This window comes from Heptranchias perlo, chromosome 39 (assembly GCF_035084215.1).
Source record: "Heptranchias perlo isolate sHepPer1 chromosome 39, sHepPer1.hap1, whole genome shotgun sequence".
In the NCBI taxonomy this organism is placed as follows: Eukaryota; Metazoa; Chordata; class Chondrichthyes; order Hexanchiformes; family Hexanchidae; genus Heptranchias; species Heptranchias perlo.
Window position 1 is genome coordinate 15,182,641 of NC_090363.1, and position 144,179 is coordinate 15,326,819.

The following is a 144,179-nucleotide window of genomic DNA, read 5'->3' on the forward strand; positions in this document are numbered from 1 at the left end:
CTGGCCTCCATTTGGTCCAAGCCCGGCTGCCGTACCTGCAGCCGTGCTGCCCCTGTGCAAATACACTTCAAAATATGTAAATACATCATAAATATACAGGTAATATATATATATTATAAACACAAGTTGTTGTTGGTGGTGGTCTGATGATAAAGACCGCCACTCTGGCATCATTCTGGCATGACTGGGTGCAACCTGGGAACCCAGGCTGCACCCTGGCATCATTCTGGGTTGACTGCGGGATCACTGGGGACACTCGGTTGGCTACCTGCCGCCATCTGACCAAGATGGCGGCTGGCGCAGCCGCCATTTTTCCAAAATGTAGGCCTGGCTGACCTCCATTTCGTCCAAGGTGGTGGCCAAGTTGGCCTCCATTTCGTCCAAGGTGGTGGCCAATTTGGCCTCCAATTTGTCCAATGAGGAAGCCAAGCTGGCCTCCATTTTGTCCAAGGTGGTGGCGAGGCGGGCCTCATTTTGTACGGCATGGGAGCCGCGTGAGCGGCGACTTTTTTGAAAATGTTGGTCGCGCTCGCCCCCATTTTGTCCGGGACGGACTCCCCGCTGGCCTCCATTTGGTCCAAGCCCGGCTGCCGTACCTGCAGCCGTGCTGCCCCTGTGCAAATACACTTCAAAATATGTAAATACATCATAAATATACAGGTAATATGTATATATTATAAACACAAGTTGTTGTTGGTGGTGGTCTGATGATAAAGACCGCCACTCTGGCATCATTCTGGCATGACTGGGTGCAACCTGGGAACCCAGGCTGCACCCTGGCATCATTCTGGGTTGACTGCGGGATCACTGGGGACACTCGGTTGGCTACCTGCCGCCATCTGACCAAGATGGCGGCTGGCGCAGCCGCCATTTTTCCAAAATGTAGGCCTGGCTGACCTCCATTTCGTCCAAGGTGGTGGCCAAGTTGGCCTCCATTTTGTCCAATGAGGTAGCCAAGCTGGCCTCCATTTTATCCAAGGTGGTGGCGAGGCGGGCCTCATTTTGTACGGCAAGGGAGCCGCGAGAGCGGCGACTTTTTTGAAAATGTTGGTCGCGCTCGCCCCCATTTTGTCCGGGACGGACTCCCCGCTGGCCTCCATTTGGTCCAAGCCCGGCTGCCGTACCTGCAGCCGTGCTGCCCCTGTGCAAATACACTTCAAAATATGTAAATACATCATAAATATACAGGTAATATGTATATATTATAAACACAAGTTGTTGTTGGTGGTGGTCTGATGATAAAGACCGCCACTCTGGCATCATTCTGGCATGACTGGGTGCAACCTGGGAACCCAGGCTGCACCCTGGCATCATTCTGGGTTGACTGCGGGATCACTGGGGACACTCGGTTGGCTACCTGCCGCCATCTGACCAAGATGGCGGCTGGCGCAGCCGCCATTTTTCCAAAATGTAGGCCTGGCTGACCTCCATTTCGTCCAAGGTGGTGGCCAAGTTGGCCTCCATTTTGTCCAATGAGGTAGCCAAGCTGGCCTCCATTTTGTCCAAGGTGGTGGCGAGGCGGGCCTCATTTTGTACGGCATGGGAGCCGCGTGAGCGGCGACTTTTTTGAAAATGTTGGTCGCGCTCGCCCCCATTTTGTCCGGGACGGACTCCCCGCTGGCCTCCATTTGGTCCAAGCCCGGCTGCCGTACCTGCAGCCGTGCTGCCCCTGTGCAAATACACTTCAAAATATGTAAATACATCATAAATATACAGGTAATATATATATATTATAAACACAAGTTGTTGTTGGTGGTGGTCTGATGATAAAGACCGCCACTCTGGCATCATTCTGGCATGACTGGGTGCAACCTGGGAACCCAGGCTGCACCCTGGCATCATTCTGGGTTGACTGCGGGATCACTGGGGACACTCGGTTGGCTACCTGCCGCCATCTGACCAAGATGGCGGCTGGCGCAGCCGCCATTTTTCCAAAATGTAGGCCTGGCTGACCTCCATTTCGTCCAAGGTGGTGGCCAAGTTGGCCTCCATTTTGTCCAATGAGGTAGCCAAGCTGGCCTCCATTTTATCCAAGGTGGTGGCGAGGCGGGCCTCATTTTGTACGGCAAGGGAGCCGCGAGAGCGGCGACTTTTTTGAAAATGTTGGTCGCGCTCGCCCCCATTTTGTCCGGGACGGACTCCCCGCTGGCCTCCATTTGGTCCAAGCCCGGCTGCCGTACCTGCAGCCGTGCTGCCCCTGTGCAAATACACTTCAAAATATGTAAATACATCATAAATATACAGGTAATATATATATATTATAAACACAAGTTGTTGTTGGTGGTGGTGGTGGTCTGATGATAAAGACCGCCACTCTGGCATCATTCTGGCATGACTGGGTGCAACCTGGGAACCCAGGCTGCACCCTGGCATCATTCTGGGTTGACTGCGGGATCACTGGGGACACTCGGTTGGCTACCTGCCGCCATCTGACCAAGATGGCGGCTGGCGCAGCCGCCATTTTTCCAAAATGTAGGCCTGGCTGACCTCCATTTCGTCCAAGGTGGTGGCCAAGTTGGCCTCCATTTCGTCCAAGGTGGTGGCCAATTTGGCCTCCAATTTGTCCAATGAGGAAGCCAAGCTGGCCTCCATTTTGTCCAAGGTGGTGGCGAGGCGGGCCTTTTTGTACGGCATGGGAGCCGCGTGAGCGGCGACTTTTTTGAAAATGTTGGTCGCGCTCGCCCCCATTTTGTCCGGGACGGACTCCCCGCTGGCCTCCATTTGGTCCAAGCCCGGCTGCCGTACCTGCAGCCGTGCTGCCCCTGTGCAAATACACTTCAAAATATGTAAATACATCATAAATATACAGGTAATATGTATATATTATAAACACAAGTTGTTGTTGGTGGTGGTCTGATGATAAAGACCGCCACTCTGGCATCATTCTGGCATGACTGGGTGCAACCTGGGAACCCAGGCTGCACCCTGGCATCATTCTGGGTTGACTGCGGGATCACTGGGGACACTCGGTTGGCTACCTGCCGCCATCTGACCAAGATGGCGGCTGGCGCAGCCGCCATTTTTCCAAAATGTAGGCCTGGCTGACCTCCATTTCGTCCAAGGTGGTGGCCAAGTTGGCCTCCATTTTGTCCAATGAGGTAGCCAAGCTGGCCTCCATTTTATCCAAGGTGGTGGCGAGGCGGGCCTCATTTTGTACGGCAAGGGAGCCGCGAGAGCGGCGACTTTTTTGAAAATGTTGGTCGCGCTCGCCCCCATTTTGTCCGGGACGGACTCCCCGCTGGCCTCCATTTGGTCCAAGCCCGGCTGCCGTACCTGCAGCCGTGCTGCCCCTGTGCAAATACACTTCAAAATATGTAAATACATCATAAATATACAGGTAATATATATATATTATAAACACAAGTTGTTGTTGGTGGTGGTGGTGGTCTGATGATAAAGACCGCCACTCTGGCATCATTCTGGCATGACTGGGTGCAACCTGGGAACCCAGGCTGCACCCTGGCATCATTCTGGGTTGACTGCGGGATCACTGGGGACACTCGGTTGGCTACCTGCCGCCATCTGACCAAGATGGCGGCTGGCGCAGCCGCCATTTTTCCAAAATGTAGGCCTGGCTGACCTCCATTTCGTCCAAGGTGGTGGCCAAGTTGGCCTCCATTTTGTCCAATGAGGTAGCCAAGCTGGCCTCCATTTTGTCCAAGGTGGTGGCGAGGCGGGCCTCATTTTGTACGGCATGGGAGCCGCGTGAGCGGCGACTTTTTTGAAAATGTTGGTCGCGCTCGCCCCCATTTTGTCCGGGACGGACTCCCCGCTGGCCTCCATTTGGTCCAAGCCCGGCTGCCGTACCTGCAGCCGTGCTGCCCCTGTGCAAATACACTTCAAAATATGTAAATACATCATAAATATACAGGTAATATATATATATTATAAACACAAGTTGTTGTTGGTGGTGGTCTGATGATAAAGACCGCCACTCTGGCATCATTCTGGCATGACTGGGTGCAACCTGGGAACCCAGGCTGCACCCTGGCATCATTCTGGGTTGACTGCGGGATCACTGGGGACACTCGGTTGGCTACCTGCCGCCATCTGACCAAGATGGCGGCTGGCGCAGCCGCCATTTTTCCAAAATGTAGGCCTGGCTGACCTCCATTTCGTCCAAGGTGGTGGCCAAGTTGGCCTCCATTTTGTCCAATGAGGTAGCCAAGCTGGCCTCCATTTTATCCAAGGTGGTGGCGAGGCGGGCCTCATTTTGTACGGCAAGGGAGCCGCGAGAGCGGCGACTTTTTTGAAAATGTTGGTCGCGCTCGCCCCCATTTTGTCCGGGACGGACTCCCCGCTGGCCTCCATTTGGTCCAAGCCCGGCTGCCGTACCTGCAGCCGTGCTGCCCCTGTGCAAATACACTTCAAAATATGTAAATACATCATAAATATACAGGTAATATATATATATTATAAACACAAGTTGTTGTTGGTGGTGGTGGTGGTCTGATGATAAAGACCGCCACTCTGGCATCATTCTGGCATGACTGGGTGCAACCTGGGAACCCAGGCTGCACCCTGGCATCATTCTGGGTTGACTGCGGGATCACTGGGGACACTCGGTTGGCTACCTGCCGCCATCTGACCAAGATGGCGGCTGGCGCAGCCGCCATTTTTCCAAAATGTAGGCCTGGCTGACCTCCATTTCGTCCAAGGTGGTGGCCAAGTTGGCCTCCATTTCGTCCAAGGTGGTGGCCAATTTGGCCTCCAATTTGTCCAATGAGGAAGCCAAGCTGGCCTCCATTTTGTCCAAGGTGGTGGCGAGGCGGGCCTTTTTGTACGGCATGGGAGCCGCGTGAGCGGCGACTTTTTTGAAAATGTTGGTCGCGCTCGCCCCCATTTTGTCCGGGACGGACTCCCCGCTGGCCTCCATTTGGTCCAAGCCCGGCTGCCGTACCTGCAGCCGTGCTGCCCCTGTGCAAATACACTTCAAAATATGTAAATACATCATAAATATACAGGTAATATGTATATATTATAAACACAAGTTGTTGTTGGTGGTGGTCTGATGATAAAGACCGCCACTCTGGCATCATTCTGGCATGACTGGGTGCAACCTGGGAACCCAGGCTGCACCCTGGCATCATTCTGGGTTGACTGCGGGATCACTGGGGACACTCGGTTGGCTACCTGCCGCCATCTGACCAAGATGGCGGCTGGCGCAGCCGCCATTTTTCCAAAATGTAGGCCTGGCTGACCTCCATTTCGTCCAAGGTGGTGGCCAAGTTGGCCTCCATTTTGTCCAATGAGGTAGCCAAGCTGGCCTCCATTTTATCCAAGGTGGTGGCGAGGCGGGCCTCATTTTGTACGGCAAGGGAGCCGCGAGAGCGGCGACTTTTTTGAAAATGTTGGTCGCGCTCGCCCCCATTTTGTCCGGGACGGACTCCCCGCTGGCCTCCATTTGGTCCAAGCCCGGCTGCCGTACCTGCAGCCGTGCTGCCCCTGTGCAAATACACTTCAAAATATGTAAATACATCATAAATATACAGGTAATATGTATATATTATAAACACAAGTTGTTGTTGGTGGTGGTCTGATGATAAAGACCGCCACTCTGGCATCATTCTGGCATGACTGGGTGCAACCTGGGAACCCAGGCTGCACCCTGGCATCATTCTGGGTTGACTGCGGGATCACTGGGGACACTCGGTTGGCTACCTGCCGCCATCTGACCAAGATGGCGGCTGGCGCAGCCGCCATTTTTCCAAAATGTAGGCCTGGCTGACCTCCATTTCGTCCAAGGTGGTGGCCAAGTTGGCCTCCATTTTGTCCAATGAGGTAGCCAAGCTGGCCTCCATTTTGTCCAAGGTGGTGGCGAGGCGGGCCTCATTTTGTACGGCATGGGAGCCGCGTGAGCGGCGACTTTTTTGAAAATGTTGGTCGCGCTCGCCCCCATTTTGTCCGGGACGGACTCCCCGCTGGCCTCCATTTGGTCCAAGCCCGGCTGCCGTACCTGCAGCCGTGCTGCCCCTGTGCAAATACACTTCAAAATATGTAAATACATCATAAATATACAGGTAATATATATATATTATAAACACAAGTTGTTGTTGGTGGTGGTCTGATGATAAAGACCGCCACTCTGGCATCATTCTGGCATGACTGGGTGCAACCTGGGAACCCAGGCTGCACCCTGGCATCATTCTGGGTTGACTGCGGGATCACTGGGGACACTCGGTTGGCTACCTGCCGCCATCTGACCAAGATGGCGGCTGGCGCAGCCGCCATTTTTCCAAAATGTAGGCCTGGCTGACCTCCATTTCGTCCAAGGTGGTGGCCAAGTTGGCCTCCATTTTGTCCAATGAGGTAGCCAAGCTGGCCTCCATTTTATCCAAGGTGGTGGCGAGGCGGGCCTCATTTTGTACGGCAAGGGAGCCGCGAGAGCGGCGACTTTTTTGAAAATGTTGGTCGCGCTCGCCCCCATTTTGTCCGGGACGGACTCCCCGCTGGCCTCCATTTGGTCCAAGCCCGGCTGCCGTACCTGCAGCCGTGCTGCCCCTGTGCAAATACACTTCAAAATATGTAAATACATCATAAATATACAGGTAATATATATATATTATAAACACAAGTTGTTGTTGGTGGTGGTGGTGGTCTGATGATAAAGACCGCCACTCTGGCATCATTCTGGCATGACTGGGTGCAACCTGGGAACCCAGGCTGCACCCTGGCATCATTCTGGGTTGACTGCGGGATCACTGGGGACACTCGGTTGGCTACCTGCCGCCATCTGACCAAGATGGCGGCTGGCGCAGCCGCCATTTTTCCAAAATGTAGGCCTGGCTGACCTCCATTTCGTCCAAGGTGGTGGCCAAGTTGGCCTCCATTTCGTCCAAGGTGGTGGCCAATTTGGCCTCCAATTTGTCCAATGAGGAAGCCAAGCTGGCCTCCATTTTGTCCAAGGTGGTGGCGAGGCGGGCCTTTTTGTACGGCATGGGAGCCGCGTGAGCGGCGACTTTTTTGAAAATGTTGGTCGCGCTCGCCCCCATTTTGTCCGGGACGGACTCCCCGCTGGCCTCCATTTGGTCCAAGCCCGGCTGCCGTACCTGCAGCCGTGCTGCCCCTGTGCAAATACACTTCAAAATATGTAAATACATCATAAATATACAGGTAATATGTATATATTATAAACACAAGTTGTTGTTGGTGGTGGTCTGATGATAAAGACCGCCACTCTGGCATCATTCTGGCATGACTGGGTGCAACCTGGGAACCCAGGCTGCACCCTGGCATCATTCTGGGTTGACTGCGGGATCACTGGGGACACTCGGTTGGCTACCTGCCGCCATCTGACCAAGATGGCGGCTGGCGCAGCCGCCATTTTTCCAAAATGTAGGCCTGGCTGACCTCCATTTCGTCCAAGGTGGTGGCCAAGTTGGCCTCCATTTTGTCCAATGAGGTAGCCAAGCTGGCCTCCATTTTATCCAAGGTGGTGGCGAGGCGGGCCTCATTTTGTACGGCAAGGGAGCCGCGAGAGCGGCGACTTTTTTGAAAATGTTGGTCGCGCTCGCCCCCATTTTGTCCGGGACGGACTCCCCGCTGGCCTCCATTTGGTCCAAGCCCGGCTGCCGTACCTGCAGCCGTGCTGCCCCTGTGCAAATACACTTCAAAATATGTAAATACATCATAAATATACAGGTAATATGTATATATTATAAACACAAGTTGTTGTTGGTGGTGGTCTGATGATAAAGACCGCCACTCTGGCATCATTCTGGCATGACTGGGTGCAACCTGGGAACCCAGGCTGCACCCTGGCATCATTCTGGGTTGACTGCGGGATCACTGGGGACACTCGGTTGGCTACCTGCCGCCATCTGACCAAGATGGCGGCTGGCGCAGCCGCCATTTTTCCAAAATGTAGGCCTGGCTGACCTCCATTTCGTCCAAGGTGGTGGCCAAGTTGGCCTCCATTTTGTCCAATGAGGTAGCCAAGCTGGCCTCCATTTTATCCAAGGTGGTGGCGAGGCGGGCCTCATTTTGTACGGCAAGGGAGCCGCGAGAGCGGCGACTTTTTTGAAAATGTTGGTCGCGCTCGCCCCCATTTTGTCCGGGACGGACTCCCCGCTGGCCTCCATTTGGTCCAAGCCCGGCTGCCGTACCTGCAGCCGTGCTGCCCCTGTGCAAATACACTTCAAAATATGTAAATACATCATAAATATACAGGTAATATATATATATTATAAACACAAGTTGTTGTTGGTGGTGGTGGTGGTCTGATGATAAAGACCGCCACTCTGGCATCATTCTGGCATGACTGGGTGCAACCTGGGAACCCAGGCTGCACCCTGGCATCATTCTGGGTTGACTGCGGGATCACTGGGGACACTCGGTTGGCTACCTGCCGCCATCTGACCAAGATGGCGGCTGGCGCAGCCGCCATTTTTCCAAAATGTAGGCCTGGCTGACCTCCATTTCGTCCAAGGTGGTGGCCAAGTTGGCCTCCATTTCGTCCAAGGTGGTGGCCAATTTGGCCTCCAATTTGTCCAATGAGGTAGCCAAGCTGGCCTCCATTTTGTCCAAGGTGGTGGCGAGGCGGGCCTCATTTTGTACGGCATGGGAGCCGCGTGAGCGGCGACTTTTTTGAAAATGTTGGTCGCGCTCGCCCCCATTTTGTCCGGGACGGACTCCCCGCTGGCCTCCATTTGGTCCAAGCCCGGCTGCCGTACCTGCAGCCATGCTGCCCCTGTGCAAATACACTTCAAAATATGTAAATACATCATAAATATACAGGTAATATATATATATTATAAACACAAGTTGTTGTTGGTGGTGGTCTGATGATAAAGACCGCCACTCTGGCATCATTCTGGCATGACTGGGTGCAACCTGGGAACCCAGGCTGCACCCTGGCATCATTCTGGGTTGACTGCGGGATCACTGGGGACACTCGGTTGGCTACCTGCCGCCATCTGACCAAGATGGCGGCTGGCGCAGCCGCCATTTTTCCAAAATGTAGGCCTGGCTGACCTCCATTTCGTCCAAGGTGGTGGCCAAGTTGGCCTCCATTTCGTCCAAGGTGGTGGCCAATTTGGCCTCCAATTTGTCCAATGAGGTAGCCAAGCTGGCCTCCATTTTGTCCAAGGTGGTGGCGAGGCGGGCCTCATTTTGTACGGCATGGGAGCCGCGTGAGCGGCGACTTTTTTGAAAATGTTGGTCGCGCTCGCCCCCATTTTGTCCGGGACGGACTCCCCGCTGGCCTCCATTTGGTCCAAGCCCGGCTGCCGTACCTGCAGCCGTGCTGCCCCTGTGCAAATACACTTCAAAATATGTAAATACATCATAAATATACAGGTAATATATATATATTATAAACACAAGTTGTTGTTGGTGGTGGTCTGATGATAAAGACCGCCACTCTGGCATCATTCTGGCATGACTGGGTGCAACCTGGGAACCCAGGCTGCACCCTGGCATCATTCTGGGTTGACTGCGGGATCACTGGGGACACTCGGTTGGCTACCTGCCGCCATCTGACCAAGATGGCGGCTGGCGCAGCCGCCATTTTTCCAAAATGTAGGCCTGGCTGACCTCCATTTCGTCCAAGGTGGTGGCCAAGTTGGCCTCCATTTTGTCCAATGAGGTAGCCAAGCTGGCCTCCATTTTGTCCAAGGTGGTGGCGAGGCGGGCCTCATTTTGTACGGCATGTGAGCCGCGTGAGCGGCGACTTTTTTGAAAATGTTGGTCGCGCTCGCCCCCATTTTGTCCGGGACGGACTCCCCGCTGGCCTCCATTTGGTCCAAGCCCGGCTGCCGTACCTGCAGCCGTGCTGCCCCTGTGCAAATACACTTCAAAATATGTAAATACATCATAAATATACAGGTAATATATATATATTATAAACACAAGTTGTTGTTGGTGGTGGTCTGATGATAAAGACCGCCACTCTGGCATCATTCTGGCATGACTGGGTGCAACCTGGGAACCCAGGCTGCACCCTGGCATCATTCTGGGTTGACTGCGGGATCACTGGGGACACTCGGTTGGCTACCTGCCGCCATCTGACCAAGATGGCGGCTGGCGCAGCCGCCATTTTTCCAAAATGTAGGCCTGGCTGACCTCCATTTCGTCCAAGGTGGTGGCCAAGTTGGCCTCCATTTTGTCCAATGAGGTAGCCAAGCTGGCCTCCATTTTGTCCAAGGTGGTGGCGAGGCGGGCCTCATTTTGTACGGCATGGGAGCCGCGTGAGCGGCGACTTTTTTGAAAATGTTGGTCGCGCTCGCCCCCATTTTGTCCGGGACGGACTCCCCGCTGGCCTCCATTTGGTCCAAGCCCGGCTGCCGTACCTGCAGCCGTGCTGCCCCTGTGCAAATACACTTCAAAATATGTAAATACATCATAAATATACAGGTAATATATATATATTATAAACACAAGTTGTTGTTGGTGGTGGTCTGATGATAAAGACCGCCACTCTGGCATCATTCTGGCATGACTGGGTGCAACCTGGGAACCCAGGCTGCACCCTGGCATCATTCTGGGTTGACTGCGGGATCACTGGGGACACTCGGTTGGCTACCTGCCGCCATCTGACCAAGATGGCGGCTGGCGCAGCCGCCATTTTTCCAAAATGTAGGCCTGGCTGACCTCCATTTCGTCCAAGGTGGTGGCCAAGTTGGCCTCCATTTTGTCCAATGAGGTAGCCAAGCTGGCCTCCATTTTGTCCAAGGTGGTGGCGAGGCGGGCCTCATTTTGTACGGCATGGGAGCCGCGTGAGCGGCGACTTTTTTGAAAATGTTGGTCGCGCTCGCCCCCATTTTGTCCGGGACGGACTCCCCGCTGGCCTCCATTTGGTCCAAGCCCGGCTGCCGTACCTGCAGCCGTGCTGCCCCTGTGCAAATACACTTCAAAATATGTAAATACATCATAAATATACAGGTAATATATATATATTATAAACACAAGTTGTTGTTGGTGGTGGTCTGATGATAAAGACCGCCACTCTGGCATCATTCTGGCATGACTGGGTGCAACCTGGGAACCCAGGCTGCACCCTGGCATCATTCTGGGTTGACTGCGGGATCACTGGGGACACTCGGTTGGCTACCTGCCGCCATCTGACCAAGATGGCGGCTGGCGCAGCCGCCATTTTTCCAAAATGTAGGCCTGGCTGACCTCCATTTCGTCCAAGGTGGTGGCCAAGTTGGCCTCCATTTTGTCCAATGAGGTAGCCAAGCTGGCCTCCATTTTGTCCAAGGTGGTGGCGAGGCGGGCCTCATTTTGTACGGCATGGGAGCCGCGTGAGCGGCGACTTTTTTGAAAATGTTGGTCGCGCTCGCCCCCATTTTGTCCGGGACGGACTCCCCGCTGGCCTCCATTTGGTCCAAGCCCGGCTGCCGTACCTGCAGCCGTGCTGCCCCTGTGCAAATACACTTCAAAATATGTAAATACATCATAAATATACAGGTAATATATATATATTATAAACACAAGTTGTTGTTGGTGGTGGTCTGATGATAAAGACCGCCACTCTGGCATCATTCTGGCATGACTGGGTGCAACCTGGGAACCCAGGCTGCACCCTGGCATCATTCTGGGTTGACTGCGGGATCACTGGGGACACTCGGTTGGCTACCTGCCGCCATCTGACCAAGATGGCGGCTGGCGCAGCCGCCATTTTTCCAAAATGTAGGCCTGGCTGACCTCCATTTCGTCCAAGGTGGTGGCCAAGTTGGCCTCCATTTTGTCCAATGAGGTAGCCAAGCTGGCCTACATTTTATCCAAGGTGGTGGCGAGGCGGGCCTCATTTTGTACGGCAAGGGAGCCGCGAGAGCGGCGACTTTTTTGAAAATGTTGGTCGCGCTCGCCCCCATTTTGTCCGGGACGGACTCCCCGCTGGCCTCCATTTGGTCCAAGCCCGGCTGCCGTACCTGCAGCCGTGCTGCCCCTGTGCAAATACACTTCAAAATATGTAAATACATCATAAATATACAGGTAATATATATATATTATAAACACAAGTTGTTGTTGGTGGTGGTCTGATGATAAAGACCGCCACTCTGGCATCATTCTGGCATGACTGGGTGCAACCTGGGAACCCAGGCTGCACCCTGGCATCATTCTGGGTTGACTGCGGGATCACTGGGGACACTCGGTTGGCTACCTGCCGCCATCTGACCAAGATGGCGGCTGGCGCAGCCGCCATTTTTCCAAAATGTAGGCCTGGCTGACCTCCATTTCGTCCAAGGTGGTGGCCAAGTTGGCCTCCATTTTGTCCAATGAGGTAGCCAAGCTGGCCTCCATTTTGTCCAAGGTGGTGGCGAGGCGGGCCTCATTTTGTACGGCATGGGAGCCGCGTGAGCGGCGACTTTTTTGAAAATGTTGGTCGCGCTCGCCCCCATTTTGTCCGGGACGGACTCCCCGCTGGCCTCCATTTGGTCCAAGCCCGGCTGCCGTACCTGCAGCCGTGCTGCCCCTGTGCAAATACACTTCAAAATATGTAAATACATCATAAATATACAGGTAATATATATATATTATAAACACAAGTTGTTGTTGGTGGTGGTGGTGGTCTGATGATAAAGACCGCCACTCTGGCATCATTCTGGCATGACTGGGTGCAACCTGGGAACCCAGGCTGCACCCTGGCATCATTCTGGGTTGACTGCGGGATCACTGGGGACACTCGGTTGGCTACCTGCCGCCATCTGACCAAGATGGCGGCTGGCGCAGCCGCCATTTTTCCAAAATGTAGGCCTGGCTGACCTCCATTTCGTCCAAGGTGGTGGCCAAGTTGGCCTCCATTTCGTCCAAGGTGGTGGCCAATTTGGCCTCCAATTTGTCCAATGAGGAAGCCAAGCTGGCCTCCATTTTGTCCAAGGTGGTGGCGAGGCGGGCCTCATTTTGTACGGCATGGGAGCCGCGTGAGCGGCGACTTTTTTGAAAATGTTGGTCGCGCTCGCCCCCATTTTGTCCGGGACGGACTCCCCGCTGGCCTCCATTTGGTCCAAGCCCGGCTGCCGTACCTGCAGCCGTGCTGCCCCTGTGCAAATACACTTCAAAATATGTAAATACATCATAAATATACAGGTAATATGTATATATTATAAACACAAGTTGTTGTTGGTGGTGGTCTGATGATAAAGACCGCCACTCTGGCATCATTCTGGCATGACTGGGTGCAACCTGGGAACCCAGGCTGCACCCTGGCATCATTCTGGGTTGACTGCGGGATCACTGGGGACACTCGGTTGGCTACCTGCCGCCATCTGACCAAGATGGCGGCTGGCGCAGCCGCCATTTTTCCAAAATGTAGGCCTGGCTGACCTCCATTTCGTCCAAGGTGGTGGCCAAGTTGGCCTCCATTTTGTCCAATGAGGTAGCCAAGCTGGCCTCCATTTTATCCAAGGTGGTGGCGAGGCGGGCCTCATTTTGTACGGCAAGGGAGCCGCGAGAGCGGCGACTTTTTTGAAAATGTTGGTCGCGCTCGCCCCCATTTTGTCCGGGACGGACTCCCCGCTGGCCTCCATTTGGTCCAAGCCCGGCTGCCGTACCTGCAGCCGTGCTGCCCCTGTGCAAATACACTTCAAAATATGTAAATACATCATAAATATACAGGTAATATGTATATATTATAAACACAAGTTGTTGTTGGTGGTGGTCTGATGATAAAGACCGCCACTCTGGCATCATTCTGGCATGACTGGGTGCAACCTGGGAACCCAGGCTGCACCCTGGCATCATTCTGGGTTGACTGCGGGATCACTGGGGACACTCGGTTGGCTACCTGCCGCCATCTGACCAAGATGGCGGCTGGCGCAGCCGCCATTTTTCCAAAATGTAGGCCTGGCTGACCTCCATTTCGTCCAAGGTGGTGGCCAAGTTGGCCTCCATTTTGTCCAATGAGGTAGCCAAGCTGGCCTCCATTTTATCCAAGGTGGTGGCGAGGCGGGCCTCATTTTGTACGGCAAGGGAGCCGCGAGAGCGGCGACTTTTTTGAAAATGTTGGTCGCGCTCGCCCCCATTTTGTCCGGGACGGACTCCCCGCTGGCCTCCATTTGGTCCAAGCCCGGCTGCCGTACCTGCAGCCGTGCTGCCCCTGTGCAAATACACTTCAAAATATGTAAATACATCATAAATATACAGGTAATATATATATATTATAAACACAAGTTGTTGTTGGTGGTGGTGGTGGTCTGATGATAAAGACCGCCACTCTGGCATCATTCTGGCATGACTGGGTGCAACCTGGGAACCCAGGCTGCACCCTGGCATCATTCTGGGTTGACTGCGGGATCACTGGGGACACTCGGTTGGCTACCTGCCGCCATCTGACCAAGATGGCGGCTGGCGCAGCCGCCATTTTTCCAAAATGTAGGCCTGGCTGACCTCCATTTCGTCCAAGGTGGTGGCCAAGTTGGCCTCCATTTCGTCCAAGGTGGTGGCCAATTTGGCCTCCAATTTGTCCAATGAGGTAGCCAAGCTGGCCTCCATTTTGTCCAAGGTGGTGGCGAGGCGGGCCTCATTTTGTACGGCATGTGAGCCGCGTGAGCGGCGACTTTTTTGAAAATGTTGGTCGCGCTCGCCCCCATTTTGTCCGGGACGGACTCCCCGCTGGCCTCCATTTGGTCCAAGCCCGGCTGCCGTACCTGCAGCCATGCTGCCCCTGTGCAAATACACTTCAAAATATGTAAATACATCATAAATATACAGGTAATATATATATATTATAAACACAAGTTGTTGTTGGTGGTGGTCTGATGATAAAGACCGCCACTCTGGCATCATTCTGGCATGACTGGGTGCAACCTGGGAACCCAGGCTGCACCCTGGCATCATTCTGGGTTGACTGCGGGATCACTGGGGACACTCGGTTGGCTACCTGCCGCCATCTGACCAAGATGGCGGCTGGCGCAGCCGCCATTTTTCCAAAATGTAGGCCTGGCTGACCTCCATTTCGTCCAAGGTGGTGGCCAAGTTGGCCTCCATTTCGTCCAAGGTGGTGGCCAATTTGGCCTCCAATTTGTCCAATGAGGTAGCCAAGCTGGCCTCCATTTTGTCCAAGGTGGTGGCGAGGCGGGCCTCATTTTGTACGGCATGGGAGCCGCGTGAGCGGCGACTTTTTTGAAAATGTTGGTCGCGCTCGCCCCCATTTTGTCCGGGACGGACTCCCCGCTGGCCTCCATTTGGTCCAAGCCCGGCTGCCGTACCTGCAGCCGTGCTGCCCCTGTGCAAATACACTTCAAAATATGTAAATACATCATAAATATACAGGTAATATATATATATTATAAACACAAGTTGTTGTTGGTGGTGGTGGTGGTCTGATGATAAAGACCGCCACTCTGGCATCATTCTGGCATGACTGGGTGCAACCTGGGAACCCAGGCTGCACCCTGGCATCATTCTGGGTTGACTGCGGGATCACTGGGGACACTCGGTTGGCTACCTGCCGCCATCTGACCAAGATGGCGGCTGGCGCAGCCGCCATTTTTCCAAAATGTAGGCCTGGCTGTCCTCCATTTCGTCCAAGGTGGTGGCCAAGTTGGCCTCCATTTTGTCCAATGAGGTAGCCAAGCTGGCCTCCATTTTATCCAAGGTGGTGGCGAGGCGGGCCTCATTTTGTACGGCAAGGGAGCCGCGAGAGCGGCGACTTTTTTGAAAATGTTGGTCGCGCTCGCCCCCATTTTGTCCGGGACGGACTCCCCGCTGGCCTCCATTTGGTCCAAGCCCGGCTGCCGTACCTGCAGCCGTGCTGCCCCTGTGCAAATACACTTCAAAATATGTAAATACATCATAAATATACAGGTAATATATATATATTATAAACACAAGTTGTTGTTGGTGGTGGTCTGATGATAAAGACCGCCACTCTGGCATCATTCTGGCATGACTGGGTGCAACCTGGGAACCCAGGCTGCACCCTGGCATCATTCTGGGTTGACTGCGGGATCACTGGGGACACTCGGTTGGCTACCTGCCGCCATCTGACCAAGATGGCGGCTGGCGCAGCCGCCATTTTTCCAAAATGTAGGCCTGGCTGACCTCCATTTCGTCCAAGGTGGTGGCCAAGTTGGCCTCCATTTTGTCCAATGAGGTAGCCAAGCTGGCCTCCATTTTGTCCAAGGTGGTGGCGAGGCGGGCCTCATTTTGTACGGCATGTGAGCCGCGTGAGCGGCGACTTTTTTGAAAATGTTGGTCGCGCTCGCCCCCATTTTGTCCGGGACGGACTCCCCGCTGGCCTCCATTTGGTCCAAGCCCGGCTGCCGTACCTGCAGCCGTGCTGCCCCTGTGCAAATACACTTCAAAATATGTAAATACATCATAAATATACAGGTAATATATATATATTATAAACACAAGTTGTTGTTGGTGGTGGTCTGATGATAAAGACCGCCACTCTGGCATCATTCTGGCATGACTGGGTGCAACCTGGGAACCCAGGCTGCACCCTGGCATCATTCTGGGTTGACTGCGGGATCACTGGGGACACTCGGTTGGCTACCTGCCGCCATCTGACCAAGATGGCGGCTGGCGCAGCCGCCATTTTTCCAAAATGTAGGCCTGGCTGACCTCCATTTCGTCCAAGGTGGTGGCCAAGTTGGCCTCCATTTTGTCCAATGAGGTAGCCAAGCTGGCCTCCATTTTGTCCAAGGTGGTGGCGAGGCGGGCCTCATTTTGTACGGCATGGGAGCCGCGTGAGCGGCGACTTTTTTGAAAATGTTGGTCGCGCTCGCCCCCATTTTGTCCGGGACGGACTCCCCGCTGGCCTCCATTTGGTCCAAGCCCGGCTGCCGTACCTGCAGCCGTGCTGCCCCTGTGCAAATACACTTCAAAATATGTAAATACATCATAAATATACAGGTAATATATATATATTATAAACACAAGTTGTTGTTGGTGGTGGTCTGATGATAAAGACCGCCACTCTGGCATCATTCTGGCATGACTGGGTGCAACCTGGGAACCCAGGCTGCACCCTGGCATCATTCTGGGTTGACTGCGGGATCACTGGGGACACTCGGTTGGCTACCTGCCGCCATCTGACCAAGATGGCGGCTGGCGCAGCCGCCATTTTTCCAAAATGTAGGCCTGGCTGACCTCCATTTCGTCCAAGGTGGTGGCCAAGTTGGCCTCCATTTTGTCCAATGAGGTAGCCAAGCTGGCCTCCATTTTGTCCAAGGTGGTGGCGAGGCGGGCCTCATTTTGTACGGCATGGGAGCCGCGTGAGCGGCGACTTTTTTGAAAATGTTGGTCGCGCTCGCCCCCATTTTGTCCGGGACGGACTCCCCGCTGGCCTCCATTTGGTCCAAGCCCGGCTGCCGTACCTGCAGCCGTGCTGCCCCTGTGCAAATACACTTCAAAATATGTAAATACATCATAAATATACAGGTAATATATATATATTATAAACACAAGTTGTTGTTGGTGGTGGTCTGATGATAAAGACCGCCACTCTGGCATCATTCTGGCATGACTGGGTGCAACCTGGGAACCCAGGCTGCACCCTGGCATCATTCTGGGTTGACTGCGGGATCACTGGGGACACTCGGTTGGCTACCTGCCGCCATCTGACCAAGATGGCGGCTGGCGCAGCCGCCATTTTTCCAAAATGTAGGCCTGGCTGACCTCCATTTCGTCCAAGGTGGTGGCCAAGTTGGCCTCCATTTTGTCCAATGAGGTAGCCAAGCTGGCCTCCATTTTGTCCAAGGTGGTGGCGAGGCGGGCCTCATTTTGTACGGCATGGGAGCCGCGTGAGCGGCGACTTTTTTGAAAATGTTGGTCGCGCTCGCCCCCATTTTGTCCGGGACGGACTCCCCGCTGGCCTCCATTTGGTCCAAGCCCGGCTGCCGTACCTGCAGCCGTGCTGCCCCTGTGCAAATACACTTCAAAATATGTAAATACATCATAAATATACAGGTAATATATATATATTATAAACACAAGTTGTTGTTGGTGGTGGTCTGATGATAAAGACCGCCACTCTGGCATCATTCTGGCATGACTGGGTGCAACCTGGGAACCCAGGCTGCACCCTGGCATCATTCTGGGTTGACTGCGGGATCACTGGGGACACTCGGTTGGCTACCTGCCGCCATCTGACCAAGATGGCGGCTGGCGCAGCCGCCATTTTTCCAAAATGTAGGCCTGGCTGACCTCCATTTCGTCCAAGGTGGTGGCCAAGTTGGCCTCCATTTTGTCCAATGAGGTAGCCAAGCTGGCCTCCATTTTGTCCAAGGTGGTGGCGAGGCGGGCCTCATTTTGTACGGCATGGGAGCCGCGTGAGCGGCGACTTTTTTGAAAATGTTGGTCGCGCTCGCCCCCATTTTGTCCGGGACGGACTCCCCGCTGGCCTCCATTTGGTCCAAGCCCGGCTGCCGTACCTGCAGCCGTGCTGCCCCTGTGCAAATACACTTCAAAATATGTAAATACATCATAAATATACAGGTAATATATATATATTATAAACACAAGTTGTTGTTGGTGGTGGTCTGATGATAAAGACCGCCACTCTGGCATCATTCTGGCATGACTGGGTGCAACCTGGGAACCCAGGCTGCACCCTGGCATCATTCTGGGTTGACTGCGGGATCACTGGGGACACTCGGTTGGCTACCTGCCGCCATCTGACCAAGATGGCGGCTGGCGCAGCCGCCATTTTTCCAAAATGTAGGCCTGGCTGACCTCCATTTCGTCCAAGGTGGTGGCCAAGTTGGCCTCCATTTTGTCCAATGAGGTAGCCAAGCTGGCCTACATTTTATCCAAGGTGGTGGCGAGGCGGGCCTCATTTTGTACGGCAAGGGAGCCGCGAGAGCGGCGACTTTTTTGAAAATGTTGGTCGCGCTCGCCCCCATTTTGTCCGGGACGGACTCCCCGCTGGCCTCCATTTGGTCCAAGCCCGGCTGCCGTACCTGCAGCCGTGCTGCCCCTGTGCAAATACACTTCAAAATATGTAAATACATCATAAATATACAGGTAATATATATATATTATAAACACAAGTTGTTGTTGGTGGTGGTGGTGGTCTGATGATAAAGACCGCCACTCTGGCATCATTCTGGCATGACTGGGTGCAACCTGGGAACCCAGGCTGCACCCTGGCATCATTCTGGGTTGACTGCGGGATCACTGGGGACACTCGGTTGGCTACCTGCCGCCATCTGACCAAGATGGCGGCTGGCGCAGCCGCCATTTTTCCAAAATGTAGGCCTGGCTGTCCTCCATTTCGTCCAAGGTGGTGGCCAAGTTGGCCTCCATTTTGTCCAAGGTGGTGGCGAGGCGGGCCTCATTTTGTACGGCATGGGAGCCGCGTGAGCGGCGACTTTTTTGAAAATGTTGGTCGCGCTCGCCCCCATTTTGTCCGGGACGGACTCCCCGCTGGCCTCCATTTGGTCCAAGCCCGGCTGCCGTACCTGCAGCCGTGCTGCCCCTGTGCAAATACACTTCAAAATATGTAAATACATCATAAATATACAGGTAATATATATATATTATAAACACAAGTTGTTGTTGGTGGTGGTCTGATGATAAAGACCGCCACTCTGGCATCATTCTGGCATGACTGGGTGCAACCTGGGAACCCAGGCTGCACCCTGGCATCATTCTGGGTTGACTGCGGGATCACTGGGGACACTCGGTTGGCTACCTGCCGCCATCTGACCAAGATGGCGGCTGGCGCAGCCGCCATTTTTCCAAAATGTAGGCCTGGCTGACCTCCATTTCGTCCAAGGTGGTGGCCAAGTTGGCCTCCATTTTGTCCAATGAGGTAGCCAAGCTGGCCTCCATTTTGTCCAAGGTGGTGGCGAGGCGGGCCTCATTTTGTACGGCATGGGAGCCGCGTGAGCGGCGACTTTTTTGAAAATGTTGGTCGCGCTCGCCCCCATTTTGTCCGGGACGGACTCCCCGCTGGCCTCCATTTGGTCCAAGCCCGGCTGCCGTACCTGCAGCCGTGCTGCCCCTGTGCAAATACACTTCAAAATATGTAAATACATCATAAATATACAGGTAATATATATATATTATAAACACAAGTTGTTGTTGGTGGTGGTCTGATGATAAAGACCGCCACTCTGGCATCATTCTGGCATGACTGGGTGCAACCTGGGAACCCAGGCTGCACCCTGGCATCATTCTGGGTTGACTGCGGGATCACTGGGGACACTCGGTTGGCTACCTGCCGCCATCTGACCAAGATGGCGGCTGGCGCAGCCGCCATTTTTCCAAAATGTAGGCCTGGCTGACCTCCATTTCGTCCAAGGTGGTGGCCAAGTTGGCCTCCATTTTGTCCAATGAGGTAGCCAAGCTGGCCTCCATTTTGTCCAAGGTGGTGGCGAGGCGGGCCTCATTTTGTACGGCATGGGAGCCGCGTGAGCGGTGACTTTTTTGAAAATGTTGGTCGCGCTCGCCCCCATTTTGTCCGGGACGGACTCCCCGCTGGCCTCCATTTGGTCCAAGCCCGGCTGCCGTACCTGCAGCCGTGCTGCCCCTGTGCAAATACACTTCAAAATATGTAAATACATCATAAATATACAGGTAATATATATATATTATAAACACAAGTTGTTGTTGGTGGTGGTCTGATGATAAAGACCGCCACTCTGGCATCATTCTGGCATGACTGGGTGCAACCTGGGAACCCAGGCTGCACCCTGGCATCATTCTGGGTTGACTGCGGGATCACTGGGGACACTCGGTTGGCTACCTGCCGCCATCTGACCAAGATGGCGGCTGGCGCAGCCGCCATTTTTCCAAAATGTAGGCCTGGCTGACCTCCATTTCGTCCAAGGTGGTGGCCAAGTTGGCCTCCATTTTGTCCAATGAGGTAGCCAAGCTGGCCTCCATTTTGTCCAAGGTGGTGGCGAGGCGGGCCTCATTTTGTACGGCATGTGAGCCGCGTGAGCGGCGACTTTTTTGAAAATGTTGGTCGCGCTCGCCCCCATTTTGTCCGGGACGGACTCCCCGCTGGCCTCCATTTGGTCCAAGCCCGGCTGCCGTACCTGCAGCCGTGCTGCCCCTGTGCAAATACACTTCAAAATATGTAAATACATCATAAATATACAGGTAATATATATATATTATAAACACAAGTTGTTGTTGGTGGTGGTCTGATGATAAAGACCGCCACTCTGGCATCATTCTGGCATGACTGGGTGCAACCTGGGAACCCAGGCTGCACCCTGGCATCATTCTGGGTTGACTGCGGGATCACTGGGGACACTCGGTTGGCTACCTGCCGCCATCTGACCAAGATGGCGGCTGGCGCAGCCGCCATTTTTCCAAAATGTAGGCCTGGCTGACCTCCATTTCGTCCAAGGTGGTGGCCAAGTTGGCCTCCATTTTGTCCAATGAGGTAGCCAAGCTGGCCTCCATTTTGTCCAAGGTGGTGGCGAGGCGGGCCTCATTTTGTACGGCATGGGAGCCGCGTGAGCGGCGACTTTTTTGAAAATGTTGGTCGCGCTCGCCCCCATTTTGTCCGGGACGGACTCCCCGCTGGCCTCCATTTGGTCCAAGCCCGGCTGCCGTACCTGCAGCCGTGCTGCCCCTGTGCAAATACACTTCAAAATATGTAAATACATCATAAATATACAGGTAATATATATATATTATAAACACAAGTTGTTGTTGGTGGTGGTCTGATGATAAAGACCGCCACTCTGGCATCATTCTGGCATGACTGGGTGCAACCTGGGAACCCAGGCTGCACCCTGGCATCATTCTGGGTTGACTGCGGGATCACTGGGGACACTCGGTTGGCTACCTGCCGCCATCTGACCAAGATGGCGGCTGGCGCAGCCGCCATTTTTCCAAAATGTAGGCCTGGCTGACCTCCATTTCGTCCAAGGTGGTGGCCAAGTTGGCCTCCATTTTGTCCAATGAGGTAGCCAAGCTGGCCTCCATTTTGTCCAAGGTGGTGGCGAGGCGGGCCTCATTTTGTACGGCATGGGAGCCGCGTGAGCGGTGACTTTTTTGAAAATGTTGGTCGCGCTCGCCCCCATTTTGTCCGGGACGGACTCCCCGCTGGCCTCCATTTGGTCCAAGCCCGGCTGCCGTACCTGCAGCCGTGCTGCCCCTGTGCAAATACACTTCAAAATATGTAAATACATCATAAATATACAGGTAATATATATATATTATAAACACAAGTTGTTGTTGGTGGTGGTCTGATGATAAAGACCGCCACTCTGGCATCATTCTGGCATGACTGGGTGCAACCTGGGAACCCAGGCTGCACCCTGGCATCATTCTGGGTTGACTGCGGGATCACTGGGGACACTCGGTTGGCTACCTGCCGCCATCTGACCAAGATGGCGGCTGGCGCAGCCGCCATTTTTCCAAAATGTAGGCCTGGCTGACCTCCATTTCGTCCAAGGTGGTGGCCAAGTTGGCCTCCATTTTGTCCAATGAGGTAGCCAAGCTGGCCTCCATTTTGTCCAAGGTGGTGGCGAGGCGGGCCTCATTTTGTACGGCATGTGAGCCGCGTGAGCGGCGACTTTTTTGAAAATGTTGGTCGCGCTCGCCCCCATTTTGTCCGGGACGGACTCCCCGCTGGCCTCCATTTGGTCCAAGCCCGGCTGCCGTACCTGCAGCCGTGCTGCCCCTGTGCAAATACACTTCAAAATATGTAAATACATCATAAATATACAGGTAATATATATATATTATAAACACAAGTTGTTGTTGGTGGTGGTCTGATGATAAAGACCGCCACTCTGGCATCATTCTGGCATGACTGGGTGCAACCTGGGAACCCAGGCTGCACCCTGGCATCATTCTGGGTTGACTGCGGGATCACTGGGGACACTCGGTTGGCTACCTGCCGCCATCTGACCAAGATGGCGGCTGGCGCAGCCGCCATTTTTCCAAAATGTAGGCCTGGCTGACCTCCATTTCGTCCAAGGTGGTGGCCAAGTTGGCCTCCATTTTGTCCAATGAGGTAGCCAAGCTGGCCTCCATTTTGTCCAAGGTGGTGGCGAGGCGGGCCTCATTTTGTACGGCATGGGAGCCGCGTGAGCGGCGACTTTTTTGAAAATGTTGGTCGCGCTCGCCCCCATTTTGTCCGGGACGGACTCCCCGCTGGCCTCCATTTGGTCCAAGCCCGGCTGCCGTACCTGCAGCCGTGCTGCCCCTGTGCAAATACACTTCAAAATATGTAAATACATCATAAATATACAGGTAATATATATATATTATAAACACAAGTTGTTGTTGGTGGTGGTCTGATGATAAAGACCGCCACTCTGGCATCATTCTGGCATGACTGGGTGCAACCTGGGAACCCAGGCTGCACCCTGGCATCATTCTGGGTTGACTGCGGGATCACTGGGGACACTCGGTTGGCTACCTGCCGCCATCTGACCAAGATGGCGGCTGGCGCAGCCGCCATTTTTCCAAAATGTAGGCCTGGCTGACCTCCATTTCGTCCAAGGTGGTGGCCAAGTTGGCCTCCATTTTGTCCAATGAGGTAGCCAAGCTGGCCTCCATTTTGTCCAAGGTGGTGGCGAGGCGGGCCTCATTTTGTACGGCATGGGAGCCGCGTGAGCGGCGACTTTTTTGAAAATGTTGGTCGCGCTCGCCCCCATTTTGTCCGGGACGGACTCCCCGCTGGCCTCCATTTGGTCCAAGCCCGGCTGCCGTACCTGCAGCCGTGCTGCCCCTGTGCAAATACACTTCAAAATATGTAAATACATCATAAATATACAGGTAATATATATATATTATAAACACAAGTTGTTGTTGGTGGTGGTCTGATGATAAAGACCGCCACTCTGGCATCATTCTGGCATGACTGGGTGCAACCTGGGAACCCAGGCTGCACCCTGGCATCATTCTGGGTTGACTGCGGGATCACTGGGGACACTCGGTTGGCTACCTGCCGCCATCTGACCAAGATGGCGGCTGGCGCAGCCGCCATTTTTCCAAAATGTAGGCCTGGCTGACCTCCATTTCGTCCAAGGTGGTGGCCAAGTTGGCCTCCATTTTGTCCAATGAGGTAGCCAAGCTGGCCTCCATTTTGTCCAAGGTGGTGGCGAGGCGGGCCTCATTTTGTACGGCATGTGAGCCGCGTGAGCGGCGACTTTTTTGAAAATGTTGGTCGCGCTCGCCCCCATTTTGTCCGGGACGGACTCCCCGCTGGCCTCCATTTGGTCCAAGCCCGGCTGCCGTACCTGCAGCCGTGCTGCCCCTGTGCAAATACACTTCAAAATATGTAAATACATCATAAATATACAGGTAATATATATATATTATAAACACAAGTTGTTGTTGGTGGTGGTCTGATGATAAAGACCGCCACTCTGGCATCATTCTGGCATGACTGGGTGCAACCTGGGAACCCAGGCTGCACCCTGGCATCATTCTGGGTTGACTGCGGGATCACTGGGGACACTCGGTTGGCTACCTGCCGCCATCTGACCAAGATGGCGGCTGGCGCAGCCGCCATTTTTCCAAAATGTAGGCCTGGCTGACCTCCATTTCGTCCAAGGTGGTGGCCAAGTTGGCCTCCATTTTGTCCAATGAGGTAGCCAAGCTGGCCTCCATTTTGTCCAAGGTGGTGGCGAGGCGGGCCTCATTTTGTACGGCATGGGAGCCGCGTGAGCGGCGACTTTTTTGAAAATGTTGGTCGCGCTCGCCCCCATTTTGTCCGGGACGGACTCCCCGCTGGCCTCCATTTGGTCCAAGCCCGGCTGCCGTACCTGCAGCCGTGCTGCCCCTGTGCAAATACACTTCAAAATATGTAAATACATCATAAATATACAGGTAATATATATATATTATAAACACAAGTTGTTGTTGGTGGTGGTCTGATGATAAAGACCGCCACTCTGGCATCATTCTGGCATGACTGGGTGCAACCTGGGAACCCAGGCTGCACCCTGGCATCATTCTGGGTTGACTGCGGGATCACTGGGGACACTCGGTTGGCTACCTGCCGCCATCTGACCAAGATGGCGGCTGGCGCAGCCGCCATTTTTCCAAAATGTAGGCCTGGCTGACCTCCATTTCGTCCAAGGTGGTGGCCAAGTTGGCCTCCATTTTGTCCAATGAGGTAGCCAAGCTGGCCTCCATTTTGTCCAAGGTGGTGGCGAGGCGGGCCTCATTTTGTACGGCATGGGAGCCGCGTGAGCGGCGACTTTTTTGAAAATGTTGGTCGCGCTCGCCCCCATTTTGTCCGGGACGGACTCCCCGCTGGCCTCCATTTGGTCCAAGCCCGGCTGCCGTACCTGCAGCCGTGCTGCCCCTGTGCAAATACACTTCAAAATATGTAAATACATCATAAATATACAGGTAATATATATATATTATAAACACAAGTTGTTGTTGGTGGTGGTCTGATGATAAAGACCGCCACTCTGGCATCATTCTGGCATGACTGGGTGCAACCTGGGAACCCAGGCTGCACCCTGGCATCATTCTGGGTTGACTGCGGGATCACTGGGGACACTCGGTTGGCTACCTGCCGCCATCTGACCAAGATGGCGGCTGGCGCAGCCGCCATTTTTCCAAAATGTAGGCCTGGCTGACCTCCATTTCGTCCAAGGTGGTGGCCAAGTTGGCCTCCATTTTGTCCAATGAGGTAGCCAAGCTGGCCTCCATTTTATCCAAGGTGGTGGCGAGGCGGGCCTCATTTTGTACGGCAAGGGAGCCGCGAGAGCGGCGACTTTTTTGAAAATGTTGGTCGCGCTCGCCCCCATTTTGTCCGGGACGGACTCCCCGCTGGCCTCCATTTGGTCCAAGCCCGGCTGCCGTACCTGCAGCCGTGCTGCCCCTGTGCAAATACACTTCAAAATATGTAAATACATCATAAATATACAGGTAATATATATATATTATAAACACAAGTTGTTGTTGGTGGTGGTCTGATGATAAAGACCGCCACTCTGGCATCATTCTGGCATGACTGGGTGCAACCTGGGAACCCAGGCTGCACCCTGGCATCATTCTGGGTTGACTGCGGGATCACTGGGGACACTCGGTTGGCTACCTGCCGCCATCTGACCAAGATGGCGGCTGGCGCAGCCGCCATTTTTCCAAAATGTAGGCCTGGCTGACCTCCATTTCGTCCAAGGTGGTGGCCAAGTTGGCCTCCATTTTGTCCAATGAGGTAGCCAAGCTGGCCTCCATTTTGTCCAAGGTGGTGGCGAGGCGGGCCTCATTTTGTACGGCATGGGAGCCGCGTGAGCGGCGACTTTTTTGAAAATGTTGGTCGCGCTCGCCCCCATTTTGTCCGGGACGGACTCCCCGCTGGCCTCCATTTGGTCCAAGCCCGGCTGCCGTACCTGCAGCCGTGCTGCCCCTGTGCAAATACACTTCAAAATATGTAAATACATCATAAATATACAGGTAATATATATATATTATAAACACAAGTTGTTGTTGGTGGTGGTCTGATGATAAAGACCGCCACTCTGGCATCATTCTGGCATGACTGGGTGCAACCTGGGAACCCAGGCTGCACCCTGGCATCATTCTGGGTTGACTGCGGGATCACTGGGGACACTCGGTTGGCTACCTGCCGCCATCTGACCAAGATGGCGGCTGGCGCAGCCGCCATTTTTCCAAAATGTAGGCCTGGCTGACCTCCATTTCGTCCAAGGTGGTGGCCAAGTTGGCCTCCATTTTGTCCAATGAGGTAGCCAAGCTGGCCTCCATTTTATCCAAGGTGGTGGCGAGGCGGGCCTCATTTTGTACGGCAAGGGAGCCGCGAGAGCGGCGACTTTTTTGAAAATGTTGGTCGCGCTCGCCCCCATTTTGTCCGGGACGGACTCCCCGCTGGCCTCCATTTGGTCCAAGCCCGGCTGCCGTACCTGCAGCCGTGCTGCCCCTGTGCAAATACACTTCAAAATATGTAAATACATCATAAATATACAGGTAATATATATATATTATAAACACAAGTTGTTGTTGGTGGTGGTCTGATGATAAAGACCGCCACTCTGGCATCATTCTGGCATGACTGGGTGCAACCTGGGAACCCAGGCTGCACCCTGGCATCATTCTGGGTTGACTGCGGGATCACTGGGGACACTCGGTTGGCTACCTGCCGCCATCTGACCAAGATGGCGGCTGGCGCAGCCGCCATTTTTCCAAAATGTAGGCCTGGCTGACCTCCATTTCGTCCAAGGTGGTGGCCAAGTTGGCCTCCATTTTGTCCAATGAGGTAGCCAAGCTGGCCTCCATTTTGTCCAAGGTGGTGGCGAGGCGGGCCTCATTTTGTACGGCATGGGAGCCGCGTGAGCGGCGACTTTTTTGAAAATGTTGGTCGCGCTCGCCCCCATTTTGTCCGGGACGGACTCCCCGCTGGCCTCCATTTGGTCCAAGCCCGGCTGCCGTACCTGCAGCCGTGCTGCCCCTGTGCAAATACACTTCAAAATATGTAAATACATCATAAATATACAGGTAATATATATATATTATAAACACAAGTTGTTGTTGGTGGTGGTCTGATGATAAAGACCGCCACTCTGGCATCATTCTGGCATGACTGGGTGCAACCTGGGAACCCAGGCTGCACCCTGGCATCATTCTGGGTTGACTGCGGGATCACTGGGGACACTCGGTTGGCTACCTGCCGCCATCTGACCAAGATGGCGGCTGGCGCAGCCGCCATTTTTCCAAAATGTAGGCCTGGCTGACCTCCATTTCGTCCAAGGTGGTGGCCAAGTTGGCCTCCATTTTGTCCAATGAGGTAGCCAAGCTGGCCTCCATTTTGTCCAAGGTGGTGGCGAGGCGGGCCTCATTTTGTACGGCATGGGAGCCGCGTGAGCGGCGACTTTTTTGAAAATGTTGGTCGCGCTCGCCCCCATTTTGTCCGGGACGGACTCCCCGCTGGCCTCCATTTGGTCCAAGCCCGGCTGCCGTACCTGCAGCCGTGCTGCCCCTGTGCAAATACACTTCAAAATATGTAAATACATCATAAATATACAGGTAATATATATATATTATAAACACAAGTTGTTGTTGGTGGTGGTCTGATGATAAAGACCGCCACTCTGGCATCATTCTGGCATGACTGGGTGCAACCTGGGAACCCAGGCTGCACCCTGGCATCATTCTGGGTTGACTGCGGGATCACTGGGGACACTCGGTTGGCTACCTGCCGCCATCTGACCAAGATGGCGGCTGGCGCAGCCGCCATTTTTCCAAAATGTAGGCCTGGCTGACCTCCATTTCGTCCAAGGTGGTGGCCAAGTTGGCCTCCATTTTGTCCAATGAGGTAGCCAAGCTGGCCTCCATTTTATCCAAGGTGGTGGCGAGGCGGGCCTCATTTTGTACGGCAAGGGAGCCGCGAGAGCGGCGACTTTTTTGAAAATGTTGGTCGCGCTCGCCCCCATTTTGTCCGGGACGGACTCCCCGCTGGCCTCCATTTGGTCCAAGCCCGGCTGCCGTACCTGCAGCCGTGCTGCCCCTGTGCAAATACACTTCAAAATATGTAAATACATCATAAATATACAGGTAATATATATATATTATAAACACAAGTTGTTGTTGGTGGTGGTCTGATGATAAAGACCGCCACTCTGGCATCATTCTGGCATGACTGGGTGCAACCTGGGAACCCAGGCTGCACCCTGGCATCATTCTGGGTTGACTGCGGGATCACTGGGGACACTCGGTTGACTACCTGCCGCCATCTGACCAAGATGGCGGCTGGCGCAGCCGCCATTTTTCCAAAATGTAGGCCTGGCTGACCTCCATTTCGTCCAAGGTGGTGGCCAAGTTGACCTCCATTTCGTCCAAGGTGGTGGCCAATTTGGCCTCCAATTTGTCCAATGAGGAAGCCAAGCTGGCCTCCATTTTGTCCAAGGTGGTGGCGAGGCGGGCCTCATTTTGTACGGCATGGGAGCCGCGTGAGCGGCGACTTTTTTGAAAATGTTGGTCGCGCTCGCCCCCATTTTGTCCGGGACGGACTCCCCGCTGGCCTCCATTTGGTCCAAGCCCGGCTGCCGTACCTGCAGCCGTGCTGCCCCTGTGCAAATACACTTCAAAATATGTAAATACATCATAAATATACAGGTAATATATATATATTATAAACACAAGTTGTTGTTGGTGGTGGTCTGATGATAAAGACCGCCACTCTGGCATCATTCTGGCATGACTGGGTGCAACCTGGGAACCCAGGCTGCACCCTGGCATCATTCTGGGTTGACTGCGGGATCACTGGGGACACTCGGTTGGCTACCTGCCGCCATCTGACCAAGATGGCGGCTGGCGCAGCCGCCATTTTTCCAAAATGTAGGCCTGGCTGACCTCCATTTCGTCCAAGGTGGTGGCCAAGTTGGCCTCCATTTTGTCCAATGAGGTAGCCAAGCTGGCCTCCATTTTATCCAAGGTGGTGGCGAGGCGGGCCTCATTTTGTACGGCAAGGGAGCCGCGAGAGCGGCGACTTTTTTGAAAATGTTGGTCGCGCTCGCCCCCATTTTGTCCGGGACGGACTCCCCGCTGGCCTCCATTTGGTCCAAGCCCGGCTGCCGTACCTGCAGCCGTGCTGCCCCTGTGCAAATACACTTCAAAATATGTAAATACATCATAAATATACAGGTAATATATATATATTATAAACACAAGTTGTTGTTGGTGGTGGTCTGATGATAAAGACCGCCACTCTGGCATCATTCTGGCATGACTGGGTGCAACCTGGGAACCCAGGCTGCACCCTGGCATCATTCTGGGTTGACTGCGGGATCACTGGGGACACTCGGTTGGCTACCTGCCGCCATCTGACCAAGATGGCGGCTGGCGCAGCCGCCATTTTTCCAAAATGTAGGCCTGGCTGACCTCCATTTCGTCCAAGGTGGTGGCCAAGTTGGCCTCCATTTTGTCCAATGAGGTAGCCAAGCTGGCCTCCATTTTGTCCAAGGTGGTGGCGAGGCGGGCCTCATTTTGTACGGCATGTGAGCCGCGTGAGCGGCGACTTTTTTGAAAATGTTGGTCGCGCTCGCCCCCATTTTGTCCGGGACGGACTCCCCGCTGGCCTCCATTTGGTCCAAGCCCGGCTGCCGTACCTGCAGCCGTGCTGCCCCTGTGCAAATACACTTCAAAATATGTAAATACATCATAAATATACAGGTAATATATATATATTATAAACACAAGTTGTTGTTGGTGGTGGTCTGATGATAAAGACCGCCACTCTGGCATCATTCTGGCATGACTGGGTGCAACCTGGGAACCCAGGCTGCACCCTGGCATCATTCTGGGTTGACTGCGGGATCACTGGGGACACTCGGTTGGCTACCTGCCGCCATCTGACCAAGATGGCGGCTGGCGCAGCCGCCATTTTTCCAAAATGTAGGCCTGGCTGACCTCCATTTCGTCCAAGGTGGTGGCCAAGTTGGCCTCCATTTTGTCCAATGAGGTAGCCAAGCTGGCCTCCATTTTGTCCAAGGTGGTGGCGAGGCGGGCCTCATTTTGTACGGCATGGGAGCCGCGTGAGCGGCGACTTTTTTGAAAATGTTGGTCGCGCTCGCCCCCATTTTGTCCGGGACGGACTCCCCGCTGGCCTCCATTTGGTCCAAGCCCGGCTGCCGTACCTGCAGCCGTGCTGCCCCTGTGCAAATACACTTCAAAATATGTAAATACATCATAAATATACAGGTAATATATATATATTATAAACACAAGTTGTTGTTGGTGGTGGTCTGATGATAAAGACCGCCACTCTGGCATCATTCTGGCATGACTGGGTGCAACCTGGGAACCCAGGCTGCACCCTGGCATCATTCTGGGTTGACTGCGGGATCACTGGGGACACTCGGTTGGCTACCTGCCGCCATCTGACCAAGATGGCGGCTGGCGCAGCCGCCATTTTTCCAAAATGTAGGCCTGGCTGACCTCCATTTCGTCCAAGGTGGTGGCCAAGTTGGCCTCCATTTTGTCCAATGAGGTAGCCAAGCTGGCCTCCATTTTATCCAAGGTGGTGGCGAGGCGGGCCTCATTTTGTACGGCAAGGGAGCCGCGAGAGCGGCGACTTTTTTGAAAATGTTGGTCGCGCTCGCCCCCATTTTGTCCGGGACGGACTCCCCGCTGGCCTCCATTTGGTCCAAGCCCGGCTGCCGTACCTGCAGCCGTGCTGCCCCTGTGCAAATACACTTCAAAATATGTAAATACATCATAAATATACAGGTAATATATATATATTATAAACACAAGTTGTTGTTGGTGGTGGTGGTGGTCTGATGATAAAGACCGCCACTCTGGCATCATTCTGGCATGACTGGGTGCAACCTGGGAACCCAGGCTGCACCCTGGCATCATTCTGGGTTGACTGCGGGATCACTGGGGACACTCGGTTGGCTACCTGCCGCCATCTGACCAAGATGGCGGCTGGCGCAGCCGCCATTTTTCCAAAATGTAGGCCTGGCTGACCTCCATTTCGTCCAAGGTGGTGGCCAAGTTGACCTCCATTTCGTCCAAGGTGGTGGCCAATTTGGCCTCCAATTTGTCCAATGAGGAAGCCAAGCTGGCCTCCATTTTGTCCAAGGTGGTGGCGAGGCGGGCCTCATTTTGTACGGCATGGGAGCCGCGTGAGCGGCGACTTTTTTGAAAATGTTGGTCGCGCTCGCCCCCATTTTGTCCGGGACGGACTCCCCGCTGGCCTCCATTTGGTCCAAGCCCGGCTGCCGTACCTGCAGCCGTGCTGCCCCTGTGCAAATACACTTCAAAATATGTAAATACATCATAAATATACAGGTAATATATATATATTATAAACACAAGTTGTTGTTGGTGGTGGTCTGATGATAAAGACCGCCACTCTGGCATCATTCTGGCATGACTGGGTGCAACCTGGGAACCCAGGCTGCACCCTGGCATCATTCTGGGTTGACTGCGGGATCACTGGGGACACTCGGTTGGCTACCTGCCGCCATCTGACCAAGATGGCGGCTGGCGCAGCCGCCATTTTTCCAAAATGTAGGCCTGGCTGACCTCCATTTCGTCCAAGGTGGTGGCCAAGTTGGCCTCCATTTTGTCCAATGAGGTAGCCAAGCTGGCCTCCATTTTGTCCAAGGTGGTGGCGAGGCGGGCCTCATTTTGTACGGCATGGGAGCCGCAGTGAGCGGCGACTTTTTTGAAAATGTTGGTCGCGCTCGCCCCCATTTTGTCCGGGACGGACTCCCCGCTGGCCTCCATTTGGTCCAAGCCCGGCTGCCGTACCTGCAGCCGTGCTGCCCCTGTGCAAATACACTTCAAAATATGTAAATACATCATAAATATACAGGTAATATATATATATTATAAACACAAGTTGTTGTTGGTGGTGGTCTGATGATAAAGACCGCCACTCTGGCATCATTTCTGCATGACTGGGTGCAACCTGGGAACCCAGGCTGCACCCTGGCATCATTCTGGGTTGACTGCGGGATCACTGGGGACACTCGGTTGGCTACCTGCCGCCATCTGACCAAGATGGCGGCTGGCGCAGCCGCCATTTTTCCAAAATGTAGGCCTGGCTGACCTCCATTTCGTCCAAGGTGGTGGCCAAGTTGGCCTCCATTTTGTCCAATGAGGTAGCCAAGCTGGCCTCCATTTTATCCAAGGTGGTGGCGAGGCGGGCCTCATTTTGTACGGCAAGGGAGCCGCGAGAGCGGCGACTTTTTTGAAAATGTTGGTCGCGCTCGCCCCCATTTTGTCCGGGACGGACTCCCCGCTGGCCTCCATTTGGTCCAAGCCCGGCTGCCGTACCTGCAGCCGTGCTGCCCCTGTGCAAATACACTTCAAAATATGTAAATACATCATAAATATACAGGTAATATATATATATTATAAACACAAGTTGTTGTTGGTGGTGGTGGTGGTCTGATGATAAAGACCGCCACTCTGGCATCATTCTGGCATGACTGGGTGCAACCTGGGAACCCAGGCTGCACCCTGGCATCATTCTGGGTTGACTGCGGGATCACTGGGGACACTCGGTTGGCTACCTGCCGCCATCTGACCAAGATGGCGGCTGGCGCAGCCGCCATTTTTCCAAAATGTAGGCCTGGCTGACCTCCATTTCGTCCAAGGTGGTGGCCAAGTTGACCTCCATTTCGTCCAAGGTGGTGGCCAATTTGGCCTCCAATTTGTCCAATGAGGAAGCCAAGCTGGCCTCCATTTTGTCCAAGGTGGTGGCGAGGCGGGCCTCATTTTGTACGGCATGTGAGCCGCGTGAGCGGCGACTTTTTTGAAAATGTTGGTCGCGCTCGCCCCCATTTTGTCCGGGACGGACTCCCCGCTGGCCTCCATTTGGTCCAAGCCCGGCTGCCGTACCTGCAGCCGTGCTGCCCCTGTGCAAATACACTTCAAAATATGTAAATACATCATAAATATACAGGTAATATATATATATTATAAACACAAGTTGTTGTTGGTGGTGGTCTGATGATAAGACCGCCACTCTGGCATCATTCTGGCATGACTGGGTGCAACCTGGGAACCCAGGCTGCACCCTGGGCATCATTCTGGGTTGACTGCGGGATCACTGGGGACACTCGGTTGGCTACCTGCCGCCATCTGACCAAGATGGCGGCTGGCGCAGCCGCCATTTTTCCAAAATGTAGGCCTGGCTGACCTCCATTTCGTCCAAGGTGGTGGCCAAGTTGGCCTCCATTTTGTCCAATGAGGTAGCCAAGCTGGCCTCCATTTTGTCCAAGGTGGTGGCGAGGGCGGGCCTCATTTTGTACGGCATGGGAGCCGCGTGAGCGGCGACTTTTTTGAAAATGTTGGTCGCGCTCGCCCCCATTTTGTCCGGACGGACTCCCCGCTGGCCTCCATTTGGTCCAAGCCCGGCTGCCGTACCTGCAGCCGTGCTGCCCCTGTGCAAATACACTTCAAAATATGTAAATACATCATAAATATACAGGTAATATATATATATTATAAACACAAGTTGTTGTTGGTGGTGGTCTGATGATAAAGACCGCCACTCTGGCATCATTCTGGCATGACTGGGTGCAACTGGGAACCCAGGCTGCACCCTGGCATCATTCTGGGTTGACTGCGGGATCACTGGGGACACTCGGTTGGCTACCTGCCGCCATCTGACCAAGATGGCGGCTGGCGCAGCCGCCATTTTTCCAAAATGTAGGCCTGGCTGACCTCCATTTCGTCCAAGGTGGTGGCCAAGTTGGCCTCCATTTTGTCCAATGAGGTAGCCAAGCTGGCCTCCATTTTATCCAAGGTGGTGGCGAGGCGGGCCTCATTTTGTACGGCAAGGGAGCCGCGAGAGCGGCGACTTTTTTGAAAATGTTGGTCGCGCTCGCCCCCATTTTGTCCGGGACGGACTCCCCGCTGGCCTCCATTTGGTCCAAGCCCGGCTGCCGTACCTGCAGCCGTGCTGCCCCTGTGCAAATACACTTCAAAATATGTAAATACATCATAAATATACAGGTAATATATATATATTATAAACACAAGTTGTTGTTGGTGGTGGTGGTGGTCTGATGATAAAGACCGCCACTCTGGCATCATTCTGGCATGACTGGGTGCAACCTGGGAACCCAGGCTGCACCCTGGCATCATTCTGGGTTGACTGCGGGATCACTGGGGACACTCGGTTGGCTACCTGCCGCCATCTGACCAAGATGGCGGCTGGCGCAGCCGCCATTTTTCCAAAATGTAGGCCTGGCTGACCTCCATTTCGTCCAAGGTGGTGGCCAAGTTGACCTCCATTTCGTCCAAGGTGGTGGCCAATTTGGCCTCCAATTTGTCCAATGAGGAAGCCAAGCTGGCCTCCATTTTGTCCAAGGTGGTGGCGAGGCGGGCCTCATTTTGTACGGCATGGGAGCCGCGTGAGCGGCGACTTTTTTGAAAATGTTGGTCGCGCTCGCCCCCATTTTGTCCGGGACGGACTCCCCGCTGGCCTCCATTTGGTCCAAGCCCGGCTGCCGTACCTGCAGCCGTGCTGCCCCTGTGCAAATACACTTCAAAATATGTAAATACATCATAAATATACAGGTAATATATATATATTATAAACACAAGTTGTTGTTGGTGGTGGTCTGATGATAAAGACCGCCACTCTGGCATCATTCTGGCATGACTGGGTGCAACCTGGGAACCCAGGCTGCACCCTGGCATCATTCTGGGTTGACTGCGGGATCACTGGGGACACTCGGTTGGCTACCTGCCGCCATCTGACCAAGATGGCGGCTGGCGCAGCCGCCATTTTTCCAAAATGTAGGCCTGGCTGACCTCCATTTCGTCCAAGGTGGTGGCCAAGTTGGCCTCCATTTTGTCCAATGAGGTAGCCAAGCTGGCCTCCATTTTGTCCAAGGTGGTGGCGAGGCGGGCCTCATTTTGTACGGCATGGGAGCCGCGTGAGCGGCGACTTTTTTGAAAATGTTGGTCGCGCTCGCCCCCATTTTGTCCGGGACGGACTCCCCGCTGGCCTCCATTTGGTCCAAGCCCGGCTGCCGTACCTGCAGCCGTGCTGCCCCTGTGCAAATACACTTCAAAATATGTAAATACATCATAAATATACAGGTAATATATATATATTATAAACACAAGTTGTTGTTGGTGGTGGTCTGATGATAAAGACCGCCACTCTGGCATCATTCTGGCATGACTGGGTGCAACCTGGGAACCCAGGCTGCACCCTGGCATCATTCTGGGTTGACTGCGGGATCACTGGGGACACTCGGTTGGCTACCTGCCGCCATCTGACCAAGATGGCGGCTGGCGCAGCCGCCATTTTTCCAAAATGTAGGCCTGGCTGACCTCCATTTCGTCCAAGGTGGTGGCCAAGTTGGCCTCCATTTTGTCCAATGAGGTAGCCAAGCTGGCCTCCATTTTATCCAAGGTGGTGGCGAGGCGGGCCTCATTTTGTACGGCAAGGGAGCCGCGAGAGCGGCGACTTTTTTGAAAATGTTGGTCGCGCTCGCCCCCATTTTGTCCGGGACGGACTCCCCGCTGGCCTCCATTTGGTCCAAGCCCGGCTGCCGTACCTGCAGCCGTGCTGCCCCTGTGCAAATACACTTCAAAATATGTAAATACATCATAAATATACAGGTAATATATATATATTATAAACACAAGTTGTTGTTGGTGGTGGTGGTGGTCTGATGATAAAGACCGCCACTCTGGCATCATTCTGGCATGACTGGGTGCAACCTGGGAACCCAGGCTGCACCCTGGCATCATTCTGGGTTGACTGCGGGATCACTGGGGACACTCGGTTGGCTACCTGCCGCCATCTGACCAAGATGGCGGCTGGCGCAGCCGCCATTTTTCCAAAATGTAGGCCTGGCTGACCTCCATTTCGTCCAAGGTGGTGGCCAAGTTGACCTCCATTTCGTCCAAGGTGGTGGCCAATTTGGCCTCCAATTTGTCCAATGAGGAAGCCAAGCTGGCCTCCATTTTGTCCAAGGTGGTGGCGAGGCGGGCCTCATTTTGTACGGCATGGGAGCCGCGTGAGCGGCGACTTTTTTGAAAATGTTGGTCGCGCTCGCCCCCATTTTGTCCGGGACGGACTCCCCGCTGGCCTCCATTTGGTCCAAGCCCGGCTGCCGTACCTGCAGCCGTGCTGCCCCTGTGCAAATACACTTCAAAATATGTAAATACATCATAAATATACAGGTAATATATATATATTATAAACACAAGTTGTTGTTGGTGGTGGTCTGATGATAAAGACCGCCACTCTGGCATCATTCTGGCATGACTGGGTGCAACCTGGGAACCCAGGCTGCACCCTGGCATCATTCTGGGTTGACTGCGGGATCACTGGGGACACTCGGTTGGCTACCTGCCGCCATCTGACCAAGATGGCGGCTGGCGCAGCCGCCATTTTTCCAAAATGTAGGCCTGGCTGACCTCCATTTCGTCCAAGGTGGTGGCCAAGTTGGCCTCCATTTTGTCCAATGAGGTAGCCAAGCTGGCCTCCATTTTGTCCAAGGTGGTGGCGAGGCGGGCCTCATTTTGTACGGCATGGGAGCCGCGTGAGCGGCGACTTTTTTGAAAATGTTGGTCGCGCTCGCCCCCATTTTGTCCGGGACGGACTCCCCGCTGGCCTCCATTTGGTCCAAGCCCGGCTGCCGTACCTGCAGCCGTGCTGCCCCTGTGCAAATACACTTCAAAATATGTAAATACATCATAAATATACAGGTAATATATATATATTATAAACACAAGTTGTTGTTGGTGGTGGTCTGATGATAAAGACCGCCACTCTGGCATCATTCTGGCATGACTGGGTGCAACCTGGGAACCCAGGCTGCACCCTGGCATCATTCTGGGTTGACTGCGGGATCACTGGGGACACTCGGTTGGCTACCTGCCGCCATCTGACCAAGATGGCGGCTGGCGCAGCCGCCATTTTTCCAAAATGTAGGCCTGGCTGACCTCCATTTCGTCCAAGGTGGTGGCCAAGTTGGCCTCCATTTTGTCCAATGAGGTAGCCAAGCTGGCCTCCATTTTATCCAAGGTGGTGGCGAGGCGGGCCTCATTTTGTACGGCAAGGGAGCCGCGAGAGCGGCGACTTTTTTGAAAATGTTGGTCGCGCTCGCCCCCATTTTGTCCGGGACGGACTCCCCGCTGGCCTCCATTTGGTCCAAGCCCGGCTGCCGTACCTGCAGCCGTGCTGCCCCTGTGCAAATACACTTCAAAATATGTAAATACATCATAAATATACAGGTAATATATATATATTATAAACACAAGTTGTTGTTGGTGGTGGTGGTGGTCTGATGATAAAGACCGCCACTCTGGCATCATTCTGGCATGACTGGGTGCAACCTGGGAACCCAGGCTGCACCCTGGCATCATTCTGGGTTGACTGCGGGATCACTGGGGACACTCGGTTGGCTACCTGCCGCCATCTGACCAAGATGGCGGCTGGCGCAGCCGCCATTTTTCCAAAATGTAGGCCTGGCTGACCTCCATTTCGTCCAAGGTGGTGGCCAAGTTGACCTCCATTTCGTCCAAGGTGGTGGCCAATTTGGCCTCCAATTTGTCCAATGAGGAAGCCAAGCTGGCCTCCATTTTGTCCAAGGTGGTGGCGAGGCGGCCTCATTTTGTACGGCATGGGAGCCGCGTGAGCGGCGACTTTTTTGAAAATGTTGGTCGCGCTCGCCCCCATTTTGTCCGGGACGGACTCCCCGCTGGCCTCCATTTGGTCCAAGCCCGGCTGCCGTACCTGCAGCCGTGCTGCCCCTGTGCAAATACACTTCAAAATATGTAAATACATCATAAATATACAGGTAATATATATATATTATAAACACAAGTTGTTGTTGGTGGTGGTCTGATGATAAAGACCGCCACTCTGGCATCATTCTGGCATGACTGGGTGCAACCTGGGAACCCAGGCTGCACCCTGGCATCATTCTGGGTTGACTGCGGGATCACTGGGGACACTCGGTTGGCTACCTGCCGCCATCTGACCAAGATGGCGGCTGGCGCAGCCGCCATTTTTCCAAAATGTAGGCCTGGCTGACCTCCATTTCGTCCAAGGTGGTGGCCAAGTTGGCCTCCATTTTGTCCAATGAGGTAGCCAAGCTGGCCTCCATTTTATCCAAGGTGGTGGCGAGGCGGGCCTCATTTTGTACGGCAAGGGAGCCGCGAGAGCGGCGACTTTTTTGAAAATGTTGGTCGCGCTCGCCCCCATTTTGTCCGGGACGGACTCCCCGCTGGCCTCCATTTGGTCCAAGCCCGGCTGCCGTACCTGCAGCCGTGCTGCCCCTGTGCAAATACACTTCAAAATATGTAAATACATCATAAATATACAGGTAATATATATATATTATAAACACAAGTTGTTGTTGGTGGTGGTCTGATGATAAAGACCGCCACTCTGGCATCATTCTGGCATGACTGGGTGCAACCTGGGAACCCAGGCTGCACCCTGGCATCATTCTGGGTTGACTGCGGGATCACTGGGGACACTCGGTTGGCTACCTGCCGCCATCTGACCAAGATGGCGGCTGGCGCAGCCGCCATTTTTCCAAAATGTAGGCCTGGCTGACCTCCATTTCGTCCAAGGTGGTGGCCAAGTTGGCCTCCATTTTGTCCAATGAGGTAGCCAAGCTGGCCTCCATTTTGTCCAAGGTGGTGGCGAGGCGGGCCTCATTTTGTACGGCATGTGAGCCGCGTGAGCGGCGACTTTTTTGAAAATGTTGGTCGCGCTCGCCCCATTTTGTCCGGGACGGACTCCCCGCTGGCCTCCATTTGGTCCAAGCCCGGCTGCCGTACCTGCAGCCGTGCTGCCCCTGTGCAAATACACTTCAAAATATGTAAATACATCATAAATATACAGGTAATATATATATATTATAAACACAAGTTGTTGTTGGTGGTGGTCTGATGATAAAGACCGCCACTCTGGCATCATTCTGGCATGACTGGGTGCAACCTGGGAACCCAGGCTGCACCCTGGCATCATTCTGGGTTGACTGCGGGATCACTGGGGACACTCGGTTGGCTACCTGCCGCCATCTGACCAAGATGGCGGCTGGCGCAGCCGCCATTTTTTCCAAAATGTAGGCCTGGCTGACCTCCATTTCGTCCAAGGTGGTGGCCAAGTTGGCCTCCATTTTGTCCAATGAGGTAGCCAAGCTGGCCTCCATTTTGTCCAAGGTGGTGGCGAGGCGGGCCTCATTTTGTACGGCATGGGAGCCGCGTGAGCGGCGACTTTTTTGAAAATGTTGGTCGCGCTCGCCCCCATTTTGTCCGGGACGGACTCCCCGCTGGCCTCCATTTGGTCCAAGCCCGGCTGCCGTACCTGCAGCCGTGCTGCCCCTGTGCAAATACACTTCAAAATATGTAAATACATCATAAATATACAGGTAATATATATATATTATAAACACAAGTTGTTGTTGGTGGTGGTCTGATGATAAAGACCGCCACTCTGGCATCATTCTGGCATGACTGGGTGCAACCTGGGAACCCAGGCTGCACCCTGGCATCATTCTGGGTTGACTGCGGGATCACTGGGGACACTCGGTTGGCTACCTGCCGCCATCTGACCAAGATGGCGGCTGGCGCAGCCGCCATTTTTCCAAAATGTAGGCCTGGCTGACCTCCATTTCGTCCAAGGTGGTGGCCAAGTTGGCCTCCATTTTGTCCAATGAGGTAGCCAAGCTGGCCTCCATTTTATCCAAGGTGGTGGCGAGGCGGGCCTCATTTTGTACGGCAAGGGAGCCGCGAGAGCGGCGACTTTTTTTGAAAATGTTGGTCGCGCTCGCCCCCATTTTGTCCGGGACGGACTCCCCGCTGGCCTCCATTTGGTCCAAGCCCGGCTGCCGTACCTGCAGCCGTGCTGCCCCTGTGCAAATACACTTCAAAATATGTAAATACATCATAAATATACAGGTAATATATATATATTATAAACACAAGTTGTTGTTGGTGGTGGTCTGATGATAAAGACCGCCACTCTGGCATCATTCTGGCATGACTGGGTGCAACCTGGGAACCCAGGCTGCACCCTGGCATCATTCTGGGTTGACTGCGGGATCACTGGGGACACTCGGTTGGCTACCTGCCGCCATCTGACCAAGATGGCGGCTGGCGCAGCCGCCATTTTTCCAAAATGTAGGCCTGGCTGACCTCCATTTCGTCCAAGGTGGTGGCCAAGTTGGCCTCCATTTTGTCCAATGAGGTAGCCAAGCTGGCCTCCATTTTGTCCAAGGTGGTGGCGAGGCGGGCCTCATTTTGTACGGCATGTGAGCCGCGTGAGCGGCGACTTTTTTGAAAATGTTGGTCGCGCTCGCCCCCATTTTGTCCGGGACGGACTCCCCGCTGGCCTCCATTTGGTCCAAGCCCGGCTGCCGTACCTGCAGCCGTGCTGCCCCTGTGCAAATACACTTCAAAATATGTAAATACATCATAAATATACAGGTAATATATATATATTATAAACACAAGTTGTTGTTGGTGGTGGTCTGATGATAAAGACCGCCACTCTGGCATCATTCTGGCATGACTGGGTGCAACCTGGGAACCCAGGCTGCACCCTGGCATCATTCTGGGTTGACTGCGGGATCACTGGGGACACTCGGTTGGCTACCTGCCGCCATCTGACCAAGATGGCGGCTGGCGCAGCCGCCATTTTTCCAAAATGTAGGCCTGGCTGACCTCCATTTCGTCCAAGGTGGTGGCCAAGTTGGCCTCCATTTTGTCCAATGAGGTAGCCAAGCTGGCCTCCATTTTGTCCAAGGTGGTGGCGAGGCGGGCCTCATTTTGTACGGCATGGGAGCCGCGTGAGCGGCGACTTTTTTGAAAATGTTGGTCGCGCTCGCCCCCATTTTGTCCGGGACGGACTCCCCGCTGGCCTCCATTTGGTCCAAGCCCGGCTGCCGTACCTGCAGCCGTGCTGCCCCTGTGCAAATACACTTCAAAATATGTAAATACATCATAAATATACAGGTAATATATATATATTATAAACACAAGTTGTTGTTGGTGGTGGTCTGATGATAAAGACCGCCACTCTGGCATCATTCTGGCATGACTGGGTGCAACCTGGGAACCCAGGCTGCACCCTGGCATCATTCTGGGTTGACTGCGGGATCACTGGGGACACTCGGTTGGCTACCTGCCGCCATCTGACCAAGATGGCGGCTGGCGCAGCCGCCATTTTTCCAAAATGTAGGCCTGGCTGACCTCCATTTCGTCCAAGGTGGTGGCCAAGTTGGCCTCCATTTTGTCCAATGAGGTAGCCAAGCTGGCCTCCATTTTGTCCAAGGTGGTGGCGAGGCGGGCCTCATTTTGTACGGCATGTGAGCCGCGTGAGCGGCGACTTTTTTGAAAATGTTGGTCGCGCTCGCCCCCATTTTGTCCGGGACGGACTCCCCGCTGGCCTCCATTTGGTCCAAGCCCGGCTGCCGTACCTGCAGCCGTGCTGCCCCTGTGCAAATACACTTCAAAATATGTAAATACATCATAAATATACAGGTAATATATATATATTATAAACACAAGTTGTTGTTGGTGGTGGTCTGATGATAAAGACCGCCACTCTGGCATCATTCTGGCATGACTGGGTGCAACCTGGGAACCCAGGCTGCACCCTGGCATCATTCTGGGTTGACTGCGGGATCACTGGGGACACTCGGTTGGCTACCTGCCGCCATCTGACCAAGATGGCGGCTGGCGCAGCCGCCATTTTTCCAAAATGTAGGCCTGGCTGACCTCCATTTCGTCCAAGGTGGTGGCCAAGTTGGCCTCCATTTTGTCCAATGAGGTAGCCAAGCTGGCCTCCATTTTGTCCAAGGTGGTGGCGAGGCGGGCCTCATTTTGTACGGCATGGGAGCCGCGTGAGCGGCGACTTTTTTGAAAATGTTGGTCGCGCTCGCCCCCATTTTGTCCGGGACGGACTCCCCGCTGGCCTCCATTTGGTCCAAGCCCGGCTGCCGTACCTGCAGCCGTGCTGCCCCTGTGCAAATACACTTCAAAATATGTAAATACATCATAAATATACAGGTAATATATATATATTATAAACACAAGTTGTTGTTGGTGGTGGTCTGATGATAAAGACCGCCACTCTGGCATCATTCTGGCATGACTGGGTGCAACCTGGGAACCCAGGCTGCACCCTGGCATCATTCTGGGTTGACTGCGGGATCACTGGGGACACTCGGTTGGCTACCTGCCGCCATCTGACCAAGATGGCGGCTGGCGCAGCCGCCATTTTTCCAAAATGTAGGCCTGGCTGACCTCCATTTCGTCCAAGGTGGTGGCCAAGTTGGCCTCCATTTTGTCCAATGAGGTAGCCAAGCTGGCCTCCATTTTATCCAAGGTGGTGGCGAGGCGGGCCTCATTTTGTACGGCAAGGGAGCCGCGAGAGCGGCGACTTTTTTGAAAATGTTGGTCGCGCTCGCCCCCATTTTGTCCGGGACGGACTCCCCGCTGGCCTCCATTTGGTCCAAGCCCGGCTGCCGTACCTGCAGCCGTGCTGCCCCTGTGCAAATACACTTCAAAATATGTAAATACATCATAAATATACAGGTAATATATATATATTATAAACACAAGTTGTTGTTGGTGGTGGTCTGATGATAAAGACCGCCACTCTGGCATCATTCTGGCATGACTGGGTGCAACCTGGGAACCCAGGCTGCACCCTGGCATCATTCTGGGTTGACTGCGGGATCACTGGGGACACTCGGTTGGCTACCTGCCGCCATCTGACCAAGATGGCGGCTGGCGCAGCCGCCATTTTTCCAAAATGTAGGCCTGGCTGACCTCCATTTCGTCCAAGGTGGTGGCCAAGTTGGCCTCCATTTTGTCCAATGAGGTAGCCAAGCTGGCCTCCATTTTGTCCAAGGTGGTGGCGAGGCGGGCCTCATTTTGTACGGCATGTGAGCCGCGTGAGCGGCGACTTTTTTGAAAATGTTGGTCGCGCTCGCCCCCATTTTGTCCGGGACGGACTCCCCGCTGGCCTCCATTTGGTCCAAGCCCGGCTGCCGTACCTGCAGCCGTGCTGCCCCTGTGCAAATACACTTCAAAATATGTAAATACATCATAAATATACAGGTAATATATATATATTATAAACACAAGTTGTTGTTGGTGGTGGTCTGATGATAAAGACCGCCACTCTGGCATCATTCTGGCATGACTGGGTGCAACCTGGGAACCCAGGCTGCACCCTGGCATCATTCTGGGTTGACTGCGGGATCACTGGGGACACTCGGTTGGCTACCTGCCGCCATCTGACCAAGATGGCGGCTGGCGCAGCCGCCATTTTTCCAAAATGGAGGCCTGGCTGACCTCCATTTCGTCCAAGGTGGTGGCCAAGTTGGCCTCCATTTTGTCCAATGAGGTAGCCAAGCTGGCCTCCATTTTGTCCAAGGTGGTGGCGAGGCGGGCCTCATTTTGTACGGCATGGGAGCCGCGTGAGCGGCGACTTTTTTGAAAATGTTGGTCGCGCTCGCCCCCATTTTGTCCGGGACGGACTCCCCGCTGGCCTCCATTTGGTCCAAGCCCGGCTGCCGTACCTGCAGCCGTGCTGCCCCTGTGCAAATACACTTCAAAATATGTAAATACATCATAAATATACAGGTAATATATATATATTATAAACACAAGTTGTTGTTGGTGGTGGTCTGATGATAAAGACCGCCACTCTGGCATCATTCTGGCATGACTGGGTGCAACCTGGGAACCCAGGCTGCACCCTGGCATCATTCTGGGTTGACTGCGGGATCACTGGGGACACTCGGTTGGCTACCTGCCGCCATCTGACCAAGATGGCGGCTGGCGCAGCCGCCATTTTTCCAAAATGTAGGCCTGGCTGACCTCCATTTCGTCCAAGGTGGTGGCCAAGTTGGCCTCCATTTTGTCCAATGAGGTAGCCAAGCTGGCCTCCATTTTATCCAAGGTGGTGGCGAGGCGGGCCTCATTTTGTACGGCAAGGGAGCCGCGAGAGCGGCGACTTTTTTGAAAATGTTGGTCGCGCTCGCCCCCATTTTGTCCGGGACGGACTCCCCGCTGGCCTCCATTTGGTCCAAGCCCGGCTGCCGTACCTGCAGCCGTGCTGCCCCTGTGCAAATACACTTCAAAATATGTAAATACATCATAAATATACAGGTAATATATATATATTATAAACACAAGTTGTTGTTGGTGGTGGTGGTGGTCTGATGATAAAGACCGCCACTCTGGCATCATTCTGGCATGACTGGGTGCAACCTGGGAACCCAGGCTGCACCCTGGCATCATTCTGGGTTGACTGCGGGATCACTGGGGACACTCGGTTGGCTACCTGCCGCCATCTGACCAAGATGGCGGCTGGCGCAGCCGCCATTTTTCCAAAATGTAGGCCTGGCTGACCTCCATTTCGTCCAAGGTGGTGGCCAATTTGGCCTCCAATTTGTCCAATGAGGAAGCCAAGCTGGCCTCCATTTTGTCCAAGGTGGTGGCGAGGCGGGCCTCATTTTGTACGGCATGGGAGCCGCGTGAGCGGCGACTTTTTTGAAAATGTTGGTCGCGCTCGCCCCCATTTTGTCCGGGACGGACTCCCCGCTGGCCTCCATTTGGTCCAAGCCCGGCTGCCGTACCTGCAGCCGTGCTGCCCCTGTGCAAATACACTTCAAAATATGTAAATACATCATAAATATACAGGTAATATATATATATTATAAACACAAGTTGTTGTTGGTGGTGGTCTGATGATAAAGACCGCCACTCTGGCATCATTCTGGCATGACTGGGTGCAACCTGGGAACCCAGGCTGCACCCTGGCATCATTCTGGGTTGACTGCGGGATCACTGGGGACACTCGGTTGGCTACCTGCCGCCATCTGACCAAGATGGCGGCTGGCGCAGCCGCCATTTTTCCAAAATGTAGGCCTGGCTGACCTCCATTTCGTCCAAGGTGGTGGCCAAGTTGGCCTCCATTTTGTCCAATGAGGTAGCCAAGCTGGCCTCCATTTTATCCAAGGTGGTGGCGAGGCGGGCCTCATTTTGTACGGCAAGGGAGCCGCGAGAGCGGCGACTTTTTTGAAAATGTTGGTCGCGCTCGCCCCCATTTTGTCCGGGACGGACTCCCCGCTGGCCTCCATTTGGTCCAAGCCCGGCTGCCGTACCTGCAGCCGTGCTGCCCCTGTGCAAATACACTTCAAAATATGTAAATACATCATAAATATACAGGTAATATATATATATTATAAACACAAGTTGTTGTTGGTGGTGGTGGTGGTCTGATGATAAAGACCGCCACTCTGGCATCATTCTGGCATGACTGGGTGCAACCTGGGAACCCAGGCTGCACCCTGGCATCATTCTGGGTTGACTGCGGGATCACTGGGGACACTCGGTTGGCTACCTGCCGCCATCTGACCAAGATGGCGGCTGGCGCAGCCGCCATTTTTCCAAAATGTAGGCCTGGCTGACCTCCATTTCGTCCAAGGTGGTGGCCAAGTTGGCCTCCATTTCGTCCAAGGTGGTGGCCAATTTGGCCTCCAATTTGTCCAATGAGGTAGCCAAGCTGGCCTCCATTTTGTCCAAGGTGGTGGCGAGGCGGGCCTCATTTTGTACGGCATGTGAGCCGCGTGAGCGGCGACTTTTTTGAAAATGTTGGTCGCGCTCGCCCCCATTTTGTCCGGGACGGACTCCCCGCTGGCCTCCATTTGGTCCAAGCCCGGCTGCCGTACCTGCAGCCGTGCTGCCCCTGTGCAAATACACTTCAAAATATGTAAATACATCATAAATATACAGGTAATATATATATATTATAAACACAAGTTGTTGTTGGTGGTGGTGGTGGTCTGATGATAAAGACCGCCACTCTGGCATCATTCTGGCATGACTGGGTGCAACCTGGGAACCCAGGCTGCACCCTGGCATCATTCTGGGTTGACTGCGGGATCACTGGGGACACTCGGTTGGCTACCTGCCGCCATCTGACCAAGATGGCGGCTGGCGCAGCCGCCATTTTTCCAAAATGTAGGCCTGGCTGACCTCCATTTCGTCCAAGGTGGTGGCCAAGTTGGCCTCCATTTTGTCCAATGAGGTAGCCAAGCTGGCCTCCATTTTATCCAAGGTGGTGGCGAGGCGGGCCTCATTTTGTACGGCAAGGGAGCCGCGAGAGCGGCGACTTTTTTGAAAATGTTGGTCGCGCTCGCCCCCATTTTGTCCGGGACGGACTCCCCGCTGGCCTCCATTTGGTCCAAGCCCGGCTGCCGTACCTGCAGCCGTGCTGCCCCTGTGCAAATACACTTCAAAATATGTAAATACATCATAAATATACAGGTAATATATATATATTATAAACACAAGTTGTTGTTGGTGGTGGTCTGATGATAAAGACCGCCACTCTGGCATCATTCTGGCATGACTGGGTGCAACCTGGGAACCCAGGCTGCACCCTGGCATCATTCTGGGTTGACTGCGGGATCACTGGGGACACTCGGTTGGCTACCTGCCGCCATCTGACCAAGATGGCGGCTGGCGCAGCCGCCATTTTTCCAAAATGTAGGCCTGGCTGACCTCCATTTCGTCCAAGGTGGTGGCCAAGTTGGCCTCCATTTTGTCCAATGAGGTAGCCAAGCTGGCCTCCATTTTGTCCAAGGTGGTGGCGAGGCGGGCCTCATTTTGTACGGCATGGGAGCCGCGTGAGCGGCGACTTTTTTGAAAATGTTGGTCGCGCTCGCCCCCATTTTGTCCGGGACGGACTCCCCGCTGGCCTCCATTTGGTCCAAGCCCGGCTGCCGTACCTGCAGCCGTGCTGCCCCTGTGCAAATACACTTCAAAATATGTAAATACATCATAAATATACAGGTAATATATATATATTATAAACACAAGTTGTTGTTGGTGGTGGTCTGATGATAAAGACCGCCACTCTGGCATCATTCTGGCATGACTGGGTGCAACCTGGGAACCCAGGCTGCACCCTGGCATCATTCTGGGTTGACTGCGGGATCACTGGGGACACTCGGTTGGCTACCTGCCGCCATCTGACCAAGATGGCGGCTGGCGCAGCCGCCATTTTTCCAAAATGTAGGCCTGGCTGACCTCCATTTCGTCCAAGGTGGTGGCCAAGTTGGCCTCCATTTTGTCCAATGAGGTAGCCAAGCTGGCCTCCATTTTGTCCAAGGTGGTGGCGAGGCGGGCCTCATTTTGTACGGCAAGGGAGCCGCGAGAGCGGCGACTTTTTTGAAAATGTTGGTCGCGCTCGCCCCCATTTTGTCCGGGACGGACTCCCCGCTGGCCTCCATTTGGTCCAAGCCCGGCTGCCGTACCTGCAGCCGTGCTGCCCCTGTGCAAATACACTTCAAAATATGTAAATACATCATAAATATACAGGTAATATATATATATTATAAACACAAGTTGTTGTTGGTGGTGGTCTGATGATAAAGACCGCCACTCTGGCATCATTCTGGCATGACTGGGTGCAACCTGGGAACCCAGGCTGCACCCTGGCATCATTCTGGGTTGACTGCGGGATCACTGGGGACACTCGGTTGGCTACCTGCCGCCATCTGACCAAGATGGCGGCTGGCGCAGCCGCCATTTTTCCAAAATGTAGGCCTGGCTGACCTCCATTTCGTCCAAGGTGGTGGCCAAGTTGGCCTCCATTTTGTCCAATGAGGTAGCCAAGCTGGCCTCCATTTTGTCCAAGGTGGTGGCGAGGCGGGCCTCATTTTGTACGGCATGGGAGCCGCGTGAGCGGCGACTTTTTTGAAAATGTTGGTCGCGCTCGCCCCCATTTTGTCCGGGACGGACTCCCCGCTGGCCTCCATTTGGTCCAAGCCCGGCTGCCGTACCTGCAGCCGTGCTGCCCCTGTGCAAATACACTTCAAAATATGTAAATACATCATAAATATACAGGTAATATATATATATTATAAACACAAGTTGTTGTTGGTGGTGGTCTGATGATAAAGACCGCCACTCTGGCATCATTCTGGCATGACTGGGTGCAACCTGGGAACCCAGGCTGCACCCTGGCATCATTCTGGGTTGACTGCGGGATCACTGGGGACACTCGGTTGGCTACCTGCCGCCATCTGACCAAGATGGCGGCTGGCGCAGCCGCCATTTTTCCAAAATGTAGGCCTGGCTGACCTCCATTTCGTCCAAGGTGGTGGCCAAGTTGGCCTCCATTTTGTCCAATGAGGTAGCCAAGCTGGCCTCCATTTTGTCCAAGGTGGTGGCGAGGCGGGCCTCATTTTGTACGGCATGGGAGCCGCGTGAGCGGCGACTTTTTTGAAAATGTTGGTCGCGCTCGCCCCCATTTTGTCCGGGACGGACTCCCCGCTGGCCTCCATTTGGTCCAAGCCCGGCTGCCGTACCTGCAGCCGTGCTGCCCCTGTGCAAATACACTTCAAAATATGTAAATACATCATAAATATACAGGTAATATATATATATTATAAACACAAGTTGTTGTTGGTGGTGGTCTGATGATAAAGACCGCCACTCTGGCATCATTCTGGCATGACTGGGTGCAACCTGGGAACCCAGGCTGCACCCTGGCATCATTCTGGGTTGACTGCGGGATCACTGGGGACACTCGGTTGGCTACCTGCCGCCATCTGACCAAGATGGCGGCTGGCGCAGCCGCCATTTTTCCAAAATGTAGGCCTGGCTGACCTCCATTTCGTCCAAGGTGGTGGCCAAGTTGGCCTCCATTTTGTCCAATGAGGTAGCCAAGCTGGCCTCCATTTTGTCCAAGGTGGTGGCGAGGCGGGCCTCATTTTGTACGGCATGGGAGCCGCGTGAGCGGCGACTTTTTTGAAAATGTTGGTCGCGCTCGCCCCCATTTTGTCCGGGACGGACTCCCCGCTGGCCTCCATTTGGTCCAAGCCCGGCTGCCGTACCTGCAGCCGTGCTGCCCCTGTGCAAATACACTTCAAAATATGTAAATACATCATAAATATACAGGTAATATATATATATTATAAACACAAGTTGTTGTTGGTGGTGGTCTGATGATAAAGACCGCCACTCTGGCATCATTCTGGCATGACTGGGTGCAACCTGGGAACCCAGGCTGCACCCTGGCATCATTCTGGGTTGACTGCGGGATCACTGGGGACACTCGGTTGGCTACCTGCCGCCATCTGACCAAGATGGCGGCTGGCGCAGCCGCCATTTTTCCAAAATGTAGGCCTGGCTGACCTCCATTTCGTCCAAGGTGGTGGCCAAGTTGGCCTCCATTTTGTCCAATGAGGTAGCCAAGCTGGCCTCCATTTTGTCCAAGGTGGTGGCGAGGCGGGCCTCATTTTGTACGGCAAGGGAGCCGCGAGAGCGGCGACTTTTTTGAAAATGTTGGTCGCGCTCGCCCCCATTTTGTCCGGGACGGACTCCCCGCTGGCCTCCATTTGGTCCAAGCCCGGCTGCCGTACCTGCAGCCGTGCTGCCCCTGTGCAAATACACTTCAAAATATGTAAATACATCATAAATATACAGGTAATATATATATATTATAAACACAAGTTGTTGTTGGTGGTGGTCTGATGATAAAGACCGCCACTCTGGCATCATTCTGGCATGACTGGGTGCAACCTGGGAACCCAGGCTGCACCCTGGCATCATTCTGGGTTGACTGCGGGATCACTGGGGACACTCGGTTGGCTACCTGCCGCCATCTGACCAAGATGGCGGCTGGCGCAGCCGCCATTTTTCCAAAATGTAGGCCTGGCTGACCTCCATTTCGTCCAAGGTGGTGGCCAAGTTGGCCTCCATTTTGTCCAATGAGGTAGCCAAGCTGGCCTCCATTTTGTCCAAGGTGGTGGCGAGGCGGGCCTCATTTTGTACGGCATGGGAGCCGCGTGAGCGGCGACTTTTTTGAAAATGTTGGTCGCGCTCGCCCCCATTTTGTCCGGGACGGACTCCCCGCTGGCCTCCATTTGGTCCAAGCCCGGCTGCCGTACCTGCAGCCGTGCTGCCCCTGTGCAAATACACTTCAAAATATGTAAATACATCATAAATATACAGGTAATATATATATATTATAAACACAAGTTGTTGTTGGTGGTGGTCTGATGATAAAGACCGCCACTCTGGCATCATTCTGGCATGACTGGGTGCAACCTGGGAACCCAGGCTGCACCCTGGCATCATTCTGGGTTGACTGCGGGATCACTGGGGACACTCGGTTGGCTACCTGCCGCCATCTGACCAAGATGGCGGCTGGCGCAGCCGCCATTTTTCCAAAATGTAGGCCTGGCTGACCTCCATTTCGTCCAAGGTGGTGGCCAAGTTGGCCTCCATTTTGTCCAATGAGGTAGCCAAGCTGGCCTCCATTTTGTCCAAGGTGGTGGCGAGGCGGGCCTCATTTTGTACGGCATGGGAGCCGCGTGAGCGGCGACTTTTTTGAAAATGTTGGTCGCGCTCGCCCCCATTTTGTCCGGGACGGACTCCCCGCTGGCCTCCATTTGGTCCAAGCCCGGCTGCCGTACCTGCAGCCGTGCTGCCCCTGTGCAAATACACTTCAAAATATGTAAATACATCATAAATATACAGGTAATATATATATATTATAAACACAAGTTGTTGTTGGTGGTGGTCTGATGATAAAGACCGCCACTCTGGCATCATTCTGGCATGACTGGGTGCAACCTGGGAACCCAGGCTGCACCCTGGCATCATTCTGGGTTGACTGCGGGATCACTGGGGACACTCGGTTGGCTACCTGCCGCCATCTGACCAAGATGGCGGCTGGCGCAGCCGCCATTTTTCCAAAATGTAGGCCTGGCTGACCTCCATTTCGTCCAAGGTGGTGGCCAAGTTGGCCTCCATTTTGTCCAATGAGGTAGCCAAGCTGGCCTCCATTTTGTCCAAGGTGGTGGCGAGGCGGGCCTCATTTTGTACGGCATGGGAGCCGCGTGAGCGGCGACTTTTTTGAAAATGTTGGTCGCGCTCGCCCCCATTTTGTCCGGGACGGACTCCCCGCTGGCCTCCATTTGGTCCAAGCCCGGCTGCCGTACCTGCAGCCGTGCTGCCCCTGTGCAAATACACTTCAAAATATGTAAATACATCATAAATATACAGGTAATATATATATATTATAAACACAAGTTGTTGTTGGTGGTGGTCTGATGATAAAGACCGCCACTCTGGCATCATTCTGGCATGACTGGGTGCAACCTGGGAACCCAGGCTGCACCCTGGCATCATTCTGGGTTGACTGCGGGATCACTGGGGACACTCGGTTGGCTACCTGCCGCCATCTGACCAAGATGGCGGCTGGCGCAGCCGCCATTTTTCCAAAATGTAGGCCTGGCTGACCTCCATTTCGTCCAAGGTGGTGGCCAAGTTGGCCTCCATTTTGTCCAATGAGGTAGCCAAGCTGGCCTCCATTTTGTCCAAGGTGGTGGCGAGGCGGGCCTCATTTTGTACGGCATGGGAGCCGCGTGAGCGGCGACTTTTTTGAAAATGTTGGTCGCGCTCGCCCCCATTTTGTCCGGGACGGACTCCCCGCTGGCCTCCATTTGGTCCAAGCCCGGCTGCCGTACCTGCAGCCGTGCTGCCCCTGTGCAAATACACTTCAAAATATGTAAATACATCATAAATATACAGGTAATATATATATATTATAAACACAAGTTGTTGTTGGTGGTGGTCTGATGATAAAGACCGCCACTCTGGCATCATTCTGGCATGACTGGGTGCAACCTGGGAACCCAGGCTGCACCCTGGCATCATTCTGGGTTGACTGCGGGATCACTGGGGACACTCGGTTGGCTACCTGCCGCCATCTGACCAAGATGGCGGCTGGCGCAGCCGCCATTTTTCCAAAATGTAGGCCTGGCTGACCTCCATTTCGTCCAAGGTGGTGGCCAAGTTGGCCTCCATTTTGTCCAATGAGGTAGCCAAGCTGGCCTCCATTTTGTCCAAGGTGGTGGCGAGGCGGGCCTCATTTTGTACGGCATGGGAGCCGCGTGAGCGGCGACTTTTTTGAAAATGTTGGTCGCGCTCGCCCCCATTTTGTCCGGGACGGACTCCCCGCTGGCCTCCATTTGGTCCAAGCCCGGCTGCCGTACCTGCAGCCGTGCTGCCCCTGTGCAAATACACTTCAAAATATGTAAATACATCATAAATATACAGGTAATATATATATATTATAAACACAAGTTGTTGTTGGTGGTGGTCTGATGATAAAGACCGCCACTCTGGCATCATTCTGGCATGACTGGGTGCAACCTGGGAACCCAGGCTGCACCCTGGCATCATTCTGGGTTGACTGCGGGATCACTGGGGACACTCGGTTGGCTACCTGCCGCCATCTGACCAAGATGGCGGCTGGCGCAGCCGCCATTTTTCCAAAATGTAGGCCTGGCTGACCTCCATTTCGTCCAAGGTGGTGGCCAAGTTGGCCTCCATTTTGTCCAATGAGGTAGCCAAGCTGGCCTCCATTTTGTCCAAGGTGGTGGCGAGGCGGGCCTCATTTTGTACGGCATGGGAGCCGCGTGAGCGGCGACTTTTTTGAAAATGTTGGTCGCGCTCGCCCCCATTTTGTCCGGGACGGACTCCCCGCTGGCCTCCATTTGGTCCAAGCCCGGCTGCCGTACCTGCAGCCGTGCTGCCCCTGTGCAAATACACTTCAAAATATGTAAATACATCATAAATATACAGGTAATATATATATATTATAAACACAAGTTGTTGTTGGTGGTGGTCTGATGATAAAGACCGCCACTCTGGCATCATTCTGGCATGACTGGGTGCAACCTGGGAACCCAGGCTGCACCCTGGCATCATTCTGGGTTGACTGCGGGATCACTGGGGACACTCGGTTGGCTACCTGCCGCCATCTGACCAAGATGGCGGCTGGCGCAGCCGCCATTTTTCCAAAATGTAGGCCTGGCTGACCTCCATTTCGTCCAAGGTGGTGGCCAAGTTGGCCTCCATTTTGTCCAATGAGGTAGCCAAGCTGGCCTCCATTTTGTCCAAGGTGGTGGCGAGGCGGGCCTCATTTTGTACGGCATGGGAGCCGCGTGAGCGGCGACTTTTTTGAAAATGTTGGTCGCGCTCGCCCCCATTTTGTCCGGGACGGACTCCCCGCTGGCCTCCATTTGGTCCAAGCCCGGCTGCCGTACCTGCAGCCGTGCTGCCCCTGTGCAAATACACTTCAAAATATGTAAATACATCATAAATATACAGGTAATATATATATATTATAAACACAAGTTGTTGTTGGTGGTGGTCTGATGATAAAGACCGCCACTCTGGCATCATTCTGGCATGACTGGGTGCAACCTGGGAACCCAGGCTGCACCCTGGCATCATTCTGGGTTGACTGCGGGATCACTGGGGACACTCGGTTGGCTACCTGCCGCCATCTGACCAAGATGGCGGCTGGCGCAGCCGCCATTTTTCCAAAATGTAGGCCTGGCTGACCTCCATTTCGTCCAAGGTGGTGGCCAAGTTGGCCTCCATTTTGTCCAATGAGGTAGCCAAGCTGGCCTCCATTTTGTCCAAGGTGGTGGCGAGGCGGGCCTCATTTTGTACGGCAAGGGAGCCGCGAGAGCGGCGACTTTTTTGAAAATGTTGGTCGCGCTCGCCCCCATTTTGTCCGGGACGGACTCCCCGCTGGCCTCCATTTGGTCCAAGCCCGGCTGCCGTACCTGCAGCCGTGCTGCCCCTGTGCAAATACACTTCAAAATATGTAAATACATCATAAATATACAGGTAATATATATATATTATAAACACAAGTTGTTGTTGGTGGTGGTCTGATGATAAAGACCGCCACTCTGGCATCATTCTGGCATGACTGGGTGCAACCTGGGAACCCAGGCTGCACCCTGGCATCATTCTGGGTTGACTGCGGGATCACTGGGGACACTCGGTTGGCTACCTGCCGCCATCTGACCAAGATGGCGGCTGGCGCAGCCGCCATTTTTCCAAAATGTAGGCCTGGCTGACCTCCATTTCGTCCAAGGTGGTGGCCAAGTTGGCCTCCATTTTGTCCAATGAGGTAGCCAAGCTGGCCTCCATTTTGTCCAAGGTGGTGGCGAGGCGGGCCTCATTTTGTACGGCATGGGAGCCGCGTGAGCGGCGACTTTTTTGAAAATGTTGGTCGCGCTCGCCCCCATTTTGTCCGGGACGGACTCCCCGCTGGCCTCCATTTGGTCCAAGCCCGGCTGCCGTACCTGCAGCCGTGCTGCCCCTGTGCAAATACACTTCAAAATATGTAAATACATCATAAATATACAGGTAATATATATATATTATAAACACAAGTTGTTGTTGGTGGTGGTCTGATGATAAAGACCGCCACTCTGGCATCATTCTGGCATGACTGGGTGCAACCTGGGAACCCAGGCTGCACCCTGGCATCATTCTGGGTTGACTGCGGGATCACTGGGGACACTCGGTTGGCTACCTGCCGCCATCTGACCAAGATGGCGGCTGGCGCAGCCGCCATTTTTCCAAAATGTAGGCCTGGCTGACCTCCATTTCGTCCAAGGTGGTGGCCAAGTTGGCCTCCATTTTGTCCAATGAGGTAGCCAAGCTGGCCTCCATTTTGTCCAAGGTGGTGGCGAGGCGGGCCTCATTTTGTACGGCATGGGAGCCGCGTGAGCGGCGACTTTTTTGAAAATGTTGGTCGCGCTCGCCCCCATTTTGTCCGGGACGGACTCCCCGCTGGCCTCCATTTGGTCCAAGCCCGGCTGCCGTACCTGCAGCCGTGCTGCCCCTGTGCAAATACACTTCAAAATATGTAAATACATCATAAATATACAGGTAATATATATATATTATAAACACAAGTTGTTGTTGGTGGTGGTCTGATGATAAAGACCGCCACTCTGGCATCATTCTGGCATGACTGGGTGCAACCTGGGAACCCAGGCTGCACCCTGGCATCATTCTGGGTTGACTGCGGGATCACTGGGGACACTCGGTTGGCTACCTGCCGCCATCTGACCAAGATGGCGGCTGGCGCAGCCGCCATTTTTCCAAAATGTAGGCCTGGCTGACCTCCATTTCGTCCAAGGTGGTGGCCAAGTTGGCCTCCATTTTGTCCAATGAGGTAGCCAAGCTGGCCTCCATTTTGTCCAAGGTGGTGGCGAGGCGGGCCTCATTTTGTACGGCATGGGAGCCGCGTGAGCGGCGACTTTTTTGAAAATGTTGGTCGCGCTCGCCCCCATTTTGTCCGGGACGGACTCCCCGCTGGCCTCCATTTGGTCCAAGCCCGGCTGCCGTACCTGCAGCCGTGCTGCCCCTGTGCAAATACACTTCAAAATATGTAAATACATCATAAATATACAGGTAATATATATATATTATAAACACAAGTTGTTGTTGGTGGTGGTCTGATGATAAAGACCGCCACTCTGGCATCATTCTGGCATGACTGGGTGCAACCTGGGAACCCAGGCTGCACCCTGGCATCATTCTGGGTTGACTGCGGGATCACTGGGGACACTCGGTTGGCTACCTGCCGCCATCTGACCAAGATGGCGGCTGGCGCAGCCGCCATTTTTCCAAAATGTAGGCCTGGCTGACCTCCATTTCGTCCAAGGTGGTGGCCAAGTTGGCCTCCATTTTGTCCAATGAGGTAGCCAAGCTGGCCTCCATTTTGTCCAAGGTGGTGGCGAGGCGGGCCTCATTTTGTACGGCATGGGAGCCGCGTGAGCGGCGACTTTTTTGAAAATGTTGGTCGCGCTCGCCCCCATTTTGTCCGGGACGGACTCCCCGCTGGCCTCCATTTGGTCCAAGCCCGGCTGCCGTACCTGCAGCCGTGCTGCCCCTGTGCAAATACACTTCAAAATATGTAAATACATCATAAATATACAGGTAATATATATATATTATAAACACAAGTTGTTGTTGGTGGTGGTCTGATGATAAAGACCGCCACTCTGGCATCATTCTGGCATGACTGGGTGCAACCTGGGAACCCAGGCTGCACCCTGGCATCATTCTGGGTTGACTGCGGGATCACTGGGGACACTCGGTTGGCTACCTGCCGCCATCTGACCAAGATGGCGGCTGGCGCAGCCGCCATTTTTCCAAAATGTAGGCCTGGCTGACCTCCATTTCGTCCAAGGTGGTGGCCAAGTTGGCCTCCATTTTGTCCAATGAGGTAGCCAAGCTGGCCTCCATTTTGTCCAAGGTGGTGGCGAGGCGGGCCTCATTTTGTACGGCATGGGAGCCGCGTGAGCGGCGACTTTTTTGAAAATGTTGGTCGCGCTCGCCCCCATTTTGTCCGGGACGGACTCCCCGCTGGCCTCCATTTGGTCCAAGCCCGGCTGCCGTACCTGCAGCCGTGCTGCCCCTGTGCAAATACACTTCAAAATATGTAAATACATCATAAATATACAGGTAATATATATATATTATAAACACAAGTTGTTGTTGGTGGTGGTCTGATGATAAAGACCGCCACTCTGGCATCATTCTGGCATGACTGGGTGCAACCTGGGAACCCAGGCTGCACCCTGGCATCATTCTGGGTTGACTGCGGGATCACTGGGGACACTCGGTTGGCTACCTGCCGCCATCTGACCAAGATGGCGGCTGGCGCAGCCGCCATTTTTCCAAAATGTAGGCCTGGCTGACCTCCATTTCGTCCAAGGTGGTGGCCAAGTTGGCCTCCATTTTGTCCAATGAGGTAGCCAAGCTGGCCTCCATTTTGTCCAAGGTGGTGGCGAGGCGGGCCTCATTTTGTACGGCATGGGAGCCGCGTGAGCGGCGACTTTTTTGAAAATGTTGGTCGCGCTCGCCCCCATTTTGTCCGGGACGGACTCCCCGCTGGCCTCCATTTGGTCCAAGCCCGGCTGCCGTACCTGCAGCCGTGCTGCCCCTGTGCAAATACACTTCAAAATATGTAAATACATCATAAATATACAGGTAATATATATATATTATAAACACAAGTTGTTGTTGGTGGTGGTCTGATGATAAAGACCGCCACTCTGGCATCATTCTGGCATGACTGGGTGCAACCTGGGAACCCAGGCTGCACCCTGGCATCATTCTGGGTTGACTGCGGGATCACTGGGGACACTCGGTTGGCTACCTGCCGCCATCTGACCAAGATGGCGGCTGGCGCAGCCGCCATTTTTCCAAAATGTAGGCCTGGCTGACCTCCATTTCGTCCAAGGTGGTGGCCAAGTTGGCCTCCATTTTGTCCAATGAGGTAGCCAAGCTGGCCTCCATTTTGTCCAAGGTGGTGGCGAGGCGGGCCTCATTTTGTACGGCATGGGAGCCGCGTGAGCGGCGACTTTTTTGAAAATGTTGGTCGCGCTCGCCCCCATTTTGTCCGGGACGGACTCCCCGCTGGCCTCCATTTGGTCCAAGCCCGGCTGCCGTACCTGCAGCCGTGCTGCCCCTGTGCAAATACACTTCAAAATATGTAAATACATCATAAATATACAGGTAATATATATATATTATAAACACAAGTTGTTGTTGGTGGTGGTCTGATGATAAAGACCGCCACTCTGGCATCATTCTGGCATGACTGGGTGCAACCTGGGAACCCAGGCTGCACCCTGGCATCATTCTGGGTTGACTGCGGGATCACTGGGGACACTCGGTTGGCTACCTGCCGCCATCTGACCAAGATGGCGGCTGGCGCAGCCGCCATTTTTCCAAAATGTAGGCCTGGCTGACCTCCATTTCGTCCAAGGTGGTGGCCAAGTTGGCCTCCATTTTGTCCAATGAGGTAGCCAAGCTGGCCTCCATTTTATCCAAGGTGGTGGCGAGGCGGGCCTCATTTTGTACGGCAAGGGAGCCGCGAGAGCGGCGACTTTTTTGAAAATGTTGGTCGCGCTCGCCCCCATTTTGTCCGGGACGGACTCCCCGCTGGCCTCCATTTGGTCCAAGCCCGGCTGCCGTACCTGCAGCCGTGCTGCCCCTGTGCAAATACACTTCAAAATATGTAAATACATCATAAATATACAGGTAATATATATATATTATAAACACAAGTTGTTGTTGGTGGTGGTCTGATGATAAAGACCGCCACTCTGGCATCATTCTGGCATGACTGGGTGCAACCTGGGAACCCAGGCTGCACCCTGGCATCATTCTGGGTTGACTGCGGGATCACTGGGGACACTCGGTTGGCTACCTGCCGCCATCTGACCAAGATGGCGGCTGGCGCAGCCGCCATTTTTCCAAAATGTAGGCCTGGCTGACCTCCATTTCGTCCAAGGTGGTGGCCAAGTTGGCCTCCATTTTGTCCAATGAGGTAGCCAAGCTGGCCTCCATTTTGTCCAAGGTGGTGGCGAGGCGGGCCTCATTTTGTACGGCATGGGAGCCGCGTGAGCGGCGACTTTTTTGAAAATGTTGGTCGCGCTCGCCCCCATTTTGTCCGGGACGGACTCCCCGCTGGCCTCCATTTGGTCCAAGCCCGGCTGCCGTACCTGCAGCCGTGCTGCCCCTGTGCAAATACACTTCAAAATATGTAAATACATCATAAATATACAGGTAATATATATATATTATAAACACAAGTTGTTGTTGGTGGTGGTCTGATGATAAAGACCGCCACTCTGGCATCATTCTGGCATGACTGGGTGCAACCTGGGAACCCAGGCTGCACCCTGGCATCATTCTGGGTTGACTGCGGGATCACTGGGGACACTCGGTTGGCTACCTGCCGCCATCTGACCAAGATGGCGGCTGGCGCAGCCGCCATTTTTCCAAAATGTAGGCCTGGCTGACCTCCATTTCGTCCAAGGTGGTGGCCAAGTTGGCCTCCATTTTGTCCAATGAGGTAGCCAAGCTGGCCTCCATTTTGTCCAAGGTGGTGGCGAGGCGGGCCTCATTTTGTACGGCATGGGAGCCGCGTGAGCGGCGACTTTTTTGAAAATGTTGGTCGCGCTCGCCCCCATTTTGTCCGGGACGGACTCCCCGCTGGCCTCCATTTGGTCCAAGCCCGGCTGCCGTACCTGCAGCCGTGCTGCCCCTGTGCAAATACACTTCAAAATATGTAAATACATCATAAATATACAGGTAATATATATATATTATAAACACAAGTTGTTGTTGGTGGTGGTCTGATGATAAAGACCGCCACTCTGGCATCATTCTGGCATGACTGGGTGCAACCTGGGAACCCAGGCTGCACCCTGGCATCATTCTGGGTTGACTGCGGGATCACTGGGGACACTCGGTTGGCTACCTGCCGCCATCTGACCAAGATGGCGGCTGGCGCAGCCGCCATTTTTCCAAAATGTAGGCCTGGCTGACCTCCATTTCGTCCAAGGTGGTGGCCAAGTTGGCCTCCATTTTGTCCAATGAGGTAGCCAAGCTGGCCTCCATTTTATCCAAGGTGGTGGCGAGGCGGGCCTCATTTTGTACGGCAAGGGAGCCGCGAGAGCGGCGACTTTTTTGAAAATGTTGGTCGCGCTCGCCCCCATTTTGTCCGGGACGGACTCCCCGCTGGCCTCCATTTGGTCCAAGCCCGGCTGCCGTACCTGCAGCCGTGCTGCCCCTGTGCAAATACACTTCAAAATATGTAAATACATCATAAATATACAGGTAATATATATATATTATAAACACAAGTTGTTGTTGGTGGTGGTGGTGGTCTGATGATAAAGACCGCCACTCTGGCATCATTCTGGCATGACTGGGTGCAACCTGGGAACCCAGGCTGCACCCTGGCATCATTCTGGGTTGACTGCGGGATCACTGGGGACACTCGGTTGGCTACCTGCCGCCATCTGACCAAGATGGCGGCTGGCGCAGCCGCCATTTTTCCAAAATGTAGGCCTGGCTGACCTCCATTTCGTCCAAGGTGGTGGCCAAGTTGGCCTCCATTTCGTCCAAGGTGGTGGCCAATTTGGCCTCCAATTTGTCCAATGAGGAAGCCAAGCTGGCCTCCATTTTGTCCAAGGTGGTGGCGAGGCGGGCCTCATTTTGTACGGCATGGGAGCCGCGTGAGCGGCGACTTTTTTGAAAATGTTGGTCGCGCTCGCCCCCATTTTGTCCGGGACGGACTCCCCGCTGGCCTCCATTTGGTCCAAGCCCGGCTGCCGTACCTGCAGCCGTGCTGCCCCTGTGCAAATACACTTCAAAATATGTAAATACATCATAAATATACAGGTAATATATATATATTATAAACACAAGTTGTTGTTGGTGGTGGTCTGATGATAAAGACCGCCACTCTGGCATCATTCTGGCATGACTGGGTGCAACCTGGGAACCCAGGCTGCACCCTGGCATCATTCTGGGTTGACTGCGGGATCACTGGGGACACTCGGTTGGCTACCTGCCGCCATCTGACCAAGATGGCGGCTGGCGCAGCCGCCATTTTTCCAAAATGTAGGCCTGGCTGACCTCCATTTCGTCCAAGGTGGTGGCCAAGTTGGCCTCCATTTTGTCCAATGAGGTAGCCAAGCTGGCCTCCATTTTGTCCAAGGTGGTGGCGAGGCGGGCCTCATTTTGTACGGCATGGGAGCCGCGTGAGCGGCGACTTTTTTGAAAATGTTGGTCGCGCTCGCCCCCATTTTGTCCGGGACGGACTCCCCGCTGGCCTCCATTTGGTCCAAGCCCGGCTGCCGTACCTGCAGCCGTGCTGCCCCTGTGCAAATACACTTCAAAATATGTAAATACATCATAAATATACAGGTAATATATATATATTATAAACACAAGTTGTTGTTGGTGGTGGTCTGATGATAAAGACCGCCACTCTGGCATCATTCTGGCATGACTGGGTGCAACCTGGGAACCCAGGCTGCACCCTGGCATCATTCTGGGTTGACTGCGGGATCACTGGGGACACTCGGTTGGCTACCTGCCGCCATCTGACCAAGATGGCGGCTGGCGCAGCCGCCATTTTTCCAAAATGTAGGCCTGGCTGACCTCCATTTCGTCCAAGGTGGTGGCCAAGTTGGCCTCCATTTTGTCCAATGAGGTAGCCAAGCTGGCCTCCATTTTGTCCAAGGTGGTGGCGAGGCGGGCCTCATTTTGTACGGCATGGGAGCCGCGTGAGCGGCGACTTTTTTGAAAATGTTGGTCGCGCTCGCCCCCATTTTGTCCGGGACGGACTCCCCGCTGGCCTCCATTTGGTCCAAGCCCGGCTGCCGTACCTGCAGCCGTGCTGCCCCTGTGCAAATACACTTCAAAATATGTAAATACATCATAAATATACAGGTAATATATATATATTATAAACACAAGTTGTTGTTGGTGGTGGTCTGATGATAAAGACCGCCACTCTGGCATCATTCTGGCATGACTGGGTGCAACCTGGGAACCCAGGCTGCACCCTGGCATCATTCTGGGTTGACTGCGGGATCACTGGGGACACTCGGTTGGCTACCTGCCGCCATCTGACCAAGATGGCGGCTGGCGCAGCCGCCATTTTTCCAAAATGTAGGCCTGGCTGACCTCCATTTCGTCCAAGGTGGTGGCCAAGTTGGCCTCCATTTTGTCCAATGAGGTAGCCAAGCTGGCCTCCATTTTGTCCAAGGTGGTGGCGAGGCGGGCCTCATTTTGTACGGCATGGGAGCCGCGTGAGCGGCGACTTTTTTGAAAATGTTGGTCGCGCTCGCCCCCATTTTGTCCGGGACGGACTCCCCGCTGGCCTCCATTTGGTCCAAGCCCGGCTGCCGTACCTGCAGCCGTGCTGCCCCTGTGCAAATACACTTCAAAATATGTAAATACATCATAAATATACAGGTAATATATATATATTATAAACACAAGTTGTTGTTGGTGGTGGTCTGATGATAAAGACCGCCACTCTGGCATCATTCTGGCATGACTGGGTGCAACCTGGGAACCCAGGCTGCACCCTGGCATCATTCTGGGTTGACTGCGGGATCACTGGGGACACTCGGTTGGCTACCTGCCGCCATCTGACCAAGATGGCGGCTGGCGCAGCCGCCATTTTTCCAAAATGTAGGCCTGGCTGACCTCCATTTCGTCCAAGGTGGTGGCCAAGTTGGCCTCCATTTTGTCCAATGAGGTAGCCAAGCTGGCCTCCATTTTATCCAAGGTGGTGGCGAGGCGGGCCTCATTTTGTACGGCAAGGGAGCCGCGAGAGCGGCGACTTTTTTGAAAATGTTGGTCGCGCTCGCCCCCATTTTGTCCGGGACGGACTCCCCGCTGGCCTCCATTTGGTCCAAGCCCGGCTGCCGTACCTGCAGCCGTGCTGCCCCTGTGCAAATACACTTCAAAATATGTAAATACATCATAAATATACAGGTAATATATATATATTATAAACACAAGTTGTTGTTGGTGGTGGTGGTGGTCTGATGATAAAGACCGCCACTCTGGCATCATTCTGGCATGACTGGGTGCAACCTGGGAACCCAGGCTGCACCCTGGCATCATTCTGGGTTGACTGCGGGATCACTGGGGACACTCGGTTGGCTACCTGCCGCCATCTGACCAAGATGGCGGCTGGCGCAGCCGCCATTTTTCCAAAATGTAGGCCTGGCTGACCTCCATTTCGTCCAAGGTGGTGGCCAAGTTGGCCTCCATTTCGTCCAAGGTGGTGGCCAATTTGGCCTCCAATTTGTCCAATGAGGAAGCCAAGCTGGCCTCCATTTTGTCCAAGGTGGTGGCGAGGCGGGCCTCATTTTGTACGGCATGGGAGCCGCGTGAGCGGCGACTTTTTTGAAAATGTTGGTCGCGCTCGCCCCCATTTTGTCCGGGACGGACTCCCCGCTGGCCTCCATTTGGTCCAAGCCCGGCTGCCGTACCTGCAGCCGTGCTGCCCCTGTGCAAATACACTTCAAAATATGTAAATACATCATAAATATACAGGTAATATATATATATTATAAACACAAGTTGTTGTTGGTGGTGGTCTGATGATAAAGACCGCCACTCTGGCATCATTCTGGCATGACTGGGTGCAACCTGGGAACCCAGGCTGCACCCTGGCATCATTCTGGGTTGACTGCGGGATCACTGGGGACACTCGGTTGGCTACCTGCCGCCATCTGACCAAGATGGCGGCTGGCGCAGCCGCCATTTTTCCAAAATGTAGGCCTGGCTGACCTCCATTTCGTCCAAGGTGGTGGCCAAGTTGGCCTCCATTTTGTCCAATGAGGTAGCCAAGCTGGCCTCCATTTTATCCAAGGTGGTGGCGAGGCGGGCCTCATTTTGTACGGCAAGGGAGCCGCGAGAGCGGCGACTTTTTTGAAAATGTTGGTCGCGCTCGCCCCCATTTTGTCCGGGACGGACTCCCCGCTGGCCTCCATTTGGTCCAAGCCCGGCTGCCGTACCTGCAGCCGTGCTGCCCCTGTGCAAATACACTTCAAAATATGTAAATACATCATAAATATACAGGTAATATATATATATTATAAACACAAGTTGTTGTTGGTGGTGGTCTGATGATAAAGACCGCCACTCTGGCATCATTCTGGCATGACTGGGTGCAACCTGGGAACCCAGGCTGCACCCTGGCATCATTCTGGGTTGACTGCGGGATCACTGGGGACACTCGGTTGGCTACCTGCCGCCATCTGACCAAGATGGCGGCTGGCGCAGCCGCCATTTTTCCAAAATGTAGGCCTGGCTGACCTCCATTTCGTCCAAGGTGGTGGCCAAGTTGGCCTCCATTTTGTCCAATGAGGTAGCCAAGCTGGCCTCCATTTTGTCCAAGGTGGTGGCGAGGCGGGCCTCATTTTGTACGGCATGGGAGCCGCGTGAGCGGCGACTTTTTTGAAAATGTTGGTCGCGCTCGCCCCCATTTTGTCCGGGACGGACTCCCCGCTGGCCTCCATTTGGTCCAAGCCCGGCTGCCGTACCTGCAGCCGTGCTGCCCCTGTGCAAATACACTTCAAAATATGTAAATACATCATAAATATACAGGTAATATATATATATTATAAACACAAGTTGTTGTTGGTGGTGGTCTGATGATAAAGACCGCCACTCTGGCATCATTCTGGCATGACTGGGTGCAACCTGGGAACCCAGGCTGCACCCTGGCATCATTCTGGGTTGACTGCGGGATCACTGGGGACACTCGGTTGGCTACCTGCCGCCATCTGACCAAGATGGCGGCTGGCGCAGCCGCCATTTTTCCAAAATGTAGGCCTGGCTGACCTCCATTTCGTCCAAGGTGGTGGCCAAGTTGGCCTCCATTTTGTCCAATGAGGTAGCCAAGCTGGCCTCCATTTTGTCCAAGGTGGTGGCGAGGCGGGCCTCATTTTGTACGGCATGGGAGCCGCGTGAGCGGCGACTTTTTTGAAAATGTTGGTCGCGCTCGCCCCCATTTTGTCCGGGACGGACTCCCCGCTGGCCTCCATTTGGTCCAAGCCCGGCTGCCGTACCTGCAGCCGTGCTGCCCCTGTGCAAATACACTTCAAAATATGTAAATACATCATAAATATACAGGTAATATATATATATTATAAACACAAGTTGTTGTTGGTGGTGGTCTGATGATAAAGACCGCCACTCTGGCATCATTCTGGCATGACTGGGTGCAACCTGGGAACCCAGGCTGCACCCTGGCATCATTCTGGGTTGACTGCGGGATCACTGGGGACACTCGGTTGGCTACCTGCCGCCATCTGACCAAGATGGCGGCTGGCGCAGCCGCCATTTTTCCAAAATGTAGGCCTGGCTGACCTCCATTTCGTCCAAGGTGGTGGCCAAGTTGGCCTCCATTTTGTCCAATGAGGTAGCCAAGCTGGCCTCCATTTTGTCCAAGGTGGTGGCGAGGCGGGCCTCATTTTGTACGGCATGGGAGCCGCGTGAGCGGCGACTTTTTTGAAAATGTTGGTCGCGCTCGCCCCCATTTTGTCCGGGACGGACTCCCCGCTGGCCTCCATTTGGTCCAAGCCCGGCTGCCGTACCTGCAGCCGTGCTGCCCCTGTGCAAATACACTTCAAAATATGTAAATACATCATAAATATACAGGTAATATATATATATTATAAACACAAGTTGTTGTTGGTGGTGGTCTGATGATAAAGACCGCCACTCTGGCATCATTCTGGCATGACTGGGTGCAACCTGGGAACCCAGGCTGCACCCTGGCATCATTCTGGGTTGACTGCGGGATCACTGGGGACACTCGGTTGGCTACCTGCCGCCATCTGACCAAGATGGCGGCTGGCGCAGCCGCCATTTTTCCAAAATGTAGGCCTGGCTGACCTCCATTTCGTCCAAGGTGGTGGCCAAGTTGGCCTCCATTTTGTCCAATGAGGTAGCCAAGCTGGCCTCCATTTTATCCAAGGTGGTGGCGAGGCGGGCCTCATTTTGTACGGCAAGGGAGCCGCGAGAGCGGCGACTTTTTTGAAAATGTTGGTCGCGCTCGCCCCCATTTTGTCCGGGACGGACTCCCCGCTGGCCTCCATTTGGTCCAAGCCCGGCTGCCGTACCTGCAGCCGTGCTGCCCCTGTGCAAATACACTTCAAAATATGTAAATACATCATAAATATACAGGTAATATATATATATTATAAACACAAGTTGTTGTTGGTGGTGGTGGTGGTCTGATGATAAAGACCGCCACTCTGGCATCATTCTGGCATGACTGGGTGCAACCTGGGAACCCAGGCTGCACCCTGGCATCATTCTGGGTTGACTGCGGGATCACTGGGGACACTCGGTTGGCTACCTGCCGCCATCTGACCAAGATGGCGGCTGGCGCAGCCGCCATTTTTCCAAAATGTAGGCCTGGCTGACCTCCATTTCGTCCAAGGTGGTGGCCAAGTTGGCCTCCATTTCGTCCAAGGTGGTGGCCAATTTGGCCTCCAATTTGTCCAATGAGGTAGCCAAGCTGGCCTCCATTTTGTCCAAGGTGGTGGCGAGGCGGGCCTCATTTTGTACGGCATGGGAGCCGCGTGAGCGGCGACTTTTTTGAAAATGTTGGTCGCGCTCGCCCCCATTTTGTCCGGGACGGACTCCCCGCTGGCCTCCATTTGGTCCAAGCCCGGCTGCCGTACCTGCAGCCGTGCTGCCCCTGTGCAAATACACTTCAAAATATGTAAATACATCATAAATATACAGGTAATATATATATATTATAAACACAAGTTGTTGTTGGTGGTGGTCTGATGATAAAGACCGCCACTCTGGCATCATTCTGGCATGACTGGGTGCAACCTGGGAACCCAGGCTGCACCCTGGCATCATTCTGGGTTGACTGCGGGATCACTGGGGACACTCGGTTGGCTACCTGCCGCCATCTGACCAAGATGGCGGCTGGCGCAGCCGCCATTTTTCCAAAATGTAGGCCTGGCTGACCTCCATTTCGTCCAAGGTGGTGGCCAAGTTGGCCTCCATTTTGTCCAATGAGGTAGCCAAGCTGGCCTCCATTTTATCCAAGGTGGTGGCGAGGCGGGCCTCATTTTGTACGGCAAGGGAGCCGCGAGAGCGGCGACTTTTTTGAAAATGTTGGTCGCGCTCGCCCCCATTTTGTCCGGGACGGACTCCCCGCTGGCCTCCATTTGGTCCAAGCCCGGCTGCCGTACCTGCAGCCGTGCTGCCCCTGTGCAAATACACTTCAAAATATGTAAATACATCATAAATATACAGGTAATATATATATATTATAAACACAAGTTGTTGTTGGTGGTGGTGGTGGTCTGATGATAAAGACCGCCACTCTGGCATCATTCTGGCATGACTGGGTGCAACCTGGGAACCCAGGCTGCACCCTGGCATCATTCTGGGTTGACTGCGGGATCACTGGGGACACTCGGTTGGCTACCTGCCGCCATCTGACCAAGATGGCGGCTGGCGCAGCCGCCATTTTTCCAAAATGTAGGCCTGGCTGACCTCCATTTCGTCCAAGGTGGTGGCCAAGTTGGCCTCCATTTCGTCCAAGGTGGTGGCCAATTTGGCCTCCAATTTGTCCAATGAGGTAGCCAAGCTGGCCTCCATTTTGTCCAAGGTGGTGGCGAGGCGGGCCTCATTTTGTACGGCATGGGAGCCGCGTGAGCGGCGACTTTTTTGAAAATGTTGGTCGCGCTCGCCCCCATTTTGTCCGGGACGGACTCCCCGCTGGCCTCCATTTGGTCCAAGCCCGGCTGCCGTACCTGCAGCCGTGCTGCCCCTGTGCAAATACACTTCAAAATATGTAAATACATCATAAATATACAGGTAATATATATATATTATAAACACAAGTTGTTGTTGGTGGTGGTCTGATGATAAAGACCGCCACTCTGGCATCATTCTGGCATGACTGGGTGCAACCTGGGAACCCAGGCTGCACCCTGGCATCATTCTGGGTTGACTGCGGGATCACTGGGGACACTCGGTTGGCTACCTGCCGCCATCTGACCAAGATGGCGGCTGGCGCAGCCGCCATTTTTCCAAAATGTAGGCCTGGCTGACCTCCATTTCGTCCAAGGTGGTGGCCAAGTTGGCCTCCATTTTGTCCAATGAGGTAGCCAAGCTGGCCTCCATTTTATCCAAGGTGGTGGCGAGGCGGGCCTCATTTTGTACGGCAAGGGAGCCGCGAGAGCGGCGACTTTTTTGAAAATGTTGGTCGCGCTCGCCCCCATTTTGTCCGGGACGGACTCCCCGCTGGCCTCCATTTGGTCCAAGCCCGGCTGCCGTACCTGCAGCCGTGCTGCCCCTGTGCAAATACACTTCAAAATATGTAAATACATCATAAATATACAGGTAATATATATATATTATAAACACAAGTTGTTGTTGGTGGTGGTGGTGGTCTGATGATAAAGACCGCCACTCTGGCATCATTCTGGCATGACTGGGTGCAACCTGGGAACCCAGGCTGCACCCTGGCATCATTCTGGGTTGACTGCGGGATCACTGGGGACACTCGGTTGGCTACCTGCCGCCATCTGACCAAGATGGCGGCTGGCGCAGCCGCCATTTTTCCAAAATGTAGGCCTGGCTGACCTCCATTTCGTCCAAGGTGGTGGCCAAGTTGGCCTCCATTTCGTCCAAGGTGGTGGCCAATTTGGCCTCCAATTTGTCCAATGAGGAAGCCAAGCTGGCCTCCATTTTGTCCAAGGTGGTGGCGAGGCGGGCCTCATTTTGTACGGCATGGGAGCCGCGTGAGCGGCGACTTTTTTGAAAATGTTGGTCGCGCTCGCCCCCATTTTGTCCGGGACGGACTCCCCGCTGGCCTCCATTTGGTCCAAGCCCGGCTGCCGTACCTGCAGCCGTGCTGCCCCTGTGCAAATACACTTCAAAATATGTAAATACATCATAAATATACAGGTAATATATATATATTATAAACACAAGTTGTTGTTGGTGGTGGTCTGATGATAAAGACCGCCACTCTGGCATCATTCTGGCATGACTGGGTGCAACCTGGGAACCCAGGCTGCACCCTGGCATCATTCTGGGTTGACTGCGGGATCACTGGGGACACTCGGTTGGCTACCTGCCGCCATCTGACCAAGATGGCGGCTGGCGCAGCCGCCATTTTTCCAAAATGTAGGCCTGGCTGACCTCCATTTCGTCCAAGGTGGTGGCCAAGTTGGCCTCCATTTTGTCCAATGAGGTAGCCAAGCTGGCCTCCATTTTGTCCAAGGTGGTGGCGACGCGGGCCTCATTTTGTACGGCATGGGAGCCGCGAGAGCGGCGAATTTTTTGAAAATGTTGGTCGCGCTCGCCCCCATTTTGTCCGGGACGGACTCCCCGCTGGCCTCCATTTGGTCCAAGCCCGGCTGCCGTCCCTGCAGCCGTGCTGCCCCTGTGCAAATACACTTCCAAATATACAAATACATCATAAATATACAGGTGATATATATATATTATAAACACAAGTTGTTGTTGTTGGTGGTGGTGGTGGTGGTGGTCTGATGATAAAGACCGCCACTCTGGCATCACTCCGGCATGACTGGGTGCAAGCTGGGAACCCTGGCTGCACCCTGGCATCATTCTGGGTTGACTGCGGGATCACTGGGGACACTCGGTTGGCTACTTGCCGCCATCTGACCAAGATGGCGGCAGCGGCGCAGCCGCCATTTTTCCAAAATGTAGGCCTGGCTGTCCTCCATTTTGTCCAAGGTGGTGGCCAAGTTGGCCTCCATTTTGTCCAATGAGGTAGCCAAGCTGGCCTCCATTTTGTCCAATGAGGTAGCCAAGCTGGCCTCCATTTCGTCCAAGGTGGTGGCGACGCGGGCCTCATTTTGTACGGCATGGGAGCCGCGAGAGCGGCGAATTTTTTGAAAATGTTGGTCGCGCTCGCCCCCATTTTGTCCGGGACGGACTCCCCGCTGGCCTCCATTTGGTCCAAGCCCGGCTGCCGTCCCTGCAGCCGTGCTGCCCCTGTGCAAATACACTTCCAAATATACAAATACATCATAAATATACAGGTGATATATATATATTTTAAACACAAGTTGTTGTTGTTGGTGGTGGTGGTGGTGGTGGTCTGATGATAAAGACCGCCACTCTGGCATCACTCCGGCATGACTGGGTGCAAGCTGGGAACCCTGGCTGCACCCTGGCATCATTCTGGGTTGACTGCGGGATCACTGGGGACACTCGGTTGGCTACTTGCCGCCATCTGACCAAGATGGCGGCAGCGGCGCAGCCGCCATTTTTCCAAAATGTAGGCCTGGCTGTCCTCCATTTTGTCCAAGGTGGTGGCCAAGTTGGCCTCCATTTTGTCCAATGAGGTAGGTAGCCAAGCTGGCCTCCATTTTGTCCAATGAGGTAGCCAAGCTGGCCTCCATTTTGTCCAAGGTGGTGGCGACGCGGGCCTCATTTTGTACGGCATGGGAGCCGCGAGAGCGGCGAATTTTTTGAAAATGTTGGTCGCGCTCGCCCCCATTTTGTCCGGGACGGACTCCCCGCTGGCCTCCATTTGGTCCAAGCCCGGCTGCCGTCCCTGCAGCCGTGCTGCCCCTGTGCAAATACACTTCCAAATATACAAATACATCATAAATATACAGGTGATATATATATATTATAAACACAAGTTGTTGTTGTTGGTGGTGGTGGTGGTGGTGGTCTGATGATAAAGACCGCCACTCTGGCATCACTCCGGCATGACTGGGTGCAAGCTGGGAACCCTGGCTGCACCCTGGCATCATTCTGGGTTGACTGCGGGATCACTGGGGACACTCGGTTGGCTACTTGCCGCCATCTGACCAAGATGGCGGCAGCGGCGCAGCCGCCATTTTTCCAAAATGTAGGCCTGGCTGTCCTCCATTTTGTCCAAGGTGGTGGCCAAGTTGGCCTCCATTTTGTCCAATGAGGTAGGTAGCCAAGCTGGCCTCCATTTTGTCCAATGAGGTAGCCAAGCTGGCCTCCATTTTGTCCAAGGTGGTGGCGACGCGGGCCTCATTTTGTACGGCATGGGAGCCGCGAGAGCGGCGAATTTTTTGAAAATGTTGGTCGCGCTCGCCCCCATTTTGTCCGGGACGGACTCCCCGCTGGCCTCCATTTGGTCCAAGCCCGGCTGCCGTCCCTGCAGCCGTGCTGCCCCTGTGCAAATACACTTCCAAATATACAAATACATCATAAATATACAGGTGATATATATATATTATAAACACAAGTTGTTGTTGTTGGTGGTGGTGGTGGTGGTGGTCTGATGATAAAGACCGCCACTCTGGCATCACTCCGGCATGACTGGGTGCAAGCTGGGAACCCTGGCTGCACCCTGGCATCATTCTGGGTTGACTGCGGGATCACTGGGGACACTCGGTTGGCTACTTGCCGCCATCTGACCAAGATGGCGGCAGCGGCGCAGCCGCCATTTTTCCAAAATGTAGGCCTGGCTGTCCTCCATTTTGTCCAAGGTGGTGGCCAAGTTGGCCTCCATTTTGTCCAATGAGGTAGGTAGCCAAGCTGGCCTCCATTTTGTCCAATGAGGTAGCCAAGCTGGCCTCCATTTTGTCCAAGGTGGTGGCGACGCGGGCCTCATTTTGTACGGCATGGGAGCCGCGAGAGCGGCGAATTTTTTGAAAATGTTGGTCGCGCTCGCCCCCATTTTGTCCGGGACGGACTCCCCGCTGGCCTCCATTTGGTCCAAGCCCGGCTGCCGTCCCTGCAGCCGTGCTGCCCCTGTGCAAATACACTTCCAAATATACAAATACATCATAAATATACAGGTGATATATATATATTATAAACACAAGTTGTTGTTGTTGGTGGTGGTGGTGGTGGTGGTCTGATGATAAAGACCGCCACTCTGGCATCACTCCGGCATGACTGGGTGCAAGCTGGGAACCCTGGCTGCACCCTGGCATCATTCTGGGTTGACTGCGGGATCACTGGGGACACTCGGTTGGCTACTTGCCGCCATCTGACCAAGATGGCGGCAGCGGCGCAGCCGCCATTTTTCCAAAATGTAGGCCTGGCTGTCCTCCATTTTGTCCAAGGTGGTGGCCAAGTTGGCCTCCATTTTGTCCAATGAGGTAGGTAGCCAAGCTGGCCTCCATTTTGTCCAATGAGGTAGCCAAGCTGGCCTCCATTTTGTCCAAGGTGGTGGCGACGCGGGCCTCATTTTGTACGGCATGGGAGCCGCGAGAGCGGCGAATTTTTTGAAAATGTTGGTCGCGCTCGCCCCCATTTTGTCCGGGACGGACTCCCCGCTGGCCTCCATTTGGTCCAAGCCCGGCTGCCGTCCCTGCAGCCGTGCTGCCCCTGTGCAAATACACTTCCAAATATACAAATACATCATAAATATACAGGTGATATATATATATTATAAACACAAGTTGTTGTTGTTGGTGGTGGTGGTGGTGGTGGTCTGATGATAAAGACCGCCACTCTGGCATCACTCCGGCATGACTGGGTGCAAGCTGGGAACCCTGGCTGCACCCTGGCATCATTCTGGGTTGACTGCGGGATCACTGGGGACACTCGGTTGGCTACTTGCCGCCATCTGACCAAGATGGCGGCAGCGGCGCAGCCGCCATTTTTCCAAAATGTAGGCCTGGCTGTCCTCCATTTTGTCCAAGGTGGTGGCCAAGTTGGCCTCCATTTTGTCCAATGAGGTAGGTAGCCAAGCTGGCCTCCATTTTGTCCAATGAGGTAGCCAAGCTGGCCTCCATTTTGTCCAAGGTGGTGGCGACGCGGGCCTCATTTTGTACGGCATGGGAGCCGCGAGAGCGGCGAATTTTTTGAAAATGTTGGTCGCGCTCGCCCCCATTTTGTCCGGGACGGACTCCCCGCTGGCCTCCATTTGGTCCAAGCCCGGCTGCCGTCCCTGCAGCCGTGCTGCCCCTGTGCAAATACACTTCCAAATATACAAATACATCATAAATATACAGGTGATATATATATATTATAAACACAAGTTGTTGTTGTTGGTGGTGGTGGTCTGATGATAAAGACCGCCACTCTGGCATCACTCCGGCATGACTGGGTGCAAGCTGGGAACCCTGGCTGCACCCTGGCATCATTCTGGGTTGACTGCGGGATCACTGGGGACACTCGGTTGGCTACTTGCCGCCATCTGACCAAGATGGCGGCAGCGGCGCAGCCGCCATTTTTCCAAAATGTAGGCCTGGCTGTCCTCCATTTTGTCCAAGGTGGTGGCCAAGTTGGCCTCCATTTTGTCCAATGAGGTAGCCAAGCTGGCCTCCATTTTGTCCAATGAGGTAGCCAAGCTGGCCTCCATTTCGTCCAAGGTGGTGGCGACGCGGGCCTCATTTTGTACGGCATGGGAGCCGCGAGAGCGGCGAATTTTTTGAAAATGTTGGTCGCGCTCGCCCCCATTTTGTCCGGGACGGACTCCCCGCTGGCCTCCATTTGGTCCAAGCCCGGCTGCCGTCCCTGCAGCCGTGCTGCCCCTGTGCAAATACACTTCCAAATATACAAATACATCATAAATATACAGGTGATATATATATATTATAAACACAAGTTGTTGTTGTTGGTGGTGGTGGTGGTGGTGGTCTGATGATAAAGACCGCCACTCTGGCATCACTCCGGCATGACTGGGTGCAAGCTGGGAACCCTGGCTGCACCCTGGCATCATTCTGGGTTGACTGCGGGATCACTGGGGACACTCGGTTGGCTACTTGCCGCCATCTGACCAAGATGGCGGCAGCGGCGCAGCCGCCATTTTTCCAAAATGTAGGCCTGGCTGTCCTCCATTTTGTCCAAGGTGGTGGCCAAGTTGGCCTCCATTTTGTCCAATGAGGTAGGTAGCCAAGCTGGCCTCCATTTTGTCCAATGAGGTAGCCAAGCTGGCCTCCATTTCGTCCAAGGTGGTGGCGACGCGGGCCTCATTTTGTACGGCATGGGAGCCGCGAGAGCGGCGAATTTTTTGAAAATGTTGGTCGCGCTCGCCCCCATTTTGTCCGGGACGGACTCCCCGCTGGCCTCCATTTGGTCCAAGCCCGGCTGCCGTCCCTGCAGCCGTGCTGCCCCTGTGCAAATACACTTCCAAATATACAAATACATCATAAATATACAGGTGATATATATATATTATAAACACAAGTTGTTGTTGTTGGTGGTGGTGGTCTGATGATAAAGACCGCCACTCTGGCATCACTCCGGCATGACTGGGTGCAAGCTGGGAACCCTGGCTGCACCCTGGCATCATTCTGGGTTGACTGCGGGATCACTGGGGACACTCGGTTGGCTACTTGCCGCCATCTGACCAAGATGGCGGCAGCGGCGCAGCCGCCATTTTTCCAAAATGTAGGCCTGGCTGTCCTCCATTTTGTCCAAGGTGGTGGCCAAGTTGGCCTCCATTTTGTCCAATGAGGTAGCCAAGCTGGCCTCCATTTTGTCCAATGAGGTAGCCAAGCTGGCCTCCATTTCGTCCAAGGTGGTGGCGACGCGGGCCTCATTTTGTACGGCATGGGAGCCGCGAGAGCGGCGAATTTTTTGAAAATGTTGGTCGCGCTCGCCCCCATTTTGTCCGGGACGGACTCCCCGCTGGCCTCCATTTGGTCCAAGCCCGGCTGCCGTCCCTGCAGCCGTGCTGCCCCTGTGCAAATACACTTCCAAATATACAAATACATCATAAATATACAGGTGATATATATATATTATAAACACAAGTTGTTGTTGTTGGTGGTGGTGGTCTGATGATAAAGACCGCCACTCTGGCATCACTCCGGCATGACTGGGTGCAAGCTGGGAACCCTGGCTGCACCCTGGCATCATTCTGGGTTGACTGCGGGATCACTGGGGACACTCGGTTGGCTACTTGCCGCCATCTGACCAAGATGGCGGCAGCGGCGCAGCCGCCATTTTTCCAAAATGTAGGCCTGGCTGTCCTCCATTTTGTCCAAGGTGGTGGCCAAGTTGGCCTCCATTTTGTCCAATGAGGTAGCCAAGCTGGCCTCCATTTTGTCCAATGAGGTAGCCAAGCTGGCCTCCATTTTGTCCAAGGTGGTGGCGACGCGGGCCTCATTTTGTACGGCATGGGAGCCGCGAGAGCGGCGAATTTTTTGAAAATGTTGGTCGCGCTCGCCCCCATTTTGTCCGGGACGGACTCCCCGCTGGCCTCCATTTGGTCCAAGCCCGGCTGCCGTCCCTGCAGCCGTGCTGCCCCTGTGCAAATACACTTCCAAATATACAAATACATCATAAATATACAGGTGATATATATATATTATAAACACAAGTTGTTGTTGTTGGTGGTGGTGGTGGTGGTGGTCTGATGATAAAGACCGCCACTCTGGCATCACTCCGGCATGACTGGGTGCAAGCTGGGAACCCTGGCTGCACCCTGGCATCATTCTGGGTTGACTGCGGGATCACTGGGGACACTCGGTTGGCTACTTGCCGCCATCTGACCAAGATGGCGGCAGCGGCGCAGCCGCCATTTTTCCAAAATGTAGGCCTGGCTGTCCTCCATTTTGTCCAAGGTGGTGGCCAAGTTGGCCTCCATTTTGTCCAATGAGGTAGCCAAGCTGGCCTCCATTTTGTCCAATGAGGTAGCCAAGCTGGCCTCCATTTCGTCCAAGGTGGTGGCGACGCGGGCCTCATTTTGTACGGCATGGGAGCCGCGAGAGCGGCGAATTTTTTGAAAATGTTGGTCGCGCTCGCCCCCATTTTGTCCGGGACGGACTCCCCGCTGGCCTCCATTTGGTCCAAGCCCGGCTGCCGTCCCTGCAGCCGTGCTGCCCCTGTGCAAATACACTTCCAAATATACAAATACATCATAAATATACAGGTGATATATATATATTTTAAACACAAGTTGTTGTTGTTGGTGGTGGTGGTGGTGGTGGTCTGATGATAAAGACCGCCACTCTGGCATCACTCCGGCATGACTGGGTGCAAGCTGGGAACCCTGGCTGCACCCTGGCATCATTCTGGGTTGACTGCGGGATCACTGGGGACACTCGGTTGGCTACTTGCCGCCATCTGACCAAGATGGCGGCAGCGGCGCAGCCGCCATTTTTCCAAAATGTAGGCCTGGCTGTCCTCCATTTTGTCCAAGGTGGTGGCCAAGTTGGCCTCCATTTTGTCCAATGAGGTAGGTAGCCAAGCTGGCCTCCATTTTGTCCAATGAGGTAGCCAAGCTGGCCTCCATTTTGTCCAAGGTGGTGGCGACGCGGGCCTCATTTTGTACGGCATGGGAGCCGCGAGAGCGGCGAATTTTTTGAAAATGTTGGTCGCGCTCGCCCCCATTTTGTCCGGGACGGACTCCCCGCTGGCCTCCATTTGGTCCAAGCCCGGCTGCCGTCCCTGCAGCCGTGCTGCCCCTGTGCAAATACACTTCCAAATATACAAATACATCATAAATATACAGGTGATATATATATATTATAAACACAAGTTGTTGTTGTTGGTGGTGGTGGTGGTGGTGGTCTGATGATAAAGACCGCCACTCTGGCATCACTCCGGCATGACTGGGTGCAAGCTGGGAACCCTGGCTGCACCCTGGCATCATTCTGGGTTGACTGCGGGATCACTGGGGACACTCGGTTGGCTACTTGCCGCCATCTGACCAAGATGGCGGCAGCGGCGCAGCCGCCATTTTTCCAAAATGTAGGCCTGGCTGTCCTCCATTTTGTCCAAGGTGGTGGCCAAGTTGGCCTCCATTTTGTCCAATGAGGTAGGTAGCCAAGCTGGCCTCCATTTTGTCCAATGAGGTAGCCAAGCTGGCCTCCATTTTGTCCAAGGTGGTGGCGACGCGGGCCTCATTTTGTACGGCATGGGAGCCGCGAGAGCGGCGAATTTTTTGAAAATGTTGGTCGCGCTCGCCCCCATTTTGTCCGGGACGGACTCCCCGCTGGCCTCCATTTGGTCCAAGCCCGGCTGCCGTCCCTGCAGCCGTGCTGCCCCTGTGCAAATACACTTCCAAATATACAAATACATCATAAATATACAGGTGATATATATATATTATAAACACAAGTTGTTGTTGTTGGTGGTGGTGGTGGTGGTGGTCTGATGATAAAGACCGCCACTCTGGCATCACTCCGGCATGACTGGGTGCAAGCTGGGAACCCTGGCTGCACCCTGGCATCATTCTGGGTTGACTGCGGGATCACTGGGGACACTCGGTTGGCTACTTGCCGCCATCTGACCAAGATGGCGGCAGCGGCGCAGCCGCCATTTTTCCAAAATGTAGGCCTGGCTGTCCTCCATTTTGTCCAAGGTGGTGGCCAAGTTGGCCTCCATTTTGTCCAATGAGGTAGGTAGCCAAGCTGGCCTCCATTTTGTCCAATGAGGTAGCCAAGCTGGCCTCCATTTTGTCCAAGGTGGTGGCGACGCGGGCCTCATTTTGTACGGCATGGGAGCCGCGAGAGCGGCGAATTTTTTGAAAATGTTGGTCGCGCTCGCCCCCATTTTGTCCGGGACGGACTCCCCGCTGGCCTCCATTTGGTCCAAGCCCGGCTGCCGTCCCTGCAGCCGTGCTGCCCCTGTGCAAATACACTTCCAAATATACAAATACATCATAAATATACAGGTGATATATATATATTATAAACACAAGTTGTTGTTGTTGGTGGTGGTGGTGGTGGTGGTCTGATGATAAAGACCGCCACTCTGGCATCACTCCGGCATGACTGGGTGCAAGCTGGGAACCCTGGCTGCACCCTGGCATCATTCTGGGTTGACTGCGGGATCACTGGGGACACTCGGTTGGCTACTTGCCGCCATCTGACCAAGATGGCGGCAGCGGCGCAGCCGCCATTTTTCCAAAATGTAGGCCTGGCTGTCCTCCATTTTGTCCAAGGTGGTGGCCAAGTTGGCCTCCATTTTGTCCAATGAGGTAGGTAGCCAAGCTGGCCTCCATTTTGTCCAATGAGGTAGCCAAGCTGGCCTCCATTTTGTCCAAGGTGGTGGCGACGCGGGCCTCATTTTGTACGGCATGGGAGCCGCGAGAGCGGCGAATTTTTTGAAAATGTTGGTCGCGCTCGCCCCCATTTTGTCCGGGACGGACTCCCCGCTGGCCTCCATTTGGTCCAAGCCCGGCTGCCGTCCCTGCAGCCGTGCTGCCCCTGTGCAAATACACTTCCAAATATACAAATACATCATAAATATACAGGTGATATATATATATTATAAACACAAGTTGTTGTTGTTGGTGGTGGTGGTGGTGGTGGTCTGATGATAAAGACCGCCACTCTGGCATCACTCCGGCATGACTGGGTGCAAGCTGGGAACCCTGGCTGCACCCTGGCATCATTCTGGGTTGACTGCGGGATCACTGGGGACACTCGGTTGGCTACTTGCCGCCATCTGACCAAGATGGCGGCAGCGGCGCAGCCGCCATTTTTCCAAAATGTAGGCCTGGCTGTCCTCCATTTTGTCCAAGGTGGTGGCCAAGTTGGCCTCCATTTTGTCCAATGAGGTAGGTAGCCAAGCTGGCCTCCATTTTGTCCAATGAGGTAGCCAAGCTGGCCTCCATTTCGTCCAAGGTGGTGGCGACGCGGGCCTCATTTTGTACGGCATGGGAGCCGCGAGAGCGGCGAATTTTTTGAAAATGTTGGTCGCGCTCGCCCCCATTTTGTCCGGGACGGACTCCCCGCTGGCCTCCATTTGGTCCAAGCCCGGCTGCCGTCCCTGCAGCCGTGCTGCCCCTGTGCAAATACACTTCCAAATATACAAATACATCATAAATATACAGGTGATATATATATATTATAAACACAAGTTGTTGTTGTTGGTGGTGGTGGTCTGATGATAAAGACCGCCACTCTGGCATCACTCCGGCATGACTGGGTGCAAGCTGGGAACCCTGGCTGCACCCTGGCATCATTCTGGGTTGACTGCGGGATCACTGGGGACACTCGGTTGGCTACTTGCCGCCATCTGACCAAGATGGCGGCAGCGGCGCAGCCGCCATTTTTCCAAAATGTAGGCCTGGCTGTCCTCCATTTTGTCCAAGGTGGTGGCCAAGTTGGCCTCCATTTTGTCCAATGAGGTAGCCAAGCTGGCCTCCATTTTGTCCAATGAGGTAGCCAAGCTGGCCTCCATTTCGTCCAAGGTGGTGGCGACGCGGGCCTCATTTTGTACGGCATGGGAGCCGCGAGAGCGGCGAATTTTTTGAAAATGTTGGTCGCGCTCGCCCCCATTTTGTCCGGGACGGACTCCCCGCTGGCCTCCATTTGGTCCAAGCCCGGCTGCCGTCCCTGCAGCCGTGCTGCCCCTGTGCAAATACACTTCCAAATATACAAATACATCATAAATATACAGGTGATATATATATATTATAAACACAAGTTGTTGTTGTTGGTGGTGGTGGTCTGATGATAAAGACCGCCACTCTGGCATCACTCCGGCATGACTGGGTGCAAGCTGGGAACCCTGGCTGCACCCTGGCATCATTCTGGGTTGACTGCGGGATCACTGGGGACACTCGGTTGGCTACTTGCCGCCATCTGACCAAGATGGCGGCAGCGGCGCAGCCGCCATTTTTCCAAAATGTAGGCCTGGCTGTCCTCCATTTTGTCCAAGGTGGTGGCCAAGTTGGCCTCCATTTTGTCCAATGAGGTAGCCAAGCTGGCCTCCATTTTGTCCAATGAGGTAGCCAAGCTGGCCTCCATTTTGTCCAAGGTGGTGGCGACGCGGGCCTCATTTTGTACGGCATGGGAGCCGCGAGAGCGGCGAATTTTTTGAAAATGTTGGTCGCGCTCGCCCCCATTTTGTCCGGGACGGACTCCCCGCTGGCCTCCATTTGGTCCAAGCCCGGCTGCCGTCCCTGCAGCCGTGCTGCCCCTGTGCAAATACACTTCCAAATATACAAATACATCATAAATATACAGGTGATATATATATATTATAAACACAAGTTGTTGTTGTTGGTGGTGGTGGTGGTGGTGGTCTGATGATAAAGACCGCCACTCTGGCATCACTCCGGCATGACTGGGTGCAAGCTGGGAACCCTGGCTGCACCCTGGCATCATTCTGGGTTGACTGCGGGATCACTGGGGACACTCGGTTGGCTACTTGCCGCCATCTGACCAAGATGGCGGCAGCGGCGCAGCCGCCATTTTTCCAAAATGTAGGCCTGGCTGTCCTCCATTTTGTCCAAGGTGGTGGCCAAGTTGGCCTCCATTTTGTCCAATGAGGTAGGTAGCCAAGCTGGCCTCCATTTTGTCCAATGAGGTAGCCAAGCTGGCCTCCATTTTGTCCAAGGTGGTGGCGACGCGGGCCTCATTTTGTACGGCATGGGAGCCGCGAGAGCGGCGAATTTTTTGAAAATGTTGGTCGCGCTCGCCCCCATTTTGTCCGGGACGGACTCCCCGCTGGCCTCCATTTGGTCCAAGCCCGGCTGCCGTCCCTGCAGCCGTGCTGCCCCTGTGCAAATACACTTCCAAATATACAAATACATCATAAATATACAGGTGATATATATATATTATAAACACAAGTTGTTGTTGTTGGTGGTGGTGGTGGTGGTGGTCTGATGATAAAGACCGCCACTCTGGCATCACTCCGGCATGACTGGGTGCAAGCTGGGAACCCTGGCTGCACCCTGGCATCATTCTGGGTTGACTGCGGGATCACTGGGGACACTCGGTTGGCTACTTGCCGCCATCTGACCAAGATGGCGGCAGCGGCGCAGCCGCCATTTTTCCAAAATGTAGGCCTGGCTGTCCTCCATTTTGTCCAAGGTGGTGGCCAAGTTGGCCTCCATTTTGTCCAATGAGGTAGGTAGCCAAGCTGGCCTCCATTTTGTCCAATGAGGTAGCCAAGCTGGCCTCCATTTTGTCCAAGGTGGTGGCGACGCGGGCCTCATTTTGTACGGCATGGGAGCCGCGAGAGCGGCGAATTTTTTGAAAATGTTGGTCGCGCTCGCCCCCATTTTGTCCGGGACGGACTCCCCGCTGGCCTCCATTTGGTCCAAGCCCGGCTGCCGTCCCTGCAGCCGTGCTGCCCCTGTGCAAATACACTTCCAAATATACAAATACATCATAAATATACAGGTGATATATATATATTATAAACACAAGTTGTTGTTGTTGGTGGTGGTGGTGGTGGTGGTCTGATGATAAAGACCGCCACTCTGGCATCACTCCGGCATGACTGGGTGCAAGCTGGGAACCCTGGCTGCACCCTGGCATCATTCTGGGTTGACTGCGGGATCACTGGGGACACTCGGTTGGCTACTTGCCGCCATCTGACCAAGATGGCGGCAGCGGCGCAGCCGCCATTTTTCCAAAATGTAGGCCTGGCTGTCCTCCATTTTGTCCAAGGTGGTGGCCAAGTTGGCCTCCATTTTGTCCAATGAGGTAGGTAGCCAAGCTGGCCTCCATTTTGTCCAATGAGGTAGCCAAGCTGGCCTCCATTTTGTCCAAGGTGGTGGCGACGCGGGCCTCATTTTGTACGGCATGGGAGCCGCGAGAGCGGCGAATTTTTTGAAAATGTTGGTCGCGCTCGCCCCCATTTTGTCCGGGACGGACTCCCCGCTGGCCTCCATTTGGTCCAAGCCCGGCTGCCGTCCCTGCAGCCGTGCTGCCCCTGTGCAAATACACTTCCAAATATACAAATACATCATAAATATACAGGTGATATATATATATTATAAACACAAGTTGTTGTTGTTGGTGGTGGTGGTGGTGGTGGTCTGATGATAAAGACCGCCACTCTGGCATCACTCCGGCATGACTGGGTGCAAGCTGGGAACCCTGGCTGCACCCTGGCATCATTCTGGGTTGACTGCGGGATCACTGGGGACACTCGGTTGGCTACTTGCCGCCATCTGACCAAGATGGCGGCAGCGGCGCAGCCGCCATTTTTCCAAAATGTAGGCCTGGCTGTCCTCCATTTTGTCCAAGGTGGTGGCCAAGTTGGCCTCCATTTTGTCCAATGAGGTAGGTAGCCAAGCTGGCCTCCATTTTGTCCAATGAGGTAGCCAAGCTGGCCTCCATTTTGTCCAAGGTGGTGGCGACGCGGGCCTCATTTTGTACGGCATGGGAGCCGCGAGAGCGGCGAATTTTTTGAAAATGTTGGTCGCGCTCGCCCCCATTTTGTCCGGGACGGACTCCCCGCTGGCCTCCATTTGGTCCAAGCCCGGCTGCCGTCCCTGCAGCCGTGCTGCCCCTGTGCAAATACACTTCCAAATATACAAATACATCATAAATATACAGGTGATATATATATATTATAAACACAAGTTGTTGTTGTTGGTGGTGGTGGTGGTGGTGGTCTGATGATAAAGACCGCCACTCTGGCATCACTCCGGCATGACTGGGTGCAAGCTGGGAACCCTGGCTGCACCCTGGCATCATTCTGGGTTGACTGCGGGATCACTGGGGACACTCGGTTGGCTACTTGCCGCCATCTGACCAAGATGGCGGCAGCGGCGCAGCCGCCATTTTTCCAAAATGTAGGCCTGGCTGTCCTCCATTTTGTCCAAGGTGGTGGCCAAGTTGGCCTCCATTTTGTCCAATGAGGTAGGTAGCCAAGCTGGCCTCCATTTTGTCCAATGAGGTAGCCAAGCTGGCCTCCATTTCGTCCAAGGTGGTGGCGACGCGGGCCTCATTTTGTACGGCATGGGAGCCGCGAGAGCGGCGAATTTTTTGAAAATGTTGGTCGCGCTCGCCCCCATTTTGTCCGGGACGGACTCCCCGCTGGCCTCCATTTGGTCCAAGCCCGGCTGCCGTCCCTGCAGCCGTGCTGCCCCTGTGCAAATACACTTCCAAATATACAAATACATCATAAATATACAGGTGATATATATATATTATAAACACAAGTTGTTGTTGTTGGTGGTGGTGGTGGTGGTGGTCTGATGATAAAGACCGCCACTCTGGCATCACTCCGGCATGACTGGGTGCAAGCTGGGAACCCTGGCTGCACCCTGGCATCATTCTGGGTTGACTGCGGGATCACTGGGGACACTCGGTTGGCTACTTGCCGCCATCTGACCAAGATGGCGGCAGCGGCGCAGCCGCCATTTTTCCAAAATGTAGGCCTGGCTGTCCTCCATTTTGTCCAAGGTGGTGGCCAAGTTGGCCTCCATTTTGTCCAATGAGGTAGGTAGCCAAGCTGGCCTCCATTTTGTCCAATGAGGTAGCCAAGCTGGCCTCCATTTCGTCCAAGGTGGTGGCGACGCGGGCCTCATTTTGTACGGCATGGGAGCCGCGAGAGCGGCGAATTTTTTGAAAATGTTGGTCGCGCTCGCCCCCATTTTGTCCGGGACGGACTCCCCGCTGGCCTCCATTTGGTCCAAGCCCGGCTGCCGTCCCTGCAGCCGTGCTGCCCCTGTGCAAATACACTTCCAAATATACAAATACATCATAAATATACAGGTGATATATATATATTATAAACACAAGTTGTTGTTGTTGGTGGTGGTGGTCTGATGATAAAGACCGCCACTCTGGCATCACTCCGGCATGACTGGGTGCAAGCTGGGAACCCTGGCTGCACCCTGGCATCATTCTGGGTTGACTGCGGGATCACTGGGGACACTCGGTTGGCTACTTGCCGCCATCTGACCAAGATGGCGGCAGCGGCGCAGCCGCCATTTTTCCAAAATGTAGGCCTGGCTGTCCTCCATTTTGTCCAAGGTGGTGGCCAAGTTGGCCTCCATTTTGTCCAATGAGGTAGGTAGCCAAGCTGGCCTCCATTTTGTCCAATGAGGTAGCCAAGCTGGCCTCCATTTTGTCCAAGGTGGTGGCGACGCGGGCCTCATTTTGTACGGCATGGGAGCCGCGAGAGCGGCGAATTTTTTGAAAATGTTGGTCGCGCTCGCCCCCATTTTGTCCGGGACGGACTCCCCGCTGGCCTCCATTTGGTCCAAGCCCGGCTGCCGTCCCTGCAGCCGTGCTGCCCCTGTGCAAATACACTTCCAAATATACAAATACATCATAAATATACAGGTGATATATATATATTATAAACACAAGTTGTTGTTGTTGGTGGTGGTGGTGGTGGTGGTCTGATGATAAAGACCGCCACTCTGGCATCACTCCGGCATGACTGGGTGCAAGCTGGGAACCCTGGCTGCACCCTGGCATCATTCTGGGTTGACTGCGGGATCACTGGGGACACTCGGTTGGCTACTTGCCGCCATCTGACCAAGATGGCGGCAGCGGCGCAGCCGCCATTTTTCCAAAATGTAGGCCTGGCTGTCCTCCATTTTGTCCAAGGTGGTGGCCAAGTTGGCCTCCATTTTGTCCAATGAGGTAGGTAGCCAAGCTGGCCTCCATTTTGTCCAATGAGGTAGCCAAGCTGGCCTCCATTTCGTCCAAGGTGGTGGCGACGCGGGCCTCATTTTGTACGGCATGGGAGCCGCGAGAGCGGCGAATTTTTTGAAAATGTTGGTCGCGCTCGCCCCCATTTTGTCCGGGACGGACTCCCCGCTGGCCTCCATTTGGTCCAAGCCCGGCTGCCGTCCCTGCAGCCGTGCTGCCCCTGTGCAAATACACTTCCAAATATACAAATACATCATAAATATACAGGTGATATATATATATTATAAACACAAGTTGTTGTTGTTGGTGGTGGTGGTGGTGGTGGTCTGATGATAAAGACCGCCACTCTGGCATCACTCCGGCATGACTGGGTGCAAGCTGGGAACCCTGGCTGCACCCTGGCATCATTCTGGGTTGACTGCGGGATCACTGGGGACACTCGGTTGGCTACTTGCCGCCATCTGACCAAGATGGCGGCAGCGGCGCAGCCGCCATTTTTCCAAAATGTAGGCCTGGCTGTCCTCCATTTTGTCCAAGGTGGTGGCCAAGTTGGCCTCCATTTTGTCCAATGAGGTAGGTAGCCAAGCTGGCCTCCATTTTGTCCAATGAGGTAGCCAAGCTGGCCTCCATTTCGTCCAAGGTGGTGGCGACGCGGGCCTCATTTTGTACGGCATGGGAGCCGCGAGAGCGGCGAATTTTTTGAAAATGTTGGTCGCGCTCGCCCCCATTTTGTCCGGGACGGACTCCCCGCTGGCCTCCATTTGGTCCAAGCCCGGCTGCCGTCCCTGCAGCCGTGCTGCCCCTGTGCAAATACACTTCCAAATATACAAATACATCATAAATATACAGGTGATATATATATATTATAAACACAAGTTGTTGTTGTTGGTGGTGGTGGTCTGATGATAAAGACCGCCACTCTGGCATCACTCCGGCATGACTGGGTGCAAGCTGGGAACCCTGGCTGCACCCTGGCATCATTCTGGGTTGACTGCGGGATCACTGGGGACACTCGGTTGGCTACTTGCCGCCATCTGACCAAGATGGCGGCAGCGGCGCAGCCGCCATTTTTCCAAAATGTAGGCCTGGCTGTCCTCCATTTTGTCCAAGGTGGTGGCCAAGTTGGCCTCCATTTTGTCCAATGAGGTAGCCAAGCTGGCCTCCATTTTGTCCAATGAGGTAGCCAAGCTGGCCTCCATTTCGTCCAAGGTGGTGGCGACGCGGGCCTCATTTTGTACGGCATGGGAGCCGCGAGAGCGGCGAATTTTTTGAAAATGTTGGTCGCGCTCGCCCCCATTTTGTCCGGGACGGACTCCCCGCTGGCCTCCATTTGGTCCAAGCCCGGCTGCCGTCCCTGCAGCCGTGCTGCCCCTGTGCAAATACACTTCCAAATATACAAATACATCATAAATATACAGGTGATATATATATATTATAAACACAAGTTGTTGTTGTTGGTGGTGGTGGTGGTGGTGGTCTGATGATAAAGACCGCCACTCTGGCATCACTCCGGCATGACTGGGTGCAAGCTGGGAACCCTGGCTGCACCCTGGCATCATTCTGGGTTGACTGCGGGATCACTGGGGACACTCGGTTGGCTACTTGCCGCCATCTGACCAAGATGGCGGCAGCGGCGCAGCCGCCATTTTTCCAAAATGTAGGCCTGGCTGTCCTCCATTTTGTCCAAGGTGGTGGCCAAGTTGGCCTCCATTTTGTCCAATGAGGTAGGTAGCCAAGCTGGCCTCCATTTTGTCCAATGAGGTAGCCAAGCTGGCCTCCATTTCGTCCAAGGTGGTGGCGACGCGGGCCTCATTTTGTACGGCATGGGAGCCGCGAGAGCGGCGAATTTTTTGAAAATGTTGGTCGCGCTCGCCCCCATTTTGTCCGGGACGGACTCCCCGCTGGCCTCCATTTGGTCCAAGCCCGGCTGCCGTCCCTGCAGCCGTGCTGCCCCTGTGCAAATACACTTCCAAATATACAAATACATCATAAATATACAGGTGATATATATATATTATAAACACAAGTTGTTGTTGTTGGTGGTGGTGGTCTGATGATAAAGACCGCCACTCTGGCATCACTCCGGCATGACTGGGTGCAAGCTGGGAACCCTGGCTGCACCCTGGCATCATTCTGGGTTGACTGCGGGATCACTGGGGACACTCGGTTGGCTACTTGCCGCCATCTGACCAAGATGGCGGCAGCGGCGCAGCCGCCATTTTTCCAAAATGTAGGCCTGGCTGTCCTCCATTTTGTCCAAGGTGGTGGCCAAGTTGGCCTCCATTTTGTCCAATGAGGTAGCCAAGCTGGCCTCCATTTTGTCCAATGAGGTAGCCAAGCTGGCCTCCATTTCGTCCAAGGTGGTGGCGACGCGGGCCTCATTTTGTACGGCATGGGAGCCGCGAGAGCGGCGAATTTTTTGAAAATGTTGGTCGCGCTCGCCCCCATTTTGTCCGGGACGGACTCCCCGCTGGCCTCCATTTGGTCCAAGCCCGGCTGCCGTCCCTGCAGCCGTGCTGCCCCTGTGCAAATACACTTCCAAATATACAAATACATCATAAATATACAGGTGATATATATATATTATAAACACAAGTTGTTGTTGTTGGTGGTGGTGGTGGTGGTGGTCTGATGATAAAGACCGCCACTCTGGCATCACTCCGGCATGACTGGGTGCAAGCTGGGAACCCTGGCTGCACCCTGGCATCATTCTGGGTTGACTGCGGGATCACTGGGGACACTCGGTTGGCTACTTGCCGCCATCTGACCAAGATGGCGGCAGCGGCGCAGCCGCCATTTTTCCAAAATGTAGGCCTGGCTGTCCTCCATTTTGTCCAAGGTGGTGGCCAAGTTGGCCTCCATTTTGTCCAATGAGGTAGCCAAGCTGGCCTCCATTTTGTCCAATGAGGTAGCCAAGCTGGCCTCCATTTCGTCCAAGGTGGTGGCGACGCGGGCCTCATTTTGTACGGCATGGGAGCCGCGAGAGCGGCGAATTTTTTGAAAATGTTGGTCGCGCTCGCCCCCATTTTGTCCGGGACGGACTCCCCGCTGGCCTCCATTTGGTCCAAGCCCGGCTGCCGTCCCTGCAGCCGTGCTGCCCCTGTGCAAATACACTTCCAAATATACAAATACATCATAAATATACAGGTGATATATATATATTTTAAACACAAGTTGTTGTTGTTGGTGGTGGTGGTGGTGGTGGTCTGATGATAAAGACCGCCACTCTGGCATCACTCCGGCATGACTGGGTGCAAGCTGGGAACCCTGGCTGCACCCTGGCATCATTCTGGGTTGACTGCGGGATCACTGGGGACACTCGGTTGGCTACTTGCCGCCATCTGACCAAGATGGCGGCAGCGGCGCAGCCGCCATTTTTCCAAAATGTAGGCCTGGCTGTCCTCCATTTTGTCCAAGGTGGTGGCCAAGTTGGCCTCCATTTTGTCCAATGAGGTAGGTAGCCAAGCTGGCCTCCATTTTGTCCAATGAGGTAGCCAAGCTGGCCTCCATTTTGTCCAAGGTGGTGGCGACGCGGGCCTCATTTTGTACGGCATGGGAGCCGCGAGAGCGGCGAATTTTTTGAAAATGTTGGTCGCGCTCGCCCCCATTTTGTCCGGGACGGACTCCCCGCTGGCCTCCATTTGGTCCAAGCCCGGCTGCCGTCCCTGCAGCCGTGCTGCCCCTGTGCAAATACACTTCCAAATATACAAATACATCATAAATATACAGGTGATATATATATATTATAAACACAAGTTGTTGTTGTTGGTGGTGGTGGTGGTGGTGGTCTGATGATAAAGACCGCCACTCTGGCATCACTCCGGCATGACTGGGTGCAAGCTGGGAACCCTGGCTGCACCCTGGCATCATTCTGGGTTGACTGCGGGATCACTGGGGACACTCGGTTGGCTACTTGCCGCCATCTGACCAAGATGGCGGCAGCGGCGCAGCCGCCATTTTTCCAAAATGTAGGCCTGGCTGTCCTCCATTTTGTCCAAGGTGGTGGCCAAGTTGGCCTCCATTTTGTCCAATGAGGTAGGTAGCCAAGCTGGCCTCCATTTTGTCCAATGAGGTAGCCAAGCTGGCCTCCATTTTGTCCAAGGTGGTGGCGACGCGGGCCTCATTTTGTACGGCATGGGAGCCGCGAGAGCGGCGAATTTTTTGAAAATGTTGGTCGCGCTCGCCCCCATTTTGTCCGGGACGGACTCCCCGCTGGCCTCCATTTGGTCCAAGCCCGGCTGCCGTCCCTGCAGCCGTGCTGCCCCTGTGCAAATACACTTCCAAATATACAAATACATCATAAATATACAGGTGATATATATATATTATAAACACAAGTTGTTGTTGTTGGTGGTGGTGGTGGTGGTGGTCTGATGATAAAGACCGCCACTCTGGCATCACTCCGGCATGACTGGGTGCAAGCTGGGAACCCTGGCTGCACCCTGGCATCATTCTGGGTTGACTGCGGGATCACTGGGGACACTCGGTTGGCTACTTGCCGCCATCTGACCAAGATGGCGGCAGCGGCGCAGCCGCCATTTTTCCAAAATGTAGGCCTGGCTGTCCTCCATTTTGTCCAAGGTGGTGGCCAAGTTGGCCTCCATTTTGTCCAATGAGGTAGGTAGCCAAGCTGGCCTCCATTTTGTCCAATGAGGTAGCCAAGCTGGCCTCCATTTTGTCCAAGGTGGTGGCGACGCGGGCCTCATTTTGTACGGCATGGGAGCCGCGAGAGCGGCGAATTTTTTGAAAATGTTGGTCGCGCTCGCCCCCATTTTGTCCGGGACGGACTCCCCGCTGGCCTCCATTTGGTCCAAGCCCGGCTGCCGTCCCTGCAGCCGTGCTGCCCCTGTGCAAATACACTTCCAAATATACAAATACATCATAAATATACAGGTGATATATATATATTATAAACACAAGTTGTTGTTGTTGGTGGTGGTGGTGGTGGTGGTCTGATGATAAAGACCGCCACTCTGGCATCACTCCGGCATGACTGGGTGCAAGCTGGGAACCCTGGCTGCACCCTGGCATCATTCTGGGTTGACTGCGGGATCACTGGGGACACTCGGTTGGCTACTTGCCGCCATCTGACCAAGATGGCGGCAGCGGCGCAGCCGCCATTTTTCCAAAATGTAGGCCTGGCTGTCCTCCATTTTGTCCAAGGTGGTGGCCAAGTTGGCCTCCATTTTGTCCAATGAGGTAGGTAGCCAAGCTGGCCTCCATTTTGTCCAATGAGGTAGCCAAGCTGGCCTCCATTTCGTCCAAGGTGGTGGCGACGCGGGCCTCATTTTGTACGGCATGGGAGCCGCGAGAGCGGCGAATTTTTTGAAAATGTTGGTCGCGCTCGCCCCCATTTTGTCCGGGACGGACTCCCCGCTGGCCTCCATTTGGTCCAAGCCCGGCTGCCGTCCCTGCAGCCGTGCTGCCCCTGTGCAAATACACTTCCAAATATACAAATACATCATAAATATACAGGTGATATATATATATTATAAACACAAGTTGTTGTTGTTGGTGGTGGTGGTGGTGGTGGTCTGATGATAAAGACCGCCACTCTGGCATCACTCCGGCATGACTGGGTGCAAGCTGGGAACCCTGGCTGCACCCTGGCATCATTCTGGGTTGACTGCGGGATCACTGGGGACACTCGGTTGGCTACTTGCCGCCATCTGACCAAGATGGCGGCAGCGGCGCAGCCGCCATTTTTCCAAAATGTAGGCCTGGCTGTCCTCCATTTTGTCCAAGGTGGTGGCCAAGTTGGCCTCCATTTTGTCCAATGAGGTAGGTAGCCAAGCTGGCCTCCATTTTGTCCAATGAGGTAGCCAAGCTGGCCTCCATTTCGTCCAAGGTGGTGGCGACGCGGGCCTCATTTTGTACGGCATGGGAGCCGCGAGAGCGGCGAATTTTTTGAAAATGTTGGTCGCGCTCGCCCCCATTTTGTCCGGGACGGACTCCCCGCTGGCCTCCATTTGGTCCAAGCCCGGCTGCCGTCCCTGCAGCCGTGCTGCCCCTGTGCAAATACACTTCCAAATATACAAATACATCATAAATATACAGGTGATATATATATATTATAAACACAAGTTGTTGTTGTTGGTGGTGGTGGTCTGATGATAAAGACCGCCACTCTGGCATCACTCCGGCATGACTGGGTGCAAGCTGGGAACCCTGGCTGCACCCTGGCATCATTCTGGGTTGACTGCGGGATCACTGGGGACACTCGGTTGGCTACTTGCCGCCATCTGACCAAGATGGCGGCAGCGGCGCAGCCGCCATTTTTCCAAAATGTAGGCCTGGCTGTCCTCCATTTTGTCCAAGGTGGTGGCCAAGTTGGCCTCCATTTTGTCCAATGAGGTAGGTAGCCAAGCTGGCCTCCATTTTGTCCAATGAGGTAGCCAAGCTGGCCTCCATTTCGTCCAAGGTGGTGGCGACGCGGGCCTCATTTTGTACGGCATGGGAGCCGCGAGAGCGGCGAATTTTTTGAAAATGTTGGTCGCGCTCGCCCCCATTTTGTCCGGGACGGACTCCCCGCTGGCCTCCATTTGGTCCAAGCCCGGCTGCCGTCCCTGCAGCCGTGCTGCCCCTGTGCAAATACACTTCCAAATATACAAATACATCATAAATATACAGGTGATATATATATATTATAAACACAAGTTGTTGTTGTTGGTGGTGGTGGTGGTCTGATGATAAAGACCGCCACTCTGGCATCACTCCGGCATGACTGGGTGCAAGCTGGGAACCCTGGCTGCACCCTGGCATCATTCTGGGTTGACTGCGGGATCACTGGGGACACTCGGTTGGCTACTTGCCGCCATCTGACCAAGATGGCGGCAGCGGCGCAGCCGCCATTTTTCCAAAATGTAGGCCTGGCTGTCCTCCATTTTGTCCAAGGTGGTGGCCAAGTTGGCCTCCATTTTGTCCAATGAGGTAGCCAAGCTGGCCTCCATTTTGTCCAATGAGGTAGCCAAGCTGGCCTCCATTTCGTCCAAGGTGGTGGCGACGCGGGCCTCATTTTGTACGGCATGGGAGCCGCGAGAGCGGCGAATTTTTTGAAAATGTTGGTCGCGCTCGCCCCCATTTTGTCCGGGACGGACTCCCCGCTGGCCTCCATTTGGTCCAAGCCCGGCTGCCGTCCCTGCAGCCGTGCTGCCCCTGTGCAAATACACTTCCAAATATACAAATACATCATAAATATACAGGTGATATATATATATTATAAACACAAGTTGTTGTTGTTGGTGGTGGTGGTCTGATGATAAAGACCGCCACTCTGGCATCACTCCGGCATGACTGGGTGCAAGCTGGGAACCCTGGCTGCACCCTGGCATCATTCTGGGTTGACTGCGGGATCACTGGGGACACTCGGTTGGCTACTTGCCGCCATCTGACCAAGATGGCGGCAGCGGCGCAGCCGCCATTTTTCCAAAATGTAGGCCTGGCTGTCCTCCATTTTGTCCAAGGTGGTGGCCAAGTTGGCCTCCATTTTGTCCAATGAGGTAGCCAAGCTGGCCTCCATTTTGTCCAATGAGGTAGCCAAGCTGGCCTCCATTTCGTCCAAGGTGGTGGCGACGCGGGCCTCATTTTGTACGGCATGGGAGCCGCGAGAGCGGCGAATTTTTTGAAAATGTTGGTCGCGCTCGCCCCCATTTTGTCCGGGACGGACTCCCCGCTGGCCTCCATTTGGTCCAAGCCCGGCTGCCGTCCCTGCAGCCGTGCTGCCCCTGTGCAAATACACTTCCAAATATACAAATACATCATAAATATACAGGTGATATATATATATTATAAACACAAGTTGTTGTTGTTGGTGGTGGTGGTGGTGGTGGTCTGATGATAAAGACCGCCACTCTGGCATCACTCCGGCATGACTGGGTGCAAGCTGGGAACCCTGGCTGCACCCTGGCATCATTCTGGGTTGACTGCGGGATCACTGGGGACACTCGGTTGGCTACTTGCCGCCATCTGACCAAGATGGCGGCAGCGGCGCAGCCGCCATTTTTTCCAAAATGTAGGCCTGGCTGTCCTCCATTTTGTCCAAGGTGGTGGCCAAGTTGGCCTCCATTTTGTCCAATGAGGTAGGTAGCCAAGCTGGCCTCCATTTTGTCCAATGAGGTAGCCAAGCTGGCCTCCATTTCGTCCAAGGTGGTGGCGACGCGGGCCTCATTTTGTACGGCATGGGAGCCGCGAGAGCGGCGAATTTTTTGAAAATGTTGGTCGCGCTCGCCCCCATTTTGTCCGGGACGGACTCCCCGCTGGCCTCCATTTGGTCCAAGCCCGGCTGCCGTCCCTGCAGCCGTGCTGCCCCTGTGCAAATACACTTCCAAATATACAAATACATCATAAATATACAGGTGATATATATATATTATAAACACAAGTTGTTGTTGTTGGTGGTGGTGGTGGTCTGATGATAAAGACCGCCACTCTGGCATCACTCCGGCATGACTGGGTGCAAGCTGGGAACCCTGGCTGCACCCTGGCATCATTCTGGGTTGACTGCGGGATCACTGGGGACACTCGGTTGGCTACTTGCCGCCATCTGACCAAGATGGCGGCAGCGGCGCAGCCGCCATTTTTCCAAAATGTAGGCCTGGCTGTCCTCCATTTTGTCCAAGGTGGTGGCCAAGTTGGCCTCCATTTTGTCCAATGAGGTAGCCAAGCTGGCCTCCATTTTGTCCAATGAGGTAGCCAAGCTGGCCTCCATTTCGTCCAAGGTGGTGGCGACGCGGGCCTCATTTTGTACGGCATGGGAGCCGCGAGAGCGGCGAATTTTTTGAAAATGTTGGTCGCGCTCGCCCCCATTTTGTCCGGGACGGACTCCCCGCTGGCCTCCATTTGGTCCAAGCCCGGCTGCCGTCCCTGCAGCCGTGCTGCCCCTGTGCAAATACACTTCCAAATATACAAATACATCATAAATATACAGGTGATATATATATATTATAAACACAAGTTGTTGTTGTTGGTGGTGGTGGTGGTCTGATGATAAAGACCGCCACTCTGGCATCACTCCGGCATGACTGGGTGCAAGCTGGGAACCCTGGCTGCACCCTGGCATCATTCTGGGTTGACTGCGGGATCACTGGGGACACTCGGTTGGCTACTTGCCGCCATTTGACCAAGATGGCGGCAGCGGCGCAGCCGCCATTTTTCCAAAATGTAGGCCTGGCTGTCCTCCATTTTGTCCAAGGTGGTGGCCAAGTTGGCCTCCATTTTGTCCAATGAGGTAGCCAAGCTGGCCTCCATTTTGTCCAATGAGGTAGCCAAGCTGGCCTCCATTTCGTCCAAGGTGGTGGCGACGCGGGCCTCATTTTGTACGGCATGGGAGCCGCGAGAGCGGCGAATTTTTTGAAAATGTTGGTCGCGCTCGCCCCCATTTTGTCCGGGACGGACTCCCCGCTGGCCTCCATTTGGTCCAAGCCCGGCTGCCGTCCCTGCAGCCGTGCTGCCCCTGTGCAAATACACTTCCAAATATACAAATACATCATAAATATACAGGTGATATATATATATTATAAACACAAGTTGTTGTTGTTGGTGGTGGTGGTCTGATGATAAAGACCGCCACTCTGGCATCACTCCGGCATGACTGGGTGCAAGCTGGGAACCCTGGCTGCACCCTGGCATCATTCTGGGTTGACTGCGGGATCACTGGGGACACTCGGTTGGCTACTTGCCGCCATCTGACCAAGATGGCGGCAGCGGCGCAGCCGCCATTTTTCCAAAATGTAGGCCTGGCTGTCCTCCATTTTGTCCAAGGTGGTGGCCAAGTTGGCCTCCATTTTGTCCAATGAGGTAGCCAAGCTGGCCTCCATTTTGTCCAATGAGGTAGCCAAGCTGGCCTCCATTTCGTCCAAGGTGGTGGCGACGCGGGGCCTCATTTTGTACGGCATGGGAGCCGCGAGAGCGGCGAATTTTTTGAAAATGTTGGTCGCGCTCGCCCCCATTTTGTCCGGGACGGACTCCCCGCTGGCCTCCATTTGGTCCAAGCCCGGCTGCCGTCCCTGCAGCCGTGCTGCCCCTGTGCAAATACACTTCCAAATATACAAATACATCATAAATATACAGGTGATATATATATATTATAAACACAAGTTGTTGTTGTTGGTGGTGGTGGTGGTGGTGGTCTGATGATAAAGACCGCCACTCTGGCATCACTCCGGCATGACTGGGTGCAAGCTGGGAACCCTGGCTGCACCCTGGCATCATTCTGGGTTGACTGCGGGATCACTGGGGACACTCGGTTGGCTACTTGCCGCCATCTGACCAAGATGGCGGCAGCGGCGCAGCCGCCATTTTTCCAAAATGTAGGCCTGGCTGTCCTCCATTTTGTCCAAGGTGGTGGCCAAGTTGGCCTCCATTTTGTCCAATGAGGTAGGTAGCCAAGCTGGCCTCCATTTTGTCCAATGAGGTAGCCAAGCTGGCCTCCATTTCGTCCAAGGTGGTGGCGACGCGGGCCTCATTTTGTACGGCATGGGAGCCGCGAGAGCGGCGAATTTTTTGAAAATGTTGGTCGCGCTCGCCCCCATTTTGTCCGGGACGGACTCCCCGCTGGCCTCCATTTGGTCCAAGCCCGGCTGCCGTCCCTGCAGCCGTGCTGCCCCTGTGCAAATACACTTCCAAATATACAAATACATCATAAATATACAGGTGATATATATATATTATAAACACAAGTTGTTGTTGTTGGTGGTGGTGGTGGTGGTGGTCTGATGATAAAGACCGCCACTCTGGCATCACTCCGGCATGACTGGGTGCAAGCTGGGAACCCTGGCTGCACCCTGGCATCATTCTGGGTTGACTGCGGGATCACTGGGGACACTCGGTTGGCTACTTGCCGCCATCTGACCAAGATGGCGGCAGCGGCGCAGCCGCCATTTTTCCAAAATGTAGGCCTGGCTGTCCTCCATTTTGTCCAAGGTGGTGGCCAAGTTGGCCTCCATTTTGTCCAATGAGGTAGGTAGCCAAGCTGGCCTCCATTTTGTCCAATGAGGTAGCCAAGCTGGCCTCCATTTCGTCCAAGGTGGTGGCGACGCGGGCCTCATTTTGTACGGCATGGGAGCCGCGAGAGCGGCGAATTTTTTGAAAATGTTGGTCGCGCTCGCCCCCATTTTGTCCGGGACGGACTCCCCGCTGGCCTCCATTTGGTCCAAGCCCGGCTGCCGTCCCTGCAGCCGTGCTGCCCCTGTGCAAATACACTTCCAAATATACAAATACATCATAAATATACAGGTGATATATATATATTATAAACACAAGTTGTTGTTGTTGGTGGTGGTGGTGGTGGTGGTCTGATGATAAAGACCGCCACTCTGGCATCACTCCGGCATGACTGGGTGCAAGCTGGGAACCCTGGCTGCACCCTGGCATCATTCTGGGTTGACTGCGGGATCACTGGGGACACTCGGTTGGCTACTTGCCGCCATCTGACCAAGATGGCGGCAGCGGCGCAGCCGCCATTTTTCCAAAATGTAGGCCTGGCTGTCCTCCATTTTGTCCAAGGTGGTGGCCAAGTTGGCCTCCATTTTGTCCAATGAGGTAGGTAGCCAAGCTGGCCTCCATTTTGTCCAATGAGGTAGCCAAGCTGGCCTCCATTTTGTCCAAGGTGGTGGCGACGCGGGCCTCATTTTGTACGGCATGGGAGCCGCGAGAGCGGCGAATTTTTTGAAAATGTTGGTCGCGCTCGCCCCCATTTTGTCCGGGACGGACTCCCCGCTGGCCTCCATTTGGTCCAAGCCCGGCTGCCGTCCCTGCAGCCGTGCTGCCCCTGTGCAAATACACTTCCAAATATACAAATACATCATAAATATACAGGTGATATATATATATTATAAACACAAGTTGTTGTTGTTGGTGGTGGTGGTGGTGGTGGTCTGATGATAAAGACCGCCACTCTGGCATCACTCCGGCATGACTGGGTGCAAGCTGGGAACCCTGGCTGCACCCTGGCATCATTCTGGGTTGACTGCGGGATCACTGGGGACACTCGGTTGGCTACTTGCCGCCATCTGACCAAGATGGCGGCAGCGGCGCAGCCGCCATTTTTCCAAAATGTAGGCCTGGCTGTCCTCCATTTTGTCCAAGGTGGTGGCCAAGTTGGCCTCCATTTTGTCCAATGAGGTAGGTAGCCAAGCTGGCCTCCATTTTGTCCAATGAGGTAGCCAAGCTGGCCTCCATTTCGTCCAAGGTGGTGGCGACGCGGGCCTCATTTTGTACGGCATGGGAGCCGCGAGAGCGGCGAATTTTTTGAAAATGTTGGTCGCGCTCGCCCCCATTTTGTCCGGGACGGACTCCCCGCTGGCCTCCATTTGGTCCAAGCCCGGCTGCCGTCCCTGCAGCCGTGCTGCCCCTGTGCAAATACACTTCCAAATATACAAATACATCATAAATATACAGGTGATATATATATATTATAAACACAAGTTGTTGTTGTTGGTGGTGGTGGTGGTGGTGGTCTGATGATAAAGACCGCCACTCTGGCATCACTCCGGCATGACTGGGTGCAAGCTGGGAACCCTGGCTGCACCCTGGCATCATTCTGGGTTGACTGCGGGATCACTGGGGACACTCGGTTGGCTACTTGCCGCCATCTGACCAAGATGGCGGCAGCGGCGCAGCCGCCATTTTTCCAAAATGTAGGCCTGGCTGTCCTCCATTTTGTCCAAGGTGGTGGCCAAGTTGGCCTCCATTTTGTCCAATGAGGTAGGTAGCCAAGCTGGCCTCCATTTTGTCCAATGAGGTAGCCAAGCTGGCCTCCATTTTGTCCAAGGTGGTGGCGACGCGGGCCTCATTTTGTACGGCATGGGAGCCGCGAGAGCGGCGAATTTTTTGAAAATGTTGGTCGCGCTCGCCCCCATTTTGTCCGGGACGGACTCCCCGCTGGCCTCCATTTGGTCCAAGCCCGGCTGCCGTCCCTGCAGCCGTGCTGCCCCTGTGCAAATACACTTCCAAATATACAAATACATCATAAATATACAGGTGATATATATATATTATAAACACAAGTTGTTGTTGTTGGTGGTGGTGGTGGTGGTGGTCTGATGATAAAGACCGCCACTCTGGCATCACTCCGGCATGACTGGGTGCAAGCTGGGAACCCTGGCTGCACCCTGGCATCATTCTGGGTTGACTGCGGGATCACTGGGGACACTCGGTTGGCTACTTGCCGCCATCTGACCAAGATGGCGGCAGCGGCGCAGCCGCCATTTTTCCAAAATGTAGGCCTGGCTGTCCTCCATTTTGTCCAAGGTGGTGGCCAAGTTGGCCTCCATTTTGTCCAATGAGGTAGGTAGCCAAGCTGGCCTCCATTTTGTCCAATGAGGTAGCCAAGCTGGCCTCCATTTTGTCCAAGGTGGTGGCGACGCGGGCCTCATTTTGTACGGCATGGGAGCCGCGAGAGCGGCGAATTTTTTGAAAATGTTGGTCGCGCTCGCCCCCATTTTGTCCGGGACGGACTCCCCGCTGGCCTCCATTTGGTCCAAGCCCGGCTGCCGTCCCTGCAGCCGTGCTGCCCCTGTGCAAATACACTTCCAAATATACAAATACATCATAAATATACAGGTGATATATATATATTATAAACACAAGTTGTTGTTGTTGGTGGTGGTGGTGGTGGTGGTCTGATGATAAAGACCGCCACTCTGGCATCACTCCGGCATGACTGGGTGCAAGCTGGGAACCCTGGCTGCACCCTGGCATCATTCTGGGTTGACTGCGGGATCACTGGGGACACTCGGTTGGCTACTTGCCGCCATCTGACCAAGATGGCGGCAGCGGCGCAGCCGCCATTTTTCCAAAATGTAGGCCTGGCTGTCCTCCATTTTGTCCAAGGTGGTGGCCAAGTTGGCCTCCATTTTGTCCAATGAGGTAGGTAGCCAAGCTGGCCTCCATTTTGTCCAATGAGGTAGCCAAGCTGGCCTCCATTTCGTCCAAGGTGGTGGCGACGCGGGCCTCATTTTGTACGGCATGGGAGCCGCGAGAGCGGCGAATTTTTTGAAAATGTTGGTCGCGCTCGCCCCCATTTTGTCCGGGACGGACTCCCCGCTGGCCTCCATTTGGTCCAAGCCCGGCTGCCGTCCCTGCAGCCGTGCTGCCCCTGTGCAAATACACTTCCAAATATACAAATACATCATAAATATACAGGTGATATATATATATTATAAACACAAGTTGTTGTTGTTGGTGGTGGTGGTCTGATGATAAAGACCGCCACTCTGGCATCACTCCGGCATGACTGGGTGCAAGCTGGGAACCCTGGCTGCACCCTGGCATCATTCTGGGTTGACTGCGGGATCACTGGGGACACTCGGTTGGCTACTTGCCGCCATCTGACCAAGATGGCGGCAGCGGCGCAGCCGCCATTTTTCCAAAATGTAGGCCTGGCTGTCCTCCATTTTGTCCAAGGTGGTGGCCAAGTTGGCCTCCATTTTGTCCAATGAGGTAGCCAAGCTGGCCTCCATTTTGTCCAATGAGGTAGCCAAGCTGGCCTCCATTTCGTCCAAGGTGGTGGCGACGCGGGCCTCATTTTGTACGGCATGGGAGCCGCGAGAGCGGCGAATTTTTTGAAAATGTTGGTCGCGCTCGCCCCCATTTTGTCCGGGACGGACTCCCCGCTGGCCTCCATTTGGTCCAAGCCCGGCTGCCGTCCCTGCAGCCGTGCTGCCCCTGTGCAAATACACTTCCAAATATACAAATACATCATAAATATACAGGTGATATATATATATTATAAACACAAGTTGTTGTTGTTGGTGGTGGTGGTGGTCTGATGATAAAGACCGCCACTCTGGCATCACTCCGGCATGACTGGGTGCAAGCTGGGAACCCTGGCTGCACCCTGGCATCATTCTGGGTTGACTGCGGGATCACTGGGGACACTCGGTTGGCTACTTGCCGCCATCTGACCAAGATGGCGGCAGCGGCGCAGCCGCCATTTTTCCAAAATGTAGGCCTGGCTGTCCTCCATTTTGTCCAAGGTGGTGGCCAAGTTGGCCTCCATTTTGTCCAATGAGGTAGCCAAGCTGGCCTCCATTTTGTCCAATGAGGTAGCCAAGCTGGCCTCCATTTCGTCCAAGGTGGTGGCGACGCGGGCCTCATTTTGTACGGCATGGGAGCCGCGAGAGCGGCGAATTTTTTGAAAATGTTGGTCGCGCTCGCCCCCATTTTGTCCGGGACGGACTCCCCGCTGGCCTCCATTTGGTCCAAGCCCGGCTGCCGTCCCTGCAGCCGTGCTGCCCCTGTGCAAATACACTTCCAAATATACAAATACATCATAAATATACAGGTGATATATATATATTATAAACACAAGTTGTTGTTGTTGGTGGTGGTGGTCTGATGATAAAGACCGCCACTCTGGCATCACTCCGGCATGACTGGGTGCAAGCTGGGAACCCTGGCTGCACCCTGGCATCATTCTGGGTTGACTGCGGGATCACTGGGGACACTCGGTTGGCTACTTGCCGCCATCTGACCAAGATGGCGGCAGCGGCGCAGCCGCCATTTTTCCAAAATGTAGGCCTGGCTGTCCTCCATTTTGTCCAAGGTGGTGGCCAAGTTGGCCTCCATTTTGTCCAATGAGGTAGCCAAGCTGGCCTCCATTTTGTCCAATGAGGTAGCCAAGCTGGCCTCCATTTCGTCCAAGGTGGTGGCGACGCGGGCCTCATTTTGTACGGCATGGGAGCCGCGAGAGCGGCGAATTTTTTGAAAATGTTGGTCGCGCTCGCCCCCATTTTGTCCGGGACGGACTCCCCGCTGGCCTCCATTTGGTCCAAGCCCGGCTGCCGTCCCTGCAGCCGTGCTGCCCCTGTGCAAATACACTTCCAAATATACAAATACATCATAAATATACAGGTGATATATATATATTATAAACACAAGTTGTTGTTGTTGGTGGTGGTGGTGGTGGTGGTCTGATGATAAAGACCGCCACTCTGGCATCACTCCGGCATGACTGGGTGCAAGCTGGGAACCCTGGCTGCACCCTGGCATCATTCTGGGTTGACTGCGGGATCACTGGGGACACTCGGTTGGCTACTTGCCGCCATCTGACCAAGATGGCGGCAGCGGCGCAGCCGCCATTTTTCCAAAATGTAGGCCTGGCTGTCCTCCATTTTGTCCAAGGTGGTGGCCAAGTTGGCCTCCATTTTGTCCAATGAGGTAGGTAGCCAAGCTGGCCTCCATTTTGTCCAATGAGGTAGCCAAGCTGGCCTCCATTTCGTCCAAGGTGGTGGCGACGCGGGCCTCATTTTGTACGGCATGGGAGCCGCGAGAGCGGCGAATTTTTTGAAAATGTTGGTCGCGCTCGCCCCCATTTTGTCCGGGACGGACTCCCCGCTGGCCTCCATTTGGTCCAAGCCCGGCTGCCGTCCCTGCAGCCGTGCTGCCCCTGTGCAAATACACTTCCAAATATACAAATACATCATAAATATACAGGTGATATATATATATTATAAACACAAGTTGTTGTTGTTGGTGGTGGTGGTGGTGGTGGTCTGATGATAAAGACCGCCACTCTGGCATCACTCCGGCATGACTGGGTGCAAGCTGGGAACCCTGGCTGCACCCTGGCATCATTCTGGGTTGACTGCGGGATCACTGGGGACACTCGGTTGGCTACTTGCCGCCATCTGACCAAGATGGCGGCAGCGGCGCAGCCGCCATTTTTCCAAAATGTAGGCCTGGCTGTCCTCCATTTTGTCCAAGGTGGTGGCCAAGTTGGCCTCCATTTTGTCCAATGAGGTAGGTAGCCAAGCTGGCCTCCATTTTGTCCAATGAGGTAGCCAAGCTGGCCTCCATTTCGTCCAAGGTGGTGGCGACGCGGGCCTCATTTTGTACGGCATGGGAGCCGCGAGAGCGGCGAATTTTTTGAAAATGTTGGTCGCGCTCGCCCCCATTTTGTCCGGGACGGACTCCCCGCTGGCCTCCATTTGGTCCAAGCCCGGCTGCCGTCCCTGCAGCCGTGCTGCCCCTGTGCAAATACACTTCCAAATATACAAATACATCATAAATATACAGGTGATATATATATATTATAAACACAAGTTGTTGTTGTTGGTGGTGGTGGTGGTCTGATGATAAAGACCGCCACTCTGGCATCACTCCGGCATGACTGGGTGCAAGCTGGGAACCCTGGCTGCACCCTGGCATCATTCTGGGTTGACTGCGGGATCACTGGGGACACTCGGTTGGCTACTTGCCGCCATCTGACCAAGATGGCGGCAGCGGCGCAGCCGCCATTTTTCCAAAATGTAGGCCTGGCTGTCCTCCATTTTGTCCAAGGTGGTGGCCAAGTTGGCCTCCATTTTGTCCAATGAGGTAGCCAAGCTGGCCTCCATTTTGTCCAATGAGGTAGCCAAGCTGGCCTCCATTTCGTCCAAGGTGGTGGCGACGCGGGCCTCATTTTGTACGGCATGGGAGCCGCGAGAGCGGCGAATTTTTTGAAAATGTTGGTCGCGCTCGCCCCCATTTTGTCCGGGACGGACTCCCCGCTGGCCTCCATTTGGTCCAAGCCCGGCTGCCGTCCCTGCAGCCGTGCTGCCCCTGTGCAAATACACTTCCAAATATACAAATACATCATAAATATACAGGTGATATATATATATTATAAACACAAGTTGTTGTTGTTGGTGGTGGTGGTCTGATGATAATATAAAGACCGCCACTCTGGCATCACTCCGGCATGACTGGGTGCAAGCTGGGAACCCATGGCTGCACCCTGGCATCATTCTGGGTTGACTGCGGGATCACTGGGGACAACTCGGTTGGCTACTTGCCGCCATCTGACCAAGATGGCGGCAGCGGCGCAGCCGCCATTTTCCAAAATGTAGGCCTGGCTGTCCTCCATTTTGTCCAAGGTGGTGGCCAAGTTGGCCTCCATTTTGTCCAATGAGGTAGCCAAGCTGGCCTCCATTTTGTCCAATGAGGTAGCCAAGCTGGCCTCCATTTCGTCAAGGTGGTGGCGACGCGGGCCTCATTTTGTACGGCATGAGGAGCCGCGAGAGCGGCGAATTTTTTGAAAATGTTGGTCGCGCTCGCCCCCCATTTTGTCCGGGACGGACTCCCCGCTGGCCTCCATTTGGTCCAAGCCCGGCTGCCGTCCCTGCAGCCGGTGCTGCCCCTGTGCAAATACACTTCCAAATATACAAATACATCATAAATATACAGGTGATATATATATATTATAAACACAAGTTGTTGTTGTTTGGTGGTGGTGGTGGTGGTGGTCTGATGATAAAGACCGCCACTCTGGCATCACTCCGGCATGACTGGGTGCAAGCTGGGAACCCTGGCTGCACCCTGGCATCATTCTGGTTGACTGCGGGATCACTGGGGACACTCGGTTGGCTACTTGCCGCCATCTGACCAAGATGGCGGCAGCGGCGCAGCCGCCATTTTTCCAAAATGTAGGCCTGGCTGTCCTCCATTTTGTCCAAGGTGGTGGCCAAGTTGGCCTCCATTTTGTCCAATGAGGTAGGTAGCCAAGCTGGCCTCCATTTTGTCCAATGAGGTAGCCAAGCTGGCCTCCATTTCGTCCAAGGTGGTGGCGACGCGGGCCTCATTTTGTACGGCATGGGAGCCGCGGAGCGGCGAATTTTTGAAAATGTTGGTCGCGCTCTGCCCCCATTTTGTCCGGGACGGACTCCCCCGCTGGCCTCCATTTGGTCCAAGCCGGCTGCCGTCCCTGCAGCCGTGCTGCCCCTGTGCAAATACACTTCCAAATATACAAATACATCATAAATATACAGGTGATATATATATATTATAAACACAAGTTGTTGTTGTTGGTGGTGGGTGGTCTGATGATAAAGACCGCCACTCTGGCATCACTCCGGCATGACTGGGTGCAAGCTGGGAACCCTGGCTGCACCCTGGCATCATTCTGGGTTGACTGCGGGATCACTGGGACACTCGGTTGGCTACTTGCCGCCATCTGACCAGATGGCGGCAGCGGCGCAGCCGCCATTTTTCCAAAATGTAGGCCTGGCTGTCCTCCATTTTGTCCAGGTGGTGGCCAAGTTGGCCTCCATTTTGTCCAATGAGGTAGGTAGCCAAGCTGGCCTCCATTTTTCCAATGAGGTAGCCAAGCTGCCTCCATTTTGTCCAAGGTGGTGGCGACGCGGGCCTCATTTTGTACGGCATGGGAGCCGCGAGAGCGGCGAATTTTTGAAAATGTTGGTCGCCGCTCCGCCCCCATTTGTCCGGGACGGACTCCCCGCTGGCCTCCATTTGGTCCAAGCCCGGCTGCCGTCCCTGCAGCCGTGCTGCCCCTGTGCAAATACACTTCCAAATATACAAATACATCATAAATATACAGGTGATATATATTATTATAAACACAAGTTGTTGTTGTTGGTGGTGGTGGTGGTGGTGGTCTGATGATAAAGACCGCCACTCTGGCATCACTCCGGCATGACTGGGTGCAAGCTGGGAACCCTGGCTGCACCCTGGCATCATTCTGGGTTGACTGCGGGATCACTGGGGACACTCGGTTGGCTACTTGCCGCCATCTGACCAAGATGGCTGGCAGCGGCGCAGCCGCCATTTTTCCAAATGTAGGCCTGGCTGTCCTCCATTTTGTCCAAGGTGGTGCCAAGTTGGCCTCCATTTTGTCCAATGAGGTAGGTAGCCAAGCTGGCCTCCATTTTGTCCAATGAGGTAGCCAAGCTGGCCTCCATTTTGTCCAAGGTGGTGGCGACGCGGGCCTCATTTTGTACGGCATGGGAGCCGCGAGAGCGGCGAATTTTTTGAAATGTTGGTCGCGCTCGCCCCCATTTTGTCCGGGACGGACTCCCGCTGGCCTCCATTTGGTCCAAGCCCGGCTGCGTCCCTGCAGCCGTGCTGCCCCTGTGCAAATACACTTCCAAATATACAAATACATCATAAATATACAGGTGATATATATATATTATAAACACAAGTTGTTGTTGTTGGTGGTGGTGGTGGTGGTGGTCTGATGATAAAGACCGCCACTCTGGCATCACTCCGGCATGACTGGGTGCAAGCTGGAACCCTGGCTGCACCCTGGCATCATTCTGGGTTGACTGCGGGATCACTGGGGACACTCGGTTGGCTACTTGCCGCCATCTGACCAAGATGGCGGCAGCGGCGCAGCCGCCATTTTTCCAAAATGTAGGCCTGGCTGTCCTCCATTTTGTCCAAGGTGGTGGCCAAGTTGGCCTCCATTTTGTCCAATGAGGTAGGTATGCCAGCTGGGCCTCCATGTTGTCCAATGAGGTAGCCAAGCTGGCCTCCATTTCGTCCAAGGTGGTGGCGACGCGGGCCTCATTTTGTACGGCATGGGAGCCCGCGAGAGCGGCGAATTTTTGAAAATGTTGGTCGCGCTCGACCCCATTTTGTCCGGGACGGACTCCCCGCTGGCCTCCATTTGGTCAAGCCCGGCTGCCGTCCCTGCAGCCGTGCTGCCCCTGTGCAAATACACTTGCCAAATATACAAATACATCATAAATATGACAGGTGATATATATATATATAAACACAAGTTGTTGTTGTTGGGGTGGTGGTGGTGGTGGTCTGATGATAAAGACCGCCACTCTGGCATCACTCCGGCATGACTGGGTGCAAGCTGGGAACCCTGGCTGCACCCTGGCATCATTCTGGTTGACTGCGGGATCACTGGGGGACACTCGTTGGCTACTTGCCGCCATCTGACAAGATGCGGCAGCGGCGCAGCCGCCATTTTTCCAAAATGTAGGCCTGGCTGTCCTCCATTTTGTCCAAGGTGGTGGCCAAGTTGGCCTCCATTTTGTCCAATGAGGTAGGTAGCCAAGCTGGCCTCCATTTTGTCCAATGAGGTAGCCAAGCTGGGCCTCCATTTCGTCCAAGGTGGTGGCACGCGAGGCCTCATTTTGTACGGCATGGGAGCCGCGAGAGCGGCGAATTTTTTGAAAATGTTGGTCGCTGCTCGCTCCCCATTTTTGTCCGGGACGGACTCCCCGCTGCCTCCATTTGGTCCAAGCCCGCTGCCGTCCCTGCAGCCGTGCTGCCCCTGTGCAAATACACTTCCAAATATACAAATACATCATAAATATACAGGTGATATATATATAGTATAAACACAAGTTGTTGTTGTTGGTGGTGGTGGTCTGATGATAAAGACCCGCCACTCTGGCATCACTCCGGCATGACTGGGGTGCAAGCTGGGAACCCTGGCTGCACCCTGGCATCATCTGGGTTGACTGCGGGATCACTGGGGACACTCGGTGGCTACTGCCCGCCATCTGACCAAGATGGCGGCAGCGGCGCAGCCGCCATTTTTTCCAAAATGTAGGCCTGGCTGTCCTCCATTTTGTCCAAGGTGGTGGCCAAGTTGGCCTCCATTTTGTCCAATGGAGGTAGCCAAGCTGGCCTCCATTTTGTCCAATGAGGTAGCCAAGCTGGCCTCCATTTTCGTCCAAGGTGGTGGCGACGCGGGCCTCATTTTGTACGGCATGGGAGCCGCGAGAGCGGCGAATTTTTTGAAAATGTTGGTCGCGCTCAGCCCCCATTTTGTCCGGGACGGACTCCCCGCTGGCCTCCATTTGGTCCAAGCCCGGCTGCCGTCCCTGCAGCCGTGCTGCCCCTGTGCAAATACACTTCCAAATATACAATACATCATAAATATACAGGTGATATATATATATTATAAACACAAGTTGTTGTTGTTGGTGGTGGTGGGTGGTGGTGGTCTGATGATAAAGACCGCCACTCTGGCATCACTCCGGCATGACTGGGTGCAAGCTGGGAACCCTGGCTGCACCCTGGCATCATTCTGGGTTGACTGCGGGATCACTGGGGACACTCGGTTGGCTACTTGCCCGCCATCTGACCAAGATGGCGGCAGCGGCGCAGCCGCCATTTTTTCCAAAATGTAGGCCTGGCTGTCCTCCATTTTGTCCAAGGTGGTGGCCAAGTTGGCCTCCATTTGTCCAATTGAGGTAGGTAGCCAAGCTGGCCTCCATTTTGTCCAATGAGGTAGCCAAGCTGGCCTCCATTTTGTCCAAGGTGGTGGCGACGCGGGCCTCATTTTGTACGGCATGGGAGCCGCGAGAGCGGCGAATTTTTTGAAAATGTTGGTCGCCGCTCGCCCCCATTTTGTCCGGGACGGACTCCCCGCTGGCCTCCATTTGGTCCAAGCCCGGCTGCCGTCCCTGCAGCCGTGCTGCCCCTGTGCAAATACACTTCCAAATATACAAATACATCATAAATATACAGGTGATATATATATATTATAAACACAAGTTGTGTGTGGTGGTGGTGGTGGTCTGATGATAAAGACCGCCACTCTGGCATCACTCCGGCATGACTGGGTGCAAGCTGGGAACCCTGGCTGCACCCTGGCATCATTCTGGGTTGACTGCGGGATCACTGGGGACACTCGGTTGGCTACTTGCCGCCATCTGACCAAGATGGCGGCAGCGGCGCAGCGCCATTTTTCCAAAATGTAGGCCTGGCTGTCCTCCATTTTGTCCAAGGTGGTGGCAAGTTGGCCTCCATTTTGTCCAATGAGGTAGGTAGCCAAGCTGGCCTCCTTTTGTCCAATGAGGTAGCCAAGCTGGCCTCCATTTCGTCCAAGGTGGTGGCGACGCGGCCTCATTTTGTACGGCATGGAGCCGCGAGAGCGGCGAATTTTTTGAAAATGTTGGTCGCGCTCAGCCCCCATTTTGTCCGGGACGGACTCCCCGCTGGCCTCCATTTGGTCCAAGCCCGCTGCCGTCCCTGCAGCCGTGCTGCCCCTGTGCAAATACACTTCCAAATATACAAATACATCATAATATACAGGTGATATATATATATTATAAACACAAGTTTGTTGTTGTTGGTGGTGGTGTCTGATGATAAAGACCGCCACTCTGGCATCATCACTCCGGCATGACTGGGTGCAAGCTGGGAACCCTGGCTGCACCCTGGCATCATTCTGGGTTGACTGCGGGATCACTGGGGACACTCGGTTGGCTACTTGCCGCCATCTGACCAAGATGGCGGCAGCGGCGCAGCCGCCATTTTTCCAAAATGTAGGCCTGGCTGTCCTCCATTTTGTCCAAGGTGGTGGCCAAGTTGGCCTCCATTTTGTCCAATGAGGTAGGTAGCCAAGCTGGCCTCCATTTTGTCCAATGAGGTAGCCAAGCTGGCCTCCATTTCGTCCAAGGTGGTGGCGACGCGGGCCTCATTTTGTACGGCATGGGAGCCGCGAGAGCGGCGAATTTTTTGAAAATGTTGGTCGCGCTCGCCCCCATTTTGTCCGGGACGGACTCCCCGCTGGCCTCCATTTGGTCCAAGCCCGGCTGCCGTCCCTGCAGCCGTGCTGCCCCTGTGCAAATACACTTCCAAATATACAAATACATCATAAATATACAGGTGATATATATATATTATAAACACAAGTTGTTGTTGTTGGTGGTGGTGGTGGTCTGATGATAAAGACCGCCACTCTGGCATCACTCCGGCATGACTGGGTGCAAGCTGGGAACCCTGGCTGCACCCTGGCATCATTCTGGGTTGACTGCGGGATCACTGGGGACACTCGGTTGGCTACTTGCCGCCATCTGACCAAGATGGCGGCAGCGGCGCAGCCGCCATTTTTCCAAAATGTAGGCCTGGCTGTCCTCCATTTTGTCCAAGGTGGTGGCCAAGTTGGCCTCCATTTTGTCCAATGAGGTAGCCAAGCTGGCCTCCATTTTGTCCAATGAGGTAGCCAAGCTGGCCTCCATTTCGTCCAAGGTGGTGGCGACGCGGGCCTCATTTTGTACGGCATGGGAGCCGCGAGAGCGGCGAATTTTTTGAAAATGTTGGTCGCGCTCGCCCCCATTTTGTCCGGGACGGACTCCCCGCTGGCCTCCATTTGGTCCAAGCCCGGCTGCCGTCCCTGCAGCCGTGCTGCCCCTGTGCAAATACACTTCCAAATATACAAATACATCATAAATATACAGGTGATATATATATATTATAAACACAAGTTGTTGTTGTTGGTGGTGGTGGTCTGATGATAAAGACCGCCACTCTGGCATCACTCCGGCATGACTGGGTGCAAGCTGGGAACCCTGGCTGCACCCTGGCATCATTCTGGGTTGACTGCGGGATCACTGGGGACACTCGGTTGGCTACTTGCCGCCATCTGACCAAGATGGCGGCAGCGGCGCAGCCGCCATTTTTCCAAAATGTAGGCCTGGCTGTCCTCCATTTTGTCCAAGGTGGTGGCCAAGTTGGCCTCCATTTTGTCCAATGAGGTAGCCAAGCTGGCCTCCATTTTGTCCAATGAGGTAGCCAAGCTGGCCTCCATTTCGTCCAAGGTGGTGGCGACGCGGGCCTCATTTTGTACGGCATGGGAGCCGCGAGAGCGGCGAATTTTTTGAAAATGTTGGTCGCGCTCGCCCCCATTTTGTCCGGGACGGACTCCCCGCTGGCCTCCATTTGGTCCAAGCCCGGCTGCCGTCCCTGCAGCCGTGCTGCCCCTGTGCAAATACACTTCCAAATATACAAATACATCATAAATATACAGGTGATATATATATATTATAAACACAAGTTGTTGTTGTTGGTGGTGGTGGTGGTGGTGGTCTGATGATAAAGACCGCCACTCTGGCATCACTCCGGCATGACTGGGTGCAAGCTGGGAACCCTGGCTGCACCCTGGCATCATTCTGGGTTGACTGCGGGATCACTGGGGACACTCGGTTGGCTACTTGCCGCCATCTGACCAAGATGGCGGCAGCGGCGCAGCCGCCATTTTTCCAAAATGTAGGCCTGGCTGTCCTCCATTTTGTCCAAGGTGGTGGCCAAGTTGGCCTCCATTTTGTCCAATGAGGTAGGTAGCCAAGCTGGCCTCCATTTTGTCCAATGAGGTAGCCAAGCTGGCCTCCATTTTGTCCAAGGTGGTGGCGACGCGGGCCTCATTTTGTACGGCATGGGAGCCGCGAGAGCGGCGAATTTTTTGAAAATGTTGGTCGCGCTCGCCCCCATTTTGTCCGGGACGGACTCCCCGCTGGCCTCCATTTGGTCCAAGCCCGGCTGCCGTCCCTGCAGCCGTGCTGCCCCTGTGCAAATACACTTCCAAATATACAAATACATCATAAATATACAGGTGATATATATATATTATAAACACAAGTTGTTGTTGTTGGTGGTGGTGGTCTGATGATAAAGACCGCCACTCTGGCATCACTCCGGCATGACTGGGTGCAAGCTGGGAACCCTGGCTGCACCCTGGCATCATTCTGGGTTGACTGCGGGATCACTGGGGACACTCGGTTGGCTACTTGCCGCCATCTGACCAAGATGGCGGCAGCGGCGCAGCCGCCATTTTTCCAAAATGTAGGCCTGGCTGTCCTCCATTTTGTCCAAGGTGGTGGCCAAGTTGGCCTCCATTTTGTCCAATGAGGTAGGTAGCCAAGCTGGCCTCCATTTTGTCCAATGAGGTAGCCAAGCTGGCCTCCATTTCGTCCAAGGTGGTGGCGACGCGGGCCTCATTTTGTACGGCATGGGAGCCGCGAGAGCGGCGAATTTTTTGAAAATGTTGGTCGCGCTCGCCCCCATTTTGTCCGGGACGGACTCCCCGCTGGCCTCCATTTGGTCCAAGCCCGGCTGCCGTCCCTGCAGCCGTGCTGCCCCTGTGCAAATACACTTCCAAATATACAAATACATCATAAATATACAGGTGATATATATATATTATAAACACAAGTTGTTGTTGTTGGTGGTGGTGGTCTGATGATAAAGACCGCCACTCTGGCATCACTCCGGCATGACTGGGTGCAAGCTGGGAACCCTGGCTGCACCCTGGCATCATTCTGGGTTGACTGCGGGATCACTGGGGACACTCGGTTGGCTACTTGCCGCCATCTGACCAAGATGGCGGCAGCGGCGCAGCCGCCATTTTTCCAAAATGTAGGCCTGGCTGTCCTCCATTTTGTCCAAGGTGGTGGCCAAGTTGGCCTCCATTTTGTCCAATGAGGTAGGTAGCCAAGCTGGCCTCCATTTTGTCCAATGAGGTAGCCAAGCTGGCCTCCATTTCGTCCAAGGTGGTGGCGACGCGGGCCTCATTTTGTACGGCATGGGAGCCGCGAGAGCGGCGAATTTTTTGAAAATGTTGGTCGCGCTCGCCCCCATTTTGTCCGGGACGGACTCCCCGCTGGCCTCCATTTGGTCCAAGCCCGGCTGCCGTCCCTGCAGCCGTGCTGCCCCTGTGCAAATACACTTCCAAATATACAAATACATCATAAATATACAGGTGATATATATATATTATAAACACAAGTTGTTGTTGTTGGTGGTGGTGGTGGTCTGATGATAAAGACCGCCACTCTGGCATCACTCCGGCATGACTGGGTGCAAGCTGGGAACCCTGGCTGCACCCTGGCATCATTCTGGGTTGACTGCGGGATCACTGGGGACACTCGGTTGGCTACTTGCCGCCATCTGACCAAGATGGCGGCAGCGGCGCAGCCGCCATTTTTCCAAAATGTAGGCCTGGCTGTCCTCCATTTTGTCCAAGGTGGTGGCCAAGTTGGCCTCCATTTTGTCCAATGAGGTAGCCAAGCTGGCCTCCATTTTGTCCAATGAGGTAGCCAAGCTGGCCTCCATTTCGTCCAAGGTGGTGGCGACGCGGGCCTCATTTTGTACGGCATGGGAGCCGCGAGAGCGGCGAATTTTTTGAAAATGTTGGTCGCGCTCGCCCCCATTTTGTCCGGGACGGACTCCCCGCTGGCCTCCATTTGGTCCAAGCCCGGCTGCCGTCCCTGCAGCCGTGCTGCCCCTGTGCAAATACACTTCCAAATATACAAATACATCATAAATATACAGGTGATATATATATATTATAAACACAAGTTGTTGTTGTTGGTGGTGGTGGTCTGATGATAAAGACCGCCACTCTGGCATCACTCCGGCATGACTGGGTGCAAGCTGGGAACCCTGGCTGCACCCTGGCATCATTCTGGGTTGACTGCGGGATCACTGGGGACACTCGGTTGGCTACTTGCCGCCATCTGACCAAGATGGCGGCAGCGGCGCAGCCGCCATTTTTCCAAAATGTAGGCCTGGCTGTCCTCCATTTTGTCCAAGGTGGTGGCCAAGTTGGCCTCCATTTTGTCCAATGAGGTAGCCAAGCTGGCCTCCATTTTGTCCAATGAGGTAGCCAAGCTGGCCTCCATTTCGTCCAAGGTGGTGGCGACGCGGGCCTCATTTTGTACGGCATGGGAGCCGCGAGAGCGGCGAATTTTTTGAAAATGTTGGTCGCGCTCGCCCCCATTTTGTCCGGGACGGACTCCCCGCTGGCCTCCATTTGGTCCAAGCCCGGCTGCCGTCCCTGCAGCCGTGCTGCCCCTGTGCAAATACACTTCCAAATATACAAATACATCATAAATATACAGGTGATATATATATATTATAAACACAAGTTGTTGTTGTTGGTGGTGGTGGTGGTGGTGGTCTGATGATAAAGACCGCCACTCTGGCATCACTCCGGCATGACTGGGTGCAAGCTGGGAACCCTGGCTGCACCCTGGCATCATTCTGGGTTGACTGCGGGATCACTGGGGACACTCGGTTGGCTACTTGCCGCCATCTGACCAAGATGGCGGCAGCGGCGCAGCCGCCATTTTTCCAAAATGTAGGCCTGGCTGTCCTCCATTTTGTCCAAGGTGGTGGCCAAGTTGGCCTCCATTTTGTCCAATGAGGTAGGTAGCCAAGCTGGCCTCCATTTTGTCCAATGAGGTAGCCAAGCTGGCCTCCATTTCGTCCAAGGTGGTGGCGACGCGGGCCTCATTTTGTACGGCATGGGAGCCGCGAGAGCGGCGAATTTTTTGAAAATGTTGGTCGCGCTCGCCCCCATTTTGTCCGGGACGGACTCCCCGCTGGCCTCCATTTGGTCCAAGCCCGGCTGCCGTCCCTGCAGCCGTGCTGCCCCTGTGCAAATACACTTCCAAATATACAAATACATCATAAATATACAGGTGATATATATATATTATAAACACAAGTTGTTGTTGTTGGTGGTGGTGGTGGTCTGATGATAAAGACCGCCACTCTGGCATCACTCCGGCATGACTGGGTGCAAGCTGGGAACCCTGGCTGCACCCTGGCATCATTCTGGGTTGACTGCGGGATCACTGGGGACACTCGGTTGGCTACTTGCCGCCATCTGACCAAGATGGCGGCAGCGGCGCAGCCGCCATTTTTCCAAAATGTAGGCCTGTCTGTCCTCCATTTTGTCCAAGGTGGTGGCCAAGTTGGCCTCCATTTTGTCCAATGAGGTAGGTAGCCAAGCTGGCCTCCATTTTGTCCAATGAGGTAGCCAAGCTGGCCTCCATTTCGTCCAAGGTGGTGGCGACGCGGGCCTCATTTTGTACGGCATGGGAGCCGCGAGAGCGGCGAATTTTTTGAAAATGTTGGTCGCGCTCGCCCCCATTTTGTCCGGGACGGACTCCCCGCTGGCCTCCATTTGGTCCAAGCCCGGCTGCCGTCCCTGCAGCCGTGCTGCCCCTGTGCAAATACACTTCCAAATATACAAATACATCATAAATATACAGGTGATATATATATATTATAAACACAAGTTGTTGTTGTTGGTGGTGGTGGTCTGATGATAAAGACCGCCACTCTGGCATCACTCCGGCATGACTGGGTGCAAGCTGGGAACCCTGGCTGCACCCTGGCATCATTCTGGGTTGACTGCGGGATCACTGGGGACACTCGGTTGGCTACTTGCCGCCATCTGACCAAGATGGCGGCAGCGGCGCAGCCGCCATTTTTCCAAAATGTAGGCCTGGCTGTCCTCCATTTTGTCCAAGGTGGTGGCCAAGTTGGCCTCCATTTTGTCCAATGAGGTAGCCAAGCTGGCCTCCATTTTGTCCAATGAGGTAGCCAAGCTGGCCTCCATTTCGTCCAAGGTGGTGGCGACGCGGGCCTCATTTTGTACGGCATGGGAGCCGCGAGAGCGGCGAATTTTTTGAAAATGTTGGTCGCGCTCGCCCCCATTTTGTCCGGGACGGACTCCCCGCTGGCCTCCATTTGGTCCAAGCCCGGCTGCCGTCCCTGCAGCCGTGCTGCCCCTGTGCAAATACACTTCCAAATATACAAATACATCATAAATATACAGGTGATATATATATATTATAAACACAAGTTGTTGTTGTTGGTGGTGGTGGTGGTGGTGGTCTGATGATAAAGACCGCCACTCTGGCATCACTCCGGCATGACTGGGTGCAAGCTGGGAACCCTGGCTGCACCCTGGCATCATTCTGGGTTGACTGCGGGATCACTGGGGACACTCGGTTGGCTACTTGCCGCCATCTGACCAAGATGGCGGCAGCGGCGCAGCCGCCATTTTTCCAAAATGTAGGCCTGGCTGTCCTCCATTTTGTCCAAGGTGGTGGCCAAGTTGGCCTCCATTTTGTCCAATGAGGTAGGTAGCCAAGCTGGCCTCCATTTTGTCCAATGAGGTAGCCAAGCTGGCCTCCATTTCGTCCAAGGTGGTGGCGACGCGGGCCTCATTTTGTACGGCATGGGAGCCGCGAGAGCGGCGAATTTTTTGAAAATGTTGGTCGCGCTCGCCCCCATTTTGTCCGGGACGGACTCCCCGCTGGCCTCCATTTGGTCCAAGCCCGGCTGCCGTCCCTGCAGCCGTGCTGCCCCTGTGCAAATACACTTCCAAATATACAAATACATCATAAATATACAGGTGATATATATATATTATAAACACAAGTTGTTGTTGTTGGTGGTGGTGGTGGTGGTGGTCTGATGATAAAGACCGCCACTCTGGCATCACTCCGGCATGACTGGGTGCAAGCTGGGAACCCTGGCTGCACCCTGGCATCATTCTGGGTTGACTGCGGGATCACTGGGGACACTCGGTTGGCTACTTGCCGCCATCTGACCAAGATGGCGGCAGCGGCGCAGCCGCCATTTTTCCAAAATGTAGGCCTGGCTGTCCTCCATTTTGTCCAAGGTGGTGGCCAAGTTGGCCTCCATTTTGTCCAATGAGGTAGGTAGCCAAGCTGGCCTCCATTTTGTCCAATGAGGTAGCCAAGCTGGCCTCCATTTTGTCCAAGGTGGTGGCGACGCGGGCCTCATTTTGTACGGCATGGGAGCCGCGAGAGCGGCGAATTTTTTGAAAATGTTGGTCGCGCTCGCCCCCATTTTGTCCGGGACGGACTCCCCGCTGGCCTCCATTTGGTCCAAGCCCGGCTGCCGTCCCTGCAGCCGTGCTGCCCCTGTGCAAATACACTTCCAAATATACAAATACATCATAAATATACAGGTGATATATATATATTATAAACACAAGTTGTTGTTGTTGGTGGTGGTGGTGGTGGTGGTCTGATGATAAAGACCGCCACTCTGGCATCACTCCGGCATGACTGGGTGCAAGCTGGGAACCCTGGCTGCACCCTGGCATCATTCTGGGTTGACTGCGGGATCACTGGGGACACTCGGTTGGCTACTTGCCGCCATCTGACCAAGATGGCGGCAGCGGCGCAGCCGCCATTTTTCCAAAATGTAGGCCTGGCTGTCCTCCATTTTGTCCAAGGTGGTGGCCAAGTTGGCCTCCATTTTGTCCAATGAGGTAGGTAGCCAAGCTGGCCTCCATTTTGTCCAATGAGGTAGCCAAGCTGGCCTCCATTTTGTCCAAGGTGGTGGCGACGCGGGCCTCATTTTGTACGGCATGGGAGCCGCGAGAGCGGCGAATTTTTTGAAAATGTTGGTCGCGCTCGCCCCCATTTTGTCCGGGACGGACTCCCCGCTGGCCTCCATTTGGTCCAAGCCCGGCTGCCGTCCCTGCAGCCGTGCTGCCCCTGTGCAAATACACTTCCAAATATACAAATACATCATAAATATACAGGTGATATATATATATTATAAACACAAGTTGTTGTTGTTGGTGGTGGTGGTGGTGGTGGTCTGATGATAAAGACCGCCACTCTGGCATCACTCCGGCATGACTGGGTGCAAGCTGGGAACCCTGGCTGCACCCTGGCATCATTCTGGGTTGACTGCGGGATCACTGGGGACACTCGGTTGGCTACTTGCCGCCATCTGACCAAGATGGCGGCAGCGGCGCAGCCGCCATTTTTCCAAAATGTAGGCCTGGCTGTCCTCCATTTTGTCCAAGGTGGTGGCCAAGTTGGCCTCCATTTTGTCCAATGAGGTAGGTAGCCAAGCTGGCCTCCATTTTGTCCAATGAGGTAGCCAAGCTGGCCTCCATTTTGTCCAAGGTGGTGGCGACGCGGGCCTCATTTTGTACGGCATGGGAGCCGCGAGAGCGGCGAATTTTTTGAAAATGTTGGTCGCGCTCGCCCCCATTTTGTCCGGGACGGACTCCCCGCTGGCCTCCATTTGGTCCAAGCCCGGCTGCCGTCCCTGCAGCCGTGCTGCCCCTGTGCAAATACACTTCCAAATATACAAATACATCATAAATATACAGGTGATATATATATATTATAAACACAAGTTGTTGTTGTTGGTGGTGGTGGTGGTGGTGGTCTGATGATAAAGACCGCCACTCTGGCATCACTCCGGCATGACTGGGTGCAAGCTGGGAACCCTGGCTGCACCCTGGCATCATTCTGGGTTGACTGCGGGATCACTGGGGACACTCGGTTGGCTACTTGCCGCCATCTGACCAAGATGGCGGCAGCGGCGCAGCCGCCATTTTTCCAAAATGTAGGCCTGGCTGTCCTCCATTTTGTCCAAGGTGGTGGCCAAGTTGGCCTCCATTTTGTCCAATGAGGTAGGTAGCCAAGCTGGCCTCCATTTTGTCCAATGAGGTAGCCAAGCTGGCCTCCATTTCGTCCAAGGTGGTGGCGACGCGGGCCTCATTTTGTACGGCATGGGAGCCGCGAGAGCGGCGAATTTTTTGAAAATGTTGGTCGCGCTCGCCCCCATTTTGTCCGGGACGGACTCCCCGCTGGCCTCCATTTGGTCCAAGCCCGGCTGCCGTCCCTGCAGCCGTGCTGCCCCTGTGCAAATACACTTCCAAATATACAAATACATCATAAATATACAGGTGATATATATATATTATAAACACAAGTTGTTGTTGTTGGTGGTGGTGGTCTGATGATAAAGACCGCCACTCTGGCATCACTCCGGCATGACTGGGTGCAAGCTGGGAACCCTGGCTGCACCCTGGCATCATTCTGGGTTGACTGCGGGATCACTGGGGACACTCGGTTGGCTACTTGCCGCCATCTGACCAAGATGGCGGCAGCGGCGCAGCCGCCATTTTTCCAAAATGTAGGCCTGGCTGTCCTCCATTTTGTCCAAGGTGGTGGCCAAGTTGGCCTCCATTTTGTCCAATGAGGTAGCCAAGCTGGCCTCCATTTTGTCCAATGAGGTAGCCAAGCTGGCCTCCATTTCGTCCAAGGTGGTGGCGACGCGGGCCTCATTTTGTACGGCATGGGAGCCGCGAGAGCGGCGAATTTTTTGAAAATGTTGGTCGCGCTCGCCCCCATTTTGTCCGGGACGGACTCCCCGCTGGCCTCCATTTGGTCCAAGCCCGGCTGCCGTCCCTGCAGCCGTGCTGCCCCTGTGCAAATACACTTCCAAATATACAAATACATCATAAATATACAGGTGATATATATATATTATAAACACAAGTTGTTGTTGTTGGTGGTGGTGGTGGTGGTGGTCTGATGATAAAGACCGCCACTCTGGCATCACTCCGGCATGACTGGGTGCAAGCTGGGAACCCTGGCTGCACCCTGGCATCATTCTGGGTTGACTGCGGGATCACTGGGGACACTCGGTTGGCTACTTGCCGCCATCTGACCAAGATGGCGGCAGCGGCGCAGCCGCCATTTTTCCAAAATGTAGGCCTGGCTGTCCTCCATTTTGTCCAAGGTGGTGGCCAAGTTGGCCTCCATTTTGTCCAATGAGGTAGGTAGCCAAGCTGGCCTCCATTTTGTCCAATGAGGTAGCCAAGCTGGCCTCCATTTCGTCCAAGGTGGTGGCGACGCGGGCCTCATTTTGTACGGCATGGGAGCCGCGAGAGCGGCGAATTTTTTGAAAATGTTGGTCGCGCTCGCCCCCATTTTGTCCGGGACGGACTCCCCGCTGGCCTCCATTTGGTCCAAGCCCGGCTGCCGTCCCTGCAGCCGTGCTGCCCCTGTGCAAATACACTTCCAAATATACAAATACATCATAAATATACAGGTGATATATATATATTATAAACACAAGTTGTTGTTGTTGGTGGTGGTGGTCTGATGATAAAGACCGCCACTCTGGCATCACTCCGGCATGACTGGGTGCAAGCTGGGAACCCTGGCTGCACCCTGGCATCATTCTGGGTTGACTGCGGGATCACTGGGGACACTCGGTTGGCTACTTGCCGCCATCTGACCAAGATGGCGGCAGCGGCGCAGCCGCCATTTTTCCAAAATGTAGGCCTGGCTGTCCTCCATTTTGTCCAAGGTGGTGGCCAAGTTGGCCTCCATTTTGTCCAATGAGGTAGCCAAGCTGGCCTCCATTTTGTCCAATGAGGTAGCCAAGCTGGCCTCCATTTCGTCCAAGGTGGTGGCGACGCGGGCCTCATTTTGTACGGCATGGGAGCCGCGAGAGCGGCGAATTTTTTGAAAATGTTGGTCGCGCTCGCCCCCATTTTGTCCGGGACGGACTCCCCGCTGGCCTCCATTTGGTCCAAGCCCGGCTGCCGTCCCTGCAGCCGTGCTGCCCCTGTGCAAATACACTTCCAAATATACAAATACATCATAAATATACAGGTGATATATATATATTATAAACACAAGTTGTTGTTGTTGGTGGTGGTGGTGGTGGTGGTCTGATGATAAAGACCGCCACTCTGGCATCACTCCGGCATGACTGGGTGCAAGCTGGGAACCCTGGCTGCACCCTGGCATCATTCTGGGTTGACTGCGGGATCACTGGGGACACTCGGTTGGCTACTTGCCGCCATCTGACCAAGATGGCGGCAGCGGCGCAGCCGCCATTTTTCCAAAATGTAGGCCTGGCTGTCCTCCATTTTGTCCAAGGTGGTGGCCAAGTTGGCCTCCATTTTGTCCAATGAGGTAGGTAGCCAAGCTGGCCTCCATTTTGTCCAATGAGGTAGCCAAGCTGGCCTCCATTTCGTCCAAGGTGGTGGCGACGCGGGCCTCATTTTGTACGGCATGGGAGCCGCGAGAGCGGCGAATTTTTTGAAAATGTTGGTCGCGCTCGCCCCCATTTTGTCCGGGACGGACTCCCCGCTGGCCTCCATTTGGTCCAAGCCCGGCTGCCGTCCCTGCAGCCGTGCTGCCCCTGTGCAAATACACTTCCAAATATACAAATACATCATAAATATACAGGTGATATATATATATTATAAACACAAGTTGTTGTTGTTGGTGGTGGTGGTGGTGGTGGTCTGATGATAAAGACCGCCACTCTGGCATCACTCCGGCATGACTGGGTGCAAGCTGGGAACCCTGGCTGCACCCTGGCATCATTCTGGGTTGACTGCGGGATCACTGGGGACACTCGGTTGGCTACTTGCCGCCATCTGACCAAGATGGCGGCAGCGGCGCAGCCGCCATTTTTCCAAAATGTAGGCCTGGCTGTCCTCCATTTTGTCCAAGGTGGTGGCCAAGTTGGCCTCCATTTTGTCCAATGAGGTAGGTAGCCAAGCTGGCCTCCATTTTGTCCAATGAGGTAGCCAAGCTGGCCTCCATTTCGTCCAAGGTGGTGGCGACGCGGGCCTCATTTTGTACGGCATGGGAGCCGCGAGAGCGGCGAATTTTTTGAAAATGTTGGTCGCGCTCGCCCCCATTTTGTCCGGGACGGACTCCCCGCTGGCCTCCATTTGGTCCAAGCCCGGCTGCCGTCCCTGCAGCCGTGCTGCCCCTGTGCAAATACACTTCCAAATATACAAATACATCATAAATATACAGGTGATATATATATATTATAAACACAAGTTGTTGTTGTTGGTGGTGGTGGTGGTGGTGGTCTGATGATAAAGACCGCCACTCTGGCATCACTCCGGCATGACTGGGTGCAAGCTGGGAACCCTGGCTGCACCCTGGCATCATTCTGGGTTGACTGCGGGATCACTGGGGACACTCGGTTGGCTACTTGCCGCCATCTGACCAAGATGGCGGCAGCGGCGCAGCCGCCATTTTTCCAAAATGTAGGCCTGGCTGTCCTCCATTTTGTCCAAGGTGGTGGCCAAGTTGGCCTCCATTTTGTCCAATGAGGTAGGTAGCCAAGCTGGCCTCCATTTTGTCCAATGAGGTAGCCAAGCTGGCCTCCATTTTGTCCAAGGTGGTGGCGACGCGGGCCTCATTTTGTACGGCATGGGAGCCGCGAGAGCGGCGAATTTTTTGAAAATGTTGGTCGCGCTCGCCCCCATTTTGTCCGGGACGGACTCCCCGCTGGCCTCCATTTGGTCCAAGCCCGGCTGCCGTCCCTGCAGCCGTGCTGCCCCTGTGCAAATACACTTCCAAATATACAAATACATCATAAATATACAGGTGATATATATATATTATAAACACAAGTTGTTGTTGTTGGTGGTGGTGGTGGTGGTGGTCTGATGATAAAGACCGCCACTCTGGCATCACTCCGGCATGACTGGGTGCAAGCTGGGAACCCTGGCTGCACCCTGGCATCATTCTGGGTTGACTGCGGGATCACTGGGGACACTCGGTTGGCTACTTGCCGCCATCTGACCAAGATGGCGGCAGCGGCGCAGCCGCCATTTTTCCAAAATGTAGGCCTGGCTGTCCTCCATTTTGTCCAAGGTGGTGGCCAAGTTGGCCTCCATTTTGTCCAATGAGGTAGGTAGCCAAGCTGGCCTCCATTTTGTCCAATGAGGTAGCCAAGCTGGCCTCCATTTCGTCCAAGGTGGTGGCGACGCGGGCCTCATTTTGTACGGCATGGGAGCCGCGAGAGCGGCGAATTTTTTGAAAATGTTGGTCGCGCTCGCCCCCATTTTGTCCGGGACGGACTCCCCGCTGGCCTCCATTTGGTCCAAGCCCGGCTGCCGTCCCTGCAGCCGTGCTGCCCCTGTGCAAATACACTTCCAAATATACAAATACATCATAAATATACAGGTGATATATATATATTATAAACACAAGTTGTTGTTGTTGGTGGTGGTGGTGGTGGTGGTCTGATGATAAAGACCGCCACTCTGGCATCACTCCGGCATGACTGGGTGCAAGCTGGGAACCCTGGCTGCACCCTGGCATCATTCTGGGTTGACTGCGGGATCACTGGGGACACTCGGTTGGCTACTTGCCGCCATCTGACCAAGATGGCGGCAGCGGCGCAGCCGCCATTTTTCCAAAATGTAGGCCTGGCTGTCCTCCATTTTGTCCAAGGTGGTGGCCAAGTTGGCCTCCATTTTGTCCAATGAGGTAGGTAGCCAAGCTGGCCTCCATTTTGTCCAATGAGGTAGCCAAGCTGGCCTCCATTTCGTCCAAGGTGGTGGCGACGCGGGCCTCATTTTGTACGGCATGGGAGCCGCGAGAGCGGCGAATTTTTTGAAAATGTTGGTCGCGCTCGCCCCCATTTTGTCCGGGACGGACTCCCCGCTGGCCTCCATTTGGTCCAAGCCCGGCTGCCGTCCCTGCAGCCGTGCTGCCCCTGTGCAAATACACTTCCAAATATACAAATACATCATAAATATACAGGTGATATATATATATTATAAACACAAGTTGTTGTTGTTGGTGGTGGTGGTGGTGGTGGTCTGATGATAAAGACCGCCACTCTGGCATCACTCCGGCATGACTGGGTGCAAGCTGGGAACCCTGGCTGCACCCTGGCATCATTCTGGGTTGACTGCGGGATCACTGGGGACACTCGGTTGGCTACTTGCCGCCATCTGACCAAGATGGCGGCAGCGGCGCAGCCGCCATTTTTCCAAAATGTAGGCCTGGCTGTCCTCCATTTTGTCCAAGGTGGTGGCCAAGTTGGCCTCCATTTTGTCCAATGAGGTAGGTAGCCAAGCTGGCCTCCATTTTGTCCAATGAGGTAGCCAAGCTGGCCTCCATTTTGTCCAAGGTGGTGGCGACGCGGGCCTCATTTTGTACGGCATGGGAGCCGCGAGAGCGGCGAATTTTTTGAAAATGTTGGTCGCGCTCGCCCCCATTTTGTCCGGGACGGACTCCCCGCTGGCCTCCATTTGGTCCAAGCCCGGCTGCCGTCCCTGCAGCCGTGCTGCCCCTGTGCAAATACACTTCCAAATATACAAATACATCATAAATATACAGGTGATATATATATATTATAAACACAAGTTGTTGTTGTTGGTGGTGGTGGTGGTGGTGGTCTGATGATAAAGACCGCCACTCTGGCATCACTCCGGCATGACTGGGTGCAAGCTGGGAACCCTGGCTGCACCCTGGCATCATTCTGGGTTGACTGCGGGATCACTGGGGACACTCGGTTGGCTACTTGCCGCCATCTGACCAAGATGGCGGCAGCGGCGCAGCCGCCATTTTTCCAAAATGTAGGCCTGGCTGTCCTCCATTTTGTCCAAGGTGGTGGCCAAGTTGGCCTCCATTTTGTCCAATGAGGTAGGTAGCCAAGCTGGCCTCCATTTTGTCCAATGAGGTAGCCAAGCTGGCCTCCATTTTGTCCAAGGTGGTGGCGACGCGGGCCTCATTTTGTACGGCATGGGAGCCGCGAGAGCGGCGAATTTTTTGAAAATGTTGGTCGCGCTCGCCCCCATTTTGTCCGGGACGGACTCCCCGCTGGCCTCCATTTGGTCCAAGCCCGGCTGCCGTCCCTGCAGCCGTGCTGCCCCTGTGCAAATACACTTCCAAATATACAAATACATCATAAATATACAGGTGATATATATATATTATAAACACAAGTTGTTGTTGTTGGTGGTGGTGGTGGTGGTGGTCTGATGATAAAGACCGCCACTCTGGCATCACTCCGGCATGACTGGGTGCAAGCTGGGAACCCTGGCTGCACCCTGGCATCATTCTGGGTTGACTGCGGGATCACTGGGGACACTCGGTTGGCTACTTGCCGCCATCTGACCAAGATGGCGGCAGCGGCGCAGCCGCCATTTTTCCAAAATGTAGGCCTGGCTGTCCTCCATTTTGTCCAAGGTGGTGGCCAAGTTGGCCTCCATTTTGTCCAATGAGGTAGGTAGCCAAGCTGGCCTCCATTTTGTCCAATGAGGTAGCCAAGCTGGCCTCCATTTCGTCCAAGGTGGTGGCGACGCGGGCCTCATTTTGTACGGCATGGGAGCCGCGAGAGCGGCGAATTTTTTGAAAATGTTGGTCGCGCTCGCCCCCATTTTGTCCGGGACGGACTCCCCGCTGGCCTCCATTTGGTCCAAGCCCGGCTGCCGTCCCTGCAGCCGTGCTGCCCCTGTGCAAATACACTTCCAAATATACAAATACATCATAAATATACAGGTGATATATATATATTATAAACACAAGTTGTTGTTGTTGGTGGTGGTGGTCTGATGATAAAGACCGCCACTCTGGCATCACTCCGGCATGACTGGGTGCAAGCTGGGAACCCTGGCTGCACCCTGGCATCATTCTGGGTTGACTGCGGGATCACTGGGGACACTCGGTTGGCTACTTGCCGCCATCTGACCAAGATGGCGGCAGCGGCGCAGCCGCCATTTTTCCAAAATGTAGGCCTGGCTGTCCTCCATTTTGTCCAAGGTGGTGGCCAAGTTGGCCTCCATTTTGTCCAATGAGGTAGGTAGCCAAGCTGGCCTCCATTTTGTCCAATGAGGTAGCCAAGCTGGCCTCCATTTCGTCCAAGGTGGTGGCGACGCGGGCCTCATTTTGTACGGCATGGGAGCCGCGAGAGCGGCGAATTTTTTGAAAATGTTGGTCGCGCTCGCCCCCATTTTGTCCGGGACGGACTCCCCGCTGGCCTCCATTTGGTCCAAGCCCGGCTGCCGTCCCTGCAGCCGTGCTGCCCCTGTGCAAATACACTTCCAAATATACAAATACATCATAAATATACAGGTGATATATATATATTATAAACACAAGTTGTTGTTGTTGGTGGTGGTGGTGGTGGTGGTCTGATGATAAAGACCGCCACTCTGGCATCACTCCGGCATGACTGGGTGCAAGCTGGGAACCCTGGCTGCACCCTGGCATCATTCTGGGTTGACTGCGGGATCACTGGGGACACTCGGTTGGCTACTTGCCGCCATCTGACCAAGATGGCGGCAGCGGCGCAGCCGCCATTTTTCCAAAATGTAGGCCTGGCTGTCCTCCATTTTGTCCAAGGTGGTGGCCAAGTTGGCCTCCATTTTGTCCAATGAGGTAGGTAGCCAAGCTGGCCTCCATTTTGTCCAATGAGGTAGCCAAGCTGGCCTCCATTTTGTCCAAGGTGGTGGCGACGCGGGCCTCATTTTGTACGGCATGGGAGCCGCGAGAGCGGCGAATTTTTTGAAAATGTTGGTCGCGCTCGCCCCCATTTTGTCCGGGACGGACTCCCCGCTGGCCTCCATTTGGTCCAAGCCCGGCTGCCGTCCCTGCAGCCGTGCTGCCCCTGTGCAAATACACTTCCAAATATACAAATACATCATAAATATACAGGTGATATATATATATTATAAACACAAGTTGTTGTTGTTGGTGGTGGTGGTCTGATGATAAAGACCGCCACTCTGGCATCACTCCGGCATGACTGGGTGCAAGCTGGGAACCCTGGCTGCACCCTGGCATCATTCTGGGTTGACTGCGGGATCACTGGGGACACTCGGTTGGCTACTTGCCGCCATCTGACCAAGATGGCGGCAGCGGCGCAGCCGCCATTTTTCCAAAATGTAGGCCTGGCTGTCCTCCATTTTGTCCAAGGTGGTGGCCAAGTTGGCCTCCATTTTGTCCAATGAGGTAGGTAGCCAAGCTGGCCTCCATTTTGTCCAATGAGGTAGCCAAGCTGGCCTCCATTTTGTCCAAGGTGGTGGCGACGCGGGCCTCATTTTGTACGGCATGGGAGCCGCGAGAGCGGCGAATTTTTTGAAAATGTTGGTCGCGCTCGCCCCCATTTTGTCCGGGACGGACTCCCCGCTGGCCTCCATTTGGTCCAAGCCCGGCTGCCGTCCCTGCAGCCGTGCTGCCCCTGTGCAAATACACTTCCAAATATACAAATACATCATAAATATACAGGTGATATATATATATTATAAACACAAGTTGTTGTTGTTGGTGGTGGTGGTGGTGGTGGTCTGATGATAAAGACCGCCACTCTGGCATCACTCCGGCATGACTGGGTGCAAGCTGGGAACCCTGGCTGCACCCTGGCATCATTCTGGGTTGACTGCGGGATCACTGGGGACACTCGGTTGGCTACTTGCCGCCATCTGACCAAGATGGCGGCAGCGGCGCAGCCGCCATTTTTCCAAAATGTAGGCCTGGCTGTCCTCCATTTTGTCCAAGGTGGTGGCCAAGTTGGCCTCCATTTTGTCCAATGAGGTAGGTAGCCAAGCTGGCCTCCATTTTGTCCAATGAGGTAGCCAAGCTGGCCTCCATTTCGTCCAAGGTGGTGGCGACGCGGGCCTCATTTTGTACGGCATGGGAGCCGCGAGAGCGGCGAATTTTTTGAAAATGTTGGTCGCGCTCGCCCCCATTTTGTCCGGGACGGACTCCCCGCTGGCCTCCATTTGGTCCAAGCCCGGCTGCCGTCCCTGCAGCCGTGCTGCCCCTGTGCAAATACACTTCCAAATATACAAATACATCATAAATATACAGGTGATATATATATATTATAAACACAAGTTGTTGTTGTTGGTGGTGGTGGTCTGATGATAAAGACCGCCACTCTGGCATCACTCCGGCATGACTGGGTGCAAGCTGGGAACCCTGGCTGCACCCTGGCATCATTCTGGGTTGACTGCGGGATCACTGGGGACACTCGGTTGGCTACTTGCCGCCATCTGACCAAGATGGCGGCAGCGGCGCAGCCGCCATTTTTCCAAAATGTAGGCCTGGCTGTCCTCCATTTTGTCCAAGGTGGTGGCCAAGTTGGCCTCCATTTTGTCCAATGAGGTAGCCAAGCTGGCCTCCATTTTGTCCAATGAGGTAGCCAAGCTGGCCTCCATTTCGTCCAAGGTGGTGGCGACGCGGGCCTCATTTTGTACGGCATGGGAGCCGCGAGAGCGGCGAATTTTTTGAAAATGTTGGTCGCGCTCGCCCCCATTTTGTCCGGGACGGACTCCCCGCTGGCCTCCATTTGGTCCAAGCCCGGCTGCCGTCCCTGCAGCCGTGCTGCCCCTGTGCAAATACACTTCCAAATATACAAATACATCATAAATATACAGGTGATATATATATATTATAAACACAAGTTGTTGTTGTTGGTGGTGGTGGTGGTGGTGGTCTGATGATAAAGACCGCCACTCTGGCATCACTCCGGCATGACTGGGTGCAAGCTGGGAACCCTGGCTGCACCCTGGCATCATTCTGGGTTGACTGCGGGATCACTGGGGACACTCGGTTGGCTACTTGCCGCCATCTGACCAAGATGGCGGCAGCGGCGCAGCCGCCATTTTTCCAAAATGTAGGCCTGGCTGTCCTCCATTTTGTCCAAGGTGGTGGCCAAGTTGGCCTCCATTTTGTCCAATGAGGTAGGTAGCCAAGCTGGCCTCCATTTTGTCCAATGAGGTAGCCAAGCTGGCCTCCATTTCGTCCAAGGTGGTGGCGACGCGGGCCTCATTTTGTACGGCATGGGAGCCGCGAGAGCGGCGAATTTTTTGAAAATGTTGGTCGCGCTCGCCCCCATTTTGTCCGGGACGGACTCCCCGCTGGCCTCCATTTGGTCCAAGCCCGGCTGCCGTCCCTGCAGCCGTGCTGCCCCTGTGCAAATACACTTCCAAATATACAAATACATCATAAATATACAGGTGATATATATATATTATAAACACAAGTTGTTGTTGTTGGTGGTGGTGGTCTGATGATAAAGACCGCCACTCTGGCATCACTCCGGCATGACTGGGTGCAAGCTGGGAACCCTGGCTGCACCCTGGCATCATTCTGGGTTGACTGCGGGATCACTGGGGACACTCGGTTGGCTACTTGCCGCCATCTGACCAAGATGGCGGCAGCGGCGCAGCCGCCATTTTTCCAAAATGTAGGCCTGGCTGTCCTCCATTTTGTCCAAGGTGGTGGCCAAGTTGGCCTCCATTTTGTCCAATGAGGTAGGTAGCCAAGCTGGCCTCCATTTTGTCCAATGAGGTAGCCAAGCTGGCCTCCATTTTGTCCAAGGTGGTGGCGACGCGGGCCTCATTTTGTACGGCATGGGAGCCGCGAGAGCGGCGAATTTTTTGAAAATGTTGGTCGCGCTCGCCCCCATTTTGTCCGGGACGGACTCCCCGCTGGCCTCCATTTGGTCCAAGCCCGGCTGCCGTCCCTGCAGCCGTGCTGCCCCTGTGCAAATACACTTCCAAATATACAAATACATCATAAATATACAGGTGATATATATATATTATAAACACAAGTTGTTGTTGTTGGTGGTGGTGGTGGTGGTGGTCTGATGATAAAGACCGCCACTCTGGCATCACTCCGGCATGACTGGGTGCAAGCTGGGAACCCTGGCTGCACCCTGGCATCATTCTGGGTTGACTGCGGGATCACTGGGGACACTCGGTTGGCTACTTGCCGCCATCTGACCAAGATGGCGGCAGCGGCGCAGCCGCCATTTTTCCAAAATGTAGGCCTGGCTGTCCTCCATTTTGTCCAAGGTGGTGGCCAAGTTGGCCTCCATTTTGTCCAATGAGGTAGGTAGCCAAGCTGGCCTCCATTTTGTCCAATGAGGTAGCCAAGCTGGCCTCCATTTCGTCCAAGGTGGTGGCGACGCGGGCCTCATTTTGTACGGCATGGGAGCCGCGAGAGCGGCGAATTTTTTGAAAATGTTGGTCGCGCTCGCCCCCATTTTGTCCGGGACGGACTCCCCGCTGGCCTCCATTTGGTCCAAGCCCGGCTGCCGTCCCTGCAGCCGTGCTGCCCCTGTGCAAATACACTTCCAAATATACAAATACATCATAAATATACAGGTGATATATATATATTATAAACACAAGTTGTTGTTGTTGGTGGTGGTGGTCTGATGATAAAGACCGCCACTCTGGCATCACTCCGGCATGACTGGGTGCAAGCTGGGAACCCTGGCTGCACCCTGGCATCATTCTGGGTTGACTGCGGGATCACTGGGGACACTCGGTTGGCTACTTGCCGCCATCTGACCAAGATGGCGGCAGCGGCGCAGCCGCCATTTTTCCAAAATGTAGGCCTGGCTGTCCTCCATTTTGTCCAAGGTGGTGGCCAAGTTGGCCTCCATTTTGTCCAATGAGGTAGCCAAGCTGGCCTCCATTTTGTCCAATGAGGTAGCCAAGCTGGCCTCCATTTCGTCCAAGGTGGTGGCGACGCGGGCCTCATTTTGTACGGCATGGGAGCCGCGAGAGCGGCGAATTTTTTGAAAATGTTGGTCGCGCTCGCCCCCATTTTGTCCGGGACGGACTCCCCGCTGGCCTCCATTTGGTCCAAGCCCGGCTGCCGTCCCTGCAGCCGTGCTGCCCCTGTGCAAATACACTTCCAAATATACAAATACATCATAAATATACAGGTGATATATATATATTATAAACACAAGTTGTTGTTGTTGGTGGTGGTGGTGGTGGTGGTCTGATGATAAAGACCGCCACTCTGGCATCACTCCGGCATGACTGGGTGCAAGCTGGGAACCCTGGCTGCACCCTGGCATCATTCTGGGTTGACTGCGGGATCACTGGGGACACTCGGTTGGCTACTTGCCGCCATCTGACCAAGATGGCGGCAGCGGCGCAGCCGCCATTTTTCCAAAATGTAGGCCTGGCTGTCCTCCATTTTGTCCAAGGTGGTGGCCAAGTTGGCCTCCATTTTGTCCAATGAGGTAGGTAGCCAAGCTGGCCTCCATTTTGTCCAATGAGGTAGCCAAGCTGGCCTCCATTTCGTCCAAGGTGGTGGCGACGCGGGCCTCATTTTGTACGGCATGGGAGCCGCGAGAGCGGCGAATTTTTTGAAAATGTTGGTCGCGCTCGCCCCCATTTTGTCCGGGACGGACTCCCCGCTGGCCTCCATTTGGTCCAAGCCCGGCTGCCGTCCCTGCAGCCGTGCTGCCCCTGTGCAAATACACTTCCAAATATACAAATACATCATAAATATACAGGTGATATATATATATTATAAACACAAGTTGTTGTTGTTGGTGGTGGTGGTCTGATGATAAAGACCGCCACTCTGGCATCACTCCGGCATGACTGGGTGCAAGCTGGGAACCCTGGCTGCACCCTGGCATCATTCTGGGTTGACTGCGGGATCACTGGGGACACTCGGTTGGCTACTTGCCGCCATCTGACCAAGATGGCGGCAGCGGCGCAGCCGCCATTTTTCCAAAATGTAGGCCTGGCTGTCCTCCATTTTGTCCAAGGTGGTGGCCAAGTTGGCCTCCATTTTGTCCAATGAGGTAGGTAGCCAAGCTGGCCTCCATTTTGTCCAATGAGGTAGCCAAGCTGGCCTCCATTTTGTCCAAGGTGGTGGCGACGCGGGCCTCATTTTGTACGGCATGGGAGCCGCGAGAGCGGCGAATTTTTTGAAAATGTTGGTCGCGCTCGCCCCCATTTTGTCCGGGACGGACTCCCCGCTGGCCTCCATTTGGTCCAAGCCCGGCTGCCGTCCCTGCAGCCGTGCTGCCCCTGTGCAAATACACTTCCAAATATACAAATACATCATAAATATACAGGTGATATATATATATTATAAACACAAGTTGTTGTTGTTGGTGGTGGTGGTGGTGGTGGTCTGATGATAAAGACCGCCACTCTGGCATCACTCCGGCATGACTGGGTGCAAGCTGGGAACCCTGGCTGCACCCTGGCATCATTCTGGGTTGACTGCGGGATCACTGGGGACACTCGGTTGGCTACTTGCCGCCATCTGACCAAGATGGCGGCAGCGGCGCAGCCGCCATTTTTCCAAAATGTAGGCCTGGCTGTCCTCCATTTTGTCCAAGGTGGTGGCCAAGTTGGCCTCCATTTTGTCCAATGAGGTAGGTAGCCAAGCTGGCCTCCATTTTGTCCAATGAGGTAGCCAAGCTGGCCTCCATTTCGTCCAAGGTGGTGGCGACGCGGGCCTCATTTTGTACGGCATGGGAGCCGCGAGAGCGGCGAATTTTTTGAAAATGTTGGTCGCGCTCGCCCCCATTTTGTCCGGGACGGACTCCCCGCTGGCCTCCATTTGGTCCAAGCCCGGCTGCCGTCCCTGCAGCCGTGCTGCCCCTGTGCAAATACACTTCCAAATATACAAATACATCATAAATATACAGGTGATATATATATATTATAAACACAAGTTGTTGTTGTTGGTGGTGGTGGTCTGATGATAAAGACCGCCACTCTGGCATCACTCCGGCATGACTGGGTGCAAGCTGGGAACCCTGGCTGCACCCTGGCATCATTCTGGGTTGACTGCGGGATCACTGGGGACACTCGGTTGGCTACTTGCCGCCATCTGACCAAGATGGCGGCAGCGGCGCAGCCGCCATTTTTCCAAAATGTAGGCCTGGCTGTCCTCCATTTTGTCCAAGGTGGTGGCCAAGTTGGCCTCCATTTTGTCCAATGAGGTAGCCAAGCTGGCCTCCATTTTGTCCAATGAGGTAGCCAAGCTGGCCTCCATTTCGTCCAAGGTGGTGGCGACGCGGGCCTCATTTTGTACGGCATGGGAGCCGCGAGAGCGGCGAATTTTTTGAAAATGTTGGTCGCGCTCGCCCCCATTTTGTCCGGGACGGACTCCCCGCTGGCCTCCATTTGGTCCAAGCCCGGCTGCCGTCCCTGCAGCCGTGCTGCCCCTGTGCAAATACACTTCCAAATATACAAATACATCATAAATATACAGGTGATATATATATATTATAAACACAAGTTGTTGTTGTTGGTGGTGGTGGTGGTGGTGGTCTGATGATAAAGACCGCCACTCTGGCATCACTCCGGCATGACTGGGTGCAAGCTGGGAACCCTGGCTGCACCCTGGCATCATTCTGGGTTGACTGCGGGATCACTGGGGACACTCGGTTGGCTACTTGCCGCCATCTGACCAAGATGGCGGCAGCGGCGCAGCCGCCATTTTTCCAAAATGTAGGCCTGGCTGTCCTCCATTTTGTCCAAGGTGGTGGCCAAGTTGGCCTCCATTTTGTCCAATGAGGTAGGTAGCCAAGCTGGCCTCCATTTTGTCCAATGAGGTAGCCAAGCTGGCCTCCATTTCGTCCAAGGTGGTGGCGACGCGGGCCTCATTTTGTACGGCATGGGAGCCGCGAGAGCGGCGAATTTTTTGAAAATGTTGGTCGCGCTCGCCCCCATTTTGTCCGGGACGGACTCCCCGCTGGCCTCCATTTGGTCCAAGCCCGGCTGCCGTCCCTGCAGCCGTGCTGCCCCTGTGCAAATACACTTCCAAATATACAAATACATCATAAATATACAGGTGATATATATATATTATAAACACAAGTTGTTGTTGTTGGTGGTGGTGGTCTGATGATAAAGACCGCCACTCTGGCATCACTCCGGCATGACTGGGTGCAAGCTGGGAACCCTGGCTGCACCCTGGCATCATTCTGGGTTGACTGCGGGATCACTGGGGACACTCGGTTGGCTACTTGCCGCCATCTGACCAAGATGGCGGCAGCGGCGCAGCCGCCATTTTTCCAAAATGTAGGCCTGGCTGTCCTCCATTTTGTCCAAGGTGGTGGCCAAGTTGGCCTCCATTTTGTCCAATGAGGTAGCCAAGCTGGCCTCCATTTTGTCCAATGAGGTAGCCAAGCTGGCCTCCATTTCGTCCAAGGTGGTGGCGACGCGGGCCTCATTTTGTACGGCATGGGAGCCGCGAGAGCGGCGAATTTTTTGAAAATGTTGGTCGCGCTCGCCCCCATTTTGTCCGGGACGGACTCCCCGCTGGCCTCCATTTGGTCCAAGCCCGGCTGCCGTCCCTGCAGCCGTGCTGCCCCTGTGCAAATACACTTCCAAATATACAAATACATCATAAATATACAGGTGATATATATATATTATAAACACAAGTTGTTGTTGTTGGTGGTGGTGGTGGTGGTGGTCTGATGATAAAGACCGCCACTCTGGCATCACTCCGGCATGACTGGGTGCAAGCTGGGAACCCTGGCTGCACCCTGGCATCATTCTGGGTTGACTGCGGGATCACTGGGGACACTCGGTTGGCTACTTGCCGCCATCTGACCAAGATGGCGGCAGCGGCGCAGCCGCCATTTTTCCAAAATGTAGGCCTGGCTGTCCTCCATTTTGTCCAAGGTGGTGGCCAAGTTGGCCTCCATTTTGTCCAATGAGGTAGCCAAGCTGGCCTCCATTTTGTCCAATGAGGTAGCCAAGCTGGCCTCCATTTCGTCCAAGGTGGTGGCGACGCGGGCCTCATTTTGTACGGCATGGGAGCCGCGAGAGCGGCGAATTTTTTGAAAATGTTGGTCGCGCTCGCCCCCATTTTGTCCGGGACGGACTCCCCGCTGGCCTCCATTTGGTCCAAGCCCGGCTGCCGTCCCTGCAGCCGTGCTGCCCCTGTGCAAATACACTTCCAAATATACAAATACATCATAAATATACAGGTGATATATATATATTATAAACACAAGTTGTTGTTGTTGGTGGTGGTGGTGGTGGTGGTCTGATGATAAAGACCGCCACTCTGGCATCACTCCGGCATGACTGGGTGCAAGCTGGGAACCCTGGCTGCACCCTGGCATCATTCTGGGTTGACTGCGGGATCACTGGGGACACTCGGTTGGCTACTTGCCGCCATCTGACCAAGATGGCGGCAGCGGCGCAGCCGCCATTTTTCCAAAATGTAGGCCTGGCTGTCCTCCATTTTGTCCAAGGTGGTGGCCAAGTTGGCCTCCATTTTGTCCAATGAGGTAGGTAGCCAAGCTGGCCTCCATTTTGTCCAATGAGGTAGCCAAGCTGGCCTCCATTTTGTCCAAGGTGGTGGCGACGCGGGCCTCATTTTGTACGGCATGGGAGCCGCGAGAGCGGCGAATTTTTTGAAAATGTTGGTCGCGCTCGCCCCCATTTTGTCCGGGACGGACTCCCCGCTGGCCTCCATTTGGTCCAAGCCCGGCTGCCGTCCCTGCAGCCGTGCTGCCCCTGTGCAAATACACTTCCAAATATACAAATACATCATAAATATACAGGTGATATATATATATTATAAACACAAGTTGTTGTTGTTGGTGGTGGTGGTGGTGGTGGTCTGATGATAAAGACCGCCACTCTGGCATCACTCCGGCATGACTGGGTGCAAGCTGGGAACCCTGGCTGCACCCTGGCATCATTCTGGGTTGACTGCGGGATCACTGGGGACACTCGGTTGGCTACTTGCCGCCATCTGACCAAGATGGCGGCAGCGGCGCAGCCGCCATTTTTCCAAAATGTAGGCCTGGCTGTCCTCCATTTTGTCCAAGGTGGTGGCCAAGTTGGCCTCCATTTTGTCCAATGAGGTAGGTAGCCAAGCTGGCCTCCATTTTGTCCAATGAGGTAGCCAAGCTGGCCTCCATTTCGTCCAAGGTGGTGGCGACGCGGGCCTCATTTTGTACGGCATGGGAGCCGCGAGAGCGGCGAATTTTTTGAAAATGTTGGTCGCGCTCGCCCCCATTTTGTCCGGGACGGACTCCCCGCTGGCCTCCATTTGGTCCAAGCCCGGCTGCCGTCCCTGCAGCCGTGCTGCCCCTGTGCAAATACACTTCCAAATATACAAATACATCATAAATATACAGGTGATATATATATATTATAAACACAAGTTGTTGTTGTTGGTGGTGGTGGTGGTGGTGGTCTGATGATAAAGACCGCCACTCTGGCATCACTCCGGCATGACTGGGTGCAAGCTGGGAACCCTGGCTGCACCCTGGCATCATTCTGGGTTGACTGCGGGATCACTGGGGACACTCGGTTGGCTACTTGCCGCCATCTGACCAAGATGGCGGCAGCGGCGCAGCCGCCATTTTTCCAAAATGTAGGCCTGGCTGTCCTCCATTTTGTCCAAGGTGGTGGCCAAGTTGGCCTCCATTTTGTCCAATGAGGTAGGTAGCCAAGCTGGCCTCCATTTTGTCCAATGAGGTAGCCAAGCTGGCCTCCATTTCGTCCAAGGTGGTGGCGACGCGGGCCTCATTTTGTACGGCATGGGAGCCGCGAGAGCGGCGAATTTTTTGAAAATGTTGGTCGCGCTCGCCCCCATTTTGTCCGGGACGGACTCCCCGCTGGCCTCCATTTGGTCCAAGCCCGGCTGCCGTCCCTGCAGCCGTGCTGCCCCTGTGCAAATACACTTCCAAATATACAAATACATCATAAATATACAGGTGATATATATATATTATAAACACAAGTTGTTGTTGTTGGTGGTGGTGGTGGTGGTGGTCTGATGATAAAGACCGCCACTCTGGCATCACTCCGGCATGACTGGGTGCAAGCTGGGAACCCTGGCTGCACCCTGGCATCATTCTGGGTTGACTGCGGGATCACTGGGGACACTCGGTTGGCTACTTGCCGCCATCTGACCAAGATGGCGGCAGCGGCGCAGCCGCCATTTTTCCAAAATGTAGGCCTGGCTGTCCTCCATTTTGTCCAAGGTGGTGGCCAAGTTGGCCTCCATTTTGTCCAATGAGGTAGGTAGCCAAGCTGGCCTCCATTTTGTCCAATGAGGTAGCCAAGCTGGCCTCCATTTCGTCCAAGGTGGTGGCGACGCGGGCCTCATTTTGTACGGCATGGGAGCCGCGAGAGCGGCGAATTTTTTGAAAATGTTGGTCGCGCTCGCCCCCATTTTGTCCGGGACGGACTCCCCGCTGGCCTCCATTTGGTCCAAGCCCGGCTGCCGTCCCTGCAGCCGTGCTGCCCCTGTGCAAATACACTTCCAAATATACAAATACATCATAAATATACAGGTGATATATATATATTATAAACACAAGTTGTTGTTGTTGGTGGTGGTGGTGGTGGTGGTCTGATGATAAAGACCGCCACTCTGGCATCACTCCGGCATGACTGGGTGCAAGCTGGGAACCCTGGCTGCACCCTGGCATCATTCTGGGTTGACTGCGGGATCACTGGGGACACTCGGTTGGCTACTTGCCGCCATCTGACCAAGATGGCGGCAGCGGCGCAGCCGCCATTTTTCCAAAATGTAGGCCTGGCTGTCCTCCATTTTGTCCAAGGTGGTGGCCAAGTTGGCCTCCATTTTGTCCAAGGTGGTGGCGACGCGGGCCTCATTTTGTACGGCATGGGAGCCGCGAGAGCGGCGAATTTTTTGAAAATGTTGGTCGCGCTCGCCCCCATTTTGTCCGGGACGGACTCCCCGCTGGCCTCCATTTGGTCCAAGCCCGGCTGCCGTCCCTGCAGCCGTGCTGCCCCTGTGCAAATACACTTCCAAATATACAAATACATCATAAATATACAGGTGATATATATATATTATAAACACAAGTTGTTGTTGTTGGTGGTGGTGGTGGTGGTGGTCTGATGATAAAGACCGCCACTCTGGCATCACTCCGGCATGACTGGGTGCAAGCTGGGAACCCTGGCTGCACCCTGGCATCATTCTGGGTTGACTGCGGGATCACTGGGGACACTCGGTTGGCTACTTGCCGCCATCTGACCAAGATGGCGGCAGCGGCGCAGCCGCCATTTTTCCAAAATGTAGGCCTGGCTGTCCTCCATTTTGTCCAAGGTGGTGGCCAAGTTGGCCTCCATTTTGTCCAATGAGGTAGCCAAGCTGGCCTCCATTTTATCCAATGAGGTAGCCAAGCTGGCCTCCATTTCGTCCAAGGGGGTGGCGACGCGGGCCTCATTTTGTACGGCATGGGAGCCGCGAGAGCGGCGAATTTTTTGAAAATGTTGGTCGCGCTCGCCCCCATTTTGTCCGGGACGGACTCCCCGCTGGCCTCCATTTGGTCCAAGCCCGGCTGCCGTCCCTGCAGCCGTGCTGCCCCTGTGCAAATACACTTCCAAATATACAAATACATCATAAATATACAGGTGATATATATATATTATAAACACAAGTTGTTGTTGTTGGTGGTGGTGGTGGTGGTGGTCTGATGATAAAGACCGCCACTCTGGCATCACTCCGGCATGACTGGGTGCAAGCTGGGAACCCTGGCTGCACCCTGGCATCATTCTGGGTTGACTGCGGGATCACTGGGGACACTCGGTTGGCTACTTGCCGCCATCTGACCAAGATGGCGGCAGCGGCGCAGCCGCCATTTTTCCAAAATGTAGGCCTGGCTGTCCTCCATTTTGTCCAAGGTGGTGGCCAAGTTGGCCTCCATTTTGTCCAATGAGGTAGCCAAGCTGGCCTCCATTTTGTCCAATGAGGTAGCCAAGCTGGCCTCCATTTCGTCCAAGGTGGTGGCGACGCGGGCCTCATTTTGTACGGCATGGGAGCCGCGAGAGCGGCGAATTTTTTGAAAATGTTGGTCGCGCTCGCCCCCATTTTGTCCGGGACGGACTCCCCGCTGGCCTCCATTTGGTCCAAGCCCGGCTGCCGTCCCTGCAGCCGTGCTGCCCCTGTGCAAATACACTTCCAAATATACAAATACATCATAAATATACAGGTGATATATATATATTATAAACACAAGTTGTTGTTGTTGGTGGTGGTGGTGGTGGTGGTCTGATGATAAAGACCGCCACTCTGGCATCACTCCGGCATGACTGGGTGCAAGCTGGGAACCCTGGCTGCACCCTGGCATCATTCTGGGTTGACTGCGGGATCACTGGGGACACTCGGTTGGCTACTTGCCGCCATCTGACCAAGATGGCGGCAGCGGCGCAGCCGCCATTTTTCCAAAATGTAGGCCTGGCTGTCCTCCATTTTGTCCAAGGTGGTGGCCAAGTTGGCCTCCATTTTGTCCAATGAGGTAGGTAGCCAAGCTGGCCTCCATTTTGTCCAATGAGGTAGCCAAGCTGGCCTCCATTTCGTCCAAGGTGGTGGCGACGCGGGCCTCATTTTGTACGGCATGGGAGCCGCGAGAGCGGCGAATTTTTTGAAAATGTTGGTCGCGCTCGCCCCCATTTTGTCCGGGACGGACTCCCCGCTGGCCTCCATTTGGTCCAAGCCCGGCTGCCGTCCCTGCAGCCGTGCTGCCCCTGTGCAAATACACTTCCAAATATACAAATACATCATAAATATACAGGTGATATATATATATTATAAACACAAGTTGTTGTTGTTGGTGGTGGTGGTCTGATGATAAAGACCGCCACTCTGGCATCACTCCGGCATGACTGGGTGCAAGCTGGGAACCCTGGCTGCACCCTGGCATCATTCTGGGTTGACTGCGGGATCACTGGGGACACTCGGTTGGCTACTTGCCGCCATCTGACCAAGATGGCGGCAGCGGCGCAGCCGCCATTTTTCCAAAATGTAGGCCTGGCTGTCCTCCATTTTGTCCAAGGTGGTGGCCAAGTTGGCCTCCATTTTGTCCAATGAGGTAGCCAAGCTGGCCTCCATTTTGTCCAATGAGGTAGCCAAGCTGGCCTCCATTTCGTCCAAGGTGGTGGCGACGCGGGCCTCATTTTGTACGGCATGGGAGCCGCGAGAGCGGCGAATTTTTTGAAAATGTTGGTCGCGCTCGCCCCCATTTTGTCCGGGACGGACTCCCCGCTGGCCTCCATTTGGTCCAAGCCCGGCTGCCGTCCCTGCAGCCGTGCTGCCCCTGTGCAAATACACTTCCAAATATACAAATACATCATAAATATACAGGTGATATATATATATTATAAACACAAGTTGTTGTTGTTGGTGGTGGTGGTGGTGGTGGTCTGATGATAAAGACCGCCACTCTGGCATCACTCCGGCATGACTGGGTGCAAGCTGGGAACCCTGGCTGCACCCTGGCATCATTCTGGGTTGACTGCGGGATCACTGGGGACACTCGGTTGGCTACTTGCCGCCATCTGACCAAGATGGCGGCAGCGGCGCAGCCGCCATTTTTCCAAAATGTAGGCCTGGCTGTCCTCCATTTTGTCCAAGGTGGTGGCCAAGTTGGCCTCCATTTTGTCCAATGAGGTAGCCAAGCTGGCCTCCATTTTGTCCAATGAGGTAGCCAAGCTGGCCTCCATTTCGTCCAAGGTGGTGGCGACGCGGGCCTCATTTTGTACGGCATGGGAGCCGCGAGAGCGGCGAATTTTTTGAAAATGTTGGTCGCGCTCGCCCCCATTTTGTCCGGGACGGACTCCCCGCTGGCCTCCATTTGGTCCAAGCCCGGCTGCCGTCCCTGCAGCCGTGCTGCCCCTGTGCAAATACACTTCCAAATATACAAATACATCATAAATATACAGGTGATATATATATATTATAAACACAAGTTGTTGTTGTTGGTGGTGGTGGTGGTGGTGGTCTGATGATAAAGACCGCCACTCTGGCATCACTCCGGCATGACTGGGTGCAAGCTGGGAACCCTGGCTGCACCCTGGCATCATTCTGGGTTGACTGCGGGATCACTGGGGACACTCGGTTGGCTACTTGCCGCCATCTGACCAAGATGGCGGCAGCGGCGCAGCCGCCATTTTTCCAAAATGTAGGCCTGGCTGTCCTCCATTTTGTCCAAGGTGGTGGCCAAGTTGGCCTCCATTTTGTCCAATGAGGTAGCCAAGCTGGCCTCCATTTTGTCCAATGAGGTAGCCAAGCTGGCCTCCATTTCGTCCAAGGTGGTGGCGACGCGGGCCTCATTTTGTACGGCATGGGAGCCGCGAGAGCGGCGAATTTTTTGAAAATGTTGGTCGCGCTCGCCCCCATTTTGTCCGGGACGGACTCCCCGCTGGCCTCCATTTGGTCCAAGCCCGGCTGCCGTCCCTGCAGCCGTGCTGCCCCTGTGCAAATACACTTCCAAATATACAAATACATCATAAATATACAGGTGATATATATATATTATAAACACAAGTTGTTGTTGTTGGTGGTGGTGGTCTGATGATAAAGACCGCCACTCTGGCATCACTCCGGCATGACTGGGTGCAAGCTGGGAACCCTGGCTGCACCCTGGCATCATTCTGGGTTGACTGCGGGATCACTGGGGACACTCGGTTGGCTACTTGCCGCCATCTGACTAAGATGGCGGCAGCGGCGCAGCCGCCATTTTTCCAAAATGTAGGCCTGGCTGTCCTCCATTTTGTCCAAGGTGGTGGCCAAGTTGGCCTCCATTTTGTCCAATGAGGTAGCCAAGCTGGCCTCCATTTTGTCCAATGAGGTAGCCAAGCTGGCCTCCATTTCGTCCAAGGTGGTGGCGACGCGGGCCTCATTTTGTACGGCATGGGAGCCGCGAGAGCGGCGAATTTTTTGAAAATGTTGGTCGCGCTCGCCCCCATTTTGTCCGGGACGGACTCCCCGCTGGCCTCCATTTGGTCCAAGCCCGGCTGCCGTCCCTGCAGCCGTGCTGCCCCTGTGCAAATACACTTCCAAATATACAAATACATCATAAATATACAGGTGATATATATATATTATAAACACAAGTTGTTGTTGTTGGTGGTGGTGGTGGTGGTGGTCTGATGATAAAGACCGCCACTCTGGCATCACTCCGGCATGACTGGGTGCAAGCTGGGAACCCTGGCTGCACCCTGGCATCATTCTGGGTTGACTGCGGGATCACTGGGGACACTCGGTTGGCTACTTGCCGCCATCTGACCAAGATGGCGGCAGCGGCGCAGCCGCCATTTTTCCAAAATGTAGGCCTGGCTGTCCTCCATTTTGTCCAAGGTGGTGGCCAAGTTGGCCTCCATTTTGTCCAATGAGGTAGCCAAGCTGGCCTCCATTTTGTCCAATGAGGTAGCCAAGCTGGCCTCCATTTCGTCCAAGGTGGTGGCGACGCGGGCCTCATTTTGTACGGCATGGGAGCCGCGAGAGCGGCGAATTTTTTGAAAATGTTGGTCGCGCTCGCCCCCATTTTGTCCGGGACGGACTCCCCGCTGGCCTCCATTTGGTCCAAGCCCGGCTGCCGTCCCTGCAGCCGTGCTGCCCCTGTGCAAATACACTTCCAAATATACAAATACATCATAAATATACAGGTGATATATATATATTATAAACACAAGTTGTTGTTGTTGGTGGTGGTGGTCTGATGATAAAGACCGCCACTCTGGCATCACTCTGGCATGACTGGGTGCAAGCTGGGAACCCTGGCTGCACCCTGGCATCATTCTGGGTTGACTGCGGGATCACTGGGGACACTCTGTTGGCTACTTGCCGCCATCTGACCAAGATGGCGGCTGGCGCAGCCGCCATTTTTCCAAAATGTAGGCCTGGCTGTCCTCCATTTCGTCCAAGGTGGTGGCCAAGCTGGCCTCCATTTTGTCCAATGAGGTAGCCAAGCTGGCCTCCATTTTGTCCAAGGTGGTGGCGACGCGGGCCTCATTTTGTACGGCATGGGAGCCGCGTGAGCGGCGAATTTTTTGAAAATGTTGGTCGCGCTCGCCCCCATTTTGTCCGGGACGGACTCCCCGCTGGCCTCCATTTGGTCCAAGCCCGGCTGCCGTCCCTGCAGCCGTGCTGCCCCTGTGCAAATACACTTCCAAATACACAAATACATCATAAATATACAGGTAATATATATATATATTATAAACACAAGTTGTTGTTGTTGGTGGTGGTGGTCTGATGATAAAGACCGCCACTCTGGCATCACTCCGGCATGACTGGGTGCAAGCTGGGAACCCTGGCTGCACCCTGGCATCATTCTGGGTTGACTGCGGGATCACTGGGGACACTCGGTTGGCTACTTGCCGCCATCTGACCAAGATGGCGGCAGCGGCGCAGCCGCCATTTTTCCAAAATGTAGGCCTGGCTGTCCTCCATTTTGTCCAAGGTGGTGGCCAAGTTGGCCTCCATTTTGTCCAATGAGGTAGCCAAGCTGGCCTCCATTTTGTCCAATGAGGTAGCCAAGCTGGCCTCCATTTCGTCCAAGGTGGTGGCGACGCGGGCCTCATTTTGTACGGCATGGGAGCCGCGAGAGCGGCGAATTTTTTGAAAATGTTGGTCGCGCTCGCCCCCATTTTGTCCGGGACGGACTCCCCGCTGGCCTCCATTTGGTCCAAGCCCGGCTGCCGTCCCTGCAGCCGTGCTGCCCCTGTGCAAATACACTTCCAAATATACAAATACATCATAAATATACAGGTGATATATATATATTATAAACACAAGTTGTTGTTGTTGGTGGTGGTGGTCTGATGATAAAGACCGCCACTCTGGCATCACTCTGGCATGACTGGGTGCAAGCTGGGAACCCTGGCTGCACCCTGGCATCATTCTGGGTTGACTGCGGGATCACTGGGGACACTCTGTTGGCTACTTGCCGCCATCTGACCAAGATGGCGGCTGGCGCAGCCGCCATTTTTCCAAAATGTAGGCCTGGCTGTCCTCCATTTCGTCCAAGGTGGTGGCCAAGCTGGCCTCCATTTTGTCCAATGAGGTAGCCAAGCTGGCCTCCATTTTGTCCAAGGTGGTGGCGACGCGGGCCTCATTTTGTACGGCATGGGAGCCGCGTGAGCGGCGAATTTTTTGAAAATGTTGGTCGCGCTCGCCCCCATTTTGTCCGGGACGGACTCCCCGCTGGCCTCCATTTGGTCCAAGCCCGGCTGCCGTCCCTGCAGCCGTGCTGCCCCTGTGCAAATACACTTCCAAATACACAAATACATCATAAATATACAGGTAATATATATATATATTATAAACACAAGTTGTTGTTGTTGGTGGTGGTGGTCTGATGATAAAGACCGCCACTCTGGCATCACTCTGGCATGACTGGGTGCAAGCTGGGAACCCTGGCTGCACCCTGGCATCATTCTGGGTTGACTGCGGGATCACCGCGGACACTCGGTTGGCTACTTGCCGCCATCTGACCAAGATGGCGGCTGGCGCAGCCGCCATTTTCCCAAAATGTTGGCCTGGCTGTCCTCCATTTTGTCCAATGAGGTGGCCAAGCTGGCCTCCATTTTGTCCAAGGTGGTGGCCAAGCTGGCCTCCATTTTGTCCAATGAGGTAGCCAAGCTGGCCTCCATTTTGTCCAAGGTGGTGGCCAAGCTGGCCTCCATTTTGTCCAATGAGGTAGCCAAGCTGGCCTCCATTTTGTCCAAGGTGGTGGCGACGCGGGCCTCATTTTGTACGGCATGGGAGCCGCGTGAGCGGCGAATTTTTTGAAAATGTTGGTCGCGCTCGCCCCCATTTTGTCCGGGACGGACTCCCCGCTGGCCTCCATTTGGTCCAAGCCCGGCTGCCGTCCCTGCAGCCGTGCTGCCCCTGTGCAAATACACTTCCAAATACACAAATACATCATAAATATACAGGTAATATATATATATTATAAACACAAGTTGTTGTTGTTGGTGGTGGTGGTCTGATGATAAAGACCGCCACTCTGGCATCACTCTGGCATGACTGGGTGCAAGCTGGGAACCCTGGCTGCACCCTGGCATCATTCTGGGTTGACTGCGGGATCACTGGGGACACTCTGTTGGCTACTTGCCGCCATCTGACCAAGATGGCGGCTGGCGCAGCCGCCATTTTTCCAAAATGTAGGCCTGGCTGTCCTCCATTTCGTCCAAGGTGGTGGCCAAGCTGGCCTCCATTTTGTCCAATGAGGTAGCCAAGCTGGCCTCCATTTTGTCCAAGGTGGTGGCGACGCGGGCCTCATTTTGTACGGCATGGGAGCCGCGTGAGCGGCGAATTTTTTGAAAATGTTGGTCGCGCTCGCCCCCATTTTGTCCGGGACGGACTCCCCGCTGGCCTCCATTTGGTCCAAGCCCGGCTGCCGTCCCTGCAGCCGTGCTGCCCCTGTGCAAATACACTTCCAAATACACAAATACATCATAAATATACAGGTAATATATATATATATTATAAACACAAGTTGTTGTTGTTGGTGGTGGTGGTCTGATGATAAAGACCGCCACTCTGGCATCACTCTGGCATGACTGGGTGCAAGCTGGGAACCCTGGCTGCACCCTGGCATCATTCTGGGTTGACTGCGGGATCACCGCGGACACTCGGTTGGCTACTTGCCGCCATCTGACCAAGATGGCGGCTGGCGCAGCCGCCATTTTCCCAAAATGTTGGCCTGGCTGTCCTCCATTTTGTCCAATGAGGTGGCCAAGCTGGCCTCCATTTTGTCCAAGGTGGTGGCCAAGCTGGCCTCCATTTTGTCCAATGAGGTAGCCAAGCTGGCCTCCATTTTGTCCAAGGTGGTGGCCAAGCTGGCCTCCATTTTGTCCAATGAGGTAGCCAAGCTGGCCTCCATTTTGTCCAAGGTGGTGGCGACGCGGGCCTCATTTTGTACGGCATGGGAGCCGCGTGAGCGGCGAATTTTTTGAAAATGTTGGTCGCGCTCGCCCCCATTTTGTCCGGGACGGACTCCCCGCTGGCCTCCATTTGGTCCAAGCCCGGCTGCCGTCCCTGCAGCCGTGCTGCCCCTGTGCAAATACACTTCCAAATACACAAATACATCATAAATATACAGGTAATATATATATATATTATAAACACAAGTTGTTGTTGTTGGTGGTGGTGGTCTGATGATAAAGACCGCCACTCTGGCATCACTCTGGCATGACTGGGTGCAAGCTGGGAACCCTGGCTGCACCCTGGCATCATTCTGGGTTGACTGCGGGATCACTGGGGACACTCTGTTGGCTACTTGCCGCCATCTGACCAAGATGGCGGCTGGCGCAGCCGCCATTTTTCCAAAATGTAGGCCTGGCTGTCCTCCATTTCGTCCAAGGTGGTGGCCAAGCTGGCCTCCATTTTGTCCAATGAGGTAGCCAAGCTGGCCTCCATTTTGTCCAAGGTGGTGGCGACGCGGGCCTCATTTTGTACGGCATGGGAGCCGCGTGAGCGGCGAATTTTTTGAAAATGTTGGTCGCGCTCGCCCCCATTTTGTCCGGGACGGACTCCCCGCTGGCCTCCATTTGGTCCAAGCCCGGCTGCCGTCCCTGCAGCCGTGCTGCCCCTGTGCAAATACACTTCCAAATACACAAATACATCATAAATATACAGGTAATATATATATATATTATAAACACAAGTTGTTGTTGTTGGTGGTGGTGGTCTGATGATAAAGACCGCCACTCTGGCATCACTCTGGCATGACTGGGTGCAAGCTGGGAACCCTGGCTGCACCCTGGCATCATTCTGGGTTGACTGCGGGATCACTGGGGACACTCTGTTGGCTACTTGCCGCCATCTGACCAAGATGGCGGCTGGCGCAGCCGCCATTTTTCCAAAATGTAGGCCTGGCTGTCCTCCATTTCGTCCAAGGTGGTGGCCAAGCTGGCCTCCATTTTGTCCAATGAGGTAGCCAAGCTGGCCTCCATTTTGTCCAAGGTGGTGGCGACGCGGGCCTCATTTTGTACGGCATGGGAGCCGCGTGAGCGGCGAATTTTTTGAAAATGTTGGTCGCGCTCGCCCCCATTTTGTCCGGGACGGACTCCCCGCTGGCCTCCATTTGGTCCAAGCCCGGCTGCCGTCCCTGCAGCCGTGCTGCCCCTGTGCAAATACACTTCCAAATACACAAATACATCATAAATATACAGGTAATATATATATATATTATAAACACAAGTTGTTGTTGTTGGTGGTGGTGGTCTGATGATAAAGACCGCCACTCTGGCATCACTCTGGCATGACTGGGTGCAAGCTGGGAACCCTGGCTGCACCCTGGCATCATTCTGGGTTGACTGCGGGATCACCGCGGACACTCGGTTGGCTACTTGCCGCCATCTGACCAAGATGGCGGCTGGCGCAGCCGCCATTTTCCCAAAATGTTGGCCTGGCTGTCCTCCATTTTGTCCAATGAGGTGGCCAAGCTGGCCTCCATTTTGTCCAAGGTGGTGGCCAAGCTGGCCTCCATTTTGTCCAATGAGGTAGCCAAGCTGGCCTCCATTTTGTCCAAGGTGGTGGCCAAGCTGGCCTCCATTTTGTCCAATGAGGTAGCCAAGCTGGCCTCCATTTTGTCCAAGGTGGTGGCGACGCGGGCCTCATTTTGTACGGCATGGGAGCCGCGTGAGCGGCGAATTTTTTGAAAATGTTGGTCGCGCTCGCCCCCATTTTGTCCGGGACGGACTCCCCGCTGGCCTCCATTTGGTCCAAGCCCGGCTGCCGTCCCTGCAGCCGTGCTGCCCCTGTGCAAATACACTTCCAAATACACAAATACATCATAAATATACAGGTAATATATATATATTATAAACACAAGTTGTTGTTGTTGGTGGTGGTGGTCTGATGATAAAGACCGCCACTCTGGCATCACTCTGGCATGACTGGGTGCAAGCTGGGAACCCTGGCTGCACCCTGGCATCATTCTGGGTTGACTGCGGGATCACTGGGGACACTCTGTTGGCTACTTGCCGCCATCTGACCAAGATGGCGG